We start from the raw sequence: 144,179 nt of genomic DNA, 5'->3' as shown, positions 1-144,179 counted from the left end.
AACCGTGTTGAGGACATCCTCTCAACATCTTTTCAAATCTTGTCTACACCTCATATAATGTCTCCATTGGTTTCTGTGCGAACGTAGCGATTTCTCCTTGAAGTCTCACGGCGTTAGATGCCGGAAAGAATCTTTGAAGAAATCTTTCACCTAAACCATCCCAAGAAGTTCCTTCTGGTAACGATTCTAACCAATCTTTAGCTTCCCCCTTTAAAGTCCAAGGGAATAACTGAAGATAAAGTGTTTGATCTTCAACTACGCGTATCTTAAAAAGTTTACAAATCTCACTAAAATTTCGAAGATGCTTGTTAGGATCTTCTTTTGAAGTACCACCAAATTGGCACTGATTAGTGATCATGTGTAAGACTTGTCCTTTGATTTCGAATTCCTCCGCATTAACTTCTGGTGGAGTGATGGCGTGTCCTTAGCCTGTGCATGTGGCCTTCATTCGTTCTTCCATTCTCATCTGTTCCATGTCAGAAATGGATGATTCCGGTGAAAGGGGTGAATTTGGATATTCGTGTGATTTCGGAATAACCTCTGGATTCTCAGTGATGAATTTTGATTCAAAAACTTGGTTTTTGGAAATTCAAATAGGAGTGGTTGTTTGACTAGATGATGATTCTAACGTGCAATTTACTTTCTATTTGTCTGGCCTGTAATAATCTATGAAGTTGTTTTTCATGAATCTTAAATGGTTTTACGGGTGGTGATCGTCTTAGACGGTGCATTCATTACCTAGCCTATAAGTTATTAGTATATATTATTATCTAACTTTAAAATATAAGTCTTTAAATAAATAAGATTTTTCCGATTTTGCCCACCTTTCAATTGGACGACAGATGTAGTGGAGAGGCAGGATGCGTTTGGTACCAATAAAATTGGTGACTGTTTGTGATCCAACAACCAAGTTTACTTAACATCACTTACTCCGAATCAGAATATCGTCTCTTTATTTAACTACTGATATATACACAACTATAAAATTATTAAATTAGAAGTTACAAATCAATTGTTTTTAGTTTATTTAATTTATCCTAAAAATTAAAAATTTAAAAATTTAAAAAGTTTAAAAATTAAAAAATGTTCATAAAATAAATATTATTATTATTAATTATTATATTATTAATTATTATATTATTATATTATTATATTATTATATTATTAATTATTATTAATAAATTATTAATTAATAATTAATAATAATAATAATTATTATTATTATTAAAACTAAAAGTCTAATCGAAATCTAAAAAAAAATCTTACTGCGAAAGTACAAAAGTTATAATCCTTTATTATGTGTTGACTACCAACCATCTCCCCCATATGTTCTCTGCTTTTCAATACATTAAAAACCTCCTCAACATACTTTATCTAACTTTATACATTATTCATTATTCAATTATATGGTATTGAAAGTTGAAATGATTACTCCGTAAATTGCTTTAACTTGACAAGTGCTCCCTTACAATATATATAAATATACCGTAACTTATAACCTATTATAAAAACTTACAAAAAATTACAAAAACTTTATTAACAACAAAAATTAACTAGAAACAAAAAATTATTTGACACTATAAAATAATAGTCCCTGACAGTGGAACCACAAACATCATGTGTTCTAGAGGGTATATGAAACATATATTATTTTTACACTAATTACTACAGGAAATTACTTAAATTTACACTAAAATACAATAGGAAAGTATACCTATCGTATAGTAATACAGTTAGGGTAAATTACGAGATATCGTTCCAAGGACTCGTTAGGTGTCAAACTAGATTTTAATAGTTAATCTTAATAGTTAATTACTAAGTTACTGAGAAGTTTAGGCGGTTCTACCGTTTAATGACCTGTTTGTCGATTTAGTTTTCAGATATGAAACTAGTAAATAAATACGATATTAATACTAAAGAGGTAAAAATACAATAAAAGGGCTATGTTAATCTAGTAATTATAATACATGATGTTTGATATTTTTCTTTTTAAATAATGGGTAAATTTCCTTTATACCAGAAATATTTAATGACTCTACCTGAAATTCTCAAACGCGGATATATAGAAAAAAAATACAAAATGCAAGTGAACTTTTCATCGTGGTCCTAACGACTATAATTAAATATTTCTATTAAATAATGATTTACACTGTGACGCGGTTTTCACTTCTGTCAACAATTATATCAGTTTTCCACGTGCATAATCCACCCTTGTATCAACTAGTTTATTTAAAATTAATTCGTTTCCGTGTCCGAATAAACGCACAATTTCTTATATATATATATATATATATATATATATATATATATATATATATATATATATATATATATATATATATATATATATATATATATATATATATATATACCTCACACGTGTCCTAAGGTGTGTATTTGACCCCTAGAACGTTTATATTCATTGTGTGTGTGATTAAAATGCTTTAAGAGTTGAGTTGGGGCACTTTCTGGCAAACTGTCGTGTTTGGATGCATTGTGTCGCGTCTGAGGATGTCGCGTATCGCGACAGTTGAGGTCAAAACGCGACGGGTCCTGATGACTGACTCCTGATCCACTTATCGCGTTTGAAAATTGTATGTCGCGTTTGAGGTGTCGCGTAACGCGACGGAGTGTCGCGAGACGTGACAAAGTCGCTGTAATGCCTTTTCTAACCCGTTTTTAAAGGAATCTTTTGGGATGTTTTAGTCTTTTTACATGGTTGACGGTTTTGAGAGCTTAAAAACTGGTGCAACCTTATCCTAACTCATTACACACTTCTTCACCTTCACCAATTAAATCCTAGAGAAAGATATTAAGTTTTAGAGTGAGAAAGCTCACTTTGGGGAAGAAGAAGACCAAATCTCGCCCGAGCCTGAGTTTTAAAGTTGTTCCTTACGCCTCTAGCTACGTTGTGATAGTATTGATAAGTTCTAACTCCGAGTTTTGAGTTCAATTTGGTTTATAGCTAGGGTTTGTTCATGTGTGACTTGTAAGACCCATTTGGGGGTTAAATGGGTGAATTTGGGTTAAATTGGAGTAATGAAACCCTAAGGCTTGTAATCTAGGGTTTGGTCATGGATTTGGTGTTTGTAAGTGTTAATTTGATGTAAGAAACACTAGTACACTTGTGAATTTGTGAAAGATTGTTAATGGGCTAAAGTTCGACCAAATTATAAGTTTAAGTGTTAAAATGGGGTTTTGTAAGAATTCTGCTAGTAAATGTTTTGAAAGATCAAACGTGGTGTTTATTGAGTTATTGGAACATAATCACTAATTAGTTGTGATTATGGGTGGTTTGGGTGAAATTTGACTTAGTCAAGTAGAAGCAAGTGTAAATGGGTCGAAATGGCACTTGTGGTGCTTGATGTATAAGCTAGAGTCGTAGCTTATTTGTATGTGTAAATTGCTTAGGTGAATTACGGGTGGTTGATTGGAAAGTTCAAGCTCGAGGGTTACGTTCTTTAATCAATCAAGGTAAGTGGAATATTTATACATGTATGTATGTAGTTTATTTACTCGTACGCGATGTGGGTATTCGGTGCCACATCGTGAGTATTGGTGTTATGTCACGGGTCGGTGACTTATTGTTAGTGTTGGGCGTTATGTCCCAAGATGGCGACATATTGAGGTTATGGGTGAAAAGAACTACGGGGCGGTAGTGTCTCGTTAGGTGCCTCACATGTCGGTGACACCTCATGGTGGTTCACGAGGCGGTGACCCCTTAGTAATTGGATGGTGATTCACAAGTCGGTGATACCGTGAGTTGGGGAAGTGATTTACAAGCAGGTAACACTTTATAGTGTTCACAAGTCGGTGACACTAGATGGTGAATCACAAGTCGGTGATACCATAAGTCGGTGAAGTGATTCTCGAGTCGGTGATACTTCATAGTGTTCACAAGTCGGTGAACTAGGTGGTGCTTCACAAGTCGGTGATGCCACACGGCGTTCACAAGTCGGTGACCCATACGTATTAGTGGTGGTTCGCAAGTCGGTGACACCCTTTGGTGAGTCACAAGTTGGTGACACCAATTGAAGAGTCACAAGTCGGTGACATCATACGAGTGAGACTCGGCGTTATCGATCGATTACAAGTTGGTAGTACCTAAGCGGGAGAACGGTTAGCATGTTTATGCCTTGTTATGTTTAGTATATTATTGTGGTGGTTTATATACTAATGTTGTTGCTAGTTGTATTTTGGTGATATTAGCTCGTTTATGCATTGTTTGCATGATATTGGTAGGTGGATGCGCGTAGGTAAACTATATATGTATATGTATAAGTATTGCATTCACTAAGCATTAGCTTACCCTCTCGTTGTTTACATTTTTAGGTTCAGAAGCGGATTGGCAAGAGTATGCTCAGGATTTAGATGATTTCCCTTTTGATGCTTGCTTGGATTACTTTTGGATTTGACATAGGATTGGGTAGTTTATCCCCAAACATCATGCTCGTAGTTGTTTGGAACTTAAACTCATATGGGTCGAAGTGTGTATTTTGTAACTTAATTCGTATGTTGAATGTTTTAAAGTTATTGAACTTATTATTGTATTAAAGATGTTTTTGGAAACATAATTGGGACCTAAAAGTCATTAATATTATTACGTTAAAAAGAAAAAAAAATATGGGCCGGATTAATTACGGGTTAGGTTGTTTCAAGTGGTATGAGAGCATGGTCTAAGAGATTTAGGCGACTTGAGATAGGCGCCTAGACTTAGACTTTTGTGTGTACTATTATGCGGGACTTGTAGGATTACGGGTAGGTTCGGGATTTTAGTTAGTGCCTTAGAGAATAGGTGAACTAGCTATGTATTGATTATGTTGTTATTAATCACGTTGTTTGCATTGAATATCTAGCGAGATGGTTGTTGTATTCATGAGCTCGGCATTGCTTGTGAGCATAATAATGCTTCGTGACCATTATTACGATTGCAAGCCAAGTCATGCAAGTGATGTACAACAAGTATTGGACTAGATGGAATGTACGAACGTTGGCATATTTATATGATTGTGAATATAGAGCGTGGTGGTGTATGTAATTTATTTGTGTTACGTTCCTAACCGAGTTCATTTCTTAGAATGACGACAAGGAACAAACAAGTTAACGGAGATCAAGGCGGAGACTCCAAGTTCACGGTTAAGGTGGAGGCCATCTTTAAACTTCAAAAAGTGGAGTTTCTCGAGGATGTTAGAAAGGTTTTCCAGGAATCGGTTGATGAGCAAGTAACCGAGTTAATCAACGAACGAGTGGATGCCACGATCGAAGAGGCATTCGAAGCTAGAAACATGTATCCTCGTGGTGAAGGGGGTGATGGTAATGGGGGACATGGAAGGTGGGACGTCCATTACAAAAACTTCAAGGATGCTCAACCTCCTATGTTTAATGGAGTTAGGGATCCGGTGAAAAGTACGTGTTGGATCTCCAACATCGAGGGGGATTTTCGTACCGCGGAATGTCCTCCCTAGAAGAAAACGAGATACGGTTCTAGTATGTTACGTGAAGAAGCTAAGATGTGGTGGGATGACAAGATTCAATTGTATGGTGAAGAACAATGTATGAGCTTGTCGTGGGAAGAGTTTAAAAAGGAGTTCTTTGATGAATACTGATATGCCCGAATCGGACGGTTTTATTTATGCGGCGTCGTTAGGTCGTAAAACGTCAATTCAGGATATCAAGAGAAGAAGTTGATTGTTTAATTTATATATGCTTGGCCTAAATCTATTATTCCTTCCTATGGGTTAGCAAGGGAAAATATGACCCAGGGTCGTTCCTTGAGCGGTCGAATTTGAAACGGAGCTTATCTAGATAATTTAGTAATTTAGATTGGGTTTATACACAATTTAGTATTCAAGACTAGTAGCCAGGTACACCTTGTGTGGAGAGGCAGGATCCTTTTGGTCCCAATAAATTGGCGACTGTTCGAAAAATCCAACAACCAAGTCCAACCGGTTTATTCTAGACACCACTTTTATCCGATATATCAAATTGTGTAAAGGCAATAGTTGGGTTGAATAGTTTATATAATTGTAATTAAGATACTAAAGCAATATAATTAAAATAAGCTAGCTAGCATGCAACATCTAAGGATAGAGAAGACGTGGTTCACCATGATTTAAGATAACGTAGTGTCGGGATCATTATGAGACACTCTTTGGATAGATATACCTTGGTGTGAACACTAGATTCCCTACTAAGCGGTTTTCCGGTTAGCATGTCACGAGGAACTAGGCTTTGAAGATTCTGATCGGATAGACTATGCTCAACTCCCGACGCTTTATCCGGTTTAGGAATATAAGCGGCCCACCTTGGATGCAGTGCATACCTTGGGCACACGAATAAAGTAGCATAGCCATATACATATAATATCCAACCTTTCTTAACACCTTAGTGTATCTCCTAAGTAAGTGGTTATGTTTCGAATCCCTTTCTGTCAATGGTTTGGTAAAATCTAAGGGTTTGTAGACAAATTAGAACATCTGATAGTTCTCAGTAATCCTTGAAGATTCATAAGCTTAGTTTGTATTGTAGTGCGTTATACTCCCATTTATGACTTAAACCAGCCCTTACTTAAATCTACCCAATAAATCCCTTAGTTATCCACCATGTACTAGACTTATAGTGGTTCCATAGCTTCTAACCTTGAGCATGCTCAAGTGGTCCTATAGTACATCAACACTGTACTCTACTGTTGCAACAGTATTTCCTCGAGTCTTATACTCTTGACCAATGTATTGATCTGGTCCTACAGTAATTCCCCATGTACTTTATAGTATTTCCGATGGGTTCATACCTTGACCAATGTATAAACACAAATAATTAATTACCCTTATAATGTTGACTTTATAAAAGGTGTTAATCACGTTTATTGGTGGAAGGACGATAATAATGAGGTTTAATATCATAGACAGAAAGCGAGTACGAAACGATAATCATTCCTAACTAACATTATTAAATCATGGAAAACAATCAAGCAATTACTGACACATCATGGCAACAAGCATTTCTAACATCAGTAAATCATAAACATCGAACAAGAATATTATAATAAGCTGATAAAAGAAAGGACAGATATTACCGAATAATGTCGTCATAATAACACTTGTATTTCTTCATAATATCCGTAGTGTTACAATTCTCGATAGCTTCTACTACTAACTACATACTAATCTCCTATTGATCACTAGAGAGCGACAATAGAGAGATAATTACATTTCCTAATCTCTGTACTTTTCTCTCTCTAGAATCTAGAAAGAGAAAGTAGAGAGAGAACTAATCTCCTATAGATCACTAGAGAGCGACTATAGAGAGATATTTGAGAGAGAAGTGAAGAATTAGTGTGTGTTGGAATGAATGACAAAGACCCTTTAAATAAGCAAAAATTTCGCCTGCAAACGGCTGACAAGCCGTTTGGCAACCCATTTGGCAAGCAGTATTTGAGAAGCCGTTTACCAGGCAATTCGTTTCTCGAAGCCGTTTTTCAAGGGGTTTGGCAAGCCATTTGCAAGCCAGGCAAGCCGTTTGCAAGCCAGGCAAGCCGTTTGGCAAAGGGTTTAGCAAGCCGTTTGCTGGATCGCAACTTGTCTTTCACCGTTTTCGCTCTAGAATCTTTGATTTAGCTCTGTTTTTGACGATTCTTGCACCCACGCATTCGTAATTGAATATCCTACAGTATGAGATTAAGTAATTAAACTTTTCCAAAAATTATAAAATATGTTATTTAAACGTGAGTTAATCATCTTAGCCGGTTTTGCTCGTTTTTCCTCGTTTTTCATCCGTTTTTAGTGATTCTTGAAGCATAGCCTTTGTAATGACTAAATCTACCAACTTAACCAACAAAGTGATTATTTTAGCGATAAAGTTTGGAACTTTATGGTTTTAAGGCTCAATATCGGGGGTAAAAACGTGACTTTTTGGCCGATATCAAATATCCCACACTTAGACTTTGCTTGTCCTCAAGCAAACCTTTCTTTTATTTTGAGTTCAAGGATGCTTCTGAGATTTCCGTTATATTATTCAAGTGGCTTGTTATTTATTATAAGAGCAAGATCAGACAAACTGTCTTCTAAAAGGGGTAGAAACTATCTCTGCAAGCATGAGAGGAGGTTACATGACATTGGCTTCCTTACACGGGTCACTCAAATCACTCAAGTATTTGGGGTTCCCTATTAATCTATGAAATGAATTCGCTCATAGCCAGTCATGTTGCAAGTATTGTCATAGGCTTGACCAAGAATCAAATCTCCACCGGTTAGATAAGGACGGCACTGATCTTCTCCCTAATCATTCTTTCAAGCGAAAGAGCCGGTTTAAAGGTTGGTTTATGGAGAAACGCGAAGGTTTTTGATATGGCGAAAAGGGTGATTTTCGAATCATTGAAATTTAGAGAGATTCGATAGATTTCGGTTTCATGATGATATACTTTTTATAGGAAAGGTGGTACTCTATTTTTGTTGAAGAGTTCCTTTAGAGGGTGCTAATTTTCAGCGAAGACTTTGCTTCTTTTCTACAATCCTTCTGGGTCACAATCTTCATTTTCTTAGGGATTTATGCTTTTATTTGAAGACTTTTTTCTTCTTTATTTTTGAGACTTTGCTCAACATTTTTTTTTTTTTTTTGCATATCCCATCTTTATAACTTTGTCTATTTCTTCTTGTACCCAGAGAGAAAGGTATTTAACCAGAAATAGGTCTTCTATGACCTATCAAAAACAGTCTGGAATTTCAGAATTTTTCGACAAGTGTTTGAAGTAAACTTGGTCGATCTATCTCTTTGAATTTCTAGATTTTGAAAATGAGAAAGGAAAGAGGATGGAAAGGGTAACGTATTTGATAGTGAATTTGGGGGTGAGTATTTTCTGATTCATCAACTCTTTGGCGTGAGTTGGTCGGTTTAAATGCGTAGAGTGGAAACGGAAACAGATGGTTTTTATCTTCTCTATTCAGAATGATTTCAGAAGCAGTATCGCACCTACACCACGTATGGCGCTTACTAACCATTGACCTCGAAATGTATGTCAAGGTCAAGTTCTAAATCTAAATGCTAACATCGGCACTCTCAACGGAAAAGATAGTGAAGCATTAAAAATGAATGCTTATTGGGCCATTTTTGGGGTGCCTCACAACAATTATATTGGGTTGATAATGCTTAGTCATGCAATGCTCTTTTAGAGAATCGGTTCATCCTTAAGAACATTTCTGTCCTCATTTGTCTTAATTTTAGAACAAACAAACTTGATTTTTGAAAGTACTTTTTCAGAAAGTATCATTTAGTCAAAATTTTTGAAAAATTTACGTTGAGGATAAAGAATCTAAATAGTAGGTATACTCGAAAAGCTTAGTAAAATTTATAGTTAAGAACATTTTCTAAGCATCCCCTAGCTAATTACGGTGCACTACACCGCTATCCTACACTTAGAGGAACATTGTCCCTAATGTTCATTCTTAGATTATAAGGATCTAAAATCCCACACTTAGAGTTTGAACATGTCAGAAAATGTATCTAAGCTCAATATTGGGTTGGAATCCCACACTTAGCGATAAGCTTAGGATAGGGTATAGTTAAGGATATAACGAAGCAAAATAAATAAATGAAGAGAAAGAAATGAATTACTCCCCCTGGGTGCAGTTGTGAGCTGAGGATCTGAAGGTAAACTGAGTCGGAACCATCTTCTGCTGGATTCGAATTGGTCTTCTTGAAGTGTACTCGAGCTCATTAGGGCATTATCATCCTCCATTCAACATCCACCAATACTTGCAATGAAATAATCAACGGGTTTCCTTATCGTTTCATCATTATTCAAAGACTCTCCACCTCATGCATCAATAACTGTATATTACTTGTAAAGATAGAAAACATTAAACCTAGACAGGTGATTAAGCTTTAGGCCATAGACTCACTAATTTTTGTTTTGATGAAAAAGTTATTTGAAAACTTGAGGATTTCAAAATTAGGTTTTTGAAAATTCAACAAATCAATGTATGACTTAAAAGCTTAATCCCACACTTAAAGTGTTGGCTGCTTTTAATTTTAAGACTTTTGAAATAATGTAAATATTGCAATTAAGTTCATGACAAGTAAGAAACTTTGAAAATATCATTTTAAGTTTCACATTTCTCATTTATTCAATTAACCTAATTATCTTAATCTAACTACTACTACTAAAGCTATAGAAAAATAAACACACACGGGTTGCCTCCCGAGAAGCGCTTGTTTTTGTTCGAGTCACGAGCCTGACTCTAGCCTTATTTCTCAGGAAATCTAGGCGGCTCCTATTGCATCCATCCGTGGAAACAAGAGCTAATATTGGAACATACCTTTGAAGCAGACATAGAATAAGGTATGTCCAATGAGAGGAGAAGGTGGTTTGAAATGAATGATTTGTTTAACTTGAGGTATAACAAAGCTATCAACTTATTTTACCTCCTTGATTGGTGCAGGTTAGTCAAACGGGTCCTCATCACTCAATGATGTGTATGTCATTATGTATTTGAGTGATGGTTTATAGGGTAGCCCTGACACAAAACCCGTCTTTCTTCTTTGTGACTTTAGGTTGGTGGTAATGTTGTACTCTAAGGATGGAGGTGGGACGATGTCCATTGACGTCTCCAATAAGGTAGAAACATTAACAACTACTTCGATGCTTGAATCCTCCATCTCTTTCTTCTCATCCGGGCTCTCCATTTCAATTTCTTCATCCACCTCCTCTTCACTCTGGTTGAGAGATTCAAGTATACTTGGTTTAGAGAGTTCTTCTAGAACGAAATCCTCTCCAGTCATTAAAAGATCAAAATAAGGTGGGAGTGAAGATTGGGTTGGTGTGGAGTGGTTATTCTTCGTGTCTTCTACTTCTATCTTCTTCTCTTCATTCTCGGAATAGAATGTGACTTTTATAGTGGAGATGGTATTTACTTCACCATTCCTATCAGAAGGACATACAGACTCGTCGATCGTGAAAGTGACCTCTTCTCCATGGGCTCTCAAGGTGATAGTCCGTCAATAAACGTCAACGGTCGCTTTGGCTGTATTCATGAAAGGCCTTCCAAAGATGATAGGGGTTTTCATGTCTTCTTTATAGTCCATAACCACAAAGTCAGTCAGAAAAAGGAATTTTTCAATCTTAACCATGACGTTCTCAGCTATTCCCTTAGGATATCTAGTGGATTGGTCAACTAGCTGGATGCTCATTTTGGTAGGGTTAAGGTTTCCAATTTCGAGTCTCTGGAACAGTGAGTAGGGTATGAGATTGATGCTGGCACCAAGATCAGCGAGAGAATTGATAGTACCAGATTGGTAGATAGAACAAGGAAGGGTGAATCATCCGGTATCCCGTGGTTTTTCAGGAAGAATGTTTAAGAGAATGGCTGAACAATCCGCGTTCAGCGGGACATTGGGTACTTTGGGTACCTTATCCTTGGTTGATAGGAGTTTCCTCATGAGGATTTTTAGACACAGTGTCCAAAAATTTACCGTCAAGCTTGAAAGATTTCATCTTGTTATGTCTTTGCTTGAGACGGCGGAATGGAATGGGTGTTTTCCCATCGGATTTAGGTGATGACTCAATGACTACTACCGAACGGGTATTAGTTAGTTTCTTCTCCTTAGAAGAAACTGAAGGTTGACTATGTGCCACGTTTGAGTCATTTTTAGGACAACCTAGAGAATCGATGATTTAGCTAGCTTATTTGATTTTCAAGACTACTCAAGTGATTAGTCATGACAAATCAGCTGCGTCTTGTCTTGCTGTGATCATGTGGATGATTCGCAGTAGGACATCGTCTAGACTTATCTCTGGTGGGGTAGTGGGTTTATTGAGTGGGTTGTGTGGATGAGCTAGGATCTTATCGGTGTAGGCAACAAAGTCCTCACATTCAGCCTCGTATACCTTGGTCGAATGTGGGTCAATATAATTCTGGCATAATTGCACTTGAGACACATGTTGTGGGAGTTTCTTTAGCTCTCCAACTTCTTTAGTGAGGTTTTCTATTTGTTCTGAGAGATATTTTATGGTTTTGATAGGATCGGAGGTGGAAAGCGGTGTTGCTGATGAAATGTGCTCTTACGTGTTCCAATCGTGATGGTGCATAGTCATCTCCTCGATCAATCTCCAGGCCTCATCAGCAGTGAAGTTCATGAAGTTACCCTGAGAAACAGCATCAAGAGTAGACTTATTGTTCCACTTCAGACCTTTGTAGAAGGTCAAAATATGATTAGAGCTATCAAGACGGTGATTCGGGCATCTTCGAAGAAAGTGTTTGAATCTTTCCCATGTACTGTAGAGTGATTCATTATACGCTTGTTGAAAGTTTATGATGTCATTCCAAAGTCTGATTTGTTTTGATAAGGAAAAGTACTTGATTAAGAAAGTTGTTGCCATTTCCTCCCATGAGGTGATAGAGTTGAGTTCTAACCCCTCGAACCAGGTTTTTGCATGAAGAGTTAAGGAATAGGAAAACAGATATAGACGAACTACATCTTGTTCAACCCCGTTTTGCTTATATGAGGTGGATAAAGAGAGGAATCTATCTAAATAAGAGTTGGGATCGTCAATTGGTAAGCCATGGAACTGGCAATGGTTCTGAATGAGTTGAATGATGCTATGTTTAAGCACAAAAGACGCTCCGTTAATCTCTAGATAGAGTATCGGTCCTCCTCGTCCTTCTAACGAGGGTTTGGTGATGTCAGCAAGAGTGATGCGTGCGGCCATCGTTGAACTATCAGCATGTAAGTGTGGATCTCGTCGGATGGGTACAATGCATGATATCAGATAGAAGAAAGGATGTGTCGGAAGAAGTCTTAGCGGTCTGAGTAGGTTAAACCATCCTAAAGGCTCACTAATAAGGAATTCCATTTTAAATGTTTTAATTAATCTAAATTAAGCTAATATCTAACCTAACTACGGTAAACTAGTAACTTTTGTCAAAGCTAGTCTTAGTCAAAAGGGTTTTTTTTAAGAGACCCTATTCTTAAAAACTAACTAACCTAAACAGGCTCCAAATCGTACAACCGCTCCCCGGCAGTGACGCCAAAAATTAATTCTTATCCTGATATGCCCAAATCGGACGATTTTATTTATGCGGTGTCGTTAGGTCGTAAAATGTCAATTCAGGATACCAAGAGAAGAAGTTGATTGTTTAATTTATATATGCTGGGCCTAAATCTATTATTCCTTCCTATGGGTTAGCAAGGGCAAATATGACCTAGGGTCATTCCTTGAGCGGTCGAATTTGAAATGGAGCTTATCTAGATAATTTAGTAATTAAGATTGGGTTTATACACAATTTAGTATTCAAGACTAGTGGCCAGGTACACCTTGTGTGGAGAGGCAGGATCCTTTTAGTCCCAATAAATTGGCGACTGTTCGGAAAATCTAACAACCAAGTTCAACCGGTTTATTCTAGACACCACTTTTATCCAGAATATCAAATTGTGTAAAGGCAATAGTTGGGTTGAATAGTTTATATAATTGTAATTAAGATACTAAAGCAATATAATTAAAATAAGCTAGCTAGCATGCAACGGCTAAGGACAGAGAAGACGTGGTTCAACATGATTTAAGATAACGTAGTGTCGGGATCATTATGAGACACTCTTTGGATAGATATACCTTGGTGTGAACACTAGATTCCCTACTAAGCGGTTTTCCGGTTAGCATGTCACGAGGAACTAGGCTTTGAAGATTCTGATCGGATAGACTATGCTCAACTCACGACGCTTTATCCGGTTTAGGAATATAAGCGGCCCACCTTGGATGCAGTGCATACCTTGGGCAAACGAATAAAGTAGCATAGCCATATACATATAATATCCAACCTTTTTTAACACCTTAGTGTATCACCCAAGTAAGTAGTTATGTTTCAAATCCCTTTCTGTCAATGGTTTGGTAAAATCTAAGGGTTTGTAGACAAATTAGAACATCTGATAGTTCTCAGTCATCCTTGAAGATTCATAAGTTAGTTTGTATTTTAGTGCGTTATACTCCCATTTATGACTTAAACCAGCCCTTACTTAAATCTACCCAATAAATTCCTTAGTTATCCACCATGTACTAGACTTATAGTGGTTCCATAGCTTCTAACATTGACCATGCTCGAGTGGTCCTATAGTACATCAACACTGTACTCTACTGTTGCAACAGTATTTCCTCGAGTCTTATACTCTTGACCAATGTCTTGATCTGGTCCTACAGTAATTCCCCATGTACTTTATAGTATTTCCGATGGGTTTATACCTTGACCAATGTATAAACACAGATAATTAATTACCCTTATAATGTCGACTTTATAAAAGGTTTTAATCACGTGTATTGGTGGAAGGACGATAATAATGAGGTTTAATATCATAGACAGAAAGCGAGTACGAAATGATAATCATCCCTAACTAACATTATTAAATCATGGAAAACAATCAAGCAATTACTCACACATCATGGCAACAAGCATTTCTAACATCAGTAAATCATAAACATCGAACAAGAATATTATAATAAACTGATAAAAGAAAGGACAGATATTATCGAATAATGTCAGTAGAATAACACTTGTATTTCTTCATAATATCCGTAGCATTACAATGCTTGATAGCTTCTACTACTAACTACATACTAATATCCTATTGATCACTAGAGAGCGACAATAGAGAGATAACTACATTTCCTAATCTCTGTACTTTTCTCTCTCTAGAATCTAGAGAGAGAAAGTAGAGAGAGAACTAATCTTCTATAAATCACTAGAGAGCGACTATAGAGAGATATTTGAGAGAGAAGTGAAGAATTGGTGTGTGTTGGAATGAATGACAAAGACCCTTTAAATAAGCAAAAATTTTGCCTGCAAACGGTGGCAAGCCGTTTGGCAACCCGTTTGGCAAACTGTAGTTGGCAAGCTGTTTGCCAGGCAATCCATTTCTCGAAGCCATTTGGAAAGGGGTTTGGCAAGCCATTTGCAAGCCAGGAAAGCCGTTTGGCAAAGGGTTTGGCAAGCCGTTTGCTGGATCGTAACTTGTCTTTCACCGTTTTCGCTCTAGAATCTTCGTTTTAGCTCCGTTTTTGATGATTCTTGCGCTCACTCATTCGTAATTGAATATCCTACAACATGATATTAAGTAATTAAACTTTTTCAAAAATTATAAAATAAGTTATATAAACGCGAGTTAATCGTCTTAGCCGGTTTTGCTCGTTTTTCCTCGTTTTTCATCCGTTTTTAGTGATTCTTGAAACATAGCCTTTGTAATGACTAAATCTACCAACTTAACCAACACAGTGATTATTTCGGTGATAAAGTTTGGAACTTTATGATTTTAGGGCTCAATATCGGGGGTAAAAACGTGACTTTTAATATCAAATACCGAACTCAGTCCGACCTTAATAAAATCCAGGATGAGTTGCGCGATTTGCGACATGGTTCGATGGACTTGGTTACTCTCAAGTCTATTTTCTTGTCAAAAACTCGTTTTTGTCCGGAGTATGTCGGTGATGACCGGATGTTGATGCTATACTTCTATCGTACTTTAAGCGATGAATTGAAACGTAAGATTAGTCGGGGGAAGGCTAAGTCTTTTGAAGAATTATTTGAGTTGGCTCGGGGTTTCGAACCGGAGACCCCGAAGACAAGTGTTTCCGATGGTAGTAAACGGAAGTTCGAAGCGACGATGTTTTCGAACAAGAAGAGTAAGAGTGCTACCGAAGGTGTCGGAAGCGTAAAGATGAGTGACGCGGGTGGTTCTAAATTCGCGTGTTATAATTGTGGGCAAATGGGACATAAGTCTCATGATTGTCCATCAGGTAACGCCACATGTTTTAAGTGCCGGAAGGGGGGACACCGTAAGTCAGAATGTCCCAAGTGGAATGGTGATGGAGCGCAAAAATCTAGCTGTGCTTGATTCAGGTACTATTCGATTTTAGTACTATCTTTATGCGGGTGATTTTGGGTAATGAATGAGTTTATCCATGTGATGTAGTGACTAGCTAGGTCGAGTTATTCCATTATGGTTTGATTAGCTAGGTCGGGAATTTGACTAACCGGGTCGGGTTAATCAATTAGATGTTAGGTGTTGACCAAGGCGGGTTGACCTGGTGTATTTGACTAACCGAGTCGGGTTAATCAATTAGATGTTAGGTGTTGACCAAGGCGGGTTGACCTGGTGTATTTGACTAACCGAGTCGGGTTAATCAATTAGATGTTAGGTGTTGACCGAGGTGGGTTAATCGTGTGAATTTGACTAATCGAGTTAGGTTAATCAATTGTCATTAGGGGTTTGACCAAGTCGGGTTGACCAAGCGAGTTTGACTTAACCAAGTCGGGTTAATCAATTGTTGTTCGGGTTTTACCTAGTCGGGTTGACCGAGTGCGTTTGACTAACCGGATCGGGTTAATCACTAGGTGTTAGGGTTGGCCGAGGTAGGTTGACCGAGCATGTTTGACTAACCGGGTCGGGTTAATCTTATGGTGTTGGAGGCTTAACCAAGTCGGGTGTAACCGTGATATGATTAGAGGGTTACTTGTATTGTTCTCCATAAGGGTTAGCGTAGAAATGGTATTCCGTTCGAGAGGTATTTACGTTGACCATTTATGTGTGCGAGTAGAGTCACGGTTGTTGACTATCCATGATTGTGTGTAAGTAACCGTGTTAATGGTTGAGACGGTGCGAGTTAGGGTGTAAGTCTTGGTGTTCCAAGCGTCTCCTTGGTGATGAGTAAAAGGTAAATAGGCTAGTTGTGTGGCCTAGGTGGATAGTGACTAGCGAGTGTCACTAGAAAGTTGTGGGCGTGAGCCGTATTGTTCGTTGGATTTGTGTGACTTCGAGTAGTCGAGTGACGTGTGACACCGAGGACGGACCCCGTAAGGGTCAAATTATTGAGACTCGGTGATAGTAATGGGAGTTGCATAACACTGCGTCAGGTGCCTCCGTATACCTGCTAGTGGAATGCTTCACTCCGGTGGTGTGATTGCCTTGTACTTAGGTGCCGATGAGGAACCCGAAGCTACGACAATGATTTGTCGTGATGATTAGCGGGCGTTGACGTTTGACTGATTTGAGAGGTCGAGGTTCGAATACCTTTTAGTAAGTCCGCGGAATATTCTTGAGTATGACCAACGTTGATACCGGTCATTGTATTTTGGAATGTCGAAATTCCACAAGATATTATCATCTTGACGGTGATAGTGTGAGGTTAAACCCCTAAGTGGGGGAGTTAAGTACTGGAAATTTTCGAAAAGTGTCGGGATGATTCCCGAACACACCACGATTAAAAGGCGTGACGACAATGATTGTCGTGAATTGTTCTACTTTTAGGAAAATTGTGATGTGTATGGTACGAGTTTGGATACTCGGCGTAGGAGTAAACAGTTGCGGTTGTTTTGTTTTGTGGGTTGGTTACCCGATATCGTTGAAAATGGTGGAATAATAAGGCCATGGGATAAATGTTATGAAGTTTTCACGGTGTACCTCCGAGTAAATGGTGGTAATTTTGGTCGGAGGGAAGTATGAAGTACGGTTGTTGTAGTATGATGCGTTAGTGTACGAAGCGAGAGTTCGGATGCGTGATTACTTCATGTGTGACTCTGAGTTGGAAGCGAAAATGTTCGAGGGAGAAGTGCTTAACTTCTAGTGTTAGTGCGGATCACGAGGACGTGATCCAATTTAAGTGAGTGAGAGTTGTAACATCCCTTTTTTTCTCACACGTGTCCTAAGGTGTGTATTTGACCCCTAGAATGTTTATATTCATTGTGTGTGTGATTAAAATGCTTTAAGAGTTGAGTTGGGGCACTTTCTGGCAAACTGTCGCGTTTGGATGCATTGTGTCGCGTCTGAGGATGTCGCGTATCACGACAGTTGAGGTCAAAAGGCGACGGGTCTTGATGACTGACTCCTGATCCACTTATCGCGTTTGAAAATTGTATGTCGCGTTTGAGGTGTCGCGTAACGCGATGAAGTGTCGCGAGACGCGACAAAGTCTCTATAATGACTTTTCTAACCCGTTTTTAAAGGAATCTTTTGGGGTGTTTTAGTCTTTTTACATGGTGGACGGTTTTAAGAGCCTAAAAATGGGTGCAACCTTATCTAACTCATTACACACTTCTTCACCTTCACCAATTAAATCCTAGAGAGAGAGATTAAGTTTTAGAGTGAGAAAGCTCACTTTGGGGAAGAATAAGACGGAATCTCGCCCGAGCCCGAGTTTTAAAGTTGTTCCTTACGCCACTAGCTACGTTGTGATAGTATTGGTAAGTTCTAACTTCGAGTTTTGAGTTCAATTTGGTTTATAGCTAGGGTTTATTCATGTGTGACTTGTAAGACACATTTGGGGGTTAAATGGGTGAATTTGGGTTAAATTGAAGTAATGAAACCCTAAGGCTTGTAATCTAGGGTTTGGTCATGGATTTGGTGTTTGTAAGTGTTAATTTGATGTTAGAAACACTAGTACACTTGTGAATTTGTAAAAGATTGTTAATGGGCTAAAGTTTGACCAAATTATAAGTTTAAGTGTTAAAATGGGTTTTTGTAAGAATTGTGCTAGTAAATGTTTTGAAAGATCAAACGTGGTGTTTATTGAGTTATTGGAACATAATCACTAATTAGTTGTGATTATGGGTGGTTCGGGTGAAATTTAACTTAGTCAAGTAGAAGCAAGTGTAAATGGGTTGAAATGGCACTTGTGGTGCTTGATGTATAAGCTAGAGTCGTAGCTTATTTGTATGTGTAAATTGCTTAGGTGAATTACTGGTGGTTGATTGGAAAGTTCAAGCTCGAGGGTTACGTTCTTCAATCAATCAAGGTGTTTATAGATGTATGTATGTAGTTTATTTACTCGTACACGATGTGGGTATTCGGTGCCACATCGTGAGTATTGGTGTTATGTCACGGGTCGGTGACTTATTGTTAGTGTTGGGCGTTATGTCCCAAGATGGTGACATATTGAGGTTATGGGTGAAAAGAACTCTGGGGCGGTAGTGTCTCGTTAGGTGCCTCACATGTTGGTGACACCTCATGGTGGTTCACGAGGAGGTAACCCCTTAGTAATTGGATGGTGATTCACAAGTCGGTGATACCGTGAGTCGGGGAAGTGATTTACAAGCCGGTAACCCTTCATAGTGTTCACAAGTCGGTGACACTAGATGGTTAATCACAAGTCGGTGATACCATAAGTCGGGGAAGTGATTCACGAGTCGGTGATACTTCATAGTGTTCACAAGTCGGTGAACTAGGTGGTTCTTCACAAGTCGGTGATGCCACATGGCGTTCACAAGTCGGTGACCCATACGTATTAGTGGTGGTTCGCAAGTTGGTGACACCCTTTGGTGATTCACAAGTCGGTGACACCAACTGACGAGTCACAAGTCGGTGACATCATACGAGTGAGACTCGGCGTTATCGACCGATTACATGTTGGTAGTACCTAAGCGGGAGAACGGTTAGCATGTTTATGCCTTGTTATGTTTAGTATATTATTGTGGTGGTTTATATACTAATGTTGTTGCTAGTTGTATTTTGGTGATATTAGCTCGTTTATGCATTGTTTGCATGATATTGGTAGGTGGATGCGTGTAGGTAAATTATATATGTATATGTATAAGTATTGCATTCACTAAGCATTAGCTTACCCTCTCGCTGTTTACATTTTTAGGTTCGGAAGCGGATTGGTAAGAGTATGCTCGGGATTTAGATGATTTCCCTTTTGATGCTTGCTTGAATTACTTTTGGATTCGACCTAGGATTAGGAAGTTTATCCCCAAACATCATGCTCGTAGTTGTTTGGAACTTAAACTCATATAGGTCGAAGTGTGTATTTTGTAACTTAATTCGTATGATGAATGTTTTAAAGTTATTGAACTTATTATTGTATTAAATACGTTTTTGGAAACATAATCGGGACCTAAAAGTCGTTAATATTATTACGTTAAAAAGAAAAAAAAAAATATGGGCCAGATTAATTACGGGTTGGGTTGTTTCAATATATATATATATATATATATATATATATATATATATATATATATATATATATATATATATATATATATATATATATATATATATATATATATATATATATCGAAATAGCACAAATTCATCCTCTCCCATCCAAGTTTGGGCTTTCAACGGGTCTTAACGGCTAGACAGTAAGACCCCGTGCACCTTTACTATAGCTTCGTAGTGACAATCTTGAAGAAGATTTGACTCAGCATATTCTATTTGATACGGATCAACCCCTTCTTCTTGCACCAAAGATCTTACAAGTTTCTCCGAAACTAGAGTTACATCTCTTGTATATGTGTATATTATATGTATATGTATATATATATATACATATATATATAACCCATTTCCCATGTCCGGTCAAACGTATATGGCTATATATACATATATCTAATTGTAAATATATGTATTAAATTAATGAATATTCATTCTATTAAACAAATACATATTTCGTTGATAGTCAATATTCCAATTTTACAAGAATCGTTCTTTTGTGTAAACATTAAATAAAAGTATGAATTAATTAACCCAAACCGTATGTTTTAATTAAACATTGCATTTATTTAGACTAGATAGACATAGTATAAACTTAGCTACGACACATAGGAATAATAAAATCGATACAACTTACCAACATCTTCACTTTCATTATCATCAAACGGTTGGAACTGGAAATAAAAATTCCCGTACAATACTATCTTACAGTACAAATTACTACTTAGAACTTGGAATTAAAATAGAAACATAGAAAATGAAATAAGACGGAGTGTATGGTTCAGAGGATTTTTTATACCGCGTATTATGTTATTCCCCCTCGTCAAGATATTACAGAGTATTTATTCTTGTATCTTCAGAGTTATAATAACTGAGTCCCACAATTTTACTCCGTAATTGACTCTTTTTTCTGAAAAACTCCCTAGCTTGATATGCACTTAATCACATTCTCCCTTATTTTCCTCCTTTATTAAATGTAGTCCTCAACCAATATACCTACTTCTCATATTCATTTAATTCATTGGTGCAAAAGTAGTCAGAGAACAATTCTTGAAACTTGTACCTTGTGCATGGTTACTTGTACTCTTTGTTGATTTAAGATTTCATGCTTCAATATATTCTACTTTCTGTTCGTTGACTTGTACCTTTTCTGTTTTATAGTTTTCTTGACATTTCTTTTCACTTTGGTGTCCCGTATACACTTTTAGAATATTTATACAATTATAACCGAAAAGTGATACAAATACGAATACAAACTTATTATTTCATATGGATATTACGACTAAATATATGTCTAATTATAGCAATATCAAGCACGCCATTTAGGCTCCGAGTACCAGGCCCAACAGAATTGGGCCTCTCGGTCAACCCCTTGGAATCGATCAGCACTTGTAGCGGTTTTGCAGGATTCTAAACGGTAGAGCCTAGGAAACGAGTCTTTTAGGGGAGGATTACCACACCATTTGTCACACCAAAAGATAGTCTCAAAGCTTTACCTATCACCTTAATAAACACATTAAAGATATTACACCCTAGTTTACTTAGGATGTGTTCAACATTGATAATATTAAACCAAGTTTTACCCGAATATTTTTTAAAGCGATTTCTGGTATGTAGCGGTACAACTCAATCCACCCTTTTCCCCGTGGATGCTTTTTATTACCCGCACCCAACAGGCGTTTTTGTTAGTTACAAAATCCACCACTGTTTTGTAAGGAGTGCGAGGTTTTTAAACTTTAGAGAGCCAACATCTAAACCACCCGAATCATAATGCAATAAGATTTGACTCCATTTTACCTAAGCCATTTTACTTATTGTCCGAAGACCCGCCCCAAAAAAAATTCCCGACACAAATTTTCAAGTTCATTAAGGACACGTACCGGTGCTTTGAAGAGGGAAAAGTAGTATAATTGAAGACTACTTAATACTGATTTGATTAATGTGAGCCTTCCACCAAAAGATATAGAATTGAATTACCATTTTGATAAACATTTTTTAAATTTATCAGAAATGGGTTTCCAATTATTGTGTAGTTTAAGGTTGGCTCCAATTGCCAATCCAAGATGGTTAAACGGGAAGTTCCCTTCTTTACACCCGAACCAAGATGCGAGTACACTCAATTTATTTTTTGACGTTCCAATTCCGTAAACACAACTTTTGTTTAAATTTATTTTGAGACTCGAAAGATCCTCGAAAAATTTGAGAATATTTAAAATATTTCTAACTTCCATTTTATTCAATTTTCTAAAGATGATCGTGTCATCTGCTTATTGAAGATGATACACGACCACTTTATCATTTCCCACTTATACACCTTTTATTAAATTTTTCCTAATTGCCACATTAGGGAGGTAGTTTAAGACTTCACTCGGAATAATGAATAGGAACGGGGATAAAGGGTTGCCTTGCCTAACGCCCCTTTTGGGGAAACATTGGTCGGTTGGGGATCCATTTACCTGAACGGAAATGGAAGTCGAGTTTAAATAAACTAAAACCCAATTTATCCATATATGCCCAAATCCCATGAAACGCATAATGTCGGTGAGAAAATCCAGATCAATACAGTCAAAAGCTTTTTCAAAATCGACTTTAAAGATATAGTTTTTTTGTTTTTTGTTTTTTGTTTTTTTTTGCTTTTCAAGCATTTCAAGTGTTATGAGAACACCATCAAGGATGTTTCGATCTCGTATGAAGGAACTTTGTTCTTGCCCGATTAGTCTTGATATTATTTTTCGAATTCTATTTGCAAGTATTTTTAATAACATTTTATATAAACTCCTAATAAGACTAATATGGCGGTAGTGTGAGAACTTTAAAGGATTGTTTACCTTATGAATGAAGGTGATGAAGGATGCATTACACCCCTTGGAGATGCTTCATGATTCCCATAACCAATACAAGGCATTCAAAAGATTCGATTTTATGAAATCACAGAATTTGGTGTAGAATAAAATGTTGAAACCATCCAGCCCCAGAGCCTTGTTTTTTCCACAACTTTTTATGGCCTCCAAGGTTTCTTGTTCGTTAAATTTTTCTTCGAGTTTTTCAGCCACAAAAGTATCCAGCCGAGGCACATTCCAATCAGACAGCTTGAACCTGACCGACTATGGTTTTTCAAACAATGATTTAAAATTATCCCGAGCCACTTTTTTGATGTCAGAAGGGGTGGTTGACCAAATACCCGCAATATTAACCCCGTGTATGTTGTTGTTGTGTTGCCTTCTACAAATAACATAGTGGAAAAATCTACTATTTTCATCTCCTTCTAACGTCCACTTAAATCTAGATTTTTTCTTTAGTATCTCGCTTATTTTTCTTTTGCATTAGATTCTCGCAATCGTATAACCATTTTTCCTAGAGTCTTTATCTGGAATTTATGTTTCGGCTTTAAGTTACGGGAAATTGCCAAAATACACTTTTTCAAATTATTATAACAATATACACTTTTTGCAAAAATTGCCTATTTACACCATTCAGTCGACCAACATTTTGGTAGACTACCTCATAGTGTGGTCGACCACCTCATTTTACAAGGTGGTCAACCAAACATCATTCAGTGCCTAGTCGACTACCATGTAAACATGGTTGACCACCACCTCATTTAAACATGGTCGACCAATGTGACAGCCCATTTTCAGCATAGCTGCACGCCACACATATTTTAGAGCGCTGCCAGATCACCTAGAACTACAGGGACTGTTTTTGTTAATTTTGTAAAGTCAAGTACCTTGTTGCAATTTTTTGACCACAACCCCAATTTAGTGAAATTTCCAGATTTTATTTTCCCCATTTCACTTTAAATAAGCTCATTTGAGAAGAAGAAGAGAAGGAAGGAAGTTAGGGTTTTTCTAGTAGAAGATTTATCAAATTAGATCTCATCTATCTCGAAGGAAGTTAATTACATAAAAGATTCATCTCCTTCTTCTTCTTTAACTCTTGTAAGAAACCCTAATTCCTTTATTCTTAAATTTTAGGGTTTTTGTAAGATTAGTTCTATTTTGGTGAGCTATGACTATTAAAGGGTATTTTAAAGCTAATCTTGAAGATTCAATCATGTCTAAAGTTTAGAATTTGTGTTTTGTAACATCAACCCTAATTTAGTTAAAGATAAATTAAATCTTCTCTAGCTAAATTGGGGAAATGAAATTGGATGATTTACTAAGAATTAACTTAGTAGTACTTCATTTGTTAATCTCAAACTTTTTAGTTGTGTCAAAAATCTTTCATGTTTAATGTGTTGTTTTGTGAAATGAATGATGATTTATGTATGAATATTATGAGGAAAAGTTCTAATTAGTTTGAAGATGTCAATTTGGGTAAAAAGTGTTTTGATAGTCCACAGATTGATTGTGATTATATTAGTAAGTAAGTTAGGGTTGTAATGTGTTTGTGCATGATTTATATATAATAGGTTGCTAAGGAGCTTGTCTTTCTTTGCAATCATTTTGTGGAAGTCTATTTGCCAAGGTGAGTATATAAATGGTAAATGGGTCATATGTTATATGCTTACAAATTATAAGTAGTAACATATGATTTTGGATGAGGATTTAATCCCAAAGTATGTTTAGTTAACTTGCTAAAGCTAGTGTGAATAGGTGGCAATAAGCATTGAGCGGTTGTCCCAATTTGTTTTAGACATTGGATCTGATGACCTACTTTGTAGTACATGTTATTACTTGACTAAATATGTATGTATGTATGATTAGTGTTCTAGCTCTTTACACATTTGTGTATTTCATTAAGCTTTATGTTTACTTTGTTTAGTTGTTTATGTTTTTAGGGGAAATTGGTGCTAGTAATAAAGGAAAGTAGAAGATTTGAAGTGTTGACAAGAAGATTCATCTTTTGGTAAGGGTTAGCTCTAAGTCCCATTCCCACAATAAACGATCCTCTTGATGTTTAAACGCTCCTCGGAAGTTGTCACTTTTGTTGAATATTTCTAGTGTTTTATGGTACAATGTTAAATTATGATTTGCAAATCTCAGAATCTTGTATGTGTAACATCCCGCCTTTTTCCGTTAAATTTATTTTTAACACCGTCTTTTTTTTTAATAAATATCCTTCGTTATTTAAATTTGTATCTTTCGTTAACTAACGTTCATAATATCCTCGTTATTTAATTATAACGTCACCCGTTTACTCGAACGTCTTTAAAAATATTCGTTTGGTTAATTCCCGCACCCGCTTTGAAACTCGAGGGACCAAAGTTGCAAAGGGGCCTAACTAGTGACTAGGTCAACTAGTCAAACCCCATCCCATCCATTCATTATCACCACCCACCTTCATCCTCCCCTTTCTCTCTACTTCCCATTTTTGAACACAAACCCCTATTTCATAAAATCATCATCTAAATTCGGGATTGGAAGCAAACTTCAAAACAAATTACATTTTCGTGATCCTCTCTTCATCCTCTACATTTTGATACCAATTTCATCAAGTTTGGGTAACTTTCTAAAAACTCTAGATTTCTATAAATTCGTGTTTTTGACTTGAAATTGTGTTAGTTAGTGTCTATGGCTCGTGTATAACATGAATATATGATTTGTTTGCTTGATTTGTTGATTTTGGTGTGACTAGCTTGAAAATGAAAATTGTATGCTTAATCTTTGATTTTGGATGATTAAATGTTGTTAGATTGTTAAAGTTCATGTTTTAAAAGTGTTACTAGCATCATTAGCTTCATGTTTATGTATAGATTGATCAAAGAAACTTCATAAACGCGATTATTGATTTTGTGAACTTTTGGTTAGGGTTTGATAGCCTTAAAGCGAACTTTTGATGCGTTGAATGCTTGTTAATGTTATTGATAAGTGCTTGGTTGTATTACATGCTTCATTACCTTCAAAACGGCATATCATATGTGTGAATTGGATTCCCGAAACTTAAAATGCAATTGATGAACTTGAAACTTTGAAAATGGACTTTTAAATGATCACTTGACGAGAAATCGGTTATGAAAAATGTTGTTTTTGTTTGATGAAACATGTTTAGTTGTGTTCCTTGTCAAAAGAGCTTTCCAACGGTATAAGATACGCTTTCTAATTGTTTACGGTTTGAGTTTTGCGTTTGTTTGAAATTTTACCAAGCCTTGAACAAGTGAAACAGGCCAGGGACCAGACCACGGCCATTGTCGCGGCGCGACAAGCCTGGCCGCGGCGCGACATAAGCCGCGTCCAGATTCTGTTTCCCTTGACCTTTTTACTAAAAATGTTTGACATGTTCTAGACCTCCAATTTACATGCAACTTGTTTTAACATGCTTATATATGAATAACTAGCATAGAAAAATAGTTCGGGACCCGACCCGAACGTGTTGACTTTTTCGTTGACTTTGACCAAGTTTGACTTTTAGTCAAACTTAACCAAACTTTTATACAATCGTTCTAACATGCTTTTATACTTGATTCTTGCATGAAACTTGACAACGTGATTCACATGCTATACTATTCGAGTCGTAACGAGCCATAGGACTAATTGAACACATTTCACCCGACCTTGTATCGTAACCGGTTAATTGATACAACTTACTTGTTTAGGTCAAGGCTAAGCAACTTTCATGCATACGTTACTTTGTGAAGTACTTTTATACTCGTGCACTCGAGGTGAGATCATAGTCCCACCTTTTCAACAACTTTTTATACTTTTAAATTGTGGGCTGAGAAACATATACTTTGTTACATTTTGTACTACTTACTTTTATACTTTGAACACAAGTACGATGAAACAAACATTCCACAGCGAGTTAGAACAAAAATCCTCAATTCGATTATCATTAGTTACACTTGCAGGGTGTAAGCGAGAACTTATATTATGTGGCCATACGGGTTTGACAAACCCTCACTGCGGACGGTTCGCTACCGTCTACGGGTGAAATATATTTTTGAGAAACAGTGTATGTTCTAACACTATTGTGATGGGGTTCTATAGAAGGAAACGTTAAGTCTTGATAATTGGGTGCTCGCGAACAATACTTTTGGAATGCAAATGATTTTGATAATCAACTATGGGAATACTAAATCTTGTGGTTCAAAAACAACGTTTACAAATACATCTATGATTTCACCAACGTTTTTGCGTTGACAGTTTTCTATATGTTTCTCAGGTTCATACATGGCTATTTGATACATGCTTCCGCGTACATTCATACTTGCTTGGGGTCAAGCATACATGCATACACTCTGATTTCTTGCTTGGAGTCAAGCATACATACATGCATACGCTAGTGATAGCACCTTTGGATTCAAACATATTGTTTACATACTTACGCTATTTATAGCAACTGTGATTTTAAACTAATTATGTCGCAAGATATTTCATTTGTACTTTACTACTTTTGTAAACTTAAACTTGTTGTCGATCCGTTTGGTAAACTAAACTTTGCAAGTCATGCACGTTTCAAATGAATGCGACATAATTTTGGTCAAACGCGTCTCATATAGGGACTACGACCACGCAACGGGACCTAAGTAGCGGCGCCGTCAATGACGATTTGGTCGGGTCGTTACAGATGGTATCAGAGCGTTGGTCGTAGGGATCTAGGATGTGCATTAGTGTGTCTGACAGAGTCGTTAGGACGCATTAGTGAATCTAGACTACAACCGGATAGTTAGCCATTGCATTCTGACATACATTTGCTATAGATAGCACTTACTTGACTACTTGTGCATTATACTTGAATCATTCTTAATCAAACTTTTTAATGGTACCCAACCTTCATCATACGAACTCGTATTCCGCCACTTTTTGGTAACACACGTGAATTCAAGGTTCATACGCGTACGGATGACCACGACTTCGTTAGTCACTCTAGTTCGGGAATTCTGACTCCTTGGTTGTTATCCACCCCGTCTCAGCTTACTATCCACAAGTGTTGTAAAGTTACCACCACCACTCTAGATGAGTATCGTCATCACTGTTTATCACTACGGTTGCGTACTACTTGTTATCATGACTCGTTACTCTTTTCATACCTAAATACATTATTGTCTGACTCGAACCGCATTGACGTGAACAATCATTTATACACTTCCCTCGGGGAACGCTTCCTTAGAGTTGCAGAAATTCTTTCGATTTAATACGAGTCACGTTTGAGACGTCGTTACACTTTGTTCATTCTAGATCTTCACAGTTACACGAACTTGATGTTATGGAGTGATGTGGGAATGGAGGTATGAGTTAGCGTAATATAACGACACTCGATCAACGTGGTTATATTACGGTAAGCCATACCAAAGTTCTAATGACTCGTGATGGTGATTGGGCTCGATCAACCTAATCACCACCATGTGCCATGTACATGACTTCATCTATTCATGTTTGGACATCTGAAAACTCCGAGAATACTGATAACAACCATACCCGGGACACATCTTCGATTATTGTCGAACCATATTTATGCTTCCAAATGAATGGCAAATTCTTTCAATATCAGACGTATGTTACACGTGTATACTATTTTGTTTTCGCACAGTTTTATCGACGAACTACAACATGCTTGATATGCTCACATCGAGGCGGAAACTTCTCTCGCATTACACTCGTACTTCCGTATAAGGAAATCTTTTATCAAAATTCTCAATGGAGAGAGAGACTCTTCACATTATACAAGTATTCACCACGAGGGAGAATAGTCCTAATGAACGTTTTCGGAAATCGATAAATCTTCCGCGGCGCGAAAATTCTTGAGAAACAAAAACTTGTTCAAAATATATCTTAAGGAGATATACTTCGTTTCGGATCGAGATTCTTGTTTCACTTCTAGATTTCGGAGTGCTTTACAAAAAGCCTCGGGACCACGTTTAAACATGAGTACAACACATCAACCGCATCTCGAATGACCAAACAAACATTCGATTCAAACTTTGGAAACCATAATACGAGTTCGTGTTATCGACTTCAAAATTTCTTGAGAAAAATCTTTGCTTCTAACCGAATTCTCTTACAACGATGGTTATCATTCAAGTCTTAACGTCACACCTTTTGAAATCTTATATGACCGGAAACGTCATTCTCCTTTTGTAGAACTAAGTAAATGATAAGCAAATCAACCGACCCGCACTCATTCATGAAATAATCGTTAAGATCGTTCAGATCCAATAAAGACTCGAGACGGCCCGTAGTCGCCAACAGAGCTATGTCGATGTTAGACGTAAACTTTTCAAATTCCATGTGGAAAACCGCGTAACGTTAAAAGTCGCACCTTGAAAAGGTGTAGTCCGTTTCGGAAACGTTGAAAGCTAAATCCGTGATATTTTTAGTCCTTTTGAAATTTTGGGGTGTGTTGTGCCCGTTGCTTACCGCTTCGAACTTCCGACTCAAACAAATTCCGTTCATCCTACATTCTGTGTATCAAACTTAAAGGCGTGTCTTGCGAGACAAGAACTTGTTATCCTCTTCGATGAACTTACTATCAACGATAAACCTCACTTCCAAGGAGGACCGGTTGAAACTATAAAATGTGGAACCAACTTTAAAACCAACGTAAAATCGCAACTGTCAAAGTTCGTTGAAATGCCCAAGGAAGTACCTTCACTTATTCGTAGAATTGGCAACACAAGATCTCGAGGAAGAAACAACGACTACTACTTCCAACTAAATTTCGGGACGAAATTTCTTTTAAGGTGTAGGTAATGTAACATCCCGCCTTTTTCCGTTAAATTTATTTTTAACACCGTCTTTTTTTTTAATAAATATCCTTCGTTATTTAAATTTGTATCTTTCGTTAACTAACGTTCATAATATCCTCGTTATTTAATTATAACGTCACCCGTTTACTCGAACGTCTTTAAAAATATTCGTTTGGTTAATTCCCACACCCGCTTTGAAACTCGAGGGACCAAAGTTGCAAAGGGGCCTAACTAGTGACTAGGTCAACTAGTCAAACCCCATCCCATCCATTCATTATCACCACCCACCTTCATCCTCCCCTTTCTCTCTACTTCCCATTTTTGAACACAAACCCCAATTTCATAAAATCATCATCTAAATTCGGGATTGGAAGCAAACTTCAAAACAAATTACATTTTCGTGATCCTCTCTTCATCCTCTACATTTTGATACCAATTTCATCAAGTTTGGGTAACTTTCTAAAAACTCTAGATTTCTATAAATTCGTGTTTTTGACTTGAAATTGTGTTAGTTAGTGTCTATGGCTCGTGTATAACATGAATATATGATTTGTTTGCTTGATTTGTTGATTTTGGTGTGACTAGCTTGAAAATGAAAATCGTATGCTTAATCTTTGATTTTGGATGATTAAATGTTGTTAGATTGTTAAAGTTCATGTTTTAAAAGTGTTACTAGCATCATTAGCTTCATGTTGATGTATAGATTGATCAAAGAAACTTCATAAACGCGATTATTGATTTTGTGAACTTTTGGTTAGGGTTTGATAGCCTTAAAGCGAACTTTTGATGCGTTGAATGCTTGTTAATGTTATTGATAAGTGCTTGGTTGTATTACATGCTTCATTACCTTCAAAACGGCATATCATATGTGTGAATTGGATTCCCGAAACTTAAAATGCAATTGATGAACTTGAAACTTTGAAAATGGACTTTTAAATGATCACTTGACGAGAAATCGGTTATGAAAAATGTTGTTTTTGTTTGATGAAACATGTTTAGTTGTGTTCCTTGTCAAAAGAGCTTTCCAACGGTATAAGATACGCTTTCTAATTGTTTACGGTTTGAGTTTTGCGTTTGTTTGAAATTTTACCAAGCCTTGAACAAGTGAAACAGGCCAGGGACCAGACCACGGCCATTGTCGCGGCGCGACAGGCCTGGCCGCGGCGCGACATAAGCCGCGTCCAGATTCTGTTTCCCTTGACCTTTTTACTAAAAATGTTTGACATGTTCTAGACCTCCAATTTACATGCAACTTGTTTTAACATGCTTATATATGAATAACTAGCATAGAAAAATAGTTCGGGACCCGACCCGAACGTGTTGACTTTTTCGTTGACTTTGACCAAGTTTGACTTTTAGTCAAACTTAACCAAACTTTTATACAATCGTTCTAACATGCTTTTATACTTGATTCTTGCATGAAACTTGACAACTTGATTCACATGCTATACTATTCGAGTCGTAACGAGCCATAGGACTAATTGAACACATTTCACCCGACCTTGTATCGTAACCGGTTAATTGATACAACTTACTTGTTTAGGTCAAGGCTAAGCAACTTTCATGCATACGTTACTTTGTGAAGTACTTTTATACTCGTGCACTCGAGGTGAGATCATAGTCCCACCTTTTCAACAACTTTTTATACTTTTAAATTGTGGGCTGAGAAACATATACTTTGTTACATTTTGTACTACTTACTTTTATACTTTGAACACAAGTACGATGAAACAAACATTCCACAGTGAGTTAGAACAAAAATCCTCAATTCGATTATCATTAGTTACACTTGCAGGGTGTAAGCGAGAACTTATATTGTGTGGCCATACGGGTTTGACAAACCCTCACTGCGGACGGTTCGCTACCGTCGTGAAATATATTTTTGAGAAACAGTGTATGTTCTAACACTATTGTGATGGGGTTCTATAGAAGGAAACGTTAAGTCTTGATAATTGGGTGCTCGCGAACAATACTTTTGGAATGCAAATGATTTTGATAATCAACTATGGGAATACTAAATCTTGTGGTTCAAAAACAACGTTTACAAATACATCTATGATTTCACCAACGTTTTTGCGTTGACAGTTTTCTATATGTTTCTCAGGTTCATACATGGCTATTTGATACATGCTTCCGCGTACATTCAAACTTGCTTGTGGTCAAGCATACATGCATACACTCTGATTTCTTGCTTGGAGTCAAGCATACATACATGCATACGCTAGTGATAGCACCTTTGGATTCAAACATATTGTTTACATACTTACGCTATTTATAGCAACTGTGATTTTAAACTAATTATGTCGCAAGATATTGCATTTGTACTTTACTACTTTTGTAAACTTAAACTTGTTGTCGATCCGTTTGGTGAACTAAACTTTGCAAGTCATGCACGTTTCAAATGAATGCGACATAATTTTGGTCAAACGCGTCTCATATAGGGACTACGACCACGCAACGGGACCTAAGTAGCGGCGCCGTCAATGACGATTTGGTCGGGTCGTTACAGTATGATGGTCATAATTGAAGTAGATGGTAGGTTTGGAACAGTTTTAAATTGGTTTTTGGAATGAAAACACCTTTGTAAACTGTAGGTGGGTCTTTCAGGGAAATGCACGCCGCGCAAAGTCATGTGCGTCATGCGGTATAACACGAATCAAGGTCAGAAGTTGTATAACGATTTAGAAGTCTGGAACCTGTTGTAGAGCGCGTCATATGTATATCTGCACACCGCGCAGTATAGTATGGATCTGGTTTGGCTTAAAAATATTATCGAGTCAAGGGTGTTTCAATTTGGTATCAGAGCGAAGGCTTAAGGGACTTGGATAATCCACTCTAGGGTTATCTAGGCTTAAACGAACAATGTAATATATGTTTTAGAACTTGGACTTGAACTTAGATACTGATAAGTATAATTTTATGCAAAATAGAGTACGCGAAATGTTTAAAGCTTTATAAGGGTATAGTTATTGTATATGTTATATGCATTTGTAACCCGAAGTTCCTTGAAAAGAAAACACAATAGGTAATGAAGTAATTGCGCCTGGACAACGTAATTATTTCCTTACGAATCTTGTGAAGGTTTCAAGGAAATGAAGGTGTAAAGGTTATAGTAAAGTAGAAGTGACTTGTGTTGTATTTAATCCGAATGTTTGAACTTTTCAGTATAGAAGAACTATGTCAACCTCAAGAGAAGGAGGTGAGACGCCTTTAGTTGACTTGGATTCATGGCCATTGAGCATGGCAATCGATTAGTGGTTGACTATACTGCTGAGTTCAATGATAAGTCAAAGTTTTGTCCAGAATATGCCTCTGACCCCACCCGACTCAAGAAGCATTACATTCGAAACTTGAATCCCGAAATTAAGGATTTTATTGATCCTAATTTGTATAATGTCCTCACCAATATCATGAATTGAGCCTTAGAAAGAGAAGAAGAACTTAAAACCTTAGAAGCGAGTAAATGGAAGAACGAAAACCCTCCGGCCTCGAGCCAAGGTTCTTCACTTAAGAAAGAAAAAACGGCAGCTTCGTGACCTCAGAAATCAAAATCCACCCCTTCACTAACCAATGTTGTCATGAAAGAATACCCTACTTGCTCTAAGTGTGGAAAGAAATATCCGGGTGATTGTAAGGTCGGATGTCACAACCCTAACTTTTTCGACTAGGTTGTTTAATCTAACTTTCATGACTTCGAATTTTCAACTTGACTAGTAAATTTGATAAATTAGATCTTGGCTTTTTTTTAGGATTTGAAAAGACTCTGAGGTTATAATTAAGTCTTGTTCAATCAAGAGTTGTCCTGAACATTTGCACCACGTCCTCAAACCTTAGCTTATCACATTAAACCATAGATTTTGTAATCTATACCTTTATATATATATATATATATATATATATATATATATATATATATATATATATATATATATATATATATATATATATATATATATATATATATATATATATATATATAATAACTTAATAAGTAAACTTATTAATTAAATACTTAAACTTATAACTAATTCACTTGGACATTAGATCATAAGTTAAGACTTTATTTACACTTAATCATTAGCCATTTCTTTCACTTAACCAACCTTAACCTATCTTGATTAGAACCTAATATAAGCTTACTTTATAAACCTTAAACATATAATTTAACACTTAGATTATACCTTAGTTAAATTATACAAGTAGATGTACATTTAAATAACAAAAATTGACAAAATATATCCCACCATCATCATCATAATCGTCCACCATCATCACCATTATCATCATCAACCCTAAATATCTTCACTAAATATCTCCATGCAAGAACCATGCAAACTTTCATTAGAAGCCATGCTAAACATTAATTAACCATGCAAAACACCATGATGGTGTTATGCATGGAGAATTAATGAAGATTAGTGAGTCATTTCTCTTCTTCTTCCTCCTTGTGCCACATCGCCACCTCTCCTCTCTATATAAACCCTCTCAAGCTCAACTCTTGTCATTTGATCACTCTTTCACACACTTGAACTTCAATTTCCAGATCTTGAACCATCATCTTCATCATCTTCATAAGCCTAGAGGAGCCTTTCTCTTCAAGGTATAACAACCTACTCTAATTCTATCATCTTTTCAAGTCATCTTCAAGAGTAATTAAGGTGTAAAATCTTGATCTCGAGTGCTTAATCAATCAATGGTGATTACATGGCTGTAACATCCCGCCTTTTTCCGTTTACCTTCCGTTAAATTATTTTAAAGTCCATTATATAATTATAACATCTTCCGTTAATACGCGTTTTAAAATATTTCGTTTAGGTAATTCACGCACCCGCTTTTGAACTTGAGGGACTAAACTTTCCAAGAGGTAAATGAAATGTCCCGTTCTTATTGATTAAAAACGTTCCATATTAATTGATTTCGTTGCGAGGTTTTGACCTCTATATGAGACGTTTTTCAAAGACTGCATTCATTTTAAAACAAACCATAACCTTTATTTCATCAATTAAAGTTTAAAAAGCTTTACGTAGATTATCAAATAGTGATAATCTAAAATATCCTGTTTACACACGACCATTACATAATGGTTTACAATACAAATATGTTACAACGAAATAAGTTTCTTGAATGCAGTTTTACACAATATCATACAAGCATGGACTCCAAATCTCGTCCCTATTTAAGTATGCGACAGCGGAAGCTCTTAATAATCACCTGAGAATAAACATGCTTAAAATGTCAACAAAAATGTTGGTGAGTTATAGGTTTAACCTATATATTATCAAATCATAATAATAGACCACAAGATTTCATATTTCAATATACATCCCATACATAGAGATAAAATTCATTCATATGGTGAACACCTGGTAACCGATATTAACAAGATGCATATATAAGAATATCTCCATCATTCCGGGACACCCTTCGGATATGATATAAATTTCGAAGTACTAAAGCATCCGGTACTTTGGATGGGGTTTGTTAGGCCCAATAGATCTATCTTTAGGATTCGCGTCAATTAGGGTGTCTGTTCCCTAATTCTTAGATTACCAGACTTAATAAAAAGGGGCATTTTCGATTTCGATAATTCAACCATAGAATGTAGTTTCACGTACTTGTGTCTATTTTGTAAATCATTTATAAAACTTGCATGTATTCTCATCCCAAAAATATTAGATTTTAAAAGTGGGACTATAACTCACTTTCACAGATTTTTTACTTCGTCGGGAAGTAAGACTTGGCCACTGGTCGATTCACGAACCTATAACAAATATGTACATATATATCAAAGTATGTTCAAAATATATTTACAACACTTTCAATACATTTTGATGTTTTAAGTTTATTAAGTCAGCTGTCCTCGTTAGTAACCTACAACTAGTTGTCCACAGTTAGGTGTACAGAAATAAATCGATATATATATTATCTTGAATCAATCCACGACCCAGTGTATACATATCTCAGTATTGATCACAACTCAAACTATATGTATTTTGGAATCAACCTCAACCCTGTATAGCTAACTCCAACATTCACATATAGAGTGTCTATGGTTGTTTCGAAATATATATAGATGTGTCGACATGATAGGTCGAAACATTAAATACGTGTCTATGGTATCTCAAGATTACATAATATACAATACAAGTTGATTAAGTTATGGTTGGAATAGATTTGTTACCAATTTTCACGTAGCTAAAATGAGTAGTTTTTACCAATTTTGTTTTGCTCGCCATTTCTTCGTTTCTAATCCGTTTTGAGTGATTTAAGTGGCCACGGTTTTGTATTGCATTTGAATTTATGAAACTAAACAGAAAAGGTATAGGTTTATAGTCAGAAATACAAGTTACAAGTCATTTTTGAAAGAGGTAGTCATTTCCGTCGAAAGAACGACATCTTGATGACTGTTTTGAAAAACATACTTTCACTTTGAGTTTAACCATGATTTTTGGATATGGTTTCATGTTCATAAGAAAAATCATTTTCCCAGAAGTATAGCTTTTAAATCAAAGTTTTTCATAGTTTTGAATTATCCAAACCAAAACAGCCCCCGGTTGTAACTACGACGGCGTAAATCCAGTTTTATGGTGTTTATCGTGTTTTTGAGTTTTAAATCATTAAGTTAGCATATCATATAGATATAGATCATGTGTATAGTTAATTTTAAAAGTGTAGTTAGAAGGATTAACTTTATTTGCGAACAAGTTTAGAATTAACTAAACTATGTTCTAGTGATTACTAGTTTACCACTTCGAATATGATAGCTTTTTATGTATGAATTGAATGATGTTATGAACATCATTACTATCTTAATTTCCTTGGATAAACCTACTGGAAAAGAGAAAAATGGATCTAGGTTCAACGGATCCTTGGATGGCTCGAAGTTCTTGAAGCAGAATCATGACATGAAAACAAGTTCAAGTAAGATCATCACTTGAAATAAGATTGTTATAGTTATAGAAATTGAATCAAAGTTTGAATATGATTATTACCTTGTATTAAAATGATAACCTACTGTAAGAAACAGAGATTTCTTGAGGTTGGATGATCACCTTACAAGATTGGAAGTGAGCTAGCAATCTTGAAAGTATTCTTGATTTTATGTAACTAGAACTTGTAGAATTTATGAAGAACACTTAGAACTTGAAGTTAGAACTTGAGAGAGATTAATTAGATGAAGAAAATTGAAGAATGAAAGTGTTTGTAGGTGTTTTTGGTCGTTGATGTATGAATTAGATATAAAGGATATGTAATTTTGTTTTCATATAAATAAGTCATGAATGATTACTCATATTTTTGTAATTTTATGAGATATTTCATGCTAGTTTCCAAATGATGGTTCCCACATGTGTTAGGTGATACATGGGCTGCTAAGAGCTGATCATTGGAGTATATATACCAATAGTACATACATCTAAAAGCTGTGTATTGTACGAGTACGAATACGGGTGCATACGAGTAGAATTGTTGATGAAACTGAACGAGGATGTAATTGTAAGCATTTTTGTTAAGTAGAAGTATTTTGATAAGTGTCTTGAAGTCTTTCAAAAGTGTATGAATACATATTAAAACACTACATGTATATACATTTTAACTGAGTCGTTAAGTCATCGTTAGTCGTTACATGTAAGTGTTGTTTTGAAACCTTTAGGTTAACGATCTTGTTAAATGTTGTTAACCCAATGTTTATAATATCAAAAGAGATTTTAAATTATTATATTATCATGATATTATGATGTACGAATATCTCTTAATATGATATATATACATTAAATGTCGTTACAACGATAATCGTTACATATATGTCTCGTTTCAAAATCATTAAGTTAGTAGTCTTGTTTTTACATATGTAGTTCATTGTTAATATACTTAATGATATGTTTACTTATCATAATATCATGTTAACTATATATATAACCATATATATGTCATCATATAGTTTTTACAAGTTTTAACGTTCGTGAATCACCGGTCAACTTGGGTGGTCAATTGTCTATATGAAACCTATTTCAACTAATCAAGTCTTAACAAGTTTGATTGCTTAACTTGTTGGAAACATTTAATCATGTAAATATCAATTTCATTTAATATATAAAAACATGGAAAAGTTCGGGTCACTACAGTACCTACCCGTTAAATAAATTTCGTCCCGAAATTTTAAGCTGTTGAAAGTGTTGACGAATCTTCTGGAAATAGATGCGGGTATTTCTTCTTCATCTAATCTTCACGCTCCCAGGTGAACTCGGGTCCTCTACGAGCATTCCATCGAACCTTAACAATCGGTATCTTGTTTTGTGTAAGTCTCTTAACCTCACGATCCATTATTTCGACGGGTTCTTCAATGAATTGAAGTTTTTCATTGATTTAGATTTCGTCCAATGGAATAGTGAGATCTTCTTTAGCAAAACATTTCTTCAAATTCGAGACGTGGAAAGTGTTATGTACATTCGCAAGTTGTTGAGGTAACTCAAGTCGGTAAGCTACTGGTCCGACACGATCAATAATCTTGAATGGTCCAATATACCTTGGATTTAATTTCCCCCGTTTACCAAATCGAACAAAACCTTTCCAAGGTGCAACCTTAAGCATGACCATTTTTCCAATTTCAAATTCTATGTCTTTTCTTTTAATGTCGGCGTAGCTCTTTTGTCGACTTTGGGCGGTTTTCAACTGTTGTTGAATTTGGATGATCTTATCGGTAGTTTCTTGTATTATCTCCGGACCCGTAATCTGTCTATCCCCCACTTCACTCTAACAAATCGGAGGCCTGCACTTTCTACCATAAAGTGCTTCAAACGGCACCATCTCAATGCTTGAATGATAGCTGTTGTTGTAGGAAAATTCTGCTAACGGTAGATGTCGATCCCAACTGTTTCTGAAATCAATAACACATGCTCGTAGCATGTCTTCAAGCGTTTGTATCGTCCTTTCGCTCTGCCCATCAGTTTGTGGATGATAGGCAGTACTCATGTCTAGACGAGTTCCTAATGCTTGCTGTAATGTCTGCCAGAATCTTGAAATAAATCTGCCATCCCTATCAGAGATAATAGAGATTGGTATTCCATGTCTGGAGACGACTTCCTTCAAATACAGTCGTGCTAACTTCTCCATCTTGTCATCTTCTCTTATTGGCAGGAAGTGTGCTGATTTGGTGAAACGATCAACTATTACCCAAATGGTATCAAAACCACTTGCAGTCCTTGGCAATTTAGTGATGAAATCCATGGTAATATTTTCCCATTTCCATTCTGGGATTTCGGGTTGTTGAAGTAGACCTGATAGTTTCTGATGCTCAGCTTTGACCTTAGAACACGTCAAACATTCTCCTACGTATTTAGCAACATCGGCTTTCATACCCGGCCACCAAAAATGTTTCTTTAGATCCTTGTACATCTTCCCCGTTCCAGGATGTATTGAGTATCTAGTTTTATGAGCTTCTCTAAGTACCATTTCTCTCATATCTCCAAATTTTGGTACCCAAATCCTTTCAGCCCTATACCGGGTTCCGTCTTCCCGAATATTAAAATGCTTCTCCGATCCTTTGGGTATTTCATCCTTTAAATTTCCCTCTTTTAAAAATCCTTATTGCGCCTCCTTTATTTGAGTAGTAAGGTTATTGTGAATCATTATATTCATAGATTTTACTCGAATGGGTTCTCTGTCCTTCTTGCTCAAGGTGTCGGCTACCACATTTTCCTTCCCCGGGTGGTAACGAATCTCAAAGTCGTAATCATTCAACAATTCAATCCACCTACGCTGCCTCATATTCAGTTGTTTCTGATTAAATATGTGTTGAAGACTTTTGTGGTCGGTATATATAATACTTTTGACCCCATATAAGTAGTGCCTCCAAGTCTTTAATGCAAAAACAACCGTGCCTAATTCCAAATCATGCGTCGTATAATTTTGTTCGTGAATCTTCAATTATCTAGACGCATAAGCAATCACATTCGTTCGTTGCATTAATACACAACCGAGACCTTGCTTTAATGCGTCACAATAAATCACAAAATCATCATTCCATTCAGGCAATGACAATATAGGTGCCGTAGTTAGCTTTTTCTTCAATATCTGAAACGCTTTCTCTTGTTCATATCTTTCCATTCAAATTTCTTCCCTTTATGCGTTAATGCAGTCAAGGGTTTTGCTATTCTGGAAAAGTCTTGGATGAACCTTCTGTAGTAACCAGCTAGTCCTAAAAACTGGCGTATGTGTTTTTGAGTTTTCGGGATTTCTCACTTTTCAACAGTTTCTATCTTTGCCGGGTCCACCTTAATACCTTCTTTGTTCACTATGTGACCGAGGAATTGAACTTCTTCCAACCAAAATGCACACTTTGAAAACTTAGCGTACAATTCTTCCTTCCTCAATACTTCTAACACCTTTCTCAAATGTTCACCGTGTTCTTGGTCATTCTTTGAGTAAATACGTATGTCATCAATGAAAACAATGACAAACTTATCAAGGTATGGTCCACACACTCGGTTCATAAGGTCCATGAACACAGCTGGTGCATTAGTTAAACCAAACAGCATGACCATAAACTCGTAATGTGAAATGTCCCGTTCTTATTGATTAAAAACGTTCCATATTAATTGATTTCGTTGCGAGGTTTTGACCTCTATATGAGACGTTTTTCAAAGACTGCATTCATTTTAAAACAAACCATAACCTTTATTTCATCAATAAAGGTTTGAAAAGCTTTACGTAGATTATCAAATAATGATAATCTAAAATATCCTGTTTACACACGACCATTACATAATGGTTTACAATACAAATATGTTACAAAAAAATAAGTTTCCTGAATGCAGTTTTTACACAATATCATACAAGCATGGACTCCAAATCTCGTCCTTATTTAAGTATGCGACAGCGGAAGCTTTTAATAATCACCTGAGAATAAACATACTTAAAACGTCAACAAAAATGTTGGTGAGTTATAGGTTTAACCTATATATATCAAATCATAATAATAGACCACAAGATTTCATATTTCAATACACATCCCATACATAGAGATAAAAGTCATTCATATGGTGAACACCTGGTAACCGACATTAACAAGATGCATATATAAGAATATCCCCATCATTCCGGGACACCCTTCGGATATGATATAAATTTCGAAGTACTAAAGCATCCGGTACTTTGGATGGGGCTTGTTGGGCCCGATAGATCTATCTTTAGGATTCGCGTCAATTAGGGTGTCTGTTCCCTAATTCTTAGATTACCAGACTTAATAAAAAGGGGCATATTCGATTTCGATAATTCAACCATAGAATGTAGTTTCACGTACTTGTGTCTATTTTGTAAATCATTTATAAAACGTGCATGTATTCTCATCCCAAAAATATTAGATTTTAAAAGTGGGACTATAACTCACTTTCACAGATTTTTACTTCGTCGGGAAGTAAGACTTGGCCACTGGTTGATTCACGAACCTATAACAATATATACATATATATCAAAGTATGTTCAAAATATATTTACAACACTTTTAATATATTTTGATGTTTTAAGTTTATTAAGTCAGCTGTCCTCGTTAGTAACCTACAACTAGTTGTCCACAGTTAGATGTACAGAATTAAATCGATAAATATTATCTTGAATCAATCCACGACCCAGTGTATACGTATCTCAGTATTGATCACAACTCAAACTATATATATTTTGGAATCAACCTCAACCCTGTATAGCTAACTCCAACATTCACATATAGAGTGTCTATGGTTGTTCCGAAATATATATAGATGTGTCGACATGATAGGTCGAAACATTGTATACGTGTCTATGGTATCTCAAGATTACATAATATACAATACAAGTTGATTAAGTTATGGTTGGAATAGATTTGTTACCAATTTTCACGAAGCTAAAATGAGAAAAATTATCCAATCTTGTTTTACCCATAACTTCTTCATTTTAAATCCGTTTTGAGTGAATCAAATTGCTATGGTTTCATATTGAACTCTATTTTATGAATCTAAACAGAAAAAGTATAGGTTTATTGTCGGAAAAATAAGTTACAAGTCGTTTTTGTAAAGGTAGTCATTTCAGTCGAAAGAACGACGTCTAGATGACCATTTTAGAAAACATACTTCCACTTTTAGTTTAACCATAATTTTTGGATATAGTTTCATGTTCATAATAAAAATCATTTTCTCAGAATAAAAACTTTTAAATCAAAGTTTATCATAGTTTTTAATTAACTAACCCAAAACAGCCCGCGGTGTTACTACGACGGCGTAAATCCGGTTTTACGGTGTTTTTCGTGTTTCCAGGTTTTAAATCATTAAGTTAGCATATTATATAGATATATAACATGTGTTTAGTTGATTTTAAAAGTCAAGTTAGAAGGATTAACTTTTGTTTGCGAACAAGTTTAGAATTAACTAAACTATGTTCTAGTGATTACAAGTTTAAACCTTCGAATAAGATAGCTTTATATGTATGAATTGAATGATGTTATGAACATCATTACTACCTTAAGTTCCTTGAATAAACCTACTGGAAAAGAGAAAAATGGATCTAGCTTCAATGGATCCTTGGATGGCTCGAAGTTCTTGAAGCAAAATCATGACACGAAAACAAGTTCAAGTAAGATCATCACTTGAAATAAGATTGTTATAGTTATAGAAATTGAACCAAAGTTTGAATATGATTATTACCTTGTATTAGAATGATAACCTACTGTAAGAAACAAAGATTTCTTGAGGTTGGATGATCACCTTACAAGATTGGAAGTGAGCTAGCAAACTTGAAAGTATTCTTGATTTTATGAAACTAGAACTTTTGGAATTTATGAAGAACACTTAGAACTTGAAGATAGAACTTGAGAGAGATCAATTAGATGAAGAAAATTGAAGAATGAAAGTGTTTGTAGGTGTTTTTGGTCGTTGGTGTATGGATTAGATATAAAGGATATGTAATTTTGTTTTCATGTAAATAAGACATGAATGATTACTCATATTTTTGTAATTTTATTAGATATTTCATGCTAGTTGCCAAATGATAGTTCCCACATGTGTTAGGTGACTCACATGGGCTGCTAAGAGCTGATCATTGGAGTGTATATACCAATAGTACATACATCTAAAAGCTGTGTATTGTACGAGTACGAATACGGGTGCATACGAGTAGAATTGTTGATGAAACTGAACGAGGATGTAATTGTAAGCATTTTTGTTAAGTAGAAGTATTTTGATAAGTGTCTTGAAGTCTTTCAAAAGTGTATGAATACATATTAAAACACTACATGTATATACATTTTAACTGAGTCGTTAAGTCATCGTTAGTCGTTACATGTAAATGTTGTTTTGAAACCTTTAGGTTAACGATCTTGTTAAATGTTGTTAACCCAATGTTTATAATATCAAAAGAGATTTTAAATTATTATATTATCATGATATTATGATGTACGAATATCTCTTAATATGATATATATACATTAAATGTCGTTACAACGATAATCGTTACATATATGTCTCGTTTCAAAATCATTAAGTTAGTAGTCTTGTTTTTACATATGTAGTTCATTGTTAATATACTTAATGATATGTTTACTTATCATAATATCATGTTAACTATATATATAACCATATATATGTCATCATATAGTTTTTACAAGTTTTAACGTTCGTGAATCACCGGTCAACTTGGGTGGTCAATTGTCTACATGAAACCTATATCAATTAATTAAGTCTTAACAAGTTTGATTGCTTAACATGTTCGAAACATTTAATCATGTAAATATCAATCTCAATTAATATATATAAACATGGAAAAGTTCGGGTCACTACAGTACCTACCCGTTAAATAAATTTAGTCCCGAAATTTTAAGCTGTTGAAGGTGTTGACGAATCTTCTGGAAATAGATGCGGGTATTTCTTCTTCATCAGATCTTCACGCTCCCAGGTGAACTCGGGTCCTCTACGAGCATTCCATCGAACCTTAACAATTGGTATCTTGTTTTGCTTAAGTCTTTTAACCTCACGATCCATTATTTCGACGGGTTCTTCGATGAATTGAAGTTTTTCGTTAATTTGGATTTCATCTAACGGAATAGTGAGATCTTCTTTAGCAAAACATTTCTTCAAATTCGAGACGTGGAAAGTGTTATGTACAGCCGCGAGTTGTTGAGGTAACTCAAGTCAGTAAGCTACTGGTCCGACACGATCAATAATCTTGAATGGTCCAATATACCTTGGATTTAATTTCCCTCGTTTACCAAATCGAACAACGCCTTTCCAAGGTGCAACTTTAAGCATGACCATCTCTCCAATTTCAAATTCTATATCTTTTCTTTTAATGTCAGCGTAGCTCTTTTGTCGACTTTGGGCGGTTTTCAACCGTTGTTGAATTTGGATGATCTTCTCGGTAGTTTCTTGTATAATCTCCGGACCCGTAATCTGTCTATCCCCCACTTCACTCCAACAAATCGGAGACCTGCACTTTCTACCATAAAGTGCTTCAAACGGCGCCATCTCAATGCTTGAATGGTAGCTGTTGTTGTAGGAAAATTCTGCTAACGGTAGATGTCGATCCCAACTGTTTCCGAAATCAATAACACATGCTCGTAGCATGTCTTCAAGCATTTGTATCGTCCTTTCGCTCTACCCATCAGTTTGTGGATGATAGGCAGTACTCATGTCTAGACGAGTTCCTAATGCTTGATGTAATGTCTGCCAGAATCTTGAAATAAATCCGCCATCCCTATCAGAGATAATAGAGATTGGTATTCCATGTCTGGATACGACTTCCTTCAAATACAGTCGTGCTAACTTCTCCATCTTGTCATCTTCTCTTATTGGCAGGAAGTGTGCTGATTTGGTGAGACGATCAACTATTACCCAAATAGTATCAAAACCACTTGCAGTCCTTGGCAATTTAGTGATGAAATCCATGGTAATGTTTTCCCATTTCGATTCTGGGATTTCGGGTTGTTGAAGTAGACCTGATGGTTTCTGATGCTCAGCTTTGACCTTAGAACACGTCAAACATTCTCCTACGTATTTAGCAACATCGGCTTTCATACCCGGCCACCAAAAGTATTTCCTGAGATCCTTGTACATCTTCCCCGTTCCAGGATGTATTGAGTATCTGGTTTTATGAGCTTCTCTAAGTACCATTTCTCTCATATCTCCAAATTTTGGTACCCAAATCCTTTCAGCCCTATACCGGGTTCCGTCTTCCCGAATTTTAAGATGCTTCTCCGATCCTTTGGGTATTTCATCCTTTAAATTTCCCTCTTTTAAAACTCCTTGTTGCGCCTCCTTTATTTGAGTAGTAAGGTTATTATGAATCATTATATTCATAGATTTTACTCGAATGGGTTCTCTGTCCTTCCTGCTCAAGGCATCGGCTACCACATTTGCCTTCCCCGGGTGGTAACGAATCTCAAAGTCGTAATCATTCAACAATTCAATCCACCTACGCTGCCTCATATTCAGTTGTTTCTGATTAAATATGTGTTGAAGACTTTTGTGGTCGGTATATATAATACTTTTGACCCCATATAAGTAGTGCCTCCAAGTCTTTAATGCAAAAACAACCGCGCCTAATTCCAAATCATGCGTCGTATAATTTTGTTCGTGAATCTTCAATTGTCTAGACGCATAAGCAATCACCTTCATTCGTTGCATTAATACACAACCGAGACCTTGCTTTGATGCGTCACAATAAATCACAAAATCATCATTCCCTTCAGGCAATGACAATATAGGTGCCGTAGTTAGCTTTTTCTTCAATAACTGAAACGCTTTCTCTTGTTCATCATTCCATTCAAATTTCTTACCTTTATGCGTTAATGCAGTCAAGGGTTTTGCTATTCTGGAAAAGTCTTGGATGAACCTTCTGTAGTAACCAGCTAGTCCTAAAAACTAGCGTATGTGTTTCGGAGTTTTCGGGGTTTCCCACTTTTCAACAGTTTCTATCTTTGCCGGATCCACCTTAATACCTTCTTTGTTCACTATGTGACCGAGGAATTGAACTTCTTCCAACCAAAATGCACACTTTGAAAACTTAGCGTACAATTCTTCTTTCCTCAATACTTCTAACACCTTTCTCAAATGTTCACCGTGTTCTTGGTCATTCTTTGAGTAAATAAGTATGTCATCAATGAAAACAATGACAAACTTGTCAAGGTATGGTCCACACACTCGGTTCATAAGGTCCATGAACACAGCTGGTGCATTAGTTAAACCAAACGGCATGACCATAAACTCGTAATGACCGTAACGTGTTCTGAAAGCAGTCTTTGGAATATCATCTTCTTTCACCCGCATTTGATGGTACCCGGAACGTAAGTCAATCTTTGAATAAACAGACGAGCCTTGTAGTTGATCAAATAAGTCGTCGATTCTCGGTAGTGGGTAGCGGTTCTTGATGGTAAGTTTGTTCAACTCTCGGTAGTCGATACACAACCTGAATGTACCATCTTTCTTCTTGACAAACAAAACAGGAGCTCCCCACGATGATGTGCTTGGTCGAATGAAACCACGCTCTAAAAGTTCTTGTAATTGGCTTTGCAGTTCTTTTATCTCGCTGGGTGCGAGTCTGTAAGGAGCACGAGCTATTGGTGCAGCTCCTGGTACAAGATCTATTTGAAATTCAACGGATCGATGTGGGGGTAATCCCGGTAATTCTTTCGGAAATACATCGGGAAATTCTTTTGCAATGGGAACATCATTGATGCTCTTTTCTTCAGTTTGTACTTTCTCGACGTGTGCTAGAACAGCATAGCAACCTTTTCTTATTAGTTTTTGTGCCTTCAAATTACTAATAAGATGTAGCTTCGTGTTGCCCTTTTCTCCGTACACCATTTAGGGTTTTCCTTTTTCTCGTATAATGCGAATTGCATTTTTGTAACAGACTATCTCTGCTTTCACTTCTTTCAACCAGTCCATACCGATTATCACATCAAAACTCCCTAACTCTACTGGTATCAAATCAATCTTAAATGTTTCGCTAACCAGTTTAATTTCTCGATTCCGACATATATTATCTGCTGAAATTAATTTACCATTTGCTAATTCGAGTAAAAATTTACTATCCAAAGGCGTCAATGGGCAACTTAATTTAGCACAAAAATCTCTACTCATATAGCTTCTATCCGCACCCGAATCAAATAAAACGTAAGCAGATTTATTGTCAATAAGAAACGTACCCGTAACAAGCTTCGGGTCTTCCTGTGCCTCTGCCGCATTAATATTGAAAACTCTTCCGCGGCCTTGTCCATTCGTGTTCTCCTGGTTCGGGCAATTTCTAATAATGTGGCCTGGTTTTCCACATTTATAACAAACTACATTGGCATAGCTTGCTCCGACACTACTTGCTCCGCCATTACTCGTTCCGACACCATTTGTTCCTTTCGTTCTATTAACCCCTGGTCCGTAGACCTCACACTTCGCCGCGCTATGACCATTTCTTTTACACTTGTTGCAAAATTTGGTGCAGAACCCCGAGTGATACTTTTCACACCTTTGGCATAGCTGCTTCTGATTGTTGTTGTTGTTGTTGCGGTTATTATTGTTGTTGGAATGATTGTTGTAGTTGCTGTTGTTGTTGTTGTTGTTGTTGTTGTTGGGCCGTTTGTTGTAGTTGCGATTGATGTTGCGATTGTTGGGATAATTGTTGTGATTGCTGTTGTTGTTGTATTGGTGATTCTTATCACCATTTTCCTCCCACTTTCTTTTGACTTGCTTCACATTGGCCTCTTCAGCAATCTGTTCTTTAATTCTTTCTTCAATCTGGTTCACTAGTTTGTGAGCCATTCTACATGCCTGTTGTATGGAGGCGGGCTCGTGTGAACTTATATCTTCTTGGATTCTTTCCGGTAATCCTTTCACAAACGCGTCGATCTTCTCTTCCTCATCTTCGAATGCTCCCGGACACAATAGGCACAATTCTGTGAATCGTCTTTCGTACGTGGTAATATCAAATCCTTGGGTTCGTAACCCTCTAAGTTCTGTCTTGAGCTTATTGACCTCGGTTCTGGGACGGTACTTCTCGTTCATCAAGTGCTTGAATGCTGACCACGGTAGTGCGTACGCATCGTCTTGTCCCACTTGCTCTAGATAGGTATTCCACCATGTTAACGCAGAACCTGTGAAGGTATGCGTAGCGTACTTCACTTTGTCCTCTTCAGTACACTTACTTATGGCAAACACCGATTCGACCTTCTCGGTCCACCGTTTCAATCCGATCGGTCCTTCGGTTCCATCAAATTCCAAAGGTTTGCAGGCAGTAAATTCTTTGTAGGTGCATCCTACACGATTTCCTGTACTGCTAGATCCAAGGTTATTGTTGGTATGTAGCGCAGCCTGTACTGCGGCTATGTTTGAAGCAAGAAAGGCACGAAATTCCTCTTGGCTCATATTCAAGGTGTGTCGAGTAGTCGGTGCCATTTCCTTCAAAATAGTCAAATGAACAAGTTAATCATACAGAATATTAAGAGTAGTCAATAGTATTTCGTAGCATAATATGAACTCATTTATAAAAGCTTTTTCTTCATATTAGCGTTTTATAAGTATAAATTCGGGTAGTACCTACCCGTTAAGTTCATACTTAGTAGCTAATATACAATTCAACTACTACAATTCTATATGAAAAACTGATTATAATAATATTTCGCGTTCAAATTTTTACACAATATTTTACAAACTTACAATACCGCTTATTTTACATATAGCATGAAATATAGCACACAATAAATTTGATACAAGATGGTTGTGAAGATAATTCTAGCTAGTACACAAGTCGTTCAGCAAAGGCAATAAAGACACGTAATTCATACGTCCAGAAACAAGTCATGCATTCTGGTTTTACTAGGATTACTTCCCATCCTTGGTCTTGTGGAACATAACCGTTATGGCCGTTGATAAGACAGCGTGTTGTAAAATCGTCAAAGGGACGAGGGTTACGTAATGTCCAACAGTCCCGTAACAATCTAAAAACCTCATTTCTTACCCCAATTACCGACTCCGTCACTTTTGGAAACGTTTTGTTTAATAGTTGTAGCCCGATGTTCTTGTTCTCACTTTGGTGAGAAGCGAACATTACTAATCCGTAAGCATAACATGCTTCTTTATGTTGCATGTTAGCCGCTTTTTCTAAATCACGAAGTCCAATATTCGGATATATTGAGTCAAAATAATTTCTTAACCCGTTGCGTAAAATAGCGTTTGGGTTCCCCGCAATATATGCGTCAAAGTAAACACATCGTAACTTATGGGTTTCCCAATGTGATATCCCCCATCTTTCAAATGAAAGTCTCTTATAAACCAAGACATTCTTGGAACGTTCTTCGAATGTCTTACAAACTGATCTCGCCTTAAATAGTTGTGCCGAGGAATTCTTGCCGACTCTAGACAAGATTTCATCAATCATGTCTCCGGGTAGGTCTCTTAAAATATTGGGTTGTCTATCCATTTTGTGTTTTTAAACTGTAAAATAGACAAGAGTTAGATTCATAAAAAAAAATACTTATTAATACAAGCAATTTTTACATATATCATAAAGCATAAGAACACTATATTACATATATTACACCACACGAATACAACTATCTTATTCCGACTCGCTCGTTTCTTCTTCTTCGGTTTTGGTTCGTTTTGCCAAGTTTCTAGGGATATATGATGTTCCCCTAATACGAGCCGTTGTTGTCCACATTGGTTTAGAAAAACCTGGTGGTTTAGAGGTTCCCGGGTCATTGTTACAACTTAAGGACTTCGGGGGTTGACGATACATATAAAGTTCATCGGGGTTAGAATTAGATTTCTCTATTTTTATGCCCTTTCCCTTATTATTTTCTTTTGTCTTTTTAAATTCAGTTGGGGTAATTTCTATAACATCATTGGAATTCTCGTCGGAATCCGATTCATCGGAGAATTGGTAATCCTCCCAATATTTTGCTTCCTTGGCGGAAACACCATTGACCATAATTAACCTTGGTCGGTTGGTTGAGGATTCTCTTTTACTTAACCGTTTTATTATTTCCCCCACCGGTTCCGATTCTTCTTCCGGTTCCGATTCTTCTTCCTGTTCCGATTCTTCTTCCGGTTCCGACTCTTCTTCCGGTTCCTCTTCGGGAACTTGTGAATCAGTCCACGAATCATTCCAATTTACATTTGACTCTTCATTATTATTAGGTGAGTCAATGGGACTTGTTCTAGAGGTAGACATCTATCACATAATATCAAACACATTAAGAGATTAATATATCACATAATATTCATATGTTAAAAATATATAGTTTCCAACAAAAATGTTAAGCAATCATTTTTAAAGAAAACACGGTCGAAGACCAGAATCACTAATGCATCCTAACAAACTCGATAAGACACACTAATGCAAATTTTCTGGTTCTCTAAGACCAACGCTCGGATACCAACTGAAATGTCCCGTTCTTATTGATTAAAAACGTTCCATATTAATTGATTTCGTTGCGAGGTTTTGACCTCTATATGAGACGTTTTTCAAAGACTGCATTCATTTTAAAACAAACCATAACCTTTATTTCATCAATAAAGGTTTGAAAAGCTTTACGTAGATTATCAAATAATGATAATCTAAAATATCCTGTTTACACACGACCATTACATAATGGTTTACAATACAAATATGTTACAAAAAAATAAGTTTCCTGAATGCAGTTTTTACACAATATCATACAAGCATGGACTCCAAATCTCATCCTTATTTAAGTATGCGACAGCGGAAGCTCTTAATAATCACCTGAGAATAAACATGCTTAAAACGTCAACAAAAATGTTGGTGAGTTATAGGTTTAACCTATATATATCAAATCATAATAATAGACCACAAGATTTCATATTTCAATACACATCCCATACATAGAGATAAAAGTCATTCATACGGTGAACACCTGGTAACCGACATTAACAAGATGCATATATAAGAATATCCCCATCATTCCGGGACACCCTTCGGATATGATATAAATTTCGAAGTACTAAAGCATCTGGTACTTTGGATGGGGCTTGTTGGGCCCGATAGATCTATCTTTAGGATTCGCGTCAATTAGGGTGTCTGTTCCCTAATTCTTAGATTACCAGACTTAATAAAAAGGGGCATATTCGATTTCGATAATTCAACCATAGAATGTAGTTTCACGTACTTGTGTCTATTTTGTAAATCATTTATAAAACCTGCATGTATTCTCATCCCAAAAATATTAGATTTTAAAAGTGGGACTATAACTCACTTTCACAGATTTTTACTTCGTCGGGAAGTAAGACTTGGCCACTGGTTGATTCACGAACCTATAACAATATATACATATATATCAAAGTATGTTCAAAATATATTTACAACACTTTTAATATATTTTGATGTTTTAAGTTTATTAAGTCAGCTGTCCTCGTTAGTAACCTACAACTAGTTGTCCACAGTTAGATGTACAGAATTAAATCGATAAATATTATCTTGAATCAATCCATGACCCAGTGTATACGTATCTCAGTATTGATCACAACTCAAACTATATATATTTTGGAATCAACCTCAACCCTGTATAGCTAACTCCAACATTCACATATAGAGTGTCTATGGTTGTTCCGAAATATATATAGATGTGTCGACATGATAGGTCGAAACATTGTATACGTGTCTATGGTATCTCAAGATTACATAATATACAATACAAGTTGATTAAGTTATGGTTGGAATAGATTTGTTACCAATTTTCACGTAGCTAAAATGAGAAAAATTATCCAATCTTGTTTTACCCATAACTTCTTCATTTTAAATCCGTTTTGAGTGAATCAAATTGCTATGGTTTCATATTGAACTCTATTTTATGAATCTAAACAGAAAAATTATAGGTTTATTGTCAGAAAAATAAGTTACAAGTCGTTTTTGTAAAGGTAGTCATTTCAGTCGAAAGAACGACGTCTAGATGACCATTTTAGAAAACATACTTCCACTTTGAGTTTAACCATAATTTTTGGATATAGTTTCATGTTCATAATAAAAATCATTTTCTCAGAATAAAAACTTTTAAATCAAAGTTTATCATAGTTTTTAATTAACTAACCCAAAACAGCCCGCGGTGTTACTACGACGGCGTAAATCCGGTTTTACGGTGTTTTTCGTTTCCAGGTTTTAAATCATTAAGTTAGCATATCATATAGATATAGAACATGTGTTTAGTTGATTTTAAAAGTCAAGTTAGAAGGATTAACTTTTGTTTGCGAACAAGTTTAGAATTAACTAAACTATGTTCTAGTGATTACAAGTTTAAACCTTCGAATAAGATAGCTTTATATGTATGAATCGAATGATGTTATGAACATCATTACTACCTTAAGTCCCTTGGATAAACCTACTGGAAAAGAGAAAAATGGATCTAGCTTCAATGGATCCTTGGATGGCTCGAAGTTCTTGAAGCAAAATCATGACACGAAAACAAGTTCAAGTAAGATCATCACTTGAAATAAGATTGTTATAGTTATAGAAATTGAACCAAAGTTTGAATATGATTATTACCTTGTATTAGAATGATAACCTACTGTAAGAAACAAAGATTTCTTGAGGTTGGATGATCACCTTACAAGATTGAAAGTGAGCTAGCAAACTTGAAAGTTTTCTTGATTTTATGAAACTAGAACTTTTGGAATTTATGAAGAACACTTAGAACTTGAAGATAGAACTTGAGAGAGATCAATTAGATGAAGAAAATTGAAGAATGAAAGTGTTTGTAGGTGTTTTTGGTCGTTGGTGTATGGATTAGATATAAAGGATATGTAATTTTGTTTTCATGTAAATAAGTCATGAATGATTACTCATATTTTTGTAATTTTATGAGATATTTCATGCTAGTTGCCAAATGATAGTTCCCACATGTGTTAGGTGACTCACATGGGCTACTAAGAGCTGATCATTGGAGTGTATATACCAATAGTACATACATCTAAAAGCTGTGTATTGTACGAGTACGAATACGGGTGCATACGAGTAGAATTGTTGATGAAACTGAACGAGGATGTAATTGTAAGCATTTTTGTTAAGTAGAAGTATTTTGATAAGTGTCTTGAAGTCTTTCAAAAGTGTATGAATACATATTAAAACACTACATGTATATACATTTTAACTGAGTCGTTAAGTCATCGTTAGTCGTTACATGTAAATGTTGTTTTGAAACCTTTAGGTTAACGATCTTGTTAAATGTTGTTAACCCAATGTTTATAATATCAAAAGAGATTTTAAATTATTATATTATCATGATATTATGATGTACGAATATCTCTTAATATGATATATATACATTAAATGTCGTTACAACGATAATCGTTACATATATGTCTCGTTTCAAAATCATTAAGTTAGTAGTCTTGTTTTTACATATGTAGTTCATTGTTAATATACTTAATGATATGTTTACTTATCATAATATCATGTTAACTATATATATAACCATATATATGTCATCATATAGTTTTTACAAGTTTTAACGTTCGTGAATCACCGGTCAACTTGGGTGGTCAATTGTCTACATGAAACCTATTTCAATTAATTAAGTCTTAACAAGTTTGATTGCTTAACATGTTGGAAACATTTAATCATGTAAATATCAATCTCAATTAATATATATAAACATGGAAAAGTTCGGGTCACTACATAATGACCGTAACGTGTTCTGAAAGCAGTCTTTGGAATATCATCTTCTTTCACCCGCATTTGATGATAACCGGAACGTAAGTCAATCTTTGAATAAACAGACGAGCCTTGTAGTTGATCAAATAAGTCGTCGATTCTCGGTAGTGGGTAGTGGTTCTTGATGGTAAGTTTGTTCAACTCTCGGTAGTCGATACACAACCTGAATGTACCATCTTTCTTCTTGACAAACAAAATAGGAGCTCCCCATGGTGATGTGCTTGGTCGAATGAAACCACGTTCTAATAGTTCTTACAGTTGGCTTTGCAGTTCTTTCATCTCGCTGGGTGCGAGTCTATAAGGAGCACGAGCTATTGGTGCAGCTCCTGGTACAAGATCTATTTGAAATTCAACAGATCGATGTGGAGGTAGTCCCGGTAATTCTTTCAGAAATACATCGAGAAATTCTTTTGCGACGGGAACATCATTGATGCTCTTTTCTTCAGTTTGTACTTTCTCGACGTGTGCTAGAACAGCATAGCAACCTTTTCTTATTAGTTTTTGTGCCTTCAAATTACTAATAAGATGTAGCTTCGTGTTGCCCTTTTCTCCGTACACCATTAAGGGTTCTCCTTCTTCTCGTACAATGCGAATTGCATTTTTATAACATACGATCTCTGCTTTCACCTTCTTCAGCCAGTCCATGCCAACTATTACATCAAAACTCCCTAACTCTACGGGTATCAAATCAATCTTAAATATTTCACTACCCAGTTTAATTTCTCGATTCTGGCATATATAATCTGCTGAAATTAATTTACCGTTTTCTAATTCGAGTAAAAATTTACTATCCAACGGTGTCAATGGACAACTTAATTTAGCACAAAAATCTCTACTCATATAGCTTCTATCTGCACCCGAATCAAATAAAACATAAGCAGATTTATCGTCAATAAGAAATGTACCCGTAACAAGCTCCGGGTCTTCCTGTGCCTCTGCCGCATTAATATTGAAAACTCTTCCACAGCCTTGTCCATTTGTGTTCTCCTAGTTCGGGAAATTTCTAATAATGTGGCCTAATTTTCCACATTTATAACAAACTACATTGGCATAACTTGCTCCGACACTACTTGCTCCACCATTACTCGTTCCGACACCATTTGTTCATTTTGTTCTGTTAACCCCTGGTCCGTAGACCTCACACTTCTCCGCGCTATGACCATTTCTTTTACACTTGTTGCAAAATTTGGTGCAGAACCCCGAGTGATACTTTTCACACCTTTGGCATAGCTGCTTCTGATTATTGTTGTTGTTGCGGTTGTTATTGTTGTTGGGATGATTGTTGTAGTTGCTGTTGTTGTTGTTGTTGTTGTTGTTGTTGTTGTTGTTGTTGTTGTTGTTGTTGTTAGGCCGTTTGTTGTAGTTGCGATTGATGTTGCGATTTTTGGGATAGTTGTTGCGATTATTGTTGTAATTGCTGTTGTTGTTGTATTGGTGATTCTTATCACCATTTTCCTCCCACTTTCTTTTGACTTGCTTCACATTGGCCTCTTCAGCCGCCTGTTCTTTAATTCTTTCCTCAATCTAGTTCACTAGTTTGTGAGCCATTCTACATGCCTGTTGTATGGAGGCGGGCTCGTGTGAACTTATATCTTCTTGGATTCTTTCCGGTAATCCTTTCACAAACGCGTCGATCTTCTCTTCCTCATCTTCGAACGCTTCCGGACACAATAGGCACAATTCTGTGAATCGTCTTTCGTACATGGTAATATCAAATCCTTGGGTTCGTAACCCTCTAAGTTATGTCTTGAGCCTATTGACCTCGGTTCTGGGACGGTACTTCTCGTTCATCAAGTGCTTGAATGCTGACCACGGTAGTGCGTAAGTATCATCTTGTCCTACTTGCTCTAGATAGGTATTCCACCATGTTAACGCAGAACCTGTGAAGGTATGCATAGCGTACTTCACTTTGTCCTCTTCAGTACACTTACTTATGGCAAACACCGATTCGACCTTCTCGGTCCACCGTTTCAATCCGATCGTTCCTTCGGTTCCATCAAATTCCAAAGGTTTGCGGGCAGTGAATTCTTTGTAGGTGCATCCTACACGATTTCCTGTACTGCTAGATCCAAGGTTATTGTTGGTATGTAGCGCAGCCTGTACTGCTGCTATGTTTGAAGCAAGAAAGGCACGAAATTCCTCTTTGCTTATATTCAAGGTTTGTCGAGTAGTCGGTGCCATTTCCTTCAAATAGTCAAATGAAACAAGTTAATCATACAGAATATTAAGAGTAGTCAATAGTATCTCGTAGCATAATATGAACTCATTTATAAAAGCTTTTTCTTCATATTAGCGTTCTATAAGTTTAAATTCGGGTAGTACCTACCCGTTAAGTTCATACTTAGTAGCTAATATACAATTCAACTACTACAATTCTATATGAAAAACTGATTATAATAATATTTCGCGTTCAAACTTTTACACAATATTTTACAAACTTACAATACCGCTTATTTTACATATAGCATGAAATATAGCACACAATAACTTTGATACAAGATAGTTGTGAAGATAATTCTCGCTAGTACACAAGTCGTTCAGTAAAGGTAATAAAGACACGTAATTCATACGTCCAGAAACAAGTCATGAATTCTGGTTTTACTAGGACTACTTCCCATCCTTGGTCTTGTGGAACATAACCGTTATGGCCGTTGATAAGACAGCGTGTTGTAACGTCGTCAAAGGGACTAGGGTTACGTAATATCCAACAGTCCCTTAACAATCTAAAAACCTCATTTCTTACCCCAATTACCGACTCCGTCACTTGTGGGTACGTTTTGTTTAATAGTTGTAGCCCGATGTTCTTGTTCTCACTTTGGTGAGAAGCGAACATTACTAAGCCGTAAGCATAACATGCTTCTTTATGTTGCATGTTAGCCGTTTTTTCTAAATCACGAAGTCCTATATTCAGATATATTGAGTCAAAATAATTTCTTAACCCGTTGCGTAAAATAGCATTTGGGTTCCCCGCAATATATGCGCCAAAGTAAACACATCGTAACTTATGGATTTCCCAATGTGATATCCCCCATCTTTCGAACGAAAGCCTTTTATAAACCAAGGAATTCTTGGAACGTTTTTCAAATGTCTTACAAACTGATCTCGCCTTAAATAGTTGTGCCGAGGAATTCTGACCGACTCTAAACAAGATTTCATCAATCATGTCTCCGGGTAGGTCTCTTAAAATATTGGGTTGTCTATCCATTTTGTGTTTTTATACTGTAAAATAGACAAGAGTTAGATTCATAAAAAAAATGCTTATTAATACAAGCAATTTTTACATATATCATAAAGCATAAGCACACTATATTACATATATTACACCACATGAATACAACTATCTTATTCCTACTCGCTCGTTTCTTCTTCTTCGGTTTTGGTTCGTTTTGACAAGTTTCTAGGGATATATGATGTTCCCCTAATACGAGCCGTCGTTTTCCACATTGGTTTAGAAAAACCTGGTGGTTTAGAGGTTCCCGGGTTATTGTCACAACTTAAGAAATACTGGTGTTGACGATACATATAAAGTTCATCGGGTTTGGAATCAAATTTCTCCATTTTTATGCCCTTTCCCTTATTGTTCTCTTTTGCCTTATTAAATTGTGTTGGGGTAATTTCTATAACATCATCGGAATCCTTGTCGGGATCCGATTCATCGGAGAATTGGTAATCCTCCAAATACTTTGCTTCCTTGGCGGAAACACCATTGACCATAATTAACTTTGGTCGGTTGGTTGAGGATTTTCTTCTACTTAACCGTTTTATTATTTCCCCCACTGGTTCTATTTCTTCTTCCGGTTCCGATTCTTCTTCCGGTTCCGATTCTTCTTCCGGTTCCGACTCTTCTTCCGATTCCTCTTCGAGAACTTGTGAATCAGTCCACGAATCATTCCAATTTACATTTGACTCTTCATTATTATTAGGTGAGTCAATGGGACTTGTTCTAGAGGTAGACATCTATCACATAATATCAAACACGTTAAGAGATTAATATATCACATAATATTCACATGTTAAAAATATATAGTTTCCAACAAAATTTGTTAAGAAATCATTTTTCAAGTAAACACGGTCGAAGTCCAGACTCACTAATGCATCCTAACAAACTCGATAAGACACACTAATGCAAAATTCTGGTTCTCTAAGACCAACGCTCTGATACCAACTGAAATCTCCCGTTCTTATTGATTAAAAACGTTCCATATTAATTGATTTCATTGCGAGGTTTTGACCTCTATATGAGACGTTTTTCAAAGACTGCATTCATTTTAAAACAAACCATAACCTTTATTTCATCAATAAAGGTTTAAAAAGCTTTACGTAGATTATCAAATAATGATAATCTAAAATATCCTGTTTACACACGACCATTACATAATGGTTTACAATACAAATATGTTACAACGAAATAAGTTTCTTGAATGCAGTTTTTACACAATATCATACAAGCATGGACTCCAAATCTCATCCTTATTTAAGAATGCGACAGCGGAAGCTCTTAATAATCATCTGAGAATAAACATGCTTAAAACGTCAAAAAAAATGTTGGTGAGTTATAGGTTTAACCTATATATTATCAAATCATAATAATAGATCACAAGATTTCATATTTCAATATACATCCCATACATAGAGATAAAATTCATTCATATGGTGAACACCTGGTAACCGACATTAACAAGATGCATATATAAGAATATCCCCATCATTCCGGGACACCCTTCGAATATGATATAAATTTCAAAGTACTAAAGCATCCGGTACTTTGGATGGAGTTTGTTAGGCCCAATAGATCTATCTTTAGGATTCACGTCAATTAGGGTGTCTGTTCCCTAATTCTTAGATTACCAGACTTAATAAAAAGGGGCATATTCGATTTCGATAATTCAACCATAGAATGTAGTTTCACGTACTTGTGCCTATTTTGTAAATCATTTATAAAACCTACATGTATTCTCATCCCAAAAATATTAGATTTTAAAAGTGGGACTATAACTCACTTTCACAGATTTTTTACTTCGTCGGGAAGTAAGACTTGGCCACTTGCCGATTCAGAACCTATAACAAATATGTACATATATATCAAAGTATGTTCAAAATATATTTACAACACTTTTAATACATTTTGATGTTTTAAGTTTATTAAGTCAGCTGTCCTCGTTAGTAACCTACAACTAGTTGTCCACAGTTAGATGTACAGAAATAAATCGATATATATTATCTTGAATCAATCCACGACCCAGTGTATACATATCTCAGTATTGATCATAACTCAAACTATATATATTTTGGAATCAACCTCAACCCTGTATAGCTAACTCCAACATTCACATATAGAGTGTCTATGGTTGTTCCGAAATATATATAGATGTGTCGACATGATAGGTCGAAACATTGTATACGTGTCTATGGTATCTCAAGATTACATAATATACAATACAAGTTGATTAAGTTATGGTTGGAATAGATTCGTTACCAATTTTCACGTAGCTAAAATGAGTAGTTTTTACCAATTTTGTTTTGCTCGCCATTTCTTCGTTTCTAATCCGTTTTGAGTGATTTAAGAGGCCACGGTTTCGTATTGAACTTGAATTTATGAAACTAAACAGAAAAGGTATAGGTTTATAGTCGGAAATACAAGTTACAGGTCATTTTTGAAAGAGGTAGTCATTTCCGTCGAAAGAACGACATCTTGATGACTGTTTTGAAAAACATACTTTCACTTTGAGTTTAACCATGCTTTTTGGATATGGTTTCATGTTCATAAGAAAAATAATTTTCCATGAATTATAGCTTTTAAAACAAAGTTTTTCATAGTTTTTAATTATCCAAACAAAAACAGCCCCCGGTTGTAACTACGACGGCGTAAATCCGGTTTTATGGTGTTTATCGTGTTTCCGGGTTTTAAATCATTAAGTTAGCATATCATATATATATAGATCATGTGTATAGTTAATTTTAAAAGTGTATTTAGAAGGATTAACTTTATTTGCGAACAAGTTTAGAATTAACTAAACTATGTTCTAGTGATTACTAGTTTACTACTTCGAATATGATAGCTTTTTATGTATGAATCGAATGATGTTATGAACATCATTACTACCTTAAGTTCCTTGGATAAACCTACTAAAAAAGAGAAAAATGGATCTAGCTTCAACGGATCCTTGGATGGCTCGAAGTTCTTGAAGCAGAATCATGACACGAAAACAAGTTCAAGTAAGATCATCACTTGAAATAAAATTGTTATAGTTATAGAAATTGAACCAAAGTTTGAATATGATTATTACCTTGTATTAGAATGATAACCTACTGTAAGAAACAGAGATTTCTTGAGGTTGGATGATCACCTTACAAGATTGGAAGTGAGCTAGCAATCTTGAAAGTATTCTTGATTTTATGTAACTAGAACTTGTAGAATTTATGAAGAACACTTAGAACTTGAAGTTAGAACTTGAGAGAGATTAATTAGATGAAGAAAATTGAAGAATGAAAGTGTTTGTAGGTGTTTTTGGTCGTTGGTGTATGGATTAGATATAAAGGATATGTAATTTTGTTTTCATATAAATAAGTCATGAATGATTACTCATATTTTTGTAATTTTATGAGATATTTCATGCTAGTTGCCAAATGATGGTTCCCACATGTGTTAGGTGACTCACATGGGCTGCTAAGAGCTGATCATTGGAGTGTATATACCAATAGTATATACATCTAAAAGCTATGTATTGTACGAGTACGAATACGGGTGCATACGAGTAGAATTGTTGATGAAACTGAAGGAGGATGTAATTATAAGCATTTTTGTTAAGTAGAAGTATTTTGATAAGTGTCTTGAAGTCTTTCAAAAGTGTATGAATATATATTAAAACACTACATGTATATACATTTTAACTGAGTCGTTAAGTCATGGTTAGTCGTTACATGTAAGTGTTGTTTTGAAACCTTTAGGTTAACGATCTTGTTAAATGTTGTTAACCCAATGTTTATAATATCAAAAGAGATTTTAAATTATTATATTATCATGATATTATGATGTACGAATATCTCTTAATATGATATATATACATTAAATGTCGTTACAACGATAATCGTTACATATATGTCTTGTTTCAAAATCATTAAGTTAGTAGTCTTGTTTTTACATATGTAGTTCATTGTTAATATACTTAATGATATGTTTACTTATCATAATATCATGTTAACTATATATATAATCATATATATGTCATCATATAGTTTTTACAAGTTTTAACGTTCGTGAATCACCGGTCAACTTGGGTGGTCAATTGTCTATATGAAACCTATTTCAATTAATCAAGTCTTAACAAGTTTGATTACTTAACTTGTTGGAAACATTTAATCATGTAAATATCAATTTCATTTAATATATAAAAACATGGAAAAGTTCGGGTCACTACAGTAAAAGACTTGACTAGGTCAACTAGTCAACCAAGCCTTCTCCTCCATTCATTCTCCTCTTTCTCTCTTTTACTACAACTTTTCTCTCAACCTTCAAACAAAGAATCATCATCTAATTCAAATATAGCAAGCATCAACTCAAACAAATTACATATTTGGAATCCTTGCATCTTCCTCTTTGAATCCATATCGATTTCATCAAGTTTGGGTAACTTTCTAAAATCACTAGATTTCTTGTTCTTGATGTTTTTAACTTATAAAAGTGTTAATTAGTGTCTATAGCTTGAGTCTAACATGAATATATGATTTGTATGCTCGATCTTGATATTTTGGTGTAACTAGCATGAACTTGGAAGATGACTTGTTTAATCTTGAGTTTTGGATGATCATATGTTGTTAGGTGTTAAAAGTTCATGTTTAATTGTGTTACTAGTGTCACTAGCTTTATTTTGATGTGTAGGTTGCTTTAGAAAACTTCATAAACATGATTATTGATTTTGGTGATGTTGGTTAGGGTTTGATAGACTTAAATGTGAACATTTGATGCATTGAATGCCATGAATTGTTGTTGGTAAGTGTTTAGTTGGATTGTATGCTTGATTACCTATGAAACGGTGTATTATATGTAGGTAGTAAGTTCCCAAATCATCAAACCTCATTTATGAACTTAAATGTATTAAATTATGAGCATTGAATGTGATTTTGGTTGTTGTAAAGGTAAATGTAATTGATGAAATGTGTTTAGTTGTGTTCTTCGTCAAAATACATTTCCAATGATATAAGATACATGATGTGTCAAGACGTAACCTTTAAAATGAAGACAATCTGCTTAATAATTAACACATAATACAAGCAACTAAAACCCGATCCTGCAGTAACTAGCAAGTAAATTGACCAGTTCGATCCACAGGGAGAAGTTTGTTTTAAGGATTTTACAACGATTAATTATTCTAAGGGGGGGGGGGGGGGTTGTGTTTGAAGTTGTATTTTCGTTTAACGAAACAGTAAATAAAAATAATGAATAACAAGAATGAGAATGCGGTGTTTACTTCTATGCTTGATAAATGACAGAGATTGTTCTTTTGTAATTAAAATGGTTATTTCATAGTTACAAGTAATTAGTTTATATCAATTTCACAATATCTATAAACTTAAGAGCTATGTTTAATCAACAAGATTCTTTCGTGGTTGAATTCACATAAAACCTAGTTTACTAAGATCACTCTAAGTAAACTACATGATTGTATATCCTAAATATCGTTCAATTAACATCCTATACTCACATATAGGTGGCTAGATCACTAGGTGTTGAAGTATAAGCTATGGTCTTTGATAAACTCACATAAACCAAGTCATAACTTACATAATTGAACTAGGATACAAGGATGATTACAACAATGGATCTTTTGAAAGAACTTGGTGATTTAGATTGATTAACTAACTAGATCCAACCCGGTTAAACTCACGTGAAACCTAAATTACAACAATCACTTGAGGTAATTTCATAACTATGTTGCTTTGAAACTTATTCAATTACCGAATTAAACACATAACAAAATCACTTAAGTTTATGTATCTAATCATCTAGATTACTAGGTGTATTGAAGTATAGATTGTTTTCCTAGTTAACTCACATTAATAGGTTTGCAATCTATATAATTGAAGAAATGAACTAAGCAAGCATAACAATGGTTCTTACCGTTGAACTAGATAATTTAATCAATCAAACATATATATAACTAGCATAACATCAAAGTATAGAACAATCCCAAGCCATAAATCTTTCATTGAAGCAAACACACAAGGTTTTTAGCCAAACATAATCATAGTAGAACTAATGAAATAGTAAATACAATTCGAATTCATGTTTAAAAGATATAGAATAATAATACCAATTGCGATGAATAACCCTAGCTTAATTTTGATGTTGAAAGAGTGGAGATTGCCTAGTAGCCTTCCTTGAGCCTTGAAAATCGTACTAGAACTGAGGGAGAACTTAATAATGAAGATGTATCAAGTATGTAACCAAAGGCTCCATTAAATAGGCTCAAAAGTTAGGTATTTTAGCCAGAAAGTGACTAGATGCGCTGCATCTCTTTGGGATGCGCCGCATCTCTTTACGTTCAGTAGATTCCAGCTAGATTCTGCATTCAGAACTATCGGCAGGGGATCAGATGCGCCGCATCTGGGACAGATGCACCGCATCTTTCTTGGATGCGCCGCATCCCTCTCAAATGCGCCGCATCTGGTGCAGTTTTGGTCCAGAAATCTTTATGCTCCGCATCTGAAACTGTCGGGAGTTATTTGGTGCAGAGATGCGCCGCATCTAAGAGAGATGCACCGCATTTGGACCTGTTTCAGTGGTTTCGGGCTATTTTAAGCGTTCAATCTTCGTTTTAACTTTGTTTTCGTTGTTGGTCTTCATTTGTTCAATCACAATGAACTTTTACAAATGTACATGAATTACAATGCTTAAGTACAACAAATACATACAAACAGATACAGAATTAGATCAAAATAACGACATTAAACATGTATGATTTTGGCGTTATCAAAATCCCCACACGTAAACCTTGCTTGTCCTCAAGCAAGACTTACAAGAATTTGAAATTTACTATAGTGAATACACATTGATGAAAACACACACGAATCACAAAATGTACACACTCATACTTTTTATTTCACACATAATATCACACGCACGCGTTTTGAGTATACACACACCTTTGGAGTACACACGCTTTTATTTATTTCATAATGTAATACGCACACTTAGAGTACACACACGAAATGAAATCACACCAAAGTCGAAAGGTGGGTTTTAAAGTCCACATTTCTTAAAAATTTGGATCCTTAGGAAAATTAGGACCTTTGCAAAAAACCTTTTATATTTTGAAAATTAGACATGTTAGTTTTTACACTAACAAGTTTTCCAGTTTTAACCTCAAAGTCCGGTTTAGGGTAACTGAAAACCGAAGCCTCAGTCGGCGCTTAGCAAGCTACTCGCCCCCATGATTGAAGTATCATGGAACTTGAAACCGGATGTCCTAAAAATGGTTTTACACAATATAGTTCATAAAATAGCATAAGTTTTTAGAAGAAACTATATCATGTCCAAATATCATCGGTGAACCATGAGTTTGCACACCTCAATTTGTTATAGCATATGTATGTTGGCCGCAGTCAACATAGATGCGGTTGATCTTTACGGAGATCATCCATCTGGGGATTAGATTCATTAGTCTTAAAAGCTAATTTGCAATGTGCCCCCCCATTGTACGAGACAGATCCATCTCATGGTTAGGACGAGTCTGACCACTAAAACCCTGTTTGATGCTAAGGTGAGGTGGATTTCCAGCCGATGATAGAGATGACTTTTCAAGATTTTTCGTCAACCTACAGTTGTTCTGGACTACATCTTCTAACATAAGTTAGAAAGTGTGTCATATTGGAAGACTTGACTTCCTTCATAATCATTACATAAATGAGCATTGGATTAGATTGTTAGAACAACAAATTACTTGATGATTCTTTTCATTCAGAATGTGGTATAGTATGATGATTATATCTTTTATATGACTACTAGTTTTATGATTTTTAACAAAATAAACTCAATCATTTGGTTGTTTTTTAATTTGTTTTGTGATAATAATTTCGGTGTATACACCTAGTTTTAAAATCTACAAATTTTAAACAAAATTTGAATTTATGAAGATAAAAGTTAAAAAAATTTCACCATTTTAAGCCTTTTTAACCAAAATCAAAAACACGAAAGAATTTAAAATCAAAAACCCGAAAGAATTTATAACTTCCTCCCCACACTTGAGTTCATGTATCGCCCTCGTTACATGAAATCAGAAAAATTTAAATTCGAGAGGGTTAAAAAGTGTAAGAGAGTTTATTACTTTCAAGGTCTAAAACCGAAGTTCATGTGATGATGGCGCTGAACTGAATGCCAACATAAGAACATCATCCACTTCTTGCAACCACAAAACAATCACCAATCAAGTATGTGCTAAACTTACTGCCAGTCTTTGTAAAAAATGCAGCATATAGCATAATGCTCACCTGTATCAATTCAAACAAAGCAAACATTTCATAGAAACAATGGGGTTGTACTTCGTGTACCAAAAACCCCACACCTAATTAACAAAGTTATTCAAATTACAAACGTCCAACATACTATTAAGTTATTACACACCAAACATGAAATTAAATTGTTTTTCAAACAAACCAACATCATTCAAACCTTTCACACACTTCACGAATAATCACGTCAACTTCAGAAGAATCCCCAAAAAGAGTTACTTGGGCCAGCTCCACCTTCGTTTTAGTTTGCCGCGTCGTCGTCCTGGAATATTGAAGGGTTGTACCCCAGATAAGTTGCTTGAGCAGGGACGACAGCAGTGTCTTCATTAGGCAGGTTAGGGGGTATGCAGGAGGAGGATAAGGTGCAGGATATGGATCACCCATTCGAACCCATGGTTCGTATGTAGGCCAAGGAGAGGGGGTATAGTTAGAGGGATCTACAGCGTATGACACGGTCTGTTCATGTATCCAGTTAAGCTGATTTTGCTACCCCACTTGAGTGTACCACGTTCTATCATTCCCTATATCAATGTACTATTGCATCTCCCTGTTACCTGTATCGTAGTGATCAATTACCTTTTGAGTGTTTCGATCATTATGGAGTCGCAAATCTAAAAATTGTTGCGCCATGTAAGCCTCCCAATCATTTCCCGGACCCGAACTACTTCCAACATTCGGCTATGGATCTGGCTACGATTGTGGTTGTTGCGGTTGCCTGTACTCGGGATCCACATACCTAGTTAGAAGGCAATCATATGTTTCTCCTCTAACCCACTTGTATTGATACGAAAATGTTGGGCAATCCTGGTTACAAAATGGCCGCCCATAATTGGTGTAATCTTTTTCCTTTCTTCGAGAAGGAAAGTGAGAATCATTCGTGGAATATGAACATGGGTGTGATCCATTATCACGTGAATGTACCAGATATCTAAGTTGGTAACTTTTTTGCTACTGTCTTTTTGACAGTTTATGGTGCTTGAAATGAATCTTTGGATGCATCGATGCTCGTAAGTATGTAGCTTGCTACAAGTCTGCTTGCTTGCACTATATGCGCTATTGCTCATGTTCACCCATGCTTCTGAATGATTAAAAGAGGAAACATAGACTATAGCCTGATTAAAGTAATTGTGCATCAATGATTGTGGCAACCCTTCATAGATATCCAATGCCTTTACAAATTGTAGCAGTGTTAATGTCCGGTCTTGTCCTCCAAGCCGAAATCTCATAAAGGTGTTTAATGTTGGCGAAGAATAATTAACTCTCAGTGAACCAATGAATTCCTTGGTTAAGAGTGGGTACACTTTTTCTTCCATTCTGAACAAGTTTTCCCATGCATGTATTCGATGGCCTTGATATGTTACCCGAAAAAGGTTACGAAAGGTTTGCAATTCACCGGCTTCTTCCAACGGTGACCATTCAATATATTTACCCGGGTATATGTCTTTGTGCAAAAGTGTCTTCATCCGTTCATGATATTACGGATGCCTCAAAACCGCATTGATCCATGGATCCGGAGTGGTTAATCCACGGACATTTAATTGCTGGTTGTCAATATCCATTTCTTCTTCCACAATATTTTCTTCGTCACTCGTGTCCGGATCTCTAATTGCCGGGCCTTTTTGCTTCTTTGATTTTGGGTTTGATGTTGATGCTCTAGTCTACATAAAAACACAACAAAACCAAACAAACAAAACAACAAACCAAGTTGATTAGCGTTAAAGAAATTCAAAACATCTTTCATATTGCACAAGCCAAAACCATGTAGAACATGTTATATCGTACGCATTACTCAAACTCTCATGTCAAACATAATTCTATCATGGATGTACTTATCTCGTTTTTAACAAACATGTACTAGTATGACTCATAATCTTTATCACTTCATAAGTTCAATCATATCTAGAATAATTAGTTTCACCAAAACAAGTATATGGAACCATTAGCATTCATCAATAAGCATGTCAAACAATATGCAATCAATGGTTATCATACATTTAGACACTAAAGTCGACTCAAGTATACAATTTCATCAAAAAGCCTAAGCATACAATCGTTAACTTCCACACATAAAACTTTTCAATTCGAACAAACACTAAGTTAAGGCATATATGAGTTTAGCATAATCAATGAATTGCTTTAATTCCACATAAAACACTTACTAGTCAACAAAAGTCAAAATCCCCAATTCAAGAACCCTAATTCTCAATTTATTCAAAATCATGTGTTTCAACAAGGGTTCAAGGCAAATTGCTAGTGTAAGCTAGTAATTAAACTTCAAAAGATCTCAATTTAATCAATTAATGGTCAAAAATTTCGAAACCCCCAAATTCATGAAGAACCCTAATTTGTAAAGTAAATTTTTAAACAATTAATCATGAAATTCAAGCATGAATAAGGATTAATAACAACAATACAAGCATATAATGACCAAAACATGAAGATTCAAACATCTCCATACTTAGAACAAGCTAAATCCGAATTTGAGAATGAAGAACACAAGAATCATGAAGAAATGAAGATTAATCTTACCTTTCTCATGTGATAGACGGATTAGATGCTCAAATATGGGTTTAATCGGTTGATTTAGTGTTTAGATATGGAATCCTTGAGAGAAAATGAGATGAAGTTCGAAGTTGTAGGTGAACAAATGAGTAAAATTGATAAACTCCCGTATTTGTGCAAAAAAAATAGGCAGACTCCAACAATCAGACACAAATGCGACGCATCCGGAGCAGATGCAGCACATCTGGCTCAGATGCGGCGCATCTGAAGCAGATGCAGCGCATCTGGTGTCCCAAAAGCGGCGCATGAACAATTCTCGGTGCATCTGAAACTGTCGGGATTTTTCTTGTCCTCAGATACGGCGCATCCAGCCTAGATGCGGCGCATCTGGCCCTGTTTCACCAGTGTTTGATGTTTTTCGCGTTTTAAACATTGCGGAAGGTCCGTAAACAACTTGGTTCATACTAAAGCTCGAAAAATCACTCAAAACAATCATTCCTAAGGAATGAGACACACGAAAGGAACTATTTACAATTTGTGAAGTATATTAGCGAGTCGTTCACGCGACTCCTTCCCAAGCTAATTAGTGTTGGGGGAGAAAGTGATGTCATCTTGAGCCGTGGTATCAACTCCATCAAAATAGAGTTTTAATCGATGACCATTCACTTTAAAAGTATTTCCATTTCCAAACAACTCAACATATCCCGATGGAAATGCTTGTTTCACCAAATAAGGTCCCGTCCATTGGGACTTCAACTTTCCGGGAGAAAATTTAAACCGTGATTTAAAAACCAAAACCTTATCACCGGTTTTAAACTCTTTCACTTCTTTCAATCGGGCATCATGCCACCTTTTCGTCTTCTCCTTATACGAGCTCGAATTCTCGTACGGTTCTAACCTCAACTCTTCCAATTCATGCATTTGCATGAATTGGTTTTCACCAGCCTTTTCCATGTCTAAATTACAAAGATTCAATACCTAGTTTGCTCTATGTTCCACTTCAACCGGAAGATGGCACGCTTTACCATATACAAGTCTAAATGGTGTGGTACCGATTGGTGTTTTAAAAGCAGTCCTAAAGGCCCACAACGCATCATCTAACTTGCGTTGCCAAATCTTAGGGTTGTTATCAACCATCTTCTCAAGTATGCATTTCAAGGCACGATTTGTGTTCTCCACTTGACCACTCGTTTGCGGGTGGTACGGAGTAGAGAAACGATGAGTTACGCCATACTTCTTCAACACCTTTTCAAGAAGGTTGTTGGCAAAATGTGTTCCTCGATCGGATATGAGCGCCTTTGGGATTCCAAAGCGCGAGAAGAGATTTTTCAAGAAGTTCACCACCACCCTAGCATCATTCGTAGGTAAAGCTTTCGCTTCAGCCCACTTAGATACATAGTCAACGGCTACTAGGATGTACTTGCATTTATGGGAACTTGAAAATGGTCCCATGAAATCGATTCCCTAAATATCAAAGATTTCACAAACTTGGATGCCGGTTTGAAGCATCTCATCCTTTTTCGTGATATTACCCGTTCGTTGGCATGCATTACAAGTCCAAACGAAATTATGGGCATCTTTAAAGATCGTGGGCCAATAAAAGACCGAGACAAGGATTTTTCTTGCGGTATGGTTTGGTCCGAAATGATCGCCGGTGGGCCCTTGATGGCAATGCTTAAGAATTTGTTGAGCCTCTTTTCCGTACACACAACGGCGAATCACTTGATCTGCACCAACACGGAATAGGTCGGGGTGTTCCCAGAAATAGGACTTCAAATCCGCAAAGAATTTCTTCTTTTGTTGATAAGAAAGTCCTTTTTGAAGAATGCCTGAAGCAAGATAGTTTGAAAAATAGGTAAACCATGGGATTTCAGATTCCTTGTCAACCCTCATTAGAGATTCGTCAGGAAATTTGTCCTTGATGATTGTATCATCGAGTTTATCTAATTCGGGGTTTTCAAGTCGGGATAAATGGTCGGCAGCTAGATTCTCAGCTCCTTTCTTGTCACGTATCTCAATGTCAAACTCTTGAAGTAAAAGAACCCAACGTATGAGACGATGCTTTGCATATAGTTTCGAGAATAAGTACCTAAGGGCAGAATGGTCCATATAAACAATGGTTTTGGACAACACCAAATATGAATGAAATTTATCAAATGCATAAACGACCGCCAGGAGCTCTTTTTCCGTGGTGGTATAATTAATTTGAGCTCCCGTTAAAGTTTTGCTCGCATAATAAATTGGACGAAAATGATTATCGGGTTGTTGTCCTAAGACAGCACCTAAGGCATAGTCACTCGCGTCACACATTAACTCAAAAGGCATACTCCAATCTGGAGATACGATAATGGGAGCTTGTGTGAGTTTTGACTTTAGAATGGAGAATGCGTTCTCGCAATTAGAATCAAAGTCAAATGGAGCATCCTTTTCAAGAAGTTTGGTCATTGGGCGGGCGATTTTAGAAAAATCTTTGATAAATCATCTGTAGAATCCCGCGTGACCAAGAAAGCTTCTAATGGCCTTGACATTCGTCGATATAGGTAGCTTAGAGATAACTTCAATTTTATCTTTATCTACCTCTATTCCCGCACAAGATATCTTGTGACCAAGTACAATGTCCTCCTTCACCATGAAGTGGCATTTTTCCCAATTTAGGACCAAGTCTGCTTTCTCACATCGGATAAGCAAACATTCAAGGTTAAAAAGACACGATTCAAAGGAGTCTCCAAACACGGAAAATTCATCCATGAAGACTTCCATACAATCCTCTACCATATCATCAAAAATTGACATCATGCACCTTTGAAAGGTTCCGGGTGCATTGCATAAACCAAATAGCATGCGGCGATAGGCAAAGGTCCCGAAAGGACAAGTGAATGTGGTCTTTTCTTGGTCATTGGGATCAATTGGAATTTGGAAGTAACCGGAGAAACCATCTAGAAAGAAATAGTATTCTTTCCCCGCTAATCGTTCAATCATTTGATCAATAAAAGGCAACGGGAAATGATCCTTTCTAGTGGCATCATTGAGACGTCTGTAATCAATACAGACTCTCCAGCCGGTAATCGTTCTAGTTGGAACGAGTTCTTCCTTTTCATTTAAAATAACGGTTGTACCCCCTTTTTGGCTACTACTTGTACTGGACTCACCCAAGGACTATCGGAGATTGGGTAGATTAACCAGCTTCAAGAAGCTTGACTACCTCTTTTTTAACAACCTCTTTCATGTTGGGATTTAGTCTTCGTTGTCTTTGTACTACTGGTTTGAAGTCATTCTCAAGGAGAATTTTTGTTTACAATAAGACGGGTTTATCCCTGGAATGTCGGTCGTTTTCCAGGCTATAGCCTTTTTATGGGTTTTTAATACAGAGATTAACCTTTCCTTCTCGTTACCGGAAAGATGTGAAGCAATAATTACCGGTAATTGAGATGTACCTTCGAGATAAGCATACTCCAAGTGTTTGGGTAGCTCCTTAAGATCTAGTATGGGTGGTTCTTCCAAGGAATTCTTTATTCAGAATCTATCTTTATTTTCGATATCTTCAAATGATTCCTCTTCCTTGGGAATTTCTTCTTCTATGGTCTCATCATCCGTGACCACCTTCATCAACTCATCAAAATCCTCATCAATATTGAAATATTCACTTTCACTTACTGGGGTTAACCCCGAGGTATCAATTTCAAGTAGCTCCTACAATTCATTCTCAACACAAAGGTCTATAACATCAATTTGAAAATAAGAGTCATCGGTGGAAGTGGGTCGTTTCATGGCTTTGTCAATGTGACAAATTATTCTATCGTTTCCCACACCTAGACTTAATTGTTCTTTTGACATTAATGATAGCATCTGCGGTGTTAAGGAAAGTATGTCCTAAAGTAATAGGAACTTTTGTGTCCTCTTGCATTTCTAGAATAACAAAGTCGACGGGAAAGATAAGTGAGCTAACTTTTACAAGAATATCCTAGGCTATACCTATGGGAGTATCAAATGATTGATTTGCTAATCGAATACCCATCCGGGTTGGTTTCAAGTCTCCTAAGTCAAGTTTCAAATATAACGAGTAAGGCATTAGGTTAACACTTACACCTAGGTCGACTAGTGCATCGTACACTACCGAATCACCCATCATACATGGTATGATAAAACTACCCGGATCTCCCAATTTTGGAGGTACATTTTGCTTTTTCAAGATGGCCGAACACTCCTCATGGAGGAATGTGGCAGAAACTTCGTGGTATTTACCCTTTGAGGATATGAGATCTTTCAAAAACTTCCCGTAATGGGGCATACCCTTAAGAACCTCCGCGAGTGGCATGTTAATGCTGATTTGCTTGATCATATCTGCAAATTTTTGATATTAGCTCGTGAGTCTGTCTTTCTTCAATGCTTTTGGGTATGGAATAGGTGCCTTGTACACCTTCACTGGTGGTTCTTCACTTTTCTTTGATATGACCTCCGGTGGATCATCTTTCTCTTGTTCTTTTTCAACATGCTCATCTACGTCAACAGGTACCTGCAAAACAGAAGGAGACAAAGGAACTTCCGGGGACTTAAGGGTCTCCGGGTTAGTGGTTAAACCACTTCTAGTAGTTATAGCATTTACATGCTCATTCCTTATTTGATTGTTACTGGGATTCACTTGAGTATTTTAGGGGTGAGCACCAAGTGGTCTCTCTGCTAGTAAATGTGAGATCCTTCCAACATCCCTTTCTAAATTCTGAATCGTAGCTTGTTGATTTTGAATTTGCTGAGTTTGAAGTTCCGCAGTTTGCTCGTGTTTAACCATAAAATCTCTCAAAAGATCTTCTAAACCAGATTTCTTCTCGGGTTATGGTTGTATAAGTGTTTGTGGTTGTGGTTGTGGTTGATTGTGTTGGAAATTATTTTGGTAATTTCGTGGAGGTTGATTGCGATTGTTTAGGTGATTGTAACCCGGTGGTGCATTTCTTTGATTTTGATTTGGGAAATTCCGGTTATTTTGGTAACTTGAATTTCCTCCTTGGTAATTGTTGTTGTTTGAACCTGAAGGTCCTCCTATTTGATAACTGTTGATAGGAGGATATTTCTGGTTCATTGCTTCAACCGCCAGAAAGTCTTCAAAATTCATTTCACCTTTACGCAAGTAACCTAAGAAATTTGCTTGCTCTTCCATCGTTGTTTGATCACAATCTCTAGTGAGATGGGGACCTTGGAACAATTTACACCCTACCCTAATAGCATGCATTTCTTTGGTTACCTTCTCAATTTGCCATGCTTGATTTGCCAATTGAGCTTTTAATGCATCGATTTCATCGTTGCTTTCAACATTAGCAACCGTTGATGATCTAGAGAACTCCATTTCTTGATGCCAATTATGAGAATGTGCTGCTATATCGGCAATGATTGTGTGAGCTTCTTCGGGAATTTTTTTCATGATTGATCCTCCTGCTGCAACATCAATATCCTTTCGAGTAGCCACATTGACTCCTTTATAGAATATTTGGACCTTTTGGAATGTTTTCAACCCGTGTTGAGGACATACCCTAAGCATTTTATTGAATCAGGTCCAAGCTTCATAAAGAGTCTCATTAGGCTTTTGCTTGAAGTGATTTATATCACTTTGCAACTTTGCTGCTTTTGAAGCAGGGAAGAATTCTGACAAAAACTTGTCCATCATATCATTCCAATCTTCGATATAACCTTCTGGTAAAGAATCTAACCAATCTCTTGCATCGTCCTTTAACGACCATGGAAAGATTTTTAAACATGCGACATCATCGGTGACATCTTTGATTTTGAAAAGCTTGCAAATGCTTACAAACTTACGAAGATGCTCGTTAGCATCCTCATTTAGGGCTCCATCGAATTGGCATGTATTAGTCACCATGTGGAGAAACTGACCCTTTATTTCAAAGCCGTCAGTCATCGTGGGTTGAATAATTGCGTGGCATTGACCTGTCCTTGTTGCCTTCATTAATGCATCCATCGTTTGATTTGTAGCAGCCATCTCTTCCTCTTCTTTAATAACTGGCTCTATGATTGGTTGAACAATTGGTTCAAAGTTAGAATCTAATGAAAGTGATTCTAAACCCTGAACAAGAGACTCTACTTCTTGAGCTCTTAAGTGTTAGTGAAGTTCTCTTTCAGGTTCAGGATATGAAGGAATTAAATTAGAGTTGGAAGAACGTAGATTCATGCATTAATACCTATCCTGCAATCACAACACCACAAACAAACCAATTGCAAAAACACAAGCTTACAATAAAAAGTAACTTTTCTAGGAATTGAATTCCTACAAAAGGATCGAATAATTCAGGGTTTATTAAAATCTTTTAACAAAACCGGTTCCCTGGCAGCGGCGCCAAAAAGTTGATGTGTCAAGACGTAACCTTTAAAATGTAGACAATCTGCTTAATAATTAACACATAATACATGCAACTAAAATCCGATCATGCAGTAACTAGCAAGTAAATTGACCAGTTCGATCCACAGGGAGAAGTTTATTTTAAGGATTTTACAACGATTAATTATTCTAAAGTGGGGGGGGGGGGGGGGTTGTGTTTGAAGTTGTATTTTCGTTTAACGAAACAGTAAATAAATATAATGAATAACAAGAATGAGAATGCTGTGTTTACTTCTATGCTTGATAAATGACAGGGATTGTTCTTTTGTCATTAAAACGGTTATTTCATAGTTACAAGTAATTAGTTTATATCAATTTCACAATATCTATAAACTTAAGAGCTATGTTTAGTCAACAAGATTCTTTCGTGGTTGAATTCACATAAAACCTAGTTTACTAAGATCACTCTCAGTAAACTACATGATTGTATGTGATGACCCGAGAATTTTCGACCAAATTTAAACTTAATCTTTATATGATTCCTATACGATAAGCAAAGTCTGTTAAGCTAAATCCCAAAATTTTTGAACAATTACATGAAATCATTTGACCTTTAACTATTCCCGACGATTCACGAACCTTTAATTGTAGATAGATATGTGTGTGTGTATATATATATATTTATATATATTTATTTGAAATATTATATATTGTTCTTATTAAATTTAATTATGATACTATGATAATTATTATTTAAAAACATATATATATACATATATATATATATATATATATATATATATATATAAATAATGTATATTAAATATATATTTTGTGATTTCGAATCTATTTAGTAAACGACTAATTTCACTTAATTATCATTCGATGGATATTACATGAGTAAAATACGAACTAATATTATTTTAAAATAAACGGTGATCCGAAAATGAGTTAAATAATTTATAGGCTTATTAATTATATATTTAGGAGTTATTTGTTAAGTTTTACAATTAGCATATTTTACTTGGGATTGGGAGCTAATAATTAAATTAATTTTTATTTAATAATTCTAAATAGTTAACGACCAAATTTTTTTTTTTTATAATAATGACTAAAATAAATAATAATATTTAAATTAAAATCTTGGAAATTTTTTGTGGACTTTTATCCGCCACTGATTTATCAACAAAGCACGAATTTCAGTCCGTAAATGAAATAGTAGACGACGACTAACAATTCACACGTTTATATTTCTTTGATTATTATTATATTATTTATAATAATTATTAATATTATAGTACTACTTTAGTTGTATATCCGTGAGTAAATATGAATCATCAATTGAGATTACTATTTGTTTGTTAGCTTACTTTTTCCGTTATCTATCATATCTATCGTTATCTATTTTATATATCTTCATCTATCAATCTATTATGACATATATAGAGCATACAACATATAGATATTTTAGTTGACACTGTTTTTGATTATCAATCAACCCTACAATATTTGTATTCTTCAAAACATCTAATCTAATTTCAATTATTACATAAGCTTCCATCGACATCCACACTTGCATTATGAAAAGTTAGACTCACACCCTTTTATATATCATTGTCCATTTTATTTACAGTAACATAACGTATCCATCAACTCATTGAGTACTACCACTCGAATCACATGAATAAAAACCACAACCCATGCATCTATCACTCAAACCGTCCTCCTATATTTTTCTTATCACTGTACATTAAAAAGAGAACATGATCGTTTACCAATTTCCAAACCAAAACACAATCTTGTTTCTTGTTCCCTCTTAAGCTCTAAAACAAACCACTATCACCTCTGTGAAATACTACTACAATTTAATGTTCAAAACCCATCATCTTTAAACCCATTAAAACACCACCTTCACCACTACAACACATCACAACCATGATTGTTGCTGTTTACTATTCTTTTTATTTATAATTGTGTACACCAACAGCACCCTTTAACACCCATCTTCAACCTTTAACCAAGTTTGATCGACCACCATACAATCGCCACAAACCACCACCTCAACAAACTACACGCCACCCATTACTACTGTGTTCGGTTGCTGAGCCCTAAACCGAAACCCTCTCATCTTACCTGTTGTTCAATGAATCCCAGGTCATCATAAAAGTCGACTATTTGTTACTACTGTTTTGATCGAGCTTCAATACCCATCAAAACCACCAACCACCTTTGCTTCTACTTAGAAACATCACAAACCACTACTTCTATGCTTCTATTTCTGTTGAAGTCGAGCAACACCAAAGAACACTTCTTTGTTGATTGGTTTCTAATTTATTTTTGCACGCCACTTTTTCTTCTTTTTGATCGACATATATGAAGTAAGTATTCTACCTCACCCACTTGTTCATGAAAGAGGATGTATAAAATATGCTGTTATCGTTCCTTTTCCTATATGCATGACAACAAGAAACCCCACCTTGTTTCCCACTTGGAATATTAAACAAGATAGTGGAGTGAGGGTATGCCTTACTTTTTTTTTCCTACCGATCGATAATTTAAAACACCCATTTAACCTTTTAAGATTGGGCCGAGAGGATCACCACCCTGTGGGCTTCTTTTCATTATTAATTGGACTTCTATGAGTGGGCCGTAATATGTGGGCTGGAACCCTTTTTATGTTGGACCGTGTATTTTTCTTGCTGTCGTTGAAACAAGATCCAGTTATGATTGGACCGAATGATGATGATGTACGCATAAGGTGATGATAATTTGAGCATGATATGAAGTTGTTAACGAAAAGAGAGTAAATGTGTATGACAAAAGATGATGAGGAAGTTTAGATGTTAACAGTATCATTATGGTGTTAATGTTGTGATAAGTTAGATGATGATAAGATGAAATTGATGATGAAAGTTTGGAAGAATGATGATGATAATTAGTGATATGGCTTATTTGATAACCTTCACTTGCAATATCTATTTCTGTTTGGGATTAAAACACGTAAAGGTTATTAAAAGTGAGGTTAACAGCGAAAGTTTTGTTACAATAATGAACCGAGTTATCTATCTATCAATAAATCGATTGTGGGCTGTGATGAATTTTGATCTGCATTTTTCCTAATTCATGATTGGGCCGCGTGTTTTCTTGCTAGGATGGATTGGGCCGAAAGCAACAGATTAAATATAAATGGGTTCCATACCTTAACAGAAAAACGAATTGGTTCAACTGGTTTGAGGTGTTAGCGAGTGAGCGAGAGGCCGCGGGTTCGAGCCTTGTCAAAGGCATTTTTTTTAGGAAAAGCTTTAAAGGTAGTCTTATTATTATTATTATTATTATTATTATTATTATTATTATTATTATTATTATTATTATTATTATTATTATTATTATTATTATTATTATTATTATTATTATTATTATTATTATTATTATTAATATTAATATAATCATTAAACAAGATTTCATCATTATTATTAATATTACTATTATCATGTTTTTTTTACTAGTATTATCATTATTATAAATATCAATATTCAGATATAACAAATTAAGTATTTTTAATATAATACTAACTAAATATATATTAATATAAATCTAAAGATTAATCATTTTAAATACATACACAAATTAAATATATAATATAGGTTATAATATATGAAATTGTTCAAATACGATTATATATATTAATATATATATAAATGATATAGGTTCGTGATTCCGAGGCCAACCCTGCATTGTTCAATATAGTCATATGTATTTTTACTACAAAATACATTAGGTGAGTTTCATTTGCTCCCTTTTACTCTTTATATTTTTGGGACTGAGAATACATGCGCTGTTTTTACAACTGCTTTATTAAATGTTTTTGAAATATATTTTGAACTACGAATACATGAAATGCTTTTATAAATGTTTGACGAGATAGACACAAGTAAAACATTCCACGAATGAATTATTATACAGACAGAAGTTCTGTGGATTATTATTGAATTATGTGGACATGATAATTGCCACCGTTGATTTATGTGGACATGATAATTGCCACCATTGAATTATGTGGACATGACAATTGCCACCAGTTGATGTGAATGTTATATATCGAGAGAATAATTTTTTTACACAGGTTATGTGTATTAGTTTTTGTGCACGATGTGATGACCCGGAAATTTCCGATCAAATTTAAACTTTAATCTTTATATGTTTCCGACACGATAAGCAAAATTTTTAATGTTGAGTCTCGAAAGTTTTGAAATCTATATTCATGTAATCAATTTCCCTTTGACCATGCCTGATGATTCACGAACAATTATGAGTAAATGGATATATATATATATATATATATATATATATATATATATATATATATATATATATACATATGTATGATTATTAGATTGAGATATATTATATATATATATATATATATATATATATATATATATATATATATATATATATATATATATACATATGTATGATTATTAGATTGAGATATATTAATTAAACATTTAACGGTTTAGTTAATATGAACATAAGTTATGAGATCTATTTACGACTTGAAAACAATAATAAAATAGTGAATGGATAATACTTTACATGAGCGTATTGTTTCAATATAAGTTATTATAGTTATCTACGAGATTAAAAGATAAAATCATATGATTGAATTATCAGGTACATTGAATTATGATTATGGGTCTCTGTTATGAGGTCCACTTTGAATTAGGAAACTCTTATTTTTAACGATATTCTAAATAAATGATAAAGTAATTTACAAGTAAGAACAAAGTATCACCTAACGAGAGTTAGACAAAAGTTAGTGGAGATTCCTTTTTAATCTCTAATATGTATTTTACAATAATTTCCTCGTGTTGTTAATAAGTTAATTATTCAAATTTCATAATGAGTGATGATATAGAAAGAATAATTGGGATAAGGTTAGTCGACTAGGCAAACCCATTTGATATGTTACATTAAGATGATTAAGTACGTTTGATTATCCTTTATATTTAACCTTACGATACACGATTGAACTATAATGTAACAACCCAACCCGTTAACCAACCAATTACGCGGAATAAAAAAAAAATTTCTTTGTGCGGCACATGGCGCGGCGCGCCATGACCCCGCGCGGCGCGCAAAAGGGCCTGGACAGGCTGCTGTCCCAAAAAGTCCCAAATGCGAAAATGTTTGACCCATTCCCGAAACATTTAGACTAAACGGTTTTCACAACATATTGTAATAGATAAAACTAACACGTTCCATTAATAAAAGGGGTTTTACGACACCGGGCCCACATATGCCCGAATTACCCTTTAAGTACCAATTTCAAGTTTTCAACCACACGACTTTTAACACAAAATAAAGCCGAGCATGGCGATTGGGGATACGCTACCCAATCCTAATCAATCCAAAAGCAAGCCTTCTAAAGCAACTACGCGAGTCCACTAGTCCCACGCTTACCCGAGCCACCGAATCCATGCAAATCTATAAAAAGGTAAACAACGAGAGGGTAAGCTAACGCTTAGTGAGTGAGAATATACTACATACATATATATGCATAAAATGGACACGCCACACAAAACCAAATACCGCATACCGGAGCATCCAAGCATAAAGGTAAGCTAGTCTAAGCATACTGTAAGATCACTAAGCAACGAGCTAAAGATATATCAACAAAATATAAGTTCACCAGCAACGATGTGAACAATGCCAATAAGCTACACCCGGAGGGTTAGCTACATCACGACAATACAACATTATACGTATTCAATATTTAACATGCTAACAATATCCAACAACATAATATGATACATAACGACATATACATAAACAACTATATGGTTAACCATAAACGCGTCATGGTGCTACCGGCTCCGTGGTTCACACCGTACGCAATGCTATGACGCTACCGGCTCCGTGGTTCACGTCACTACGCATTTGAGTCATACTCTTTTATAGTGCTACCGGCTCCGTGGTTCACACTTTGGTGCTACCGGCTCCGTGGTTCACACCTCATTTTATAGTGCTACCGGCTCCGTGGTTCACACTTTGATGCTACCGGCTCCGTGGTTCACACCTCATTTTATAGTGCTACCGGCTCCGTGGTTCACACTCCGATGCTACCGGCTCCATGGTTCACATCTCAAACATGCACTATGATGCTACCGGCACCGTGGTTCACATCATAGCACATTCACACACACACTATGGCATTCCCGGCTCCGTAGGTCACACCATAGCTTACAAATAAATATACCATATACATACATGTATAATTACTCCACTCACAATATTAACCCTTCGCCATTGGGGTTATATAATCCACATCACACGCCCATGTGATAACGTACACACAAAGTGTGCACCTCACCAAAGGTGGTCAACCAAAACGCACAACCGTGCCAATTGGACCTATACACAAGTCCATCAAATCCACCTATATGTGAAGTGAGCTCTTTAACCGAGAACCACTTCACCCGACCCGCACCCATCCTACACATACATATGCATATAGGATATTAACACTCACCTTGTCGCCTTGAAGAATGCTTCCAAGTAATCCGCAACTCGTCAATGGAAAGTACCTATTCCATTATCACAAATTCAACAACACACTTAGATTGGATTTACAAACCAACCCAATTTGACACTTAGAGCAAATTCGACCCAAATGCACTTCCAAGTACAAACCGCGCCCAAAATTAACCAATAGTCACTAACACAAGTGAGAATGGTCCTAATATGCCAATCAAACCCAATCATAGGTGTTAAACACCTATCGTTCTCAAAATCGCCCATAAACCCTAATTTTGACCCATAAAGTCAAAATCTCACCAATTACAAGTTTTGACACCAAAACATATTTAACCCGGTTTTATACTTCAACTTAATCCATTTTAAGTTTATAAACCTTATTAAATCGACAATTGGGTCATAATCATCACCAAACCCTAATTTTAACTCTAGTCAAAATTAGTCAACCCAAATTCACCTAAAATGGTTCCAACACTTCCATAATCACTAAACCTAGTGATTAAACTCAAGATTAAAGCCTAATCAAGGCCAAATCATCAACCAACCCAAAACCCACCAAGTGACAAGAATAACTAGTCACCATAAACCCACATAAACCCATTTCATCATCTAAGAGGGTTTCACAACAAATCAAACTCAAACTCTAACTTGAATATCAAATCTAACAAATGTAATTCGGAGTTTGAACTTACCAATACCACCAAAATGATGCCGTTGACGAGATGAGCAACTTTAATACTTGAGACTTGACCCGAATCAAACTTCTTCTTCTCCAAATGGAGCTTTCTCTCACTTAAAATGGGTTTCTCACTCTAGGGTTTGATGAGAGTGTTTGATGAGTGAAATGTGGTCCAAAATGATCAATGGATCAGTTTTGATGACCCCAAACCGACCCTAAATGAAAAGACCAAAGTACCCTTCATTTAAACCTTTAAAAAAGCTGAAAATTGCATCAGACGGGTTCGGCGCGCCGCGCCGAAAGGTGGAGCGCCGCTCCAACCTACAGGTCAGTTTTCAGAAACTTGTTTTGGCCATAACTTTTTGACCGTAGCTCCGTTTTCGATGAATCAAATATCGTTGGAAACGTAATAAGATTTCATTTCCAATGGTAAGGCTTTAAAAAATTAACACAAACTTTATTTGGGGTTGAAAAGATACGTACACACCTTGTCACTTCAGACAACGTCCAGTTTCCTTAGGCGTTCGAGCAAGCAACACGTACACTTCATACACGCATCGTACACCATAAATACATTATGTACAATAAATATTTGGGTCTTACAACTCTCCCCCACTTAAACTCGATCACGTCCTCGTGATCTTCTCCACTTAACCAATCCGGAACTACTCAACGGCCCTCAATCCTAAGTTCCAATCCGAACATTCCTAGACAATTCTTCCCAATGAATCACCTTTAACAACTAAAATCGTCACCCGCGATTTATCAAAACCACTATCCGAGCACTAAAACCTGCTCTTTTCCCCATATCGGGAAAAACTCAACCAATCTCGTACCGAGATATCAATTCCTTAGCGTACCTTTACCAAGGACAACGCTATAAGTTACTAAGTCTCAACCTAAAGTCAACAATCCGAACGTTGAAGATCGAACCACATGAATCCTTATGGATTACACTTACCACTAAACATCCTTTGTAGTACGCAATATAACCAATACGTCACTATCCTAACATCATAAGCAACGGCTAAAACCAAAAGTGCCCAAAACGACTATGGCAACGCTAAACCTAAGGTGTACAAAATCGACTATTGTCACACCCGCATCAACATGTGAGCGAATCACGGCTATCGCATCACTAATCACACAACATGGTCCTCACGATCCCACCATCGGTGTATAAAACAACCGATGGGTCACTCAACACCGAATGAAGTCAACGGACCCCGTCCACGGTCATGCTTCACCGATATATCACTACTCCTATGATGAAGTCAGCGAACCCCGAAAGTCATGCTTCACCACTATAATAATACCTCATGATGAAGTCAGCGGACCCCGAAGGTCATGCTTCACCACTATAACAATACCTCATGATGAAGTCAGCGGACCCCGAAGGTCATGCCTCACCACTATAACAAACATAGACACAAAACATTATTTATCTAGAAGAGAATCCGATACGCACATCCCTTAACCGAGGGATTTCACCTTGCTCGCCAAACACGTCCATTATCTCTCAACGAGATTTACCACATTACCACCTCGGTGATAATTTAGATCCAAACCATAAGTACAATTTAACCGAAATTGTACTATACCCCAAATCGACCAAAACTAGGTCCCAACACGAATTTTCGGATCTACCAAAAGCATCATCCGAATTCTCGCACTAAAACTTCCTCGGACGGGAGTGTAACTCCCCCACTTGAAATAACGTTCCATAACCGCATCTCGTACAACCGTACAATGCTACCAAAAGTAGACTTTACCAACAATTGGGTTCACACGACCCATCACCATATCTTGCTCTAACCTTGAGCACACGAAGGATTTTATCCAATCCTTAGACGCATCGAACGAAAAGTGCACCACAAAATACACAAACTATACCCTCGCAATCATCCAATTGCTTCAGTTTGTCAAATTTCACCTAGTCACTCACGTACCTAAGGGTTTCACTCCGGTACTCTAAGTACAATGTAACCATAACACAATCGGAGTTGAACACCACGCTAGTAGGTATGAAAGAGGCACCTAATGTCGCGTCATGTAGACTCCTTTACCAACATACATCGAGATCAACACTCGATCACAAGGGTTCCAATCCACCCGTCGGACCTCATGGTTCATCAAATTCAACACACAAGCGAACACGCTCTTAACAATCGAACACCAAAACCCATTTCCATGGCTCGGTATAAATATTTCCCAAATACTAAGGAATGTTTGGTTACACCAAGTCTTACACCCTTCGCCCATCAATCAAAACGTCACCATAGGGTACTTCCATTAGGAACATTACTCATAACAACAAATATGCACAACACAAGGCATTTAATCAACTCAAACTCAACGACAACGAACATTCCCAAGACTTGTGACCCCTCATGCCACAATTGTAACATCTAGACGCGCTCGAATTCGATATGCTCATCCGCGTACCACCCATGCTCACGCTCGGACCCTTAGTCCTCTTACTCGGAGCACCATACGAAACACCCTTCTCTCGCTTGAAGGCTCACTCATCTTCGATCGCGAGTATGACTCGAAACTCCTAGTCAAGTCGAATAATTCCGCAAACAATTTCACTTGACCCCGGCAAATTTTACTCTTCATGTCATCATTCAAGGTCCGATAGAAATCCCCCATTAACAAACGATCATTCCCCAAATACTCCGGGCAAGAACGAGCCTTCAACATAAAGGTCGTCTTGAGAGTACTCAAATCCATAGACCCTTGTCGTAAATTTCGCAGCTCATTACGCAATTCCCACAAATCGGCCGAAGTCCGGAACTCCCCAAAAAATTCCTCCTTAACTCATCCCACGATAAAGCCATAAACGTCTCGCCACCGACAAGATCAATCTTACCATCCAACCAATCCATTGCCCTACCCCGCAACAAACTAGTAGCGAGTCTCGTCTTTTTCTCGGAAGGGCAATCAATCGTACGAAAACACCCTTCTGTAGTGACCCGAACTTTTCCATGTTTATATATATTAATTGAGATTGATATTTACATGATTAAATGTTTCCAACATGCTAAGCAATCAAACTTGTTAAGACTTGATTAATTGAAATATGTTTCATATAGACAATTGACCACCCAAGTTGACCGGTGATTCACGAACGTTAAAACTTGTAAAAACTATATGATGACATATATATGGATATATATATAGTTAACATGATACTATGATAAGTAAACATATCATTAAGTATATTAACAATGAACTACATATGTAAAAACAAGACTACTAACTTAATGATTTTTAAACGAGACATATATGTAACGATTATCGTTGTAACGACATTTAATGTATATATATCATATTAAGAGATATTCGTACATCATAATATCATGATAATATAATAATTTAAAATCTCATTTGATATTATAAACATTGGGTTAACAACATTTAACAAGATTGTTAACCTAAAGGTTTCAAAACAACACTTACATGTAACGACTAACGATGACTTAACGACTCAGTTAAAATGTATATACATGTAGTTTTTTAATATGTATTTATACACTTTTGAAAGACTTCAATACACTTATCAAAATACTTCTACTTAACAAAAATGCTTACAATTACATCCTCGTTCAGTTTCATCAACAATTCTACTCGTATGCACCCGTATTCGTACTCGTACAATACACATCTTTTAGATGTATGTACTATTGGTATATACACTCCAATGATCAGCTCTTAGCAGCCCATGTGAGTCACCTAACACATGTGGGAACCATCATTTGGCAACTAGCATGAAATATCTCATAAAATTACAAAAATATGAGTAATCATTCATGACTTATTTACATGAAAACAAAATAACATATCCTTTATATCTAATCCATACACCAACGACCAAAAACACCTACAAACACTTTCATTCTTCAATTTTCTTCATCTAATTGATCTCTCTCAAGTTCTATCTTCAAGTTCTAAGTGTTCTTCATAAATTCCAAAAGTTCTAGTTTCATAAAATCAAGAATACTTTCAAGTTTGCTAGCTCACTTCCAATCTTGTAAGGTGATCATCCAACCTCAAGAAATCTTTGTTTCTTACAGTAGGTTATCATTCTAATACAAGGTAATAATCATATTCAAACTTTGGTTCAATTTCTATAACTATAACAATCTTATTTCAAGTGATGATCTTACTTGAACTTGTTTTCGTGTCATGATTCTGCTTCAAGAACTTCGAGCCATCCAAGGATCCATTGAAGCTAGATCCATTTTTCTCTTTTCCAGTAGGTTTATCCAAGGAACTTAAGGTAGTAATAATGTTCATAACATCATTCGATTCATACATATAAAGCTATCTTATTCGAAGGTTTAAACTTGTAATCACTAGAACATAGTTTAGTTAATTCTAAACTTGTTCGCAAACAAAAGTTAATCCTTCTAACTTGACTTTTAAAATCAACTAAACACATGTTCTATATCTATATGATATGCTAACTTAATGATTTAAAACCTGGAAACACGAAAAACACCGTAAAACCGGATTTACGCCGTCGTAGTAACACCGCGGGCTGTTTTGGGTTAGTTAATTAAAAACTATGATAAACTTTGATTTTAAAGTTGTTATTCTGAGAAAATGATTTTTATTATGAACATGAAACTATATCCAAAAATTATGATTAAACTCAAAGTGGAAGTATGTTTTCTAAAATGGTCATCTAGACGTCGTTCTTTCGACTGAAATGACTACCTTTACAAAAACGACTTGTAACTTATTTTTCCGACTATAAACCTATACTTTTCTGTTTAGATTCATAAAATAGAGTTCAATATGAAACCATAGCAATTTGATTCACTCAAAACGGATTTAAAATGAAGAAGTTATGGGTAAAACAAGATTGGATAATTTTTCTCATTTTAGCTACGTGAAAATTGGTAACAAATCTATTGCAACCAAAACTTAATCAACTTGTATTGTATATTATGTAATCTTGAGATACCATAGACACGTATACAATGTTTCGACCTATCATGTCGACACATCTATATATATTTCGGAACAACCATAGACACTCTATATGTGAATGTTGGAGTTAGCTATACAGGGTTGAGGTTGATTCCAAAATATATATAGTTTGAGTTGTGATCAATACTGAGATACGTATACACTGGGTCGTGGATTGATTCAAGATAATATTTATCGATTTATTTCTGTACATCTAACTGTGGACAACTAGTTGTAGGTTACTAACGAGGACAGCTGACTTAATAAACTTAAAACATCAAAATATATTAAAAGTGTTGTAAATATATTTTGAACATACTTTAATATATATGTATATATTGTTATAGGTTCGTGAATCAACCAGTGGCCAAGTCTTACTTCCCGACGAAGTAAAAATCTGTGAAAGTGAGTTATAGTCCCACTTTTAAAATCTAATATTTTTGGGATGAGAATACATGCAGGTTTTATAAATGATTTACAAAATAGACACAAGTACGTGAAACTACATTCTATGGTTGAATTATCAAAATCGAATATGCCCCTTTTTATTAAGTCTGGTAATCTAAGAATTAGGGAACAGACACCCTAATTGACGCGAATCCTAAAGATAGATCTATTGGGCCTAACAAACCCCATCCAAAGTACCGGATGCTTTAGTACTTCGAAATTTATATCATATCCGAAGGGTGTCCCGGAATGATGGGGATATTCTTATATATGCATCTTGTTAATGTCGGTTACCAGGTGTTCACCATATGAATGATTTTTATCTCTATGTATGGGATGTGTATTGAAATATGAAATCTTGTGGTCTATTGTTACGATTTGATATATATAGGTTAAACCTATAACTCACCAACATTTTTGTTGACGTTTAAAGCATGTTTATTCTCAGGTGAATATTAAGAGCTTCCGCTGTTGCATACTAAAATAAGGACAAGATTTGGAGTCCATGTTTGTATGATATTGTGTAAAAACTGCATTCAAGAAACTGATTTCGATGTAACATATTTGTATTGTAAACCATTATGTAATGGTCGTGTGTAAACAGGATATTTTAGATTATCATTATTTGATAATCTACGTAAAGCTTTTTAAACCTTTATTTATGAAATAAAGGTTATGGTTTGTTTTAAAAATGAATGCAGTCTTTGAAAAACGTCTCATATAGAGGTCAAAACCTCGCAACGAAATCAATTAATATGGAACGTTTTTAATCAATAAGAACGGGACATTTCAGTTGGTATCCGAGCGTTGGTCTTAGAGAACCAGAATTTTTCATTAGTGTGTCTTATCGAGTTTGTTAGGATGCATTAGTGAGTCTGGACTTCGACCGTGTTTACTTGAAAAATGATTGCTTAACAAATTTTGTTGGAAACTATATATTTTTAACATGTGAATACTATGTGATATATTAATCTCTTAACGCGTTTGATATTATGTGATAGATGTCTACCTCTAGAACAAGTCCCATTGACTCACCTAATAATAATGAAGAGTCAAATGTAAATTGGAATGATTCGTGGACTGATTCACAAGTTCCCGAAGAGGAACCGGAAGAAGAGTCGGAACCGGAAGAAGAATCAGAACCGGAAGAAGAATCGGAACCGGATGAAGAAATAGAACCGGTGGGGGAAATAATAAAACGGTTAAGTAAAAGAAAATCCTCAACCAACCGACCAAGGTTAATTATGGTCAATGGTGTTTCCGCCAAGGAAGCAAAATATTGGGAGGATTACCAATTCTCCGATGAATCGGATTCCGACGAGAATTCCAATGATGTTATAGAAATTACCCCAACTGAATTTAAAAAGGCAAAAGAAAATAATAAGGGAAAGGGCATAAAAATAGAGAAATCTAATTCCAACCCCGATGAACTTTATATGTATCGTCAACGCCCGAAGTCCTTAAGTTGTAACAATGACCCGGGAACCTCTAAACCACCAGGTTTTTCTAAACCAATGTGGACAACGACGGCTCGTATTAGGGGAACATCATATATCCCTAGAAACTTGGCAAAACGAACCAAAACTGAAGAAGAAGAAGAAACGAGCGAGTCGGAATAAGATAGTTGTATTCGTGTGGTGTAATATATGTAATATATTATTCTTATGCTTTATGATATATGTAAAAATTGCTTGTATTAATAAGTATTTTTTTATGAATCTAACTCTTGTCTATTTTACAGTTTAAAAACACAAAATGGATAGACAACCCAATATTTTAAGAGACCTACCCGGAGACATGATTGATGAAATCTTGTCTAGAGTCGGCCAGAATTCCTCGGCACAACTATTTAAGGCGAGATCAGTTTGTAAGACATTCGAAGAACGTTCCAAGAATGTCTTGGTTTATAAGAGACTTTCGTTTGAAAGATGGGGGATATCACATTGGGAAACCCATAAGTTACGATGTGTTTACTTTGACGCATATATTGCGGGGAACCCAAATGCTATTTTACGCAACGGGTTAAGAAATTATTTTGACTCAATATATCCGAATATTGGACTTCGTGATTTAGAAAAAGCGGCTAACATGCAACATAAAGAAGCATGTTATGCTTACGGATTAGTAATGTTCGCTTCTCACCAAAGTGAGAACAAGAACATCGGGCTACAACTATTAAACAAAACATTTCCACAAGTGACGGAGTCGGTAATTGGGGTAAGAAATGAGGTTTTTAGATTATTACGGGACTGTTGGACATTACGTAACCCTCGTCCCTTTGACGACGTTACAACACGCTGTCTTATCAACGGCCATAACGGTTATGTTGCACAAGACCAAGGATGGGAAGTAGTCCTAGTAAAACCAGAATGCATGACTTGTTTCTGGACGTATGAATTACGTGTCTTTATTGCCTTTGCTGAACGACTTGTGTACTAGCTAGAATTATCTTCACAACTATCTTGTATCAAAGTTATTGTGTGCTATATTTCATGCTTTATGTAAAATAAGTGGTATTGTAAGTTTGTAAAATATTGTATAAAAGTTTGAACGCGAAATATTATTATAATCAGTTTTTCATATAGAATTGTAGTAGTTGAATTGTATATTAGCTACTAAGTATGAACTTAACGGGTAGGTACTACCCGAATTTAAACTTATAAAATGCTAATATGAAGAAAAAGCTTTTATAAATGAGTTCATATTATGCTACGAAATACTATTAACTACTCTTAATATTCTGTATGATTAACTTGTTCCATTTAACTATTTTGAAGGAAATGGCACCGACTACTCGACACACCGTGAATATGAATGAAGAGGAATTCCGTACTTTTCTAGCTTCAAACATAGCCGCAGTACAGGCTGCGCTACATACCAACAATAACCTTGGATCTAGCAGTACAGGAAATCGTGTAGGATGCACCTACAAAGAATTCACTGCCTGCAAACCTTTGGAATTTGATGGAACCGAAGGGCCGATCGGATTGAAACGGTGGACCGAGAAGGTCGAATCGGTGTTTGCCATAAGTAAGTGTACTGAAGAGGACAAAGTAAAGTACGCTACGCATACCTTCACAGGTTCTGCGTTAACATGGTGGAATACCTATCTAGAGCAAGTGGGACAAGATGATGCGTACGCACTACCGTGGTCAGCATTCAAGCACTTGATGAACGAGAAGTACCGTCCCAGAACGGAGGTCAATAAGCTCAAGACAGAACTTAGAGGGTTACGAACCCAAGGATTTGATATTACCACGTACGAAAGACGATTCACAGAATTGTGCCTATTGTGTCCGGGAGCATTCGAAGATGAGGAAGAGAAGATTGACGCGTTTGTGAAAGGATTACCGGAAAGAATCCAAGAAGATATAAGTTCACACGAGCCCGCCTCCATACAACAGGCATGTAGAATGGCTCACAAACTCGTGAACCAAATTGAAGAAAGAATTAAAGAACAGACTGCTGAAGAGGCCAATGTGAAGCAAGTCAAAAGAAAGTGGGAGGAAAACGGTGATAAGAATCACCAATACAACAACAACAGCAATTACAACAATAATCGCAACAATTATCCCAACAATCGCAACATCAATCGCAACTACAACAAACGGCCCAACAACAACAACAACAACAGCAACAGCAACTACAACAATCATCCCAACAACAATAATAACCGCAACAACAACAACAATCAGAAGCAGCTATGCCAAAGGTGTGAAAAGAATCACTCGGGGTTCTGCACCAAATTTTGCAACAAGTGTAAAAGAAATGGTCATAGCGCGGCGAAGTGTGAGGTCTACGGACCAGGGGTTAATAGAACGAAAGGAACAAATGGTGTCGGAACGAGTAATGGCGGAGCAAGTAGTGTCGGAGCAAGTTATGCCAATGTAGTTTGTTATAAATGTGGAAAACCTGGCCACATTATTAGAAATTGCCCGAACCAGGAGAACACGAATGGACAAGGCCGTGGAAGAGTTTTCAATATTAATGCGGCAGAGGCACAGGAAGACCCGGAGCTTGTTACGGGTACGTTTCTTATTGACAATAAATCTGCTTACGTTTTATTTGATTCGGGTGCGGATAGAAGCTATATGAGTAGAGATTTTTGTGCTAAATTAAGTTGTCCATTGACGCCTTTGGATAGTAAATTTTTACTCGAATTAGCAAATGGTAAATTAATTTCAGCAGATAATATATGTCGGAATCGAGAAATTAAACTGGTTAGCGAAACATTTAAGATTGATTTGATACCAGTAGAGTTAGGGAGTTTTGATGTGATAATCTGTATGGACTGGCTGAAAGAAGTGAAAGCGGAGATCGTTTGTTACAAAAATGCAATTCGCATTATACGAGAAAAAGGAAAACCCTTAATGGTGTACGGAGAAAAGGGCAACACGAAGCTACATCTTATTAGTAATTTGAAGGCACAAAAACTAATAAGAAAAGGTTGCTATGCTGTTCTAGCACACGTCGAGAAAGTACAAACTGAAGAAAAGAGCATCAATGATGTTCCCATTGCAAAAGAATTTCCCGATGTATTTCCGAAAGAATTACCGGGATTACCCCCACATCGATCCGTTGAATTTCAAATAGATCTTGTACCAGGAGCTGCACCAATAGCTCGTGCTCCTTACAGACTCGCACCCAGCGAGATGAAAGAACTGCAAAGCCAATTACAAGAACTTTTAGAGCGTGGTTTCATTCGACCAAGCACATCACCGTGGGGAGCTCCTGTTTTGTTTGTCAAGAAGAAAGATGGTACATTCAGGTTGTGTATCAACTACCGAGAGTTGAACAAACTTACCATTAAGAACCGCTACCCAATACCGAGAATCGACGACTTATTTGATCAACTACAAGGCTCGTCTGTTTATTCAAAGATTGACTTACGTTCCGGGTATCATCAAATGCGGGTGAAAGAAGATGATATTCCAAAGACTGCTTTCAGAACACGTTACGGTCATTACGAGTTTATGGTCATGCCGTTTGGTTTAACTAATGCACCAGCTGTGTTCATGGACCTTATGAACCGAGTGTGTGGACCATACCTTGACAAGTTTGTCATTGTTTTCATTGATGACATACTTATTTACTCAAAGAATGACCAAGAACACGGTGAACATTTGAGAAAGGTGTTAGAAGTATTGAGGAAGGAAGAATTGTACGCTAAGTTTTCAAAGTGTGCATTTTGGTTGGAAGAAGTTCAATTCCTCGGTCACATAGTGAACAAAGAAGGTATTAAGGTGGATCCGGCAAAGATAGAAACTGTTGAAAAGTGGGAAACCCCGAAAACTCCGAAACACATACGCCAGTTTTTAGGACTAGCTGGTTACTACAGAAGGTTCATCCAAGACTTTTCCAGAATAGCAAAACCCTTGACTGCATTAACGCATAAAGGGAAGAAATTTGAATGGAAGGATGAACAAGAGAAAGCGTTTCAGTTATTGAAGAAAAAGCTAACTACGACACCTATATTGTCATTGCCTGAAGGGAATGATGATTTTGTGATTTATTGTGACGCATCAAAGCAAGGTCTCGGTTGTGTATTAATGCAACGAACGAAGGTGATTGCTTATGCATCTAGACAATTGAAGATTCACGAGCAAAATTATACGATGCATGATTTGGAATTAGGCGCGGTTGTTTTTGCATTAAAGACTTGGAGGCACTACTTATATGGGGTCAAAAGTATTATATATACTGACCACAAAAGTCTTCAACACATATTTAATCAGAAACAACTGAATATGAGGCAGCGTAGGTGGATTGAATTGTTGAATGATTACGACTTTGAGATTCGTTACCACCCGGGGAAGGCAAATGTGGTAGCCGATGCCTTGAGCAGGAAGGACAGAGAACCCATTCGAGTAAAATCTATGAATATAATGATTCATAATAACATTACTACTCAAATAAAGGAGGCGCAACAAGGAGTTTTAAAAGAGGGAAATTTAAAGGATGAAATACCCAAAGGATCGGAGAAGCATCTTAATATTCGGGAAGACGGAACCCGGTATAGGGCTGAAAGGATTTGGGTACCAAAATTTGGAGATATGAGAGAAATGGTACTTAGAGAAGCTCATAAAACCAGATACTCAATACATCCTGGAACGGGGAAGATGTACAAGGATCTCAAGAAACATTTTTGGTGGCCGGGTATGAAAGCCGATGTTGCTAAATACGTAGGAGAATGTTTGACGTGTTCTAAGGTCAAAGCTGAGCATCAGAAACCATCAGGTCTACTTCAACAACCCGAAATCCCGGAATGGAAATGGGAAAACATTACCATGGATTTCATCACTAAATTGCCAAGGACTGCAAGTGGTTTTGATACTATTTGGGTAATAGTTGACCGTCTCACCAAATCAGCACACTTCCTGCCAATAAGAGAAGATGACAAGATGGAGAAGTTAGCACGACTGTTTTTGAAGGAAGTCGTCTCCAGACATGGAATACCAATCTCTATTATCTCTGATAGGGATGGCAGATTTATTTCAAGATTCTGGCAGACATTACAGCAAGCATTAGGAACTCGTCTAGACATGAGTACTGCCTATCATCCACAACTGATGGGCAGAGCGAAAGGACGATACAAACGCTTGAAGACATGCTACGAGCATGTGTTATTGATTTCGGAAACAGTTGGGATCGACATCTACCGTTAGCAGAATTTTCCTACAACAACAGCTACCATTCAAGCATTGAGATGGCGCCGTTTGAAGCACTTTATGGTAGAAAGTGCAGGTCTCCGATTTGTTGGAGTGAAGTGGGGGATAGACAGATTACGGGTCCGGAGATTATACAAGAAACTACCGAGAAGATCATCCAAATTCAACAACGGTTGAAAACCGCCCAAAGTCGACAAAAGAGCTACGCTGACATTAAAAGAAAAGATATAGAATTTGAAATTGAAGAGATGGTCATGCTTAAAGTTGCACCTTGGAAAGGCGTTGTTCGATTTGGTAAACGAGGGAAATTAAATCCAAGGTATATTGGACCATTCAAGATTATTGATCGTATCGGACCAGTAGCTTACCGACTAGAGTTACCTCAACAACTCGCGACTGTACATAACACTTTCCACGTCTCGAATTTAAAGAAATGTTTTGCTAAAGAAGATCTCACTATTCCGTTAGATGAAATCCAAATCAACGAAAAACTTCAATTCATCGAAGAACCCGTCGAAATAATGGATCGTGAGGTTAAAAGACTTAAGCAAAACAAGATACCAATTGTTAAGGTTCGATGGAATGCTCGTAGAGGACCCGAGTTCACCTGGGAGCTTGAAGATCAGATGAAGAAAAAATACCCGCATCTATTTCCAGAAGATTCGTCAACACCTTCAACAGCTTAAAATTTCGGGACGAAATTTATTTAACGGGTAGGTACTGTAGTGACCCGAACTTTTCCATGTTTATATATATTAATTGAGATTGATATTTACATGATTAAATATTTCCAACATGCTAAGCAATCAAACTTGTTAAGACTTGATTAATTGAAATATGTTTCATATAGACAATTGACCACCCAAGTTGACCGGTGATTCACGAACGTTAAAACGTGTAAAAACTATATGATGACATATATATGGATATATATATATAGTTAACATGATACTATGATAAGTAAACATATCATTAAGTATATTAACAATGAACTACATATGTAAAAACAAGACTACTAACTTAATGATTTTTAAACGAGACATATATGTAACGATTATCGTTGTAACGACATTTAATGTATATATATCATATTAAGAGATATTCGTACATCATAATATCATGATAATATAATAATTTAAAATCTCATTTGATATTATAAACATTGGGTTAACAACATTTAACAAGATCGTTAACCTAAAGGTTTCAAAACAACACTTACATGTAACGACTAACGATGACTTAACGACTCAGTTAAAATGTATATACATGTAGTTTTTTAATATGTATTTATACACTTTTGAAAGACTTCAATACACTTATCAAAATACTTCTACTTAACAAAAATGCTTACAATTACATCCTCGTTCAGTTTCATCAACAATTCTACTCGTATGCACCCGTATTCGTACTCGTACAATACACAGCTTTTAGATGTATGTACTATTGGTATATACACTCCAATGATCAGCTCTTAGCAGCCCATGTGAGTCACCTAACACATGTGGGAACCATCATTTGGCAACTAGCATGAAATATCTCATAAAATTACAAAAATATGAGTAATCATTCATGACTTATTTACATGAAAACAAAATAACATATCCTTTATATCTAATCCATACACCAACGACCAAAAACACCTACAAACACTTTCATTCTTCAATTTTCTTCATCTAATTGATCTCTCTCAAGTTCTATCTTCAAGTTCTAAGTGTTCTTCATAAATTCCAAAAGTTCTAGTTTCATAAAATCAAGAATACTTTCAAGTTTGCTAGCTCACTTCCAATCTTGTAAGGTGATCATCCAACCTCAAGAAATCTTTGTTTCTTACAATAGGTTATCATTCTAATACAAGGTAATAATCATATTCAAACTTTGGTTCAATTTCTATAACTATAACAATCTTATTTCAAGTGATGATCTTACTTGAACTTGTTTTCGTGTCATGATTCTGCTTCAAGAACTTCGAGCCATCCAAGGATCCATTGAAGCTAGATCCATTTTTCTCTTTTCCAGTAGGTTTATCCAAGGAACTTAAGGTAGTAATAATGTTCATAACATCATTCGATTCATACATATAAAGCTATCTTATTCGAAGGTTTAAACTTGTAATCACTAGAACATAGTTTAGTTAATTCTAAACTTGTTCGCAAACAAAAGTTAATCCTTCTAACTTGACTTTTAAAATCAACTAAACACATGTTCTATATCTATATGATATGCTAACTTAATGATTTAAAACCTGGAAACACGAAAAACACCGTAAAACCGGATTTACGCCGTCCTATTAACACCGCGGGCTGTTTTGGGTTAGTTAATTAAAAACTATGATAAACTTTGATTTTAAAGTTGTTATTCTGAGAAAATGATTTTTATTATGAACATGAAACTATATCCAAAAATTATAATTAAACTCAAAGTGGAAGTATGTTTTCTAAAATGGTCATCTAGACGTCGTTCTTTCGACTGAAATGACTACCTTTACAAAAACGACTTGTAACTTATTTTTCCGACTATAAACCTATACTTTTCTGTTTATATTCATAAAATAGAGTTCAATATGAAACCATAGCAATTTGATTCACTCAAAACGGATTTAAAATGAAGAAGTTATGGGTAAAACAAGATTGGATAATTTTTCTCATTTTAGCTACGTGAAAATTGGTAACAAATCTATTCCAACCAAAACTTAATCAACTTGTATTGTATATTATGTAATCTTGAGATACCATAGACACGTATACAATGTTTCAACCTATCATGTCGACACATCTATATATATTTCGGAACAACCATAGACACTCTATATTGGAGTTAGCTATACAGGGTTGAGGTTGATTCCAAAATATATATAGTTTGAGTTGTGATCAATACTGAGATACGTATACACTGGGTCGTGGATTGATTCAAGATAATATTTATCGATTTATTTCTGTACATCTAACTGTGGACAACTAGTTGTAGGTTACTAACGAGGACAGCTGACTTAATAAACTTAAAACATCAAAATATATTAAAAGTGTTGTAAATATATTTTGAACATACTTTAATATATATGTATATATTGTTATAGGTTCGTGAATCAACCAGTGGCCAAGTCTTACTTCCCGACGAAGTAAAAATCTGTGAAAGTGAGTTATAGTCCCACTTTTAAAATCTAATATTTTTGGGATGAGAATACATGCAGGTTTTATAAATGATTTACAAAATAGACACAAGTACGTGAAACTACATTCTATGGTTGAATTATCAAAATCGAATATGCCCCTTTTTATTAAGTCTGGTAATCTAAGAATTAGGGAACAGACACCCTAATTGACGCGAATCCTAAAGATAGATCTATTGGGCCTAACAAACCCCATCCAAAGTACCGGATGCTTTAGTACTTCGAAATTTATATCATATCCGAAGGGTGTCCCGGAATGATGGGGATATTCTTATATATGCATCTTGTTAATGTCGGTTACCAGGTGTTCACCATATGAATGATTTTTATCTCTATGTATGGGATGTGTATTGAAATATGAAATCTTGTGGTCTATTGTTACGATTTGATATATATAGGTTAAACCTATAACTCACCAACATTTTTGTTGACGTTTAAAGCATGTTTATTCTCAGGTGAATATTAAGAGCTTCCGCTGTTGCATACTAAAATAAGGACAAGATTTGGAGTCCATGTTTGTATGATATTGTGTAAAAACTGCATTCAAGAAACTGATTTCGATGTAACATATTTGTATTGTAAACCATTATGTAATGGTCGTGTGTAAACAGGATATTTTAGATTATCATTATTTGATAATCTACGTAAAGCTTTTTAAACCTTTATTTATGAAATAAAGGTTATGGTTTGTTTTAAAAATGAATGCAGTCTTTGAAAAACGTCTCATATAGAGGTCAAAACCTCGCAACGAAATCAATTAATATGGAACGTTTTTAATCAATAAGAACGGGACATTTCACCTTCGTCATCCGAAATCCAAGTTGCGCTCACCAATGGATCCGGTTTCCCATCATACATCGGGGGTTTAGTCCTCATGAAGCTCTTAAGATAACGCTCCATTTCACCACTACTTTAAAGTTCGGAATACTTCCTATCCATTTCTTCTCGAAACACTCTCATTTGCTCCGCAACGGCGGCCGCAACTCTAGCGTTAAACTCCAAATCATTCGTCTCGATCCCGTTTCCCGTCGCCATTCAGAGGAACGCAAAGCGATTAGATCACGAACGTATAAGACCGCACGCACAACACTGTCCCATCTTGCTAAACACTCGTCGTACATCACTTGTTAGACACGATTTGCAGCCGTAATAAGGTTTGCAAGTCCTTATTACGCATACACGCTGCATCGACTCGTTAGTACAACGACCGCCTCGCTCGATGATAGAAACAAACACAAACAAAATTCTACGCGACACAAACACAAGCGAGAATAATTACCACAACACAAAAGCATAATATCCACATTACTAATACAAACGTTAGTCAACCTATAAACAAGGCACTAACTAAACCCATTCCGACCCGTAATCCTACAAATCCCGCAACAAATCAAGCACACACAAAAGTCTAAGTCTAGGCACCTATCTCAAGTCACCTAAATCCCTTAGACCATGCTCTGATAAGACTTGTAACAACCCAACCCGTTAACCAACCAATTACGCGGAATAAAAAAAAATTTCTTTGTGCAGCACATGGCGCGGCGCGCCATGACCCCGCGCGGCGCGCAAAAGGGCCTGGACAGGCTGCTGTCCCAAAGAGTCCCAAATGCGAAAATGTTTGACCACTTCCCGAAACATTTAGACTAAATGGTTTTCACAATATATTGTAATAGATAAAACTAACACGTTCCATTAATAAAAGAGGTTTTACGACACCGGGCCCACATATGCCCGAATTACCCTTTAAGTACCAATTTCAAGTTTTCGACCACACGACTTTTAACACAAAATAAAGCCGAGCATGGCGATTGGGGATACGCTACCCAATCCTCATCAATCCAAAAGCAAGTCTTCTAAAGCAACTACGCGAGTCCACTAGTCCCACGCTTACCCGAGCCACCGAATCCATGCAAATCTATAAAAAGGTAAACAACGAGAGGGTAAGCTAACGCTTAGTGAGTGAGAATATACTACATACATATATATGCATAAAATGGACACGCCACACAAAACCAAATACCGCATACCGGAGCATCCAAGCATAAACGCAAGCTAGTCTAAGCATACCGTAAGATCACTAATCAACGAGCTAAAGATATATCAACAAAATATAAGTTCACCAGCAACGATGTGAACAATGCCAATAAGCTACACCCGGAGGGTTAGCTACATCATGACAATACAACATTATACGTATTCAATATTTAACATGCTAACAATATCCGACAACATAATATGATACATCACGACATATACATAAACAACTATATGGTTAACCATAAAAGCGTCATGGTGCTACCGGCTCCGTGGTTCACACCGTACGCAATGCTATGACGCTACCAGCTCCGTGGTTCACGTCACTACGCATTTGAGTCATACTCTTTTATTGTGCTACCGGCTCCGTGGTTCACACTTTGGTGCTACCGGCTCCGTGGTTCACACCTCATTTTATAGTGCTACCGGCTCCGTGGTTCACACCTCATTTTATAGTGCTACCGGCTCCTTAGTTCATACTCCGATGCTACCGGCTCCATGGTTCACATCTCAAACATGCACTATGATGCTACCGGCATCGTGGTTCACATCATAGCACATTCACGCACACACTATGGCATTCCCGGCTCCGTGGGTCACACCATAGCTTACAAATAAATATACCATATACATACATGTATAATTACTCCACTCACAATATTAACCCTTCGCCATTAGGGTTATATAATCCACATCAGACGCCCATGTGATAACGTACACATAAAGTGTGCACCTCACCAAAGGTGGTCAACCAAAACGCACAACCGTGCCAATTGGACCTATACACAAGTCCATCAAATCCACCTATATGTGAAGTGAGCTCTTTAACCGAGAACCACTTCACCCGACCCGCACCCATCCTACACATACATATGCATATAGGATATTAACACTCACCTTGTTGCCTTGAAGAATGCTTCTAAGTAATCCGCAACTCGTCAATGGAAAGTACCTATTCCATTATCACAAATTCAACAACACACTTAGATTGGATTTACAAACCAACCCAATTTGACACTTAGAGCAAATTTGACCCAAATGCACTTCCAAGTACAAACCGCGCCCAAAATTAACCAATAGTCACTAACACAAGTGAGAATGGTCCTAATATGCCAATCAAACCCAATCATAGGTGTTAAACATCTATCGTTCTCAAAATCGCCCATAAACCCTAATTTTGACCCATAAAGTCAAAATCTCACCAATTACAAGTTTTGACACCAAAACATATTTAACCCGGTTTTATACTTCAACTTAATCCATTTTAAGTTTATAAACCTTATTAAATCGACAATTGGGTCATAATCATCACCAAACCCTAATTTTGACTCTAGTCAAAATTAGTCAACCCAAATTCACCTAAAATGGTTTCAACACTTCCATAATCACTAAACCTAGTGATTAAACTCAAGATTAAAGCCTAATCAAGGCCAAATCATCAACCAACCCAAAACCCACCAAGTGACAAGAATAACTAGTTACCATAAACCCACATAAACCCATTTCATCATCTAAGAGGGTTTCACAACAAATCAAACTCAAACTCTAACTTGAATATCAAATCTAACAAATGTAATTCGGAGTTTGAACTTACCAATACCACCAAAATGATGCCGTTGACGAGATGAGCAACTTTAATACTTGAGACTTGACCCGAATCAAACTTCTTCTTCTCCAAATGGAGCTTTCTCTCACTTAAAATGGGTTTCTCACTCTAGGGTTTGATGAGAGTGTTTGATGAGTGAAATGTGGTCCAAAATGATCAATGGATCAGTTTTGATGACCCCAAACCGACCCTAAATGAAAAGACCAAAGTACCCTTCATTTAAACCTTTAAAAAAAGCTGAAAATTGCATCAGACGGGTTCGGCGCGCCGCGCCGAAAGGTGGAGCGCCGCTCCAACCTACAATTCAGTTTTCAGAAACTTGTTTTGGCCATAACTTTTTGACCGTAGCTCCGTTTTCGATAAATCAAATATCGTTGGAAACGTAATAAGATTTCATTTCCAAAGGTAAGGCTTTAAAACATCAACACAAACTTTATTTGGGGTTGAAAAGATACGTACACACCTTGTCACTTCAGACAACGTCCAGTTTCCTTCGGCGTTCGAGCAAGCAACACGTACACTTCATACACGCATCGTACACCATAAATACATTATGTACAATAAATATTTGGGTCTTACATATAAGTTAGAAACTGGGAACCATTATGACTTATGTATTATATGACTTAACTTTATTAAACGAAAACATTTCTCGATAGGATAAAAAAAATTTTATTTAAAAGGGTTTTGTTTAAATAACGTGAATTGAATATATACAATAGGTCGAAATGGCAATTGTTAGAACTAAGTACATAAATAACTTGCAACGTGTGTTAACAACGTGTTTATTAAAATATATATATATATATATATATATATATATATATATATATATATATATATATATATATATATATATATATATATATTATTTCAATTAGTTAAGAAAATAATAGTAACATTTGTTTATTTGATTCGATAGATATTAAGATATATTATTTAGAAAGTTTAAGGAAATTAAAAATAAACATTGTTACATAAAAGAATATTATCAAATTAAGTTTTAAAGCGTAAACGTTATATGATATAATATGTTCGATTATGTAAACGATCTTAAATTATACTTTGAAATATAATTAGTTTTAAAAATCTAAATGTTGTATTATTAGAAAAATATTTCAAACCTATATATATTATGTGTATATATATATTTTAATTTGGTCATAAAATGTTTTAAATTAAACTAATATTATTAAATATGTTTTGTTAAATAACGAGACTTTGATTTATAGAAGTAAATGACCAAAACACTAAAAAGATTAACTTACACTTTGAGTGGGTTAGTTTTGCATTAATTTAAGTCTAATTATTAATAAAGGTACACGTCGCGTAACGTAAAAGGCTAGTTTTCTAAACGTACGAAAGTGCGCTCGAAAAACCGAAAGCGGTACATGAGTCGAGTGACAACGTACGAGTCATTTGAACAAAAATTACATTTTTACTACGCACGTAAATATAATATAATATTTAATTAATTCTAAAGATTAAATATAATATATATTAAATAATATAAAAGTTTACGTATCATATGTAAAATAATAAAATGAGTGTCGGCAGGACTTTTGGTACATATGTGAGCTGTTTTTTTTTTTGCACCATGCACTTGCATGGTTTTAACACACAAACCCCATGCACTTGCATGGGGGTTAGGTGAGGCCACATTGCTTTATAAATCGAACGTACGCATTCTTTTGATTCATTCTTTCATATAATCTCTCGATCTCACTCTCTGATATACATATACATACTTATTTATTTTATTTATTATTATTATGAATAAAGATTGTAATTATTAATCTAAAATATTATTATTAGTAGCATTAAAAATAGTATTAGTAGTATATTACATAAAATACTACGATAAGGGTACACGCGAATTATTTCAAAACACGTTTTGAGAGCGGGATATGGCTAAGGAAATTATGGGTTATAGCTATGGAGGTGATGGGTAATGTTCATGGGTATACTCGTGAGGTCAATCTAGTGTTTATCATCTCCGTTGCGTTTACGTGCTTTTTCTGCAATATTGAATCTCAATATTGATACGTGAGTACTCATAATTAAATTTTTACATACTAATAGTGTATCCCTGACTAGTGCTCGAGTATATAGGATTATGCATACTTGTACTTTTGATATTGCCATTAGATAGGTTATGTTGAATCCTGAATTAGTTATATATGCGGTTGAGATAAGGTATAAGATATGCATGTCGTTGGAAAGCTAGCGAAAAACTATAAACTTTTCATTTAGATATCGAATGTATTCGATGAACGGATTAGAAGTTATTGTCAATTGAATTTTTGTATTATTATTAAAAATGATTATTATTATCGTCGTTACTATCGTCGTTCTAGTTTTTATCTAATTATTATTATTATTATTATTATTATTATTATTATTATTATTATTATTATTATTATTATTATTATTATTATTATTATTATTATTATTATTATTATTATTATTATTATTATTATCATTATCAATAAAAAGCAATATCATTAAAAATTGTTATTTTTATTATTATTACTATCGTTATTATCGTTAAAGTTATAATTAGTATTATTATTATTATCATCATTAAAATAGTTATTAGTATTATCGTTATCATAATATTTATTATTATTAGTATTATTATAATTAAAACTAATATTAGTAACACTTAATTATTATGATTACTATTATCATCATTAAAATGAACGCGATACAAAAGACGATTTAAAAGCCATTAACAAATTGAGTAGGAAATAATGAGTATGAGTATCATGATGAAATTTAAAGATATTGATTTAGATAAAATTATCATTTTTCATTATTTTTTTAAAGGTATTATTATTAAAAAAAAAATACCATCTTTACAAAAATTATTATTTTAATAGGAATATCATTGTTAATATAAAATTTCATTATCAATAAGAATTATTATATTGTTATAGTACCATTTTCGTAAATATAAATATGGTTATTATTATTAATAGAATAATAATAATTATTAATACAAAATAATACAACTGTTACTTATTATTATTATCAATGTTATTTTATCAAATAAAAATGTACTACAAATAATATAATTACCTTAATAAAACCTATCATAACATTTTTATGATATTCAATGAACTTTATAAATTTTATTATCTAAGATATATAAAAGTATATTTTTATATATAAAGTTTTATTTATTAATAAATGAATTATATTATTTACTCTAATAAATCCTTAAAAAATATTTAAAATATAAAACGGCGATATTTAATCTATATAATAATCATTCTGGAAATCATTTTGAGTCAAATTAACTTTTGTTGACTGTTGCATATTAGTCTCGAGCATTAGGATTGTGGTACACTATGACTTGACCTAATTTGTTAGACAAATATTGACCAACATATAAATATATATAATTAATTTAGGTTCGTGAATCCGAGGCCAACCTTACACTTGTTCATTGATGTTATATGTATTTTTACTACAAAATACAGTATGGTGAGTTTCATTTGCTCCCTTTTTACTCTTTACATTTTTTGGCTGAGAATACATGCAAATGTTTTATTAACTGTTTTACAATATTTATATGCGTGAGTTTCATTTACCTTTTTACCCTTTATATTTTTGGGCTGAGAATACATGCGAAATTTTTTATAAATGTTTGACGAAATAGACACAAGTAATTGAAACTACATTCTATGGTTGAATTATTGAAATCGAATATGCTCTTTTTATTAAGTCTGGTAATCTAAGAATTAGGGAACAGACACCATAATTGACGTGAACTCTAAAGATAGATCTATCGGGCCCAACAAGCCCCATCCAAAGTACCGGATGCTTTAGTACTTCGAAATTTATATCATGTCCGAAGGAGGATCCCGGAATGATGGGGATATTCTTATATGCATATTGTGAATGTCGGTTACCAGGTGTTCAATCCATATGAATGATATTTTTGTCTCTATGCATGGGACGTATGTTTATGAGAAATGGAAATATGAAATCTTGTGGTCTATTAAAATGATGGAAATGATTATTTATGTTAAACTAATGAACTCACCAACCTTTTGGTTGACACTTTAAAGCATGTTTTTTCTCAGGTATGAAAGAAATCTTCCGCTGTGCATTTGCTCATCTTTGAGATATTACTTGGAGTCATTCATGACATATTTCAAAAAAACGTTGCATTCGAGTCGTTGCGTTCATCAAGATTGTTATTAAATCAATTATAGTTAGATATATTATAAAATGGTATGTCTGTCATCAACTTTCGATGAAATGAAATATTGTTTTTTTCAAAAACGAATGTAATGTTTGTAAAATGTATCATATAGAGGTCAAGTGTGATGACCCGGGAATTTCCGATCAAATTTAAACTTTAATATTTATATGTTTCCGACACGATAAGCAAAAATCTGTAATGTTGAGTCTCGAAAGTTTTAAAATCTATATTCATGTCATCAATTACCATTTGACCATGCCTGGCGATTCACGGACAGTTATGTGTATATAAATATGTATATACAATATATACTCGTTAATTGAAAACATTAACAAGGTGTTAAATATGTAATACTTTATATGAACGTAATTTGTTCAATATAGTTATTGACGGAATTAAAAGATAATATCATATGATTTAATTATTAGAATTATGATTACGAGTCTCTGTTATGAGGCCCACGTTGATTCAAGGAATCGTTTCTTTTTAACGGTATTCAGAATAATTGATAAAGTAATTTACAAGTAAGAACAAAGTGTCACTTAACGAGAGTTAGACAAAAGTTAGTGGAGATTTCTGTTTGATCTCTAATACGTATTTTACAATAATTGCCCCGTGACTCTTGATAAGATAAATTAATTAACTTTCCTATTATGTATTTTGAAAGCAAAATTAGGGAATCTAGATAAATTAGAAAATAAATATTGACAAGTTAAATAGATCGACATTTTACATTAAGATGATTCCTTACGTTTGATTTTCCTTTAGACTTAACCCCACGAGTCATGATTAAAAATGGAAATTTAAAATCCTGAAACCTGATATGATTCATATATGATTGTACTTTCTTTAACGAAAACGCCTTTTTGATATAATAGACTTGTATTATTAAAAACGTCTTAGGACATAAACAACTTCTATTATTATAACCTTTGTAATAATATGAATTTTTGAATATAAAATAATTTGGTTATTAAAACGTCTTATGAGCGTTTGTAGATAAAGGAACTATATTAATTTTAGAACTTTAAAAATACAAATGTTACGAAATAGTAATTTTTAATATTTAAACGATTTCTCAATATATAAGTTTTTGAATGACATTAGTTTTGAAAAATTATATTAAGTAAATTAGTTCATATATATATTTTGAAATGAAAATATAAATATATATAACTTAGTCGTAAAACGTCCTGGTTTAAAGTAATATATTTTGATAAACAATGAGTCACTGATTTATAGAAGTAAATGACCACAACGCTCAATTTTATAAGTTACATTTTTTATAAGATAATTTATTGATGAGTAAGTCAAATTATTAATAAGGGTACACGTCGCGTAACGTAAAAGGCTAGTTTTCTAAACGTACGAAAGTGCACTCGAAAAACCGAAAGTGGTACATGAGTCGTGAGACCACGACCGTGTCATTTTTGTAAAAATTATATTTTTACCATGAGCGTAAATATAATATAATATTTAATTAATTCTAAAGATTAAATATATTATATATTAAATATTATTATTAATCGTCGGCAGCCTAAATTATTTGAGTGAGAGCTGGAGCTCCGTATTTTGCGGAGCCTTGTACCTAAATGTCACCGCAAGTGCGGAGGAAATGGACCCAAACAAGTAATATAAATGATCCAAGTTTTTGATTCAATTGTTACACCATTCCATCCATTTCTATATACTCCGTAAGATTTAGTTATTTATTTATTTATTATTATTATTATTATTATTATTATTATTATTATTATTATTATTATTATTATTATTATTATTGTTATTATTATTAATAAAGATTATTATTACTAATCCTAATATTATTATTAGTAGTATTAGTATTATTATTAGTAGTATTATACATAAAATACTACGACGAGATCAGGAGCGCATTATTTTCAAAACGATTTTTTCGAGTGGGATAGGGCTAAGGAAGGTATGAGTTATAACTATGGAGGTGATGGGTATGGTTCATGGGTATGCTCGTAAGGTCAAACTAGTGTTTATCATCTCTGTTGCGTCTACGTATTTTCTTGCAATATTGAATCTCAATATTGATACGTGAGTAGTCATAATTTAATTTTTACATACTTAAAAGTGTATCCCTGACTAGTGCTCGAGAAAATAGGATCATGCATGCTTGTATTTTTGATATTGCCCTTAGAATAGGTTATGTTGAATCTTGAATTAGTTAACCCTACGGTTGAGATAAGGTATAAGATATGCATGTCCTTGGAAAGCTAGCGAAAAACTATAAACTTTTCATTTAGATATCGAATGGATTCGATGAACGGATTATAAGTTATTGTCAATTGAATTTTTGTATTATTATTATCGTCGTCATTATCGTCGTTCTAGTTTTATTAAATTATTATTATTATTATTATTATTATTATTATTATTATTATTATTATTATTATTATTATTATTATTATTATTATTATTATTATTATTATTATCATTATCAATAAAAGGTATTATTATCAAAAATTGTTATTCAAATATTATTACTATCAAAACTATAAATAGTATTATTATTATTATTATTATCATTAAAAAATAGTTATTTGTATTATTATCATAATATTTATTATCATTAATATTATTCTAATTAAAAACTAATACTAGTACCACCTAATTATTATAAATACTATTATTATTATCATTAATATAAACGCGATATAAAAGACGATTTAAAAGCTATTAAATGAATCGATTAGAAAATAATGGGTATGAGTATCATAATGAAATTAAAATATTGATTTAGATAAAATTATCATTTTTATTATTCTTATCATTATTATTATTATTATTATTATTATTATTATTATTATTATTATTATTATTATTATTATTATTATTATTATTATTATTATTATTATTATTATTATTATTATTATCATTAGTATTAAAGCTATCATTTTAACAAAAAATTATCATTTTAATAGAACTGTCATTGTTACTATAAAATATCAATATTATTATTATTTTAAATAAAATAGTTATTTTAAAGTATCGTAAATATTAAAGTTATCATAACTAGAGTTATCATTTTATCATAATATCAATTTTAGTAAATATAAATATTTATATTTTTTAATTAATAGAATAATAATAATTATTATTACAAAATAATACAACACTTAATTATTATTATTACCAATGTTATTTTATCAGATAAAAAATGTAATAAAAATAATATAATAACTTTAATAAAACCTATCATAACATTTTTATGATATTCAATGGACTTTATAAATTTTACTATCTAAGATATATAAAAGTATATATATATATATATATATATATATATATATATATATATATATATATATATATATATATATATATATATATATATATATATATATATATATATATATATATATATATATATATATAAAGTTTTATTTATTAATAAATGAATTATATTAATTACTCTAATAAATCTTTTAAAAATATTTAAAAATATAAAACGACGATATTTAAACTATATAATAATCATGTATAAATTTTGGAAATCATTTTGAGTCAAATTAGCTTTTGTTGACTGTTGCATATTAGTCTCAAGCATTAGGATTGTGGTACACTATGACTTGACTTAAATTGTTAGACGAATATTAACCGACATATAAATATATATAATTAATAAAGGTTCATGAATCCGAGGCCAACCTTACACTTGTTCAATGATGTTATATGTATTTTACTACGAAATACAGTATAGTGAGTTTCATTTGCCTTTTTACCCTTTATATTTTTGGACTGAGAATACATGCGCAATATTTATAAATATTTTACAAAATAGACACAAGTACGAGAAACTACATTATATGGTTGAATTATCGAAATCGAATATGCCCCTTTTTATTAATTCTGGTAATCTAAGAATTAGGGAACAGACACCCTAATTGACGCGAATCCTAAAGATAGATCTATCGGGCCCAACAAGCCCCATCCAAAGTACCGGATGCTTTAGTACTTCGAAATTTATATCATGTCTAAAGGAGGATCCCGGAATGATGGGGATATTCTTATATATGCATATTGTTAATGTCGGTTACCAGGTGTTCAATCCATATGAATGATCTTTATCTCTATGCATGGGATATTTATTTATGGGAAATGAGAATATGAAATTCTTGTGGTCTATTAAAATAATTGAAATGATTGTTATGATAAACTAATGAACTCATCAACCTTTTGGTTGACACTTTAAAGCATGTTTATTCTCAGGTTTGAAAGAATTCTTCCGCTGTGCATTAGCTCATTTTAAGGATATTACTTGGAGTCATTTCAAAAGACGTTGCATTCGAGTCGTTGAAGTTCATTAGAGAATATTATTAAGTAAATGACAGATTAGGTCATTTATAGTTTGGATATTATGAAATGGTATGCATACCTGTCAACTTTTGATGAAATGAAAGTTTGTCTTTTAAAAACGAATGCAATGTTTGTAAAATGTATCATTTAGATGTCAAGTACCTAGCGATGTAATCAACTATTATGAATCGTTTATAATCGATATGGACTTTGTCCGGATAGATTAGGACGGGTTGTTAAAGTTGGTATCAGAGCGGTGGTCTTAGTGAACCAGGTCTGCATTAGTGTGTCTAACTGATAAGTCGTTAGGATACATTAGTGAGTCTGGACTTCGACCTAGTAGTTGTTAGGTTATATTAATAAGTCTGGACTTGAACCTGGTCTGCATGTCAAAAAGTTTTGCTTATCATTTGGTGTCGAAAGAAAAATTATCTGCTTATCATTTTTTGTCTTGACACGTGTTTTTGCATTTATTGCATACACGATGTATAGACGAATATCATATCTTATCATATCTATTACCAGGGATCTTATTTGGCACTTTCCAAAATTTTCTCCGTAAATTACGGAATTTTTTCGCTATAAATATGTATTCGAGAAGATGGAAATATCATCCAATATTCAATCCTCAATTCATATCAAGAATCATTTCATAACTTTCCGTGATCGCGTAAGATGGCCTCTTCGAATAGACCAAGTTCCTCCAGCTCCGAAGATAGCGTGATGGGAGCACACCAACCGATCAACTACCGTGATTTCTTTAGAAAGTGGGGATGGGTTCGCGAAATACTTACCATATGGAGAAATGAAGAAGGTACTCCATATCACGAGCCAAACTTACCACCTAACGTCGGAGTACTCGATCCGCTAACCGGCGAACCTGTTCGCAACACCATTTTCACTCTTTTCGCAAGGATTTTCCGCCTTGAAGGTCGACTCGATGTAGTTAAAGACAAGATTCGTCCTCTCCTTCCGAATTCTAATCAGATAGGACTATTAGAAGAAGTTAGAAGACTTCGAACTAAATATCAAGAATTGACAAACCTTATGGAAGAATGGGTAGAACAAATCCATAGACTCGTGCGTAAAGTAGAAACCCTGGAAGTGACGGTGTTCGATTTGGAAGCTAGGCTCGCACCTACTACGCAGGAACCATCATCAATACCAATGACATCGGCAACACCACCAGCACCAGCATCACTTCCATCACCACAAGCTCCGTAAACACCAGCAGCATAATCAGTATCGCCAGTAACATCCACATCGCATGCCTCAATACCATAAGCACTAGCAGCATCACCGGCATCAATGGTACCACCATCATCAACACCAACAGTATCATTACCATCACCAACAATCACATCCGCATCACACGCCTCAACATCACAAGCTATACCTCAGATATCAACATCACACGCACCATAAATACTAAGGAATACCAACAACAACAAACGATGAAGTATTGATTAATAACTTCATCGGAGAAACATTCTACGGTGATTATGTAATCTCTAAAGTCTTAGAGATTATCTAATCTAGCCCTAACCATAAATCAGTTAAGCGAACCAAATGATAGAAGGAAGAGTAGAAACCCTGACAAAAATGGTATGTGGTTAACAAGATAAACTTGTTTTACCAACAGCATCATCAGTACCGTCAGCGTCACCAGCATCGGCAGTACAGTCAGCATCAGAATCAACAACACCTATAAACTCCACCAGTTCAAGAATCGCCGTGGACATGATCACTGATCAACAACGAGTATATTGTATCAACGAGTTATGAAATATTAACTCATTCTTCTGAAGAATTTATATATATATTTATATACGAATTCTGAAACTATAATAAATCTTTTCGTACTAAGCTATTGAGTATGAATTGAATAAGGGTAGATAATACTCGGTTAAATTCATATTACTAATATGCTATGATGTACATCCTTCGTTAATAACCTAATTATCGTTAACTACAATCTCCGTTTCAATTGAATGAATTCGGTTTCATAATAAATCAAGTGTACCATTCAATAACATGTTTGATTTTACACTCTCATCTTCGGTGTACTCGAAACTTACTAGAAAAAAACATTCGTATCTTGCGAAGTTAGCAAGAGTTCTATGAGCATCAGCATGATTCACTAAGGAAATATCTATAAGAATAAATATTGAAGTATTGATTACATTAGTGAAATACTCCACAAAGATTATGTAATCTCTAATGTTTTAGAGATTATTCATTTCTAATTCAAGTTGAAAATCAAGTGAGTTTAATATGATATTAACTCATTAAATCCGTATTACATCTGAAGAAAATATGCATACATACATTTTCATAAAGAATGTGATAAATTTCTCTTGTACAAAAATGTTATTTGTGAAATTTTTTTTAACGGGTAGGTAATACCCGAGAGATATATAAATTCACAATTAATATTTTACATTCTTCGATTCTGAATCAACAATCATCAACTATACTCCCTACTTTCACAACAATATACATTCATCGATCTATACAACCATACTCATTTGAATTTAATTACATATTCTGATTTTGAAATCTCAGAATTTAATTCGAGATATAACCGAAATCATCACTTTTAGATTTCTACATCTTTCAAAACTATACTTTGACCTCAAAACTGTGCGAGAACATCATAAGAATATTAACGATTAAAATTTATGTTCAAATCCTTCAAAATTTCGGAAAACACTCGAGATAATGATCCAACCACATATTACTCACCGTCAGGCACATGAAAAGCTCTCGAAACCAAAGTCATAGTTTAACACATATCGCGTCGAACTCTTTATCATTTATTAGCAAAAACAACCTTACGATTCCTTTTCAAAGTAGACAGTTTTGTCACAGCTCCAGCAAGTCAACTTCGACTCTTCAATCGGAATAGCCTTATTATAACCTCGATAGATACGTTGCCCTTTCGCTAATCGTTACTGGGGAACCTTTCATATCTCATCACACTAGCAGTACAACAACTTCATTAACCTACGACATAAACCTCTCCGAAAAGTCACTATACTTATTCATTGAAACTCCATCTTTTACTCATCCGCATCTTGCAACAAGAATTTCCATACCAATTACTGAAAGTCAGCAATCAGTATTTTGAAATTTCACAGTGTTTCTACTTCAATAATTATACATATAACGTCTATCTTCTAAACCTACACACTTCGAATGTGAAGTTTCTGAAAAACACCCTGAACTGCGAACTAGTTCTCGAAATGCTGATGAAGCAGCAAAAACTGTAAACGACCTTAACAATAAAAAGTTTGATGATAAAGAAGAGTGTGTTGGTAAAGCTCAGAAAAAAAAAAGTTTGAAACTAGGGAAAACGGATTGAACAGACCATGAAGGAGGCTGTGGACAAATCACAAAGACTAAATCTGCCTTCAAAGAATCCAAATGATTCAGTGCCTGCTAAAGTTATTAACAAATACCTTACTCCTTATTCTAAACCTTTACAGACAAATCTTCATCATCATCCATCAATATTAGAAATTCTAAGATATTATCATATCTTTCATTATAAGTATCCTCGATAATTCTGAAGATATTTTCATAACTAATCTTATCTGAAGTCATGTATCTCTTTGCGCTATCAGTGTTACATCATATAAGAAACTATTAGTTTCTATATTCTGTAAACTTTCGAGTTTAAACTATGAATGTTTTTGAAGTAGTGTTGGGAACTGATGCATGAGTTAGTATAATATAATGACACTTGATCAACTTGATTATATTATAGTAATTCATGCTGAGTTTCTAATGGAACGTGATGATTCACAGAACATACCGTCATCACGTGCCATTTACACGACTCTTACATTCTACCAAATCTCCAAACATATTAAGAACATATCTTCTTGATAGTTCTATTTTCTAGGGTATTCTGGTAATTTACCAATTCAAGATCATGCCATTACGATTTCTTTCTGAGTACATTAACTATGTTCAATTCAAAATCCATACCTACGAATTCCGGACCATTATTCGCTTGACTCGAAGTCGGGAAGAGGAGACAAAAGTATAGAACTCTTGAATATAAAATAAAATATAAAGCTCGACAGTAACACATAAATTACAAACCGTGTATATCAATACGTATTGCAACGTAAAGACACGGGAGAATTAAAAACATTATAATCCCAAGGAAATAATAGAAGTGAATAGATTCTTCTGGCGGCAGATGAAAGAGAAGAATGAAAGATATGAAAGTTAGAAGTATATAACGAGAATCAGAACGGGATGGAGCATTTTGAAGAATACTTTAAGGTATGAATTGAGGGAGAAAGAATAAAAGGTGCGAGATATGGAAATAAGGAAACGAAGGGGGTGGATTTATAGTGAAATATCCGACAGAGAAATCGGAACAGATTATTGCATTTGATCAAAGAAGATCCTGATTTCCTAAATCGTCGAAACACCAAATCTTATTACGAAGATTTTCTTTAAATCCCATGAATTCCAGAAATCAATCATAACTATGTCATCGGTTAAAACAAATAAACATTTATTCATTGCACTCTCTTGAGATAGCTTCATTTATACTCCTCGTATAATCAAATTGTTCTATCTATATTACTCAATGATGATAAAACTCCATTATCACCACATATTCATCATGAAAACATTCTTATAGTTAGCCATGACGACCTCGATCAAATTTTGGGACGAAATCTTTTTTAACGGGTAGGTACTGTGATGACTCGGGAATTTCCGATCAAATTTAAACTTTAATCTTTATATGTTTCCGACACGATAAGCAAAAATATGTAATGTTGAGTCTCGAAAGTTTTAAAATCTATATTCATGTCATCAATTACCATTTGACCATGCATGACGATTCCCGAACAGTTATGTGTATATAGATATGTATATACAATATATACTCGTTAATTGAAAACATTAACAAGGTGTTAAATATGTAATACTTTATATGAACGTAATTTGTTCAATATAGTTATTGACGGAATTAAAAGATAATATCATATGATTTAATTATCAAAATTATGATTACGAGTCTCTGTTATGAGGCCCACGTTGATTCAAGGAATCGTTTCTTTTTAACGGTATTCGGAATAATTGGTAAGGTAATTTACAAGTAAGAACAAAGTGTCACTTAACGAGAGTTAGACAAAGTTAGTGGAGATTTCTGTTTGATCTCTAATACGTATTTTACAATAATTGCCCCGTAACTCTTGATAAGATAAATTAATTAACTTTCCTATTATGTATTTTGAAAGCGAAATTAGGGAATCTAGATAAATTAGAAAATAAATATTGACAAGTTAAATAGATCGACATTTTACATTAAGATGATTCCTTACGTTTGATTTTCCTTTAGACTTAACCCCATGAGTCATGCTTAAAAATGGAAATTTAAAATCCTGAAACCTAATATGATTCATATATGATTGTACTTTCTTTAACGAAAACGCCTTTTTGATATAATAGACTTGTATTATTAAAAACGTCTTATGACATAAACAACTTCTATTATTATAACCTTTGTAATAAAATGAATTTTTGAATATAAAATAATTTGGTTATTAAAACGTCTTATGAGCGTTTGTAGATAAAGGAACTATATTAATTTTAGAACTTTAAAAATACAAATGTTATGAAATAGTAATTTTTAATATTTAAACGATTTCTCAATATATAAGTTTTTGAATGACATTAGTTTTGAAAAATTATATTAAGTAAATAAGTTCATATATATATTTTGAAATGAAAATATAAATATATATAACTTAGTCATAAAACGTCCTGATTTAAAGTAATATATTTTGATAAATAACGAGTCACTGATTTATAGAAGTAAATGACCACAACGCTCAATTTTATAAGTTACATTTTTTATAAGATAATTTATTGATGAGTAAGTCAAATTATTAATAAGGGTACACGTCGCGTAACGTAAAAGGCTAGTTTTCTAAACGTACGAAAGTGCGCTCGAAAAACCGAAAGTGGTACATGAGTCGTGAGACCACGACCGTGTCATTTTTGTAAAAATTATATTTTTACCATGAGCGTAAATATAATATAATATTTAATTAATTCTAAAGATTAAGTATATTATATATTAAATATTATTATTAATCGTCGGCGGCCTAAATTATTTGAGTGAGAGCTGGAGCTCCGTATTTTGCGGAGCCTTGTACCTAAATGTCACCGCAAGTGCGGAGGAAATGGACCCAAACAAGTAATATAAATGATCCAAGTTTTTGATTCAATTGTTACACCATTCCATCCATTTCTATATACTCCGTAAGATTTAGATATTTATTTTTTATTATTATTATTATTATTATTATTATTATTATTATTATTATTATTATTATTATTATTATTATTATTATTATTATTATTATTATTATTATTGTTATTATTATTAATAAAGATTATTATTATTAATCCTAATATTATTATTAGTAGTATTAGTATTATTATTAGTAGTATTATACATAAAATACTACGACGAGATCAGGAGCGCATTATTTTCAAAACGAGTTTTTCGAGTGGGATAGGGCTAAGGAATTTATGAGTTATAACTATGGAGGTGATGGGTATGGTTCATGGGTATGCTCGTAAGGTCAAACTAGTGTTTATCATCTCCGTTGCATCTACGTATGTTCCTGCAATATTGAATCTCAATATTGATACGTGAGTACTCATAATTTAATTTTTACATACTTAAAAGTGTATCCCTGACTAGTGCTCGAGAAAATAGGATCATGCATGCTTGTATTTTTGATATTGCCCTTAGAATAGGTTATGTTGAATCTTGAATTAGTTAATCCTACGGTTGAGATAAGGTATAAGATATGCATGTCCTTGAAAAGCTAGCGAAAAACTATAAACTTTTCATTTAGATATCGAATGGATTCGATGAACGGATTAGAAGTTATTGTCAATTGAATTTTTGTATTATTATTAAAAATGATTATTATTATCGTCGTCATTATCGTCGTTCTAGTTTTATTTAATTATTATTATTATTATTATTATTATTATTATTATTATTATTATTATTATTATTATTATTATTATTATTATTATTATTATTATTATTATTATTATTATTATTATTATTATTATCATTATCAATAAAAGGTATTATTATCAAAAATTGTTATTCAAATATTATTACTATCAAAACTATAAATAGTATTATTATTATAATTATCATTAAAAAATAGTTATTAGTATTATCATCATAATATTTATTATCATTAATATTATTCTAATTAAAAACTAATACTAGTAACACCTAATTATTATAAATACTATTATTATTATCATTAATATAAACGCGATATAAAAGACGATTTAAAAGCTATTAAATGAATCGATTAGAAAATAATGGGTATGAGTATCATAATGAAATTAAAATATTGATTTAGGTAAAATTATCATTTTTATTATTCTTATCATTCTTATTATTATTATTATTATTATTATTATTATTATTATTATTATTATTATTATTATTATTATTATTATTATTATTATTATTATTATTATTATTATTATTATTATTATTATTATTATTATTATTATTATTATTATTATTATTATTATTATTATCATCATCATTAGTATTAAAGCTATCATTTTAACAAAAAATTATCATTTTAATAGAACTGTCATTGTTACTATAAAATATCATTATTATTATTATTTTAAATAAAATAGTTATTTTAAAGTATCGTAAATATTAAAGTTATCATAACTAGAGTTATCATTTTATCATAATATCATTTTTAGTAAATATAAATATTGATATTTTTTTAATTAATATAATAATAATAATTATTATTACAAAATAATACAACACTTAATTATTCTTATTACCGATGTTATTTTATCAGATAAAAAAATGTAATAAAAATAATATAATTACTTTAATAAAACCTATCATAACATTTTTATGATATTCAATGGACTTTATAAATTTTACTATCTAAGATATATAAAAGTATATTTATATATATATAAAAAGTTTTATTTATTAAAAAATGAATTATATTATTTACTCTAATAAATCTTTTAAAAATATTTAAAAATATAAAACGACGATATTTAAACTATATAATAATCATGTATAAATTTTGGAAATCATTTTGAGTCAAATTAACTTTTGTTGACTGTTGCATATTAGTCTCGAGCATTAGGATTGTGGTACACTATGACTTAACTTAAATTGTTAGACAAATATTGACCGACATATAAATATATATAATTAATATAGGTTCATGAATCCGAGGCCAACCTTACACTTGTTCAATGAGGTTATATGTATTTTATTACGAAATACAGTATGGTGAGTTTCATTTGCCTTTTTACCCTTTATATTTTTGGGCTGAGAATACATGCGCAATATTTATAAATGTTTTACAAAATAGACACAAGTACGAGAAACTACATTCTATGGTTGAATTATCGAAATCGAATATGCCCCTTTTTATTAAGTCTGGTAATCTAAGAATTATGGAACAGACACCCTAATTGACGTGAATCCTAAAGATAGATCTATCGGGCCCAACAAGCCCCATCCAAAGTACCAGATGCTTTAGTACTTTGAAATTTATATCATGTCTGAAGGAGGATCCCGGAATGATGGGGATATTCTTATATATGCATATTGTTAATGTCGGTTACCAGGTGTTCAATCCATACGAATGATCTTTATCTCTATGCATGGGATGTTTATTTATGGGATTTGAGAATATGAAATTCTTGTGGTCTATTAAAATAATTGAAATGATTGTTATGATAAACTAATGAACTCACCAACCTTTTGGTTGACACTTTAAAGCATGTTTATTCTCATGTTTGAAAGAAATCTTCCGCTGTGCATTAGCTCATTTTAAGGATATTACTTGGAGTCGTTCATGACATATTTCAAAAGACGTTGCATTCGAGTCGTTGAAGTTCATTAGAGAATATTATTAAGTAAATGACAGATTAGGTCATTTATGTAGTGACCCAAACTTTTCCATGTTTATATATATTAATTGAGATTGATATTTACATGATTAAATATTTCTAACATGTTAAGCAATCAAACTTATTAAGACTTGATTAATTGAAATATGTTTCATATAGACAATTGACCACCCAAGTTGACCGGTGATTCACGAACATTAAAACTTGTAAAAACTATATGATGACATATATATGGATATATATATAGTTAACATGATACTATGATAAGTAAACATATCATTAAGTATATTAACAATGAACTACATATGTAAAAACAAGACTACTAACTTAATGATTTTTAAACGAGACATATATGTAACGATTATCATTGTAAAGACATTTAATGTATATATATATCATATTAAGAGATATTTATACATGATAATATCATGATAATATAATAATTTAAAATCTCATTTGATATTATAAACATTGGGTTAACAACATTTAACAAGATCGTTAACCTAAAGGTTTCAAAACAACACTTACATGTAACGACTAACGATGACTTAACGACTCAGTTAAAATGTATATACATGCAGTGTTTTAATATGTATTTATACACTTTTGAAAGACTTCAATACACTTATCAAAATACTTCTACTTAACAAAAATGCTTACAATTACATCCTCGTCCAGTTTCATCAACAATTCTACTAGTATGCACCCGTATTCGTACTCGTACAATACACAGCTTTTAGATGTATGTACTATTGGTATATACACTCCAATGAATAGCTCTTAGCAGCCCATGTGAGTCACCTAACACATGTGGGAACCATCATTTGGCAACTAGAATGAAATATCTCATAAAATTACAAAAATATGAGTAATCATTCATGACTTATTTACATGAAAACAAAATTACATATCCTTTATATCTAATCCATACACCAACGACCAAAAACACCTATAAACACTTTCATTCTTCAATTTTCTTCATCTAATTGATCTCTCTCAAGTTCTATCTTCAAGTTCTAAGTGTTCTTCATATATTCTACAAGTTCTAGTTACATAAAATCAAGAATACTTTCAAGTTTGCTAGCTCACTTCCAATCTTGTAAGGTGATCATCCAACCTCAAGAAATCTTTGTTTCTTACAGTAGGTTATCATTCTAATACAAGGTAATAATCATATTCAAACTTTGGTTCAATTTCTATAACTATAACAATCTTATTTCAAGTGATGATCTTACTTGAACTTGTTTTCGTGTCATGATTCTGCTTCAAGAACTTCGAGCCATCCAAGGATCCGTTGAAGCTAGATCCATTTTTCTCTTTTCCAGTAGGTTTATCCAAGGAACTTAAGGTATTAATGATGTTCATAACATCATTCGATTCATACATATAAAGCTATCTTATTCGAAGGTTTAAACTTGTAATCACTAGAACATAGTTTAGTTAATTCTAAACTTGTTCGCAAACAAAAGTTAATCCTTCTAACTTGACTTTTAAAATCAACTAAACACATGTTCTATATCTATATGATATGCTAACTTAATGATTTAAAACCTGGAAACACGAAAAACACCGTAAAACCGGATTTACGCCGTCGTAGTAACACCGCGGGCTGTTTTGGGTTAGTTAATTAAAAACTATGATAAAATTTGATTTAAAAGTTGTTATTCTGAGAAAATGATTTTTATTATGAACATAAAACTATATCCAAAAATTATGGTTAAACTCAAAGTGGAAGTATGTTTTCTAAAATGGTCATCTAGACGTCGTTCTTTCGACTGAAATGACTACCTTTACAAAAACGACTTGTAACTTATTTTTTCGACAATAAACTTATACTTTTTCTGTTTAGATTCATAAAATAGAGTTCAATATGAAACCATAGCAATTTGATTCACTCAAAACGGATTTAAAATGAAGAAGTTATGGGTAAAACAAGATTGGATAATTTTTCTCATTTTAGCTACGTGAAAATTGGTAACAAATCTATTCCAACCATAACTTAATCAACTTGTATTGTATATTATGTAATCTTGAGATACCATAGACACGTATACAATGTTTCGACCTATCATGTCGACACATCTATATATATTTCGGAACAACCATAGACACTCTATATGCGAATGTTGGAGTTAGCTATACAGGGTTGAGGTTGATTCCAAAATATATATAGTTTGAGTTGTGATCAATACTGAGATACGAATACACTGGGTCGTGGATTGATTCAAGATAATATTTATCGATTTATTTCTGTACATCTAACTGTGGACAACTAGTTGTAGGTTACTAACGAGGACAGGTGACTTAATAAACTTAAAACATCAAAATATATTAAAAGTTTTGTAAATATATTTTGAACATACTTTGATATATATGTATATATTGTTATAGGTTCGTGAATCAACCAGTGGCCAAGTCATACTTCCCGACGAAGTAAAAATCTGTAAAAGTGAGTTATAGTCCCACTTTTAAAATCTAATATTTTTGGGATGAGAATACATGCAGGTTTTATAAATGATTTACAAAATAGACACAAGTACGTGAAAACTACATTCTATGGTTGAATTATCGAAATCGAATATGCCCCTTTTTATTAAGTTTGGTAATCTAAGAATTAGGGAACAGGCACCCTAATTGACGCGAATCCTAAAGATAGATCTATTGGGCCTAACAAACCCCATCCAAAGTACCGGATGCTTTAGTACTTCGAAATTTATATCATATCCGAAGGGTGTCCCGGAATGATGGAGATATTCTTATATATGCATCTTGTTAATGTCCGTTACTAGGTGTTCACCATATGAATGATTTTTATCTCTATGTATGGGATGTGTATTGAAATATGAAATCTTGTGGTCTATTATTATGATTTGATATATATAGGTTAAACCTATAACTCACCAACATTTTTGTTGACGTTTTAAGCATGTTTATTCTCAGGTAATTATTAAGAGCTTCCGCTGTCGCATACTTAAATAAGGACGAGATTTGGAGTCCATGCTTGTATGCTATTGTGTAAAAACTGCATTCAAGAAACTTATTTTGTTGTAACATATTTGTATTAAAAACCATTATGTAATGGTCGTGTGTAAACAGGATATTTTAGATTATCATTATTTGATAATCTACGTAAAGCTTTTTAAAACCTTTATCTACGAAATAAAGGTTATGGTTTGTTTTAAAAATGAATGCAGTCTTTGAAAAACGTCTCATATAGAGGTCAAAACCTCGCAACGAAATCAATTAATATGGAACGTTTTTAATCAATAAGAACGGGACATTTCAGTTGGTATCCGAGCGTTGGTCTTAGAGAACCAGAATTTTGCATTAGTGTGTCTTATCGAGTTTGTTAGGATGCATTAGTGAGTCTGGACTTCGACCGTATTTACTTGAAAAATGATTGCTTAACAAATTTTGTTGGAAACTATATATTTTTAACATGTGAATATTATGTGATATATTAATCTCTTAACGCGTTTGATATTATTTGATAGATGTCTACCTCTAGAACAAGTCCCATTGACTCACCTAATAATAATGAAGAGTCAAATGTAAATTGGAATGATTCGTGGACTGATTCACAAGTTCCCGAAGAGGAACCGGAAGAAGAGTCAGAACCGGAACCGGAAGAAGAATCGGAACCGGATGAAGAAATAGAACCGGTGGGGGAAATAATAAAATGGTTAAGTAAAAGAAAATCCTCAACCAACTGACCAAGGTTAATTATGGTCAATGGTGTTTCCGCCAAGGAAGCAAAATATTGGGAGGATTACCAATTCTCCGATGAATCGGATTCCGACGAGAATTCCGATGACGTTATAGAAATTACCCCAACTGAATTTAAAAAGGCAAAAGAAAATAATAAGGGAAAGGGCATAAAAAAAGAGAAATCTAATTCCAACCCCGATGAACTTTATATGTATCGTCAACCCCCGAAGTCCTTAAGTTGTAACAATGACCCGGGAACCTCTAAACCACCAGGTTTTTCTAAACCAATATGGAAAACGACGGCTCGTATTAGGGGAACATCATATATCCCTAGAAACTTGGCAAAACGAACCAAAACCAAAGAAGAAGAAACAAGCGAGTCGGAATAAGATAGTTGTATTCGTGTGGTGTAATATATGTAATATAGTGTGCTTATGCTTTATGATATATGTAAAAATTGCTTGTATTAATAAGAATTTTTATTTTTTTTTATAAATCTAACTCTTGTCTATTTTACAGTATAAAAACACAAAATGGATAGACAACCCAATATTTTAAGAGACCTACCCGGAGACATGATTGATGAAATCTTGTCCAGAGTCGGTCAGAATTCTTCGGCACAACTATTTAAGGCGAGATCAGTTTGTAAGATATTCGAAGAACGTTCCAAGAATGCCTTGGTTTATAAAAGGCTTTCGTTCGAAAGATGGGGGATATCACATTGGGAAATCCATAAGTTACGATGTGTTTACTTTGACGCATATATTGCGGGGAACCCAAATGCTATTTTACGCAATGGGTTAAAAAAGTTATTTTGACTCAATATATCCGAATATTGGACTTCGTGATTTAGAAAAAGCGGCTAACATGCAACATAAAGAAGCATGTTATGCTTACGGATTAATAATGTTCGCTTCTCACCAAAGTGAGAACAAGAACATCGGGCTACAACTATTAAACAAAACGTTTCCACAAGTGACGGAGTCGGTAATTGGGGTAAGAAATGAGGTTTTTAGATTGTTACGGGACTGTTGGACATTACGTAACCCTCGTCCCTTTGACGACGTTACAACACGCTGTATTATCAACGGCCATAATGGTTATGTTCCACAAGACCAAGGATGGGAAGTAATCCTAGTAAAACCAGAATGCATGACTTGTTTCTGGACGTATGAATTACGTGTCTTTATTGCCTTTGCTGAACGACTTGTGTACTAGCTAGAATTATCTTCACAACCATCTTGTATCAAATTTATTGTGTGCTATATTTCATGCTATATGTAAAATAAGCGGTATTGTAAGTTTGTAAAATATTGTGTAAAAGTTTGAACACGAAATATTATTATAATCAGTTTTTCATATAGAATTGTAGTAGTTGAATTGTATATTAGCTACTAAGTATGAACTTAACGGGTAGGTACTACCCGAATTTAAACTTATAAAACGCTAATATGAAGAAAAAGCTTTTATAAATGAGTTCATATTATGCTACGAAATACTATTAACTACTCTTAATATTCTGTATGATTAACTTGTTCCATTTGACTATTTTGAAGGAAATGGCACCGACTACTCGACAAACCGTGAATATGAATGAAGAGGAATTCCGTACTTTTCTAGCTTCAAACATAGCCGCAGTACAGGCTGCGCTACATACCAACAATAACCTTGGATCTAGCAATACAGGAAATCGTGTAGGATGCACCTACAAAGAATTCACTGCCTGCAAACCTTTGGAATTTGATGGAACCGAAGGACCGATCGGATTGAAACGGTGGACCGAGAAGGTCGAATCGGTGTTTGCCATAAGTAAGTGTACTGAAGAGGACAAAGTGAAGTACGCTATGCATACCTTCACAGGTTCTGCGTTAACATGGTGGAATACCTATCTAGAGCAAGTGGGACAAGATGATGCGTACGCACTACCGTGGTCAGCATTCAAGCACTTGATGAACGAGAAGTACCGTCCCAGAACTGAGGTCAATAAGCTCAAGACAGAACTTAGAGGGTTACAAACCCAAGGATTTGATATTACCACGTACGAAAGACGATTCACTGAATTGTGCCTATTGTGTCCGGGAGCATTCGAAGATGAGGAAGAGAAGATCGACGCGTTTGTGAAAGGATTACCGGAAAGAATCCAAGAAGATATAAGTTCACACGAGCCCGCCTCCATACAACAGGCATGTAGAATGGCTCACAAACTAGTGAACCAGATTGAAGAAAGAATTAAAGAACAGACTGCTGAAGAGGCCAATATGAAGCAAGTTAAAAGAAAGTGGGAGGAAAACGGTGATAAGAATCACCAATACAACAACAACAGCAATTACAACAATAATCGCAACAATTATCCCAACAATCGCAACATCAATCGCAACTACAACAACCGGCCCAACAACAACAACAACAACAGCAACTACAACAATCATCCCAACAACAATAATAACCGCAACAACAACAACAACAATCAGAAGCAGCTATGCCAAAGGTGTGAAAAGTATCACTCGGGGTTCTGCACCAAATTTTGCAACAAGTGTAAAAGAAATGGTCATAGCGCGGTGAAGTGTGAGGTCTACGGACCAGGGGTTAATAAAACGAAAGGAACAAATGGTGTCGGAACGAGTAATGGCGGAGCAAGTAGTGTCGGAGCAAGTTATGCCAATGTAGTTTGTTATAAATGTGGAAAACTGGGCCACATTATTAGAAATTGCCCGAACCAGGAGAACATGAATGGACAAGGCCACAGAAGAGTTTTCAATATTAATGCGGCAGAGGCACAGGAAGACCCGGAGCTTGTTACGGGTACGTTTCTTATTGACAATAAATCTGCTTACGTTTTATTTGATTCGGGTGCGGATAGAAGCTATATGAGTAGAGATTTTTGTGCTAAATTAAGTTGTCCATTGACGCCTTTGGATAGTAAATTTTTACTCGAATTAGCAAATGGTAAATTAATTTTAGCAGATAATATATGTCGGAATCGAGAAATTAAACTGGTTAGCGAAACATTTAAGATTGATTTGATACCAGTAGAGTTAGGGAGTTTTGATGTGATAATCGGTATGGACTGGTTGAAAGAAGTGAAAGCAGAGATCGTTTGTTACAAAAATTCAATTCGCATTATACGAGAAAAAGGAAAACCCTTAATGGTGTACGGAGAAAAGGGCAACACGAAGCTACATCTTATTAGTAATTTGAAGGCACAAAAACTAATAAGAAAAGGTTGCTATGCTGTTCTAGCACACGTCGAGAAAGTACAAACTGAAGAAAAGAGCATCAATGATGTTCCCATTGTAAAAAAATTTCCCGATGTATTTTCGAAAGAATTACCGGGATTACCCCCACATCGATCCGTTGAATTTCAAATAGATCTTGTACCAGGAGCTGCACCAATAGCTCGTGCTCCTTACAGACTCGCACCCAGCGAGATAAAAGAACTGCAAAGCCAATTACAAGAACTTTTAGAGCGTGGTTTCATTCGACCAAGCACATCACCGTGGGGAGCTCCTATTTTGTTTGTGAAGAAGAAAGATGGTACATTCAGGTTGTGTATCGACTACCGAGAGTTGAACAAACTTACCATTAAGAACCGCTACCCACTACCGAGAATCGACGACTTATTTGATCAACTACAAGGCTCGTCTGTTTATTCAAAGATTGACTTACGTTCCGGGTATCATCAAATGCAGGTGAAAAAAGATGATATACCAAAGACTGCTTTCAGAACACGTTACGGTCATTACGAGTTTATGGTCATGCCGTTTGGTTTAACTAATGCACCAGCTGTGTTCATGGACCTTATGAACCGAGTATGTGGACCATACCTTGACAAGTTTGTCATTGTTTTCATTGATGACATACTTATTTACTCAAAGAATGACCAAGAACACGGTGAACATTTGAGAAAGGTGTTAGAAGTATTGAGGAAGGAAGAATTGTACGCTAAGTTTTCAAAGTGTGCATTTTGGTTGGAAGAAGTTCAATTCCTCGGTCACATAGTGAACAAAGAAGGTATTAAGGTGGATCCGGCAAAGATAGAAACTGTTGAAAAGTGGGAAACCCCGAAAACTCCGAAACACATACGCCAGTTTTTAGGACTAGCTGGTTACTACAGAAGGTTCATCCAAGACTTTTCCAGAATAGCAAAACCCTTGACTGCATTAACGCATAAAGGGAAGAAATTTGAATGGAATGATGAACAAGAGAAAGCGTTTCAGTTATTGAAGAAAAAGCTAACTACGGCACCTATATTGTCATTGCCTGAAGGGAATGATGATTTTGTGATTTATTGTGACGCATCAAAGCAAGGTCTCGGTTGTGTATTAATTCAACGAACGAAGGTGATTGCTTATGCGTCTAGACAATTGAAGATTCACGAATAAAATTATACGACGCATGATTTGGAATTAGGCGCGGTTGTTTTTGCATTAAAGACTTGGAGGCACTACTTATATGGGGTCAAAAGTATTATATATACCGACCACAAAAGTCTTCAACACATATTTAATCAGAAACAACTGAATATGAGGCAGCGTAGGTGGATTGAATTATTGAATGATTACGACTTTGAGATTCGTTACCACCCGGGGAAGGCAAATGTGGTAGCCGATGCCTTGAGCAGGAAGGACAGAGAACCCATTCGAGTAAAATCTATGAATATAATGATTCATAATAACCTTACTACTCAAATAAAGGAGGCGCAACAAGGAGTTTTAAAAAAGAGAATTTAAAGGATGAAATACCCAAAGGATCGGAGAAGCATCTTAATATTCGGGAAGACGGAACCCGGTATAGGGCTGAAAGGATTTGGGTACCAAAATTTGGAGATATGAGAGAAATGGTACTTAGAGAAGCTCATAAAACCAGATACTCAATACATCCTGGAACGGGGAAGATGTACAAGGATCTCAAGAAATATTTTTGGTGGCCGGGTATGAAAGCCGATGTTACTAAATACGTAGGAGAATGTTTGACGTGTTCTAAGGTCAAAGCTGAGCATCAGAAACCATCAGGTCTACTTCAACAACCCGAAATCCCGGAATGGAAATGGGAAAACATTACCATGGATTTCATCACTAAATTGCCAAGGACTGCAAGTGGTTTTGATACTATTTGGGTAATAGTTGATCGTCTCACCAAATCAGCACACTTCCTGCCAATAAGAGAAGATGACAAGATGAAGAAGTTAGCACGACTGTATTTGAAGAAAGTCGTCTCCAGACATGGAATACCAATCTCTATTATCTCTGATAGGGATGGCAGATTTATTTCAAGATTCTGGCAGACATTACAGTAAGCATTAGGAACTCGTCTAGACATGAGTACTGCCTATCATCCACAAACTGATGGGCAGAGCGAAAGGACGATACAAACGCTTGAAGACATGCTACGAGCATGTGTTATTGATTTCGGAAACAGTTGGCATCGACATCTACCGTTAGCAGAATTTTCCTACAACAACAGCTACCATTCAAGCATTGAGATGGCGCCGTTTGAAGCACTTTATGGTAGAAAGTGCAGGTCTCTGATTTGTTGGAGTGAAGTGGGGGATAGACAGATTACGGGTCCGGAGATTATACAAGAAACTACCGAGAAGATCATCCAAATTCAACAACGGTTGAAAACCGCCCAAAGTCGACAAAAGAGCTACGCTGACATTAAAAGAAAAGATATAGAATTTGAAATTGGAGAGATGGTCATGCTTAAAGTTGTACCTTGGAAAGGCGTTGTTCGATTTGGTAAATGAGGGAAATTAAATCCAAGGTATATTGGACCATTCAAGATTATTGATCGTGTCAGACCAGTAGCTTACTGACTTGAGTTACCTCAACAACTCGCGGCTGTACATAACACTTTCCACGTCTAGAATTTTAAGAAATGTTTTGCTAAAGAAGATCTCACTATTCCGTTATATGAAATCCAAATCAACGAAATACTTCAATTCATCGAAGAACCCGTCGAAATAATGGATCGTGAGGTTAAAAGACTTAAGCAAAATAAGATACCAATTGTTAAGGTTCGATGGAATGCTCGTAGAGGACCTGAGTTCACCTGGGAGCGTGAAGATCAGATGAAGAAGAAATACCCGCATCTATTTCCAGAAGATTCGTCAACACCATCAACAGCTTAAAATTTCGGGACGCAATTTATTTAACGGGTAGGTACTGTAGTGACCCGAACTTTTCCATGTTTATATATATTAATTGAGATTGATATTTACATGATTAAATATTTCCAACATGTTAAGCAATCAAACTTATTAAGACTTGATTAATTGAAATATGTTTCATATAGACAATTGACCACCCTAGTTGACCGGTGATTCACGAACGTTAAAACTTGTAAAAACTATATGATGAAATATATATGGATATATATATAGTTAACATGATACTATGATAAGTAAACATATCATTAAGTATATTAACAATGAACTACATATGTAAAAACAAGACTACTAACTTAATGATTTTTAAACGAGACATATATGTAACGATTATCGTTGTAAAGACATTTAATGTATATATATCATATTAAGAGATATTCATACATGATAATATCATGATAATATAATAATTTAAAATCTCATTTGATATTATAAACATTGGGTTAACAACATTTAACAAGATCGTTAACCTAAAGGTTTCAAAACAACACTTACATGTAATGCCTAACGATGACTTAACGACTCAGTTAAAATGTATATACATGTAGTGTTTTAATATGTATTTATACACTTTTTAAAGACTTCAATACACTTATCAAAATACTTCTACTTAACAAAAATGCTTACAATTACATCCTCGTTCAGTTTCATCAACAATTCTAGTCGTACGCACCCGTATTCGTACTCGTACAATACACAGCTTTTAGATGTATGTACTATTGGTATATACACTCCAATGATCAGCTCTTAGCAGCCCATGTGAGTCACCTAACACATGTGGGAACCATCATTTGGCAACTAGCATGAAATATCTCATAAAATTACAAAAATATGAGTAATCATTCATGACTTATTTACATGAAAACAAAATTACATATCCTTTATATCTAATCCATACACCAACGACCAAAAACACCTACAAACAATTTCATTCTTCAATTTTCTTCATCTAATTGATCTCTCTCAAGTTCTATCTTCAAGTTCTAAGTGTTCTTCATATATTCTACAAGTTCTAGTTACATAAAATCAAGAATACTTTCAAGTTTGCTAGCTCACTTCCAATCTTGTAAGGTGATCATCCAACCTCAAGAAATCTTTGTTTCTTACAGTAGGTTATCATTCTAATACAAGGTAATAATCATATTCAAACTTTGGTTCAATTTCTATAACTATAACAATCTTATTTCAAGTGATGATCTTACTTGAACTTGTTTTCGTGTCATGATTCTGCTTCAAGAACTTCGAGCCATCCAAGGATCCGTTAAAGCTAGATCCATTTTTCTCTTTTCCAGTAGGTTTATCCAAGGAACTTAAGATAGTAATGATGTTCATAACATCATTCGATTCATACATATAAAGCTATCTTATTCGAAGGTTTAAACTTGTAATCACTAGAACATAGTTTAGTTAATTCTAAACTTGTTCGCAAACAAAAGTTAATTCTTCTAACTTGACTTTTAAAATCAACTAAACACATGTTCTATATCTATATGATATGCTAACTTAATGATTTAAAACCTGGAAACACGAAAAACACCGTAAAACCGGATTTACGCCGTCGTAGTAACACCGCGGGCTGTTTTGGGTTAGTTAATTAAAAACTATTATAAACTTTAATTTAAAAGTTGTTATTCTGAGAAAATAATTTTTATTATGAACATGAAACTATATCCAAAAATTATGGTTAAACTCAAAGTGGAAGTATGTTTTCTAAAATGGTCATCTAGACGTCGTTCTTTCGACTGAAATGACTACCTTTACAAAAACGACTTGTAACTTATTTTTCCGACTATAAACCTATATTTTTTCTGTTTAGATTCATAAAATATAGTTCAATCTGAAACCATAGCAATTTGATTCACTCAAAACGGATTTAAAATGAAGAAGTTATGGGTAAAACAAGATTGGATAATTTTTCTCATTTTAGCTACGTGAAAATTGGTAAAAAATCTATTCCAACCATAACTTAATCAACTTGTATTGTATATTATGTAATCTTGAGATACCATAGACACGTATACAATGTTTCGACCTATCATGTCGACACATCTATATATATTTCGGAACAACCTTAGACACTCTATATGTGAATGTTGGAGTTAGCTATACAGGGTTGAGGTTGATTCCAAAATATATATAGTTTGAGTTGTGATCAATACTGAGATACGTATACACTGGGTCGTGGATTGATTCAAGATAATATTTATCGATTTATTTCTGTACATCTAACTGTGAATAACTAGATGTAGGTTACTAACGAGGACATCTGACTTAATAAACTTAAAACATCAAAATATATTAAAAGTGTTGTAAATATATTTTGAACATACTTTGATATATATGTATATATTGTTATAGGTTCGTGAATCAACCAGTGGCCAAGTCTTACTTCCCGACGAAGTAAAAATCTGTGAAAGTGAGTTATAGTCCCACTTTTAAAATCTAATATTTTTGGGATGAGAATACATGCAGGTTTTATAAATGATTTACAAAATAGACACAAGTACGTGAAAACTACATTCTATGGTTGAATTATCGAAATCGAATATGCCCCTTTTTATTAAGTCTGGTAATCTAAGAATTAGGGAACAGACACCCTAATTGACGCGAATCCTAAAGATAGATCTATTAGGCCTAACAAACCTCATCCAAAGTACCGGATGCTTTAGTAATTCGAAATTTATATCATATCCGAAGGGTGTCCCGGAATGATGGGGATATTCTTATATATGCATCTTGTTAATGTCGGTTACCAGGTGTTCACCATATGAATGATGTTTATCTCTATGTATGGGATGTGTATTGAAATATGAAATCTTGTGGTCTATTATTATGATTTGATATATATATAGGTTAAACCTATAAGTCACCAACATTTTTGTTGACGTTTTAAGCATGTTTATTCTCAGGTGATTATTAAGAGCTTCCGCTGTCGCATACTTAAATAAGGACGAGATTTGGAGTCCATGCTTATATGATATTGTGTAAAAACTGCATTCAAGAAACTTATTTTGTTGTAACATATTTGTATTGTAAACCATTATGTAATGGTCGTGTGTAAACAGGATATTTTAGATTATCATTATTTGATAATCTACGTAAAGCTTTTTAAAACCTTTATATATGAAATAAAGGTTATGGTTTGTTTTAAAAATGAATGCAGTCTTTGAAAAATGTCTCATATAGAGGTCAAAACCTCGCAACGAAATCAATTAATATGGAACGTTTTTAATCAATAAGAACGGGATATTTCAATTTATAGTTTGGATATTATGAAATGGTATGCATACCTGTCAACTTTCGATGAAATGAAAGTTTGTCTTTTAAAAACGAATGCAATGTTTGTAAAATGTATCATTTAGAGGTCAAGTACCTCGCGATGTAATCAACTATTATGAATCGTTTATAATCGATATGGACTTTGTCCGGATAGATTAGGACGTGTTGTTAAATCAAGTACCTCACGATGTAATCAACTGTTGTGAATCATTTATGAAATGTCCCGTTCTTATTGATTAAAAACGTTCCATATTAATTGATTTCGTTGCGAGGTTTTGACCTCTATATGAGCCGTTTTTCAAAGACGGCATTCATTTTTAAAACAAACCATAACCTTTATTTCATAAATAAAGGTTTAAAAAGCTTTACTTAGATTATCAAATAATGATAATCTAAAATATCCTGTTTACACACGACCATTACATAATGGTTTACAATACAAATATGTTACATCGAAATCAGTTTCTTGAATGCAGTTTTTACACAATATCATACAAACATGGACTCCAAATCTTGTCCTTATTTTAGTATGAAACAGTGGAAGCTCTTAGTATTCACCTGAGAATAAACATGCTTTAAACGTCAACAAAATTGTTGGTGAGTTATAGGTTTAACCTATATATATCAAATCGTAACAATAGACCACAAGATTTCATATTTCAATACACATCCCATACATAGAGATAAAAATCATTCATATGGTGAACACCTGGTAACCGACATTAACAAGATGCATATATAAGAATATCCCCATCATTCCGGGACACCCTTCGGATATGATATAAATTTCGAAGTACTAAAGCATCCGGTACTTTGGATGGGGTTTGTTAGGCCCAATAGATCTATCTTTAAGATTCGCGTCAATTAGGGTGTCTGTTCCCTAATTCTTAGATTACCAGACTTAATAAAAAGGGGTATATTCGATTTCGATAATTCAACCATAGAATGTAGTTTCACGTACTTGTGTTTATTTTGTAAATCATTTATAAAACCTGCATGTATTCTCATCCCAAAAATATTAGATTTTAAAAGTGGGACTATAACTCACTTTCACAGATTTTTACTTCGTCGGGAAGTAAGACTTGGCCACTGGTTGATTCACGAACCTATAACAATATATACATATATATCAAAGTATGTTCAAAATATATTTACAATACTTTTAATATATTTTGATGTTTTAAGTTTATTAAGTCAGCTGTCCTCGTTAGTAACCTACAACTAGTTGTCCACAGTTAGATGTATAGAAATAAATCGATAAATATTATCTTGAATCAATCCACGACCCAGTGTATAGCTAACTCCAACATTCACAACTCAAACTATATATATATTTTGGAATCAACCTCAACCCAGTATAGCTAACTCCAACATTCACATATAGAGTGTCTATGGTTGTTCCGAAATATATATAGATGTGTCGACATGATAGGTCGAAACATTGTATACGTGTCTATGGTATCTCAAGATTACATAATATACAATACAAGTTGATTAAGTTATGGTTGGAATAGATTTGTTACCAATTTTCACGTAGCTAAAATGAGAAAAATTATCCAATCTTGTTTTACCCATAACTTCTTCATTTTAAATCCGTTTTGAGTGAATCAAATTGCTATGGTTTCATATTGAACTCTATTTTATGAATCTAAACAGAAAAAGTATAGGTTTGTAGTCGGAAAAATAAGTTACAAGTCATTTTTGTAAAGGTAGTCATTTCAGTCGAAAGAACGACGTCTAGATGACCATTTTAGAAAACATACTTCCACTTTGAGTTTAACCATAATTTTTGGATATAGTTTCATGTTCATAATAAAAATCATTTTCTCAAAATAACAACTTTTAAATCAAAGTTTATCATAGTTTTTAATTAACTTACCCAAAACAGCCCGCGGTGTTACTACGACGGCGTAAATCCGGTTTTACGGTGTTTTTCATGTTTCCAGGTTTTAAATCATTAAGTTAGCATATCATATAGATATATAACATGTGTTTAGTTGATTTTAAAAGTCAAGTTAGAAGGATTAATTTTTATTTGCGAACAAGTTTAGAATTAACTAAACTATGTTCTAGTGATTACAAGTTTAAACCTTCGAATAAGATAGCTTTATATGTATGAATCAAATGATGTTATGAACATCATTACTACCTCAAGTTCCTTGGATAAATCTACTGGAAATGATAAAAATAGATCTAGCTTCAAAGGATCCTTGGATGGCTTGAAAGTTCTTGAAGCAGAATCATGACACGAAAACAATTTCAAGTAAGATTTCCACTCGAAATAAGATTGTTATAGTTATAGAAATTGAATTAAAGTTTGAATATGATTATTATCTTGTATTAGAAAGATAATCTACTGTAAGTAACAAAAGTTTCTTGATCTTGGATGATTACTTGGAATGGATTTAGAAAACTTGGAAGTAACTTGCAATTTTGGAAGTATTCTTGATTTTATGAAACTAGAACTTTTGGAATATATGAAGAACACTTAGAACTTGAAGATACAACTTGAGAGAGATCAATTAGATGAAGAAAATTGAAGAATGAAAGTGTTTGTAGGTGTTTTTGGTCGTTGGTGTATGGATTAGATATAAAGGATATGTAATTTTGTTTTCATGTAAATAAGTCATGAATGATTACTCATATTTTTGTAATTTTATGAGATATTTCGTGCTAGTTGCCAAATGATGGTTCCCACATGTGTTAGGTGACTCACATGGGCTGCTAAGAGCTGATCATTGGAGTGTATATATCAATAGTACATACATCTAAAAGATGTGTATTGTACGAGTACGAATACGGGTGCATAAGAGTAAAATTGTTGATGAAACTGAACGAGGATGTAATTGTAAGCATTTTTGTTAAGTAGAAGTATTTTGATAAGTGTCTTGAAGTCTTTCAAAAGTGTATGAATACATATTAAAAAACTACATGTATATACATTTTAACTGAGTCGTTAAGTCATCGTTAGTCGTTACATGTAAATGTTGTTTTGAAACCTTTAGGTTAACGATCTTGTTGAATGTTGTTAACCCATTGTTTATTATAACAAATGAGATGTTAAATTGTTATATTATCATGATATTATGATATATAATATATCTTAGTATGATGTATATACAGTTAAATGTCGTTACAACGATAATCGTTACATATATGTCTCGTTTCGAAATCATTAAGTTAGTAGTCTTATTTTTACATATGTATTTCATTGTTAATACACTTAATAATATATTTACTTATCATTTAACATAATTAACTAAGTGTATCAATATCTTAATATGATTCATATGTACCTAGTAAGACGTTGTTATAACGATAATCGTTATATATATCGTTTTCGAGTTTCTTAAATTAATAGTCCATTTTTATGTATATAACTCATTGTTAAAATACCTAATGAGATACATACTTATAATAAAATCATGTTAACTATATATATAACCATATATATGTCATCGTATAGTTTTTACAAGTTTTAACGTTCGTGAATCACCGGTCAACTTGGGTGGTCAATTGTCTATATGAAACCTATTTCAATTAATCAAGTCTTAACAAGTTTGATTTCTTAACATGTTGGAAACACTTAATCATGCAAATAAAAATTTCATTTAATATATATATAAAAATGGAGAAGTTCGGGTCACTACAGTACCTACCCGTTAAATAAATTTCGTCCCGAAATTTTAAGTAGTTGGAGGTGTTGACGTATCTTCTGGAAATAAATGCGGGTATTTCTTCTTCATCTGATCTTCTCATTCCCAGGTGAACTCAGGTCCTCTACGAGCATTCCATCGAACCTTAACAATTGGTATCTTGTTTTGCTTAAGTCTTTTAACCTCACGATCCATTATTTCGACGGGTTCTTCGATAAATTGAAGTTTTTCGTTGATTTGGATTTCATCTAACGGAATAGTGAGATCTTATTTATCAAAACATTTATTCAAATTCGAGACGTGGAAAGTGTTATGTACAGCCGCGAGTTGTTGAGGTAACTCAAGTCGGTAAGCTACTGGTCCGACACGATCAATAATCTTGAATGGTCCAATATACCTTGGATTTAATTTCCCTCGTTTACCAAATCGAACAACGCCTTTCCAAGGTGCAACTTTAAGCATGACCATCTCTCCAATTTCAAATTCTATATCTTTTCTTTTAATGTCAGCGTAGCTCTTTTATCGACTTTGGGCGGTTTTCAACCGTTGTTGAATTTGGATGATCTTCTCGGTAGTTTCTTGTATTATCTCCGGACCCGTAATCTGTCTATCCCCCACTTCACTCCAGCAAATCGAAGACCTGCACTTTCTACCATAAAGTGCTTCAAACGGCGCCATCTCAATGCTTGAATGGTAGCTGTTGTTGTAGGAAAATTCTGCTAACGGTAGATGTCGATCCCAACTGTTTCCGAAATCAATAACACATGCTTGTAGCATGTCTTCAAGCGTCTGTATCGTCCTTTCACTCTGCCCATCAGTTTGTGGATGATAGGTAGTACTCATGTCTAGACGAGTTCCTAATGCTTGCTGTAATATCTGCCAGAATCTTGAAATAAATCTGCCATCCCTATCAGAGATATTGAGATTGGTATTCCATGTCTGGAGACGACTTCCTTCAAATATAGTCGTGCTAACTTCTCCATCTTGTCATCTTCTCTTATTGGCAGGAAGTGTGCTGATTTGGTGAGACGATCAACTATTACCCAAATAGTATCAAAACCACTTGCAGTCCTTGGCAATTTAGTGATGAAATCCATGGTAATGTTTTCCCATTTCCATTCCGGGATTTCGGGTTGTTGAAGTAGACCTGATGGTTTCTGATGCTCAGCTTTGACCTTAGAACACGTCAAACATTCTCCTATGTATTTAGCAACATCGGCTTTCATACCCGGCCACCAAAAATGTTTCTTGAGATCCTTGTACATCTTCCCCGTTCCAGGATGTATTGAGTATCTGGTTTTATGAGCTTCTCTAAGTACCATTTCTCTCATATCTCCAAATTTTGGTACCCAAATGAAAGGACCCGTTCATATACATTATAAACGATTCACAATAGTTGATTACATTGCGAGGTATTTGACCTCTATATGATACATTTTACAAACATTGCATTCGTTTTTAAAAGACAATCTTTCTTTACATCGAAAATTGACAGGCATGCATACCATTTCATAATATCCACTATCCAACTATAAATTGATTTAATAATAATCTTTGATGAACTCAATGACTCGAATGCAACGTTCTTCGAAATATGCTATGAAAGACTCCAAGTAATATCTTTAAAATGAGCAAATGCACAGCGGAAGATTTCTTTAACACCTGAGAATAAACATGCTTTAAAGTGTCAACCAAAAGGTTGGTGAGTTCATTAGTTTATCATAATCATTTATTTCCATCATTTTAATAGACCACAAGAATTTCATTTCCAGTTCTCATAAATATACGTCCCATGCATAGAGACAAAAATAATCATTCATATGGTGAACACCTGGTAACCGACATTAACAATATGCATATAAGAATATTCCCTATCATTCCGGGATCCTCCTTCGGACATGATATAAATTTCGAAGTACTAAAGCATCCGGTACTTTGGATGGGGTTTGTTAGGCCCGATAGATCTATCCTTAGGATTCGCGTCAATTAGGGTGTCTGTTCCCTAATTCTTAGATTACCAGACTTTAATAAAAAGGGGCATATTCGATTTTGATAATTCAACCATAGAATGTAGTTTCAATTACTTGTGTCTATTTCGTCAAACATTTATAAAAGCGCATGTATTCTCAGTCCCAAAAATATAAAGGGTAAAAAAGGCAAATGAAACTCACTATACTGTATTTCGTAGTAAAAATACATATAACGTCATTGAACAAGTGCAAGGTTGGCCTCGGATTCACGAACCTATATTAATTATATATATTTATATGTTGGTCAATATTTGTATAGCAATTTAGGTCAGGTCATAGTGTAATCCTATCCTATAGCTCGAGTCTAACTCTACAGTATAGTAACATGTTATATTACTCATGCTCAATTAAGATTCTAGTAAAAGGTGACGTGTGAAACAACGTAACACAAATGGTTTCATAATCATAAAATAGTATTTTAGGTTTTTTTTTTTTTTTTTTTTTTTTTTTTTTTTTTTTAGAGAAAATCAACACAAAAAGTTAACTGAAAAGTTAACAGGAAAAGTCAAAGTTCAAAGTCAAAAGTCAAAGGTTAAAGTCAAAAGTCAAAGGTCAAAGTAAAAATGAGGTCGCATGCAAATATATAATAATTTATACAAAAATGATTTTCGGTCAAACATGACTAAACGGGCCACTTCACCTATTTTTAGAAAAATTATCGAAACTCCGATTGATAAACGGCCAAAGATAAAAGTTACACATTACCAAAAAAATTAAGCATAAATATTACAGAAGTAAACTAAACCTAGACAACTCGTAGTTGCCAACGCTTTTTCGGCGTTTCAAAGTTAATTTTTCAGCTTTAATAAATTTACAAAAGTGACCGAGTAGCCTACTTTGGAGATTTTTAGAAAATTCCTCAAAACTCGTATTGACAAACGGTCAAAGCCTGCAAATTCTCGTTACCACAAAGATATAACATGATTTTTGGCAAGAGTAAACACATATCAGGCCGACCATGACACCTGATACAAAACTGACATTTTTAAATAAAAAAGTTTCAGCTCTTTTTAGAATTTTAAAATGTGACCAAACTGTCAACTTTGATGATTTTTAGAAAAATCGTCGAGACTCGAATTGACAAACGGCTAGAGTTGTTTATTAGACCTTACAGCAAAGAATTCAGTGGTATTTTTTATATATATGAAACAACGCAGATCAGCGAGAATTTCAATTCCCATTTCGACATTTCATCAAAATTTGCAAAACTTCTTTTGTCCATAACTTGACAACCGTTCAACGAAACGATACGTGCTTTATATGAAAATTCATCTACTCGACGAGTAGAATCCAAATAATCACTTTTTATAACCCAGACAATTAGTTCACTAATTATCATCAGCAATTTTAATTACGAAATTAATTATGCAATTTGTTTATTTCATAACTTTCTAACCATTACTTGGATTCAAGTGATTCTTAAACCAAAATTCAACTATTTTTTGCTAGCTTTCCAACGACATGCATATCTTATACCTTATCTCAATCGTATATGTAACTAATTCAGGAATCAACATAACCTATCTAATGGCAATATCAAAAGTACAAGCATGCATAATCCTATATACTCGAGCACTAGTCAGGGATACACTATTAGTATGTAAAAATTAAATTATGAGTACTCACATATCAATATTGAGATTCAATATTGCAGGAAAGGTACGTAAACGTAACAGAGATGATAAACACTATATTGACCTCACGAGCATACCCATGAACCATACTCAATCACCTCCATAGCTATAACCCATAATTTCCTTAATCTTATCCCACTCGAAAAAACAACTTCGAAATCACTCGGACAGCACTCCGTCGTAATATTTTATGTATACTAATAATATCTTGAGATAATACGGAGTAAATATATATATGTAAATCGATTGAGAGAGTTTAGAGAAAACTATTTTCAAGTTTCTATGAAATAATGAAACCTATTGAATTCTATTTATAATAGATTTTTGAATTATTAAAGTGAATTATTAAAGTATGAATTATTAAAGTGAATTATTAAAGTATGAATTATTAAAGTGAATTATTAAAGTATGAATTATTAAAGTGAATTATTAAAGTGAATTATTAAAATATGAATTATTAAAGTTAAAGTAAAGTAAAAATAAAGTAAAGGTAAAGTTTAAGTATAGTAAAAGTATAAAACTATGTATGTATAATACGCGTATAAATATATATAATATTAATTTAAATCGTTATATATATTTATTAAAATAAAATATAAATATCGTTATCTTTATCATACTAGTTAAGTAATGAGTTGTCAAAAGTGGTTCTAGATATTTATAAAAGTTATATACGTTTTAATAATAAAGTTCTTTTTAAACTGAGAATGTTTTTGTAAGTTTGAAACTAAATAGATCAATCGAGTCTTTATGAGATTCAATCTTCCACTATCCTTTGTCTAGTTCTCAATGATTGACAATTTGTTCATATTTATAAATCACTTTACCATTTTCCGAATATTGTTAAAATGAAAAGATTTCTCAAATCAACGTGGGCCTTTCAACAGAGACTTGTAATCATAATTCAATATATCTGATAATTCAATCATTTGATCTTATCTTCTAATTCCATTGATAAACATTTTGAAACACATACAATCATATAAAGTATTTAATCTAATATTTTGTTTACGTTTCAAGTTATAATATATATACACATATACATATATAATCATATTCATTTAATGGTTCGTGAATCGTTGGAACTTGGTCAAGGTTGAATGAATGTATGAACATAGTTTAAAATTCTTGAAATTTAACTTAACAAATATTGCTTATCGTGTCGGAAACATATAAAGATTAAAGTTTAAATTTGGTTGGAAATTTCCGGGTTGTCACAGTACCTACCCGTTAAAGAAATTTCGTCCCGAAATTTGAGTGGAAAGGTCGTGAATGATAATAAGTATGTTATCATGATGCATACGGGCTGAAAATTAGAGTTTTATCATCAGCGAATAATTTGGATAAACAATCTATTTATATGAAGATTACGAATGAAGCTAACATAGAAGAGTGAAATGAGTAAGTGTAGATTCATCTTATCATTTGACGTAGATATGATTGATTCCCAGATTTTAAGGGATTTGAAGAAAATCTTCTTTATAAGATTTGACTCTCCGGTAATCAAGGGAATTAGGATCCGCTTTAAATGCGATCGTCTATTTTAATTTTTCTGTCGGAGATTTTCTTATAAATTCACCTCCTTCATTTCCTTACAACTCACACCATCTGTTGATGCATTTTATGCAAGTCCCTAGACATCTACCCACGTCCATTGCAGGTACAACAATTTACAGGCCACCATGATTGCTCGTTATTATCCTATCCGTGGTTGTATGTGGTTACAGGAACTACAGGAACGAGATTTAGATGTTTGACTATGTTAGACTTAGTCAGACGTACGAGTGAAGCCTCACTAGTACGGCTGACAGGCTCATACGCATGGTTGATGCTGAGCTAAGTCATAATTACAACCTAAATGATAAGACACGAGTGAGTGATCACCCGTACGGTTGATGAAGCCAACTCGTACGTGTGATGAATGAATCGTATGGGTGTGTCAACAGCAGGGGTATATAAAGTCTTATGTTCTTCATTTTAGGTTAAGCCTCTCATTTGTTACACACACTCAGATCTAGTGAGCTCCTTCGATTCTCTCTCAGTCCAAATCACCCAGGTGGTGAATAATAGCTCTAGGTGTTGATCTAATCACACTTGATTTAGTTGTGGTTTGACTAAATTAATCAAAAAAAAAAAACTTAACCTATTCACTAGAGGGTTTGATTCACTTATTCTGCCATTGTGTGAGTTAAATCTGTTGATTTCTAAGTTCCTAGTCATATTTCATCACCTTCTATTCTTTCCCCCTCAACTCATATTTTAAAGTATTCGTCAATATGCTCCATCCAGTTCTGATTCTCGATATACTTCTAACTTTCATATCGGTCATTCTTCTTTTTTTTTTCATCTACCGCCAGAAGAATCTATTTACTTATACTATACTCTTGGGTTTATAGTGTTCCTAGTTCTCCCGTGTCTTTATATTGCTATATGCATCGATATATATGGTTTATAATTTCTGGTTTGTCGTTGGGCTTTATATGTTCCCTTATATTTCAAAGTCTCTGCTTCTGTCTTCTATAATCATTATCATTCACAGTTAATGCTCTCTTTTATTTGCTGCAATTTATACCCCAATTTCTATTTCGAAGTTTTGTCCTTTCGTTTCTTCTTCTTGCGATTAAGCACTGCTTGTAATGGTCCAGAATTCACATATACGAATTTCGAAATGAACATTGTTAATGTTCTAGGAAGGAAATTGTGATGGCACGATCTTGACTTGTCAAATTACTAAAATACCTTGGAAAAGGCCGAATCATCAAGAAATATTTTCTTGATATTTTAGAGGTTAAATAGAATACAAGATTCGTATAACATGGCACATGATGATGTTATGATCTGTGAATCATCACGTTCCATTTAGAAACTCAGCATGACTTACTGTAATATAATCACATTGATCAAGTGTCATTATATTATACTAATTCATGCTTCAGTTCCCAACACTACTTCAAAATATTCCTATTTTAAACTTGAATGTTTCAGAATTTAGAAACTAAAATAGTTTCTTTTATGATGTAATACAGATAGTGCGAAGAGGTAAATGATTTCAAATAAGAAAAATTAATATCTTCAGAAATATGGAGGATATTTATAATGAAAGATATGATGATATTTTAGAATTTCTAATATCAGAGGATGATGAAGAATATTGTCCGCAGGGGTTTAGAGTCAGGAGCAAGGTATTCGTTAATGACTTCAGCAGATACTGAATTATTTGGATCCTTTGAAGTCAGGTTCAGTCTTTGTAATTTGTCCACAACCTCCTTCCTACTTTGCTCAATCCGTTTTCCAGTTCCAAGACTTCTCTTTTTCTGCGCTTTGCAAGCACACCTATTCATTATCATCAAATTTTTACTGTTAAGGTCGTTTATAGTTTTTTTGCTGCTTCATCAGTATTTTTCCATTTTCGGAGAACCAATTCGTAGTTCGAAGTGTTTTTCAGAATCTTCACATTCAAATTAAATCCAGAAGATAGACGTTATATATACACATATAACTGTTGGCGTAGACATGCTGCGAGATTTCAAAATACTGATTGCTAATTCCCAATGATTCGTATGGAAATTCTCATTACAAGATGCGAATGAGTAAATGATGGGGTTTCAATGAATAATTATAATGACTTTTTGGAGAGGCTAAAGTCAAAGGGTAATGAAGTTGTTGATACATCTGTTAATAATGTGGTGGAATGTAAATGGTTCCCTGGTAATGATGGTGTATATCTCAAGGTTATAATAAGGTTAGTCTGACTGAAAAGTCGAAGTTGACTTGCTGGAGCTGTGACAAAACTGGCTACTTTGAATAGGAGTCGTAAAGTTATTTTTGCTAATAAATGCTAAAGAATCTGACGCGGATACGTTGTTTAAACTTTTACTTTGGTTTCAAGAGTTTTTCAGGTACATAACTGTGGGTAACATGTGGTTGGATCATCATCTCGATTGCTCATCATTCGAAGTGTCTTCAGAAATTTTCGAAGGGTTTGAACACAGATTGTAATCGTTAACATACATTTGATGTTCTAACACAGTTTTGAAGTCAAAATATAGCTTGTGAAAGATGTAAGGATCTAAGAGTGATGATTTTGGTCATATCTCAAGTTGAATTTTTGAGATTTCAAAATCAGAATATGTAATTAAATTTTGAATGAGTATGGTTGTTTTGATTTCTATAAAAGAATGTATATTGTTGTGAAAGTAGGGAGTATAATGGATGATTTGCTGAATCAGATTCGAAGAATGTAATATATTAATTGTGAATTTATATATCTCTCGGGTATTAAATACCCGTTAAAAAAAATTTCACAATTAATATTTTGTACAAAAGAATTTTATTACAGTCTTTATGAAAATATATATATGTATATTTTCTTCAGATGTAACATAGATTTAATGAGTTAATGTTAAATTAAACTCATTTGATTTACGGTTGAAACTAGAATTGAATAATCCCTAAAGGCTTTAAAAAGTACATAACTTTTACGCCATTGAAATTATGAATCAATACTTCGTTATTTGTTGATGTATGATGTTCGGTTCGTGGAATTCTTGTGAATTTCGCAAAGTACGAATGATGTTATCTGAAAAGTTTCGGGTACATCGATGATGAAAGTGTAAAATCAAATATATACTTGATTTATTATGAATTGGAATTTGTTAAATTGCGACAGAGATTGTAGTTAACGCTGGTTAAGTTGCGGCCGAAGGACGTACATTATTGCATATTTGTAATATGAATTAACCGAGTAGTTAAGATTCACACACAATAGCTTAGCACGGAAAGATTTATTTTTATTTCAAAATATATAAAATATACATATAATTTCTTCAAAGGGAATGAGTTAATTCTTTATAACTCGTTGATACAATATACGGGTTATTGATTCGTAATGATGTCCATAGTGATTCTTGAGCTGACGGAGTTTGTGATGTTATAGGTGTTGTTGATTCTGATGTTGACTGTACTGATGATGCTGGTGACGCTGACGGTACTATTGATGCTGTTGGTAAAACAAGTTTAGCTTGTTAATCACACACCATTTTTGTCAGGGTTTCTACTCTTCCTTCTATCATTTTGGTTCGCTTAACTGATTTATGGTTAGGGCTAGATTAGATAATCTCTAAGACTTTAGAGATTACATAATCTGCGCGGAATGTTTCTCCAATGAAGTTATGAATTAACACTTCGTCGGTTATTGTTGTTGGTATTCCTTGGTATCTACAGGGCGTATGACATTGGTGCTCGTGGGACAGAGTGTAAAGTTGAGGTTTACAACGTGGTTGTGGTTGGGGTGGTAATGGTACTATTAGCGTTGATGATGGTGTTACTGGTTATGCTGCTGATGCTGCTGCTGGTGTTTGTAATCTCTGCACCATATTCTCCAAATCCACTACCCGAGCGCGAAGCTCGTTGACTTCTTCTATTACACCGGGGTGATTGTCGGTTCGGACGAGCGGATAAATAAAATCTAAAATTTGATGTAATATATAATCGTGATGAGATACTCTGGAAATGAGCGAGCAAATGGTGTTTCGGACAGGTTCGCCGGTAAGTGCTTCAGGTTCTTCGTCAAGAGGGTAATGTGGTGGATGGAAGGGATCACCTTCTTCTTGTCTCCAATGATTGAGGAGGCTACGAACCCATCCCTAATTCATCCAGAATAGGTGATGACTGATTGGTTGATCTATTCCGGTCACACTGCTTTCGGAGCTGGAGTGGGATTCCATTTCGAAATCCGAGGAACTTGAATTAATGATGAATTCCATTTCGTACGATTGAATAAGGATTTTTTTTTCCAATATGAAATGATTTTTGGTTATCGGATGGTATTCTAATTACATAGAATATCCATATATATAGAACAAAAGATTTCGTAAATTACGGAGGAATTTACGGGATATATCAGGCAACGTTTACAGTAATAGATACGATAAGATATGATTTAGCAGATACGCTAAGATATGAATTTTTGTCTATACACTATTCATGCAATCAATGCAGCAAGACGTGTCTTAGACTAAAAATGATAAGCAGGTAATTTCCTGAGGATGATAAGTAGTTAATTTTTGACACAAAATGATAAGCAAAACTATTGACATGCAGACACGGTCGAAGTCCAGACTCACTAATGCATCCTATCGACTTATCTGTTAGACACACTAATGCAGACCTGGTTCGCTAAGACCACCGCTCTGATACCAACTGAAAGGACCCGTTCATATACATTATAAACGATTCACAATAGTTGATTACATTGCGAGGTATTTGACCTCTATATGATACATTTTACAAACATTGCATTCGTTTTTAAAAGACAATCTTACTTTACATCGAAAATTGACAGGCATGCATACCATTTCATAATATCCACTATCCAACTATAAATTGATTTAATAATAATCTTTGATGAACTCAATGACTCGAATGCAACGTTCTTCGAAATATGCTATGAAAGACTCCAAGTAATATCTTTAAAATGA

The sequence above is a fragment of the Rutidosis leptorrhynchoides genome, chromosome 11 (genome assembly GCF_046630445.1).
Source record: "Rutidosis leptorrhynchoides isolate AG116_Rl617_1_P2 chromosome 11, CSIRO_AGI_Rlap_v1, whole genome shotgun sequence".
NCBI classification, from domain to species: Eukaryota; Viridiplantae; Streptophyta; class Magnoliopsida; order Asterales; family Asteraceae; genus Rutidosis; species Rutidosis leptorrhynchoides.
This window is presented reverse-complemented; position numbering follows the sequence as displayed.